This window comes from Diadema setosum, chromosome 2 (genome assembly GCF_964275005.1).
Source record: "Diadema setosum chromosome 2, eeDiaSeto1, whole genome shotgun sequence".
In the NCBI taxonomy this organism is placed as follows: Eukaryota; Metazoa; Echinodermata; class Echinoidea; order Diadematoida; family Diadematidae; genus Diadema; species Diadema setosum.
The window spans coordinates 13,752,909-13,897,087 of NC_092686.1; the positions used below are offsets into that span (position 1 = coordinate 13,752,909).

Sequence of the window (144,179 nt, forward strand, 5' to 3'; positions counted from 1 at the left end):
ATAAAACTGCAGATGACTTTATTTCTTTGAAAATTCTGTCCTTTTAATTTGATGATGAATCAGCTATTGTGTAAGCTCAATGCTTTTGTAGATAACATTAATAACGTTATGAAACAAAATATCACTTTCAGCATAACAAATTCTAATCTCCCGACGCTCTTATTTAACTGTGAGACTCTTTATCATGGTTCCTTTTAGCTTTCCACCGTACAAAAACAAAGCCACGTCAGTGTTACCAGCTGTATCGTCTACTTTGGATAGATCTTCAAGTCAGCTAAACCTGAGTTATGAAAATACCGAGCAGACAAAACTGAGGATGGATAATTGATGGATTGCCGGATAATACCATGCACAGAAGATCATGGCACGAAACTCCATCATAGAAAGCAATTGATAAGTTTAGATGTTAGATGTTTACGCATCCGTTACATCAACCCTTCGATTGCATTAGCCTGGTCGAATTTCGCTTCATAATTCTCCCTACATGTATGAAATATTATTGGCCTCTTCATGGACATGCTTTTAAAGAAAAACCGAGAAACATACGGTAACATGAAATGAGAATTGGAACCTTCTTTAAAATCTTTAAAATTTTTGGCTAAATCTTCATTCAGGATTTAAATTTCATTTTCATTGTTAAGTCCAGTGGGCAACTATACAACATGTACATAATGTATTCCGGCTTTATCTATAAGAAAAAAAAACACACACAAAAAGTTGACATTATTCCATTACGGCGAAAAAAGTGCAATACAAGATCATGTTATTAATAGCAAGGCACCATTTTTTAATGCCTCAGAACAAATTCATTTATTTGAGATCTTTTTTTTTTTTTGAGAAGTGAAATTGAATGAAAAAACAAACAAACCCACATTGGAGATAAGTGATCTATGATTATGCACGTGAAATAAAAAAAAAGTAATTAAGGCTGATTTGACTGCATACTGCATCCTTGTTATGCCTGACATAAACGATATCGAGCAACAAACCATTTCACATAAATCATTCAGTACTGTTAGAAAACTTTGCGCTGCTCATCAATTTCTCATAAGCACTGTCAGAAGTAAATACTTCACAAAATATGCCCTCTATCGACGGGAAGGCGTGTGCCCCTCTTTAAGCAACACAAAATCGTTACGATAATAAAAGGCGAAATTAGAGAACATGTCATTCTGATATAGCACCTCTTGCATTTAAGCACCTCAGATACGTCACAAAACGTAACCACGGTTAGAATCACAAAATATAAACATCACTTGAGCATCAGTGGAACGTTTATAAGCTCCAAAATCGCAGAATTTCTTTCTTTTTCATTGTATGTGAGCAAACATTGCAAAGTCTTGAAGTAACAGCACCATCTTCAGTAATTTTTTATAGAAAGAAAGAAAAGGCACATTGCGTGAAACAAATGCTGTCACATTCATGCCAAATCAGCGTGATGCTTCCGTGCTTTCTAAGATGAAACCAATCAAATGACTTGAAAAAGCTGTCTGTCTAGCCAGTATCGACACTCATTCAGAGGGATATCAGCATTTCCTTAGTTGGTCTGCGCGTGCAGTTGTCCATCGCGCATTAAAGATACACATTCATGTCAAGCAACATGAAATATTTTTTTTTTCAACGGATGTAGTTACATAACTATTGCAATTGGCTGTCTTTACCAAAAGTGCCTTTTTTTGTGTAAACATTTTGATTAAAAGAAAACGATTTTTTTCTTCTTCTACAAATAATAACAGAGCCTTCCTAAAAGTGTTGTGATCTGTGATGACCTTTGTACTGACAGCAGGTCACTGGACAGAGTGGAATGGTTTGCACGGAGAACAACGTCAGCTTCTCTCTTCTCTCAGCCTTCGAAGAGGATTGATAGTTTTCTGAAAATATTGCAATGAATGTAACAGAACAAATTCAATTTGACACGTCGGTTACCTCTTAGATATCATCGTCCTATACATTCATACGGTTTTATGATAATATGCAATATTAGATTCACATTTCATTTATCATTCACAATTTTTCTTCAGATTCACAAATGAAAGGCTACTGAGAAATAAATAACATAATCATATTACATATAATCAGATAAAAGGACGACATAATTTCTCTAATTAGAGAGCATAAGTCTTTTTTTAAAAGTCAACAGCACCCTCAAATTCATTTTCATGTATAAAATTCTTGTCGACGTGCCAATAAATGTTCACACGGATCATGTAACAAGTGCCGTTTAAGAGACACTGCCTTCTATTGAGGCGATGCGAGAACGCAGCCATTCGGAAAACACATCATAAGACGAATGTTATCACAATGTTCATGGTGATATGACGTCAGGGATGATCTCTACGAGACGATGACGACTAGGATTAAAAATGATTCCCCATTCTGATACAGTCGATGACGAGGTTGGGGATGGCGAAAGCAAAATGAAGACGATGACAGCGACCAACATGAAGATGATGATGATGACGATGATGATGATGATGATGATGATGACGATGGTGGACGTGGTGTTGGTGGCGGCAACTGTCACATTATTGTAATGTAGATGAGTGGCTTTACAGTGATGATGGTAATATATACGTTTTATATACGCTAAAAGAGACTCGCTTTAAATCATGATTAAAAAGTGTCCGCGTCCATGAAAAGGCGATTCGTGATTACTTCAGTGTCACAGTCTACAGACAATATACGGCGTATCAAGTTTCCACATAATGTCACAGGTCTTCTCAAGGTGTTTACGAATGGAAAAAAAAATATTGCCCGCTACTTCCCTTAACTTGACATCGAAGTCAATCGCTGGCTTCATGAGTGGCATCATCGACAAGTGACGTCATCTGCGACGAAGTGTCAACACACACTGGCAATATTCGGCATTATGAAGGAAGTTTTCAGTTGTAATACTACCCGAAATTTGGTCGGGTATTTATGACAATTACCACAAAACGCTTCATTCTGTTTGGTGTTTCATCACCTTCACTCTCGTGTGGCTTTTGATCCACGAGGTGTACCTGTGCAGTTTCGTGTAGTAGCCGTATTTGTTCTCCAAGTCGCATCCGTCTCCCCAGCTAACGATCCCCAAAACATACCACCTGTTGTTCGTGTGCTGCACAACAAATGGGCCACCGCTGTCTCCAGCGCACGCATCGCCTTGATTTGCCGCCTTGTATCCTGCGCAGAACATATTGGACGTGAAGCCATACTCGGTTGCTCGCCTACACGTTTTCCGCCGCACGACGGGTAGAAAGACTTGCTTGAGGTAACGGGTAGGCCTATTTTCTGAAGGCCCACTATCCCGGCCCCATCCTGAAACAGTGCCGTAGCGTCCCGTCTGTGTTGATAAACGATCAGGAGACCAAAGAAAAGGAACACAAGCTATTAAAAAAAACAAAAAACAAACAAAAACAAAAAACAAAAAACAAACCAAAAAAAAAAAAAAACAGGTGTTGTACACATAAGAATAATTTCAATAGATTCTGCAAGTTAAAAAAAATCCTTAACGCCCATGAATATATTTTCCCCATACAGACATCCAATTTGGGACCTAAGATCGCTTTGAAATGGCGTTTTTATTTAAGCCTTGTTATCAACTTCTCACTTTGTCAACAGTCATCTTCAGTTTGATTTTCTTCGCTACTATGGTATTAATTTACTATATACATGGCAGTGTCCTCTAATTGAACAGTGCTGACACAGAAGGGGCAACCTTGTGTAAGTTGACTTGACCAGCAGTATGTTGTATTTTGAACATCCACGGACAACTCTGGGACGTCATACCTCTTTTGACTTACCGTCAGCATAGTCCTGGCCAATTTGGTGGTCGGGACGCAGATGGGTCTGATATAGTCGCTGAACCTGATCGCTTCGGAGACCCTAATGAGCGCCACGTCGTTGTCGTTGTCGACGGTGCTGAAATCATCGTGATTGATGATTTCGGCAACGTCGTACACTCTCTCGTGAGTCTCGGGCATTGTGGTGTCGTAGTCGCCAACGACGATCCTCAGATCGTGGGGCATAGTGTTTGGAGTCTGCAAAGTACAAGATAATTGGTAGCTACAGGTTTGGCATGAGCAGAAAATATGAGGTCATTTTTGCATTCCAGAAGAGCGTGAAAAGATGTTTAAAATTGATCACCTTTAACTGTGTGTACGAATGCGACTTAATGGTAAAATAATGTATGCAAATAAAAAAAAAATCCCTGCAGAACGTAGGGAACCCCAGGTGATCAGGGATAATCAACTGGCAACTGCCCCCCTCCCCCCCCCCCCCCGAAAAAAAATACTAAAGTTTGAAGAAAGCGTTTTGCCTAACTTGGTATCCGTGTAAGCAACGTATGACGATGACATCTACGTTCAAAAGAGATGAAGAAGTTGTTCGTTCAAAGGACAGATAGGCCATGATAACAGACAGACATACATAAACGCTACACGCGTGATGCCTAAAAGTAGGGTGCTGCAGTTAAGCCTCAATGGTTGCATCACAGCCATTGTCCAGAGTTCAAGTGCTGCAACGGAACTCGAGAGATTAGGAGGCGTCTTTCCATGATTAACTCTTCTTGGTGTATAATACTTTTTATGTGGAATACACGTCTACGGATTAGCTCCAAGCTGTTGTGATAGTGTCAAGCTGGAAGCTCACTAGTCTGTATTGGTGCAGTTGAATCAAATTATCTTTTTGTCTCATCCAGTGGTATTCCTTACCCACTTCCTCATCAGGATCAAAGCATTCAACAACGATCCAAAAAATAAAAATAAAAAAAATGCGACAGCAGGGAGCAGTTTGAATATCTGCATAACTTTTTTTTTCCAGCGTTCTCTCAAAGGTGTAAGGAAGGTGAACACAGGTGAATGGGGGAAGCGCCGATCTTAATCTAGCATCCTCTGCAACCCTTTGGGATCAAGTCGGCTTAGAATAGGGCCCACATCCCTAAACAGGTCCGTTCATCTTTCCTTAAATTTGTGAGTTTCAAGATTAATGTTTTTTGTTTATTCGGGGTTTTTTTCTCTCTCACATACTTCTGATGTACGAAAGAAACCCAACACTTACGTAGCAACCCCTCCCAATTTAGAAACTCCCCACTAGCGGTAGGAGGCTGGGGAGATGGTTCTCTTCAGAAAACAAACAAACAAACAAACAAACAAACTGACATTACGAAAGCCTTGTGAACGCGCGCTAGTTTCGTTTCGATAAAAAAGTAATAAACAAATATCAAAAAAAAAAAAAGTTATTTTCAGTTCCATTACTGAGGTAATGAATTATTACTTTTTAAAGTCATTTTATCTGCCTTAGAGTGTGTCAGGGCTTCCAGGAACCAAATGAACTGTCTAATTTCTTTTCACTCGTTTCGCCTCATTCCTACATTCTCACTTCCAGACACTTCCAAATAATAACTATCATGCCCATGATTTTGTTACACAGTCATATCACTGTGTGAAATGTGTTACTTTAGGTGTGGTTCGCACATTTTCCCTACAGCATCTCTAATACAGTCGTCTGTCGGTGTTTGGAATTCATGCCTTGAATTAATGATTCAGCGTTTATCACTTTAACATTGCTGTCTGGGTTGAGTTAGCAGACAATAAGCCGCGTACGTCGTTTCTGCTTTATCATCTGTCGCTGATTTTCCCGTGATTCATCGCGGAGTGCTGTAAGTACGGCTGCCACTGTCATTGTACTCTCCATGGCGACTTACAGGCCCTTCTGTCTGCTGGTTAATCTTTCGATGTTTCAATTAATGCGTATTAGTGTTTTCCCCATATTTAGTTCCGTTTAGTTTTGTGATTTATTTTTGCGTCAAGGCTGTCCCAAACCCACTTCCTCAAGACTCGGAAAGCAGAACAGTAATACTGAGTAAGGGTAAACATTGAGCTGTCTTCACGGAGTTAAATATAGACATGGAACGGAAATATCATTCCAGCCTAGTTTTTGTCTTTGTCTTCCATTTAGCAGCTTTCGTCGTCTCGCAATTAGATGTGTGTCACAAACTTCTGAACGTAGCACTTTCCTCACGACTAATGAACATAAAACCAGCTATGGACGATGGAATCATGCACGTGCGTAATTCTTGTGGTCTGTCTTATGCATGAATATCTTAAAAGAGCGTCACGGTCATTATGACTAGTTTTTAGAAAGGAATTTTCCCCAATTTCAACAGGATTGTGATTTACTATTCTTCGTTATGACGTCTGTGAACTGACACTTGCGTTGTATGATGCTACATGGTAATTGGATGACTGCGCCTCTTTATATTTCATTATTATCACAATGTAAATCAGTTTCGCAGAGCTTATAAAATTCCTCCTCAAGTAGATATCTACAACCTTGACAACTGTATAGGTGACGCAAAAGTTGTTACGTGTAGACGTTTTTAGATTTCATTAGAATCCTCAATCCAGTCACCGCCTACCCACTCCCCTTCAAAATTAAATAGGCATAATTCTTAATTAAGACCCTATAGCATTTGCCGGCGTTTAGCGAACAACAATCACGATTCTTTGCCATACGTGTTTACTTCAGATGTGCTGAATGCTGCAGTTTTTATGACATCGTGATATCAAAAGGAAGAGATTTCAACCATTTTAAAGACTAGAAAGAGCAACCGTTAATACTTCGTGCTCAAACTTACCGGTACGCAGTGGGCAGCCGTTAAGATCCAGTATTCGTTGATGATACTTCCGGAACAGAACAGCGTGCCTCCCCGAACGTTCCACAACTGGGCCATCCACGGCGCCGCCCCCGGAGCCGAATAGAAGCCGTTGCTGATCCGGGGCGAAGGGCCAAACCGACGGTAGCCGGCCCCTACCGGGTCCAGCGTCTGCCCACATACTGTGACGGACAAAGGAGGGATGGGCGCGAAAGAAATTGGCGGGACGAAAGGCAATGGGTAGAGGAGGGAGAAGAAGGTGAAAGGAAAGAAGAAAAGGAAGGAGAAGGACAGATCCAGGCGCATAGAACAGTTAATAGAAAATAGGGAGGAAATAAAGCAGATAAAGGGAGATAAGGAGCAAAAAACAAAGGCAACTTCGTTAATCAGCATTCAAGATGAGGTTTCTCGATTTATTTGTCAGAAAGCAAGTTGCATTGAAACATTATCTTAGTATCAGTGGATTAAAAGAAACTCCGTTAATACTCGTGGTGCTATCATGGCATAATAATATCATCCGAGTTTAATTTCCCGTCATTTGGCCGATGGTGACGTATACATTCACAAAAGTGTTGCTGATGTAATAAAATGTTGATATTTTCTCTCTCTGTCTTTCCCTTTTTCAATACAGGCTGTGGTTTCAGGACATATGCACGCATTATACGCCCAGAAATTCAATTTATGCATCGTCCTGTTTGTATGCTCAATCTAGCCTGCCTTCAGACTACCGAAACTTTCAAAGCACTTGTGGAGGTTGGTCAAGTACAGGAGAGACTGATATGTCCGGTCCATCCTTTTATACAGAGGGACGGCTGTAAATCCTAGCAAGGCTGCAAACCATTTATTGCGAAATGCTCGCCTGACCTTTTCTGTGTGACGGAAAAATCAGGGCGAAAAAAGGTCTTGTCTGATATATCATTGACACCTTTTTCTCCCTCTCCATTTCTTTCTAACTATTTGTCTGTATTTTCCATCCCCCTCTATTTTGTACATCAGGAAACAGAGATTAGACACGACCAAGGATAACTCCTCGTTAGGTCGTTAAGAATGATCTCACTGCGATGGTGCACTGTCGACCCCCCCCCCCCCCTCCCTCCCGACTAGAGCAGCAGGTGGCCGGGTTCCTTAGGGGGGCCAGTGACAGAGGGACATCTTTGGGGGTGATTCCGCTAGGGGGAAACTGGGCAGAGGCAGTCCGTATCTTGGGGAATCAGAAGGTGGTGTTGGCGAATGTTTGAGACGAATGTCTTTCGACTAATGATTTATCGAGGGCAGGGAGCCAGCAAGACAAGGAGAAACACGAATAGGGTGGATGGCATGTGTCCGAGGGTTATTAGCTCGTGAATGACGATGTTGGGGAATCTGCAACATAACCGCTCTCTTATGAAACTGATGAGCTCTTCCGTTCAGACGTCTTCAAAATTATGATGGGCAAATTACTTTATCGATGTTAATGGTACGTGAACTACATTTCCATTTTTTTTTACAGTCTGCTTAGACAAAATGTGTTGTTACCCTGCTTGATCCGTTATCACCATTACCTCTCAGAAGGGATCTATTCGTTAATGATCAAGACATATGCAATAATAAATACACGTGGCTTTTTTACTCTTCTTTACCAGCTAGTTTACCCAGCTTCAATGCAACAAGACTGGCTAAGGTTAATGTGGCTTTTTGTTTCATTTTCCTTCTAGCAGGGGATACGCATACAAAAAGGCAACTGCCATGAAATGGACAGCTACTTTCAGGATTCCTAATGGGATCATGCATTCCCATATATATTGATGTGAGTGTGCAATAGAACTCAAGTCTACAGTTTTCGCTTCAGCGTAATGGACTTTGATAATTCTTTGGCGTTGACTGTGACTTCATAAATCCTTCTCGTGGAGGAAAGTGCGCGGAATGCAAACAAGTTAATGAATGTCCCTGATTTCGACGTGCTGTATGTGGTATGATACATTGGACGGGCTGCGTGGTTCCACTGATGAGGGGCTTCCGGGCCCAGCCGTGGAATGCGTCACGGAGTACGTGACGCAGGCACCTTGAAACTCTGCCCGGGTTGTTGTGTGGGAAGGCAGTGTGTATCATCCACTCAATTGTTTGGACTGTGTCAATCAGATGCGTCCCCATACCATCGGTCGCCGTCACCGATATTGTATGCCCGGACTATATTCTTTCGGATACCGACACCTGTTGCACTAACTCGCAGTCCTTTCTCTACTGATCCGGATGCTACAAAATGAGGCAATAAACTGCCTTTCATTTGCACGGTCAACCCCCGCTCCTTCAATCGGTGGATCGCATGTTGCGAATAGCAGCGTGGAAGATGGAGGAAGTTGAAGCTTTTTCCCGAAATTTCAGAACGTCAAGAGCAGATGCAATCTAATGTGACGGAGAAAAAAAAAGTATCCCACCATATAGCTCAGATCACCAGGACATTATAGACTTGGTAGATTTGGCCTACAATGTAGGATGGGTTTGAATTTCTGGTGTCAAAATGAAACGAGCCTCGATATCACACAGCTAGTGCAGGGAGACATTTGAGGCGATGATTGCCTTGGGACGTTCTCCTTTCTCCCTGCGTCGTGTTGCATAGTAGCTTTAGATTACGCGAGAACGCAATCTAGAACAAATTAAATGGCGCCCCCATTTGATCACTGCATCAATTAATAGCTCTCTGCGTCATGAATTGAGCGGACGCAAAAATAGCCCAGAAGGCGTAGTGAAAGCTCAGATGACGCGAGATGTAGATTGATCGATTTTGATAAGCGATTTTGCGCATGCTCAGAACAGGTTTTTTTCCTATCTGAACGTCGGCGTCGCGAAAATCTAAAGCTCCCTACTCCGCACGAGAGTGGGAAGGGCTAGCTTCAGAAGAAGGGAGTAAGGTTAGGGGTGGCTAATATGCATTGAAATTAGTTAAGAACGCCGCTCGCTGATATCTTGCTCAAAGAATATGTCACCTACTAGTGTGACTACAGCAAATCGAAGGTGATGTTGTTACAGTATTTTTCATCACCATCAGTAAACTTAATATAGTGGAACATCAACATGAGCTCATAAATGGCCATAGTCACAATCTGCCACCTTACGAGACACCATAGTTTATTCACCGCACGAAACATTTAGCGTTGATCCGGTCCAACTTTACACAGTAACGTTAGTGTGTGAATTGTACAATATATTAAGACATTACAAGAATTGCAGTTAAACAGGTTTTTAATCTATTTGGGTTTGTTTTTTGCTGCATGTTCTGTTGTGATGCAGGGACACTTCCGAAACCATTACATACGAAGGGATTCATCAAATGGCTTTAGACACCAACGCTTCTTCTTCCCAAACGACATTGAATAATTCGCTTCTTTTCGAAGGGTTTACACGCACGCATCTAAGAGTCTCAAAAGGCGCGGCCAGACTGGCAAAAGATCGAGAAGTTTAAGATCGCGAAGTCTGGGCCATTGGTAGGCACGAAAGAAAGAGTGCGCCGTCCGATGGCTACTGATTGTGACGTAACAATGCACATCTGTACATGACAATGGCCTCGCACTTCGGGGCACCCCCCGCAAACATATCGAGAAGTTTCGCAGGAAGTTTCGCGGGAAGTTTGCGGTCACGCTGGCAAAACTTCGAGATCTTGAAGATCGCGATCTTAAACTTCGCGATCTTTTGCCAGTCTGGCCGCGCCTATTGAGTGTAAGATGCCTTCAAGACTCACACATTGATAGATCCAAGGCTAGAACAAACATTGAGGATTTGTAGAGAGACACAAACAAACAAACATTACTTTTATCCCCTACTGCATCTGCTGTAGGCCTCTCTCCTGATTCGTCACAGTCATGACTTGATCATGAACGCCCAATCACCATACAGCACGTTGTCTGGTGCGGCGTATACATACAGCGCGTCTGTCTTTGAGTCACATACATGCTGATGATGAACTTCGAGGTAATAGTACAGCGTTGGGGTCAAAGTACTTTTTTGGGAGGGGGGGGGGGGGGGGGCTGCCGTCATCGGATCAGGCTATGTGATTGCGATGACGTTAGCGTCCGGCGCGAGCTCTTTGTTTTGGCGCCGGTTTGCTTCACGTTATACTTCGTGTGAATGAGTTGTACAGCCGTACTATTTGTTTTGATGTTACGGTATGTCGCTCCATCACACACGAGGGAGGTGTGTCTGGGATAGATGTTGAGATGATGACAAGGCACTATCATTAACAACACATTCTCCGGATCTTTCTTTTTTCGGGGGGGGGGGGGTGAGGTGGTGGGTCATAGTTTATCCCTGTTAACCGGTGTTTTGTGTTCAGTCACTCATGAGCGTGAGTACACATGGCGTGAAAACAAAGAACTCCTTCTTTTTCTTTCCAATACATTCCTTTCTTCAGTCAGTCCATTTCATCCCTATGAGCGTCGCATCATACAATATATAGCTTTTCTTGTTTAGTTATTCTTTGAATCCATCCCTTGGTCGGCACCTACCCCCCCCCCCCCAAAAAAAAACACAAACAAACAAACAAACAAACAAACAAACCAAAACAAAACGAAACGAACAAACACATTAGACAATTTTCCAGTGTCTTGAGAAGATTCTGGAATATGTCATGAGTTGTGAGATATCTGGTGCTACCTCTGTCTCTTTTTAAATCAGCGCGCCATAATCACTAAGTAAAACTGATATCGAGCTAACCTCTCTACCAGCTAGCACCCTTTTTTTGCCCAACCCCCCACCCCCGCCTTGTTTTATGAATACTTTTCAACATTAACCTTTTGCTACCCTGACTCACAGCGAACGATTACTTACTATGCGGAATGTCTGGGGAGACGGGAACATCTGCCACTGCGAAGGGACCACTGCCAGCCGAAGTGATAGCAGCTACCAGGAACTTGTATCTCTCAAGGGAATCGACGTCGGTGAGGACAACGAACTCTCGATGGGTGATCCCACTGTGCTCCACGACGTCCGTGTTCACATTGATGAGCATGTACTCGAATTGCCGGGGGTTGCCCCCTCGACGGCCGCAGGCGGGCGGGTCCCACGTGATCTTTAGCACGCTCTGGCTCTGGTAGTTGTGTCGAAGGATAATCGGAGCATCAAGGGGTACTAAAGGCGTGAGAAAAGACAATCGAAAAATGAAGAAAATTTTCTTTTTAGCGGCAGTAAGATCAACCCTCATTTTGTAACGTGCCGCGGGAAGGTCATTGATAGATAAGTGATCATGCGATGACCTCAAGTGCATGAGCATGAATCAACCAACCAGATCATAAGCGAAGTATCCGCTCAAGGGAAGAACGTGATATCTTACGACTTTTAGGAGATTTAGGATTATCTCATCAAATTGAAACGAACGTAAATAATCTGTACTTATCAATAATGATGTTTCATTTGCGGTATACTTTATCAGCTGTATCAAATCACATGAAACAGGTCTGGTAAAGGTTAAGCCAATATCGTTGGTAATGAAAACTGGTTTTCATAACAATATGTCTCACAGAGGAGATATGTGTCTCATTTGTGAACACACGAGGACTCAATTATTACAAAAGCAGAGTCAGCGTGCGCTTTTTTAGGGGTGACGTTTGGTTGTGAAGTGTCGTCTGTTACACACGGTATCACACGCACTGAGCGCGTCGCCCTCTCTACTCTTGGTTTATTTTCAATGCTCCCCCTTTTTCCTTGCAAAATATGTTGGAGATGTGAAACACAGGAGGACACAGCGGCAAATCGGGGAGTCCCTGATCGATATCGGACAATTCATATATGTTCAGTCACGCACAAGCCGGTCGGAAAGGGTGAGAAAAATCACAGATGAGAATCATACCCTCTTCCTCCCTAAAGGCAATCAAAGGTTGCAGGTAAGAAAAGGGATTGTTTTTCAAGAGCAAACCTGATTGTTACAAACAAGAAAAAACCCAGGAGAGCCGACGTCATGTCGATAAAAACTGAATGTGACATTTTTCGATTGAAAGCACGCTCATCCGATGGGACACAAATGAATTCGGTTTTAATCCTTGCATCCAGGCAAGCAGCCACGGGGACAAAGTAGCACTTTCGCAAACATTGTGAAAAGTCACGCAATGAGTATTTTGAAACTCCTCTCCCAGCTAGATGCCGAAACGTCTATGAAAAGCACAAGCTGATCCCATTCTTTCTATTCCTACATATGTCTTCCACTATATAAGAACGAACAGATTGGCATACAGCTGCACGTTACTTTTTTCATGAGCAAGTTTTTTTTTTTTTCAATTCAAAGTTTATTTCATTTTTCGACATAACATATGTTTCACTTCTTTTGATAACAGAGAACAAGGTAAATAGAACATAGTGAAATGAATAGACTGTACAATAATTGAGGACCTATAGTAATCATACATTGTATAGTAAAAAAGCAACAGAAGTGATCGAAGTGAAGTACATGTATACCGTGCGAAAAATGGAGGGACCCACTAAAAAGACAGAGCTTGTAGTGTGTGGGCCCCTCTGGAAAAGAACATTGATGGAATCGAATCATCGTAGATACAAAAGATAACAAAGTGGGAGAAGCCTGGATACAAAAGATAATAAAGTGGAAGAAGTCTGGAAGCCCACTGAAAATTAGATTACCAGATATACACTTTCATAGACGCGAACAAACATGAAACAGGACTAGACAACGAGACAACTACTGAAAAAAAAGGGTTGTACAAGACAAACGGGATGGACAAGACTGACAAACTGAAGACAAAATAGCAGACAAGAATGCACAACAGAAACAGAAACAGAACAACAGAAACAACAGAAACAGCGATCTTCGGCAGAAGCATGCCAAGAGAATAAGAGGATAGTTGTAGGGGAAAAGTAATATTTTGACGCCTGAAAAAAGACAAGAAAATAGAAAATAGGAAATATAGGGACGTATGAACAGGAGTAGCATACGGAAAGCCAACTTCAAGACGCTATGGGCAAAATGGCATAGGTGACAACATTGCGAGCATCCAGGAAAAAAGATACCATTAATTCTTTGAAGAGGGGACAAAGTGAGCAGGTAAGTGTAGCTGAGAAAAAAGGCCAAATGGTTAATTCGGTATTGTAGAGTCATACGATTGCAATAAAAAAGACTTCAGTCTCCTCCTGAAAGAATATATGGATGGAGCGTTTTTTATGTCTTGATTCAAAGAATTCCAATAATTTGGGCCTACATAAATAAGTGTGTTTTTAGCAAAAATCGTTCTTAAAAAAGGTAAGTGAAATTCATTGGAACGCCTAGTAGGATATTCATGAAATGATTGATTTTTTAGGAACATAGAGTCAAAAATAGACGGAAGCAAGTTATTACAATACTTGTACATAAATTGCCCTAAATTAAACAAAAACAAATCTGCAATTTTTAAGAGCTTGTTGGAGGCGAACAACATATTTGTATGAGAACGTACAGGGGAATAACAGATAACACGGAGAGCTTTCTTTTGTAAGAGGAACACTCTCTCTAATAAATTCTGATGCGTGTTGCCCCAAACTAATATTCCATAATTAAGATGAGGCAATATTAACGACGAATATAGCATAAGTAATGATTTTTGTGGAATATGAAATTTCAATCTATTCACAATGCCTATATTACGTGAAATTATATTGCAGACATTATCAACATGTGATTTCCAGGAAAGTTTTTCATCCACAATGACACCCAAAAATTTGATATGTGAGACTCTTTGTAGATGAGAGTCATCTAATACTATATTTGTACTTAAACTATCAATAGTATTACTAAAAAGCATATATTTTGTTTTTTGAGCATTGAGTGATAGCCTATTGGCCCTGACCCAATTTGTCACTTTTTTCAATTCAATGTTAATTTTATGAACGAGAAAATCAATATCATTATGGGCAAAAAATACATTAGTGTCATCTGCAAAATGAATAAAAGAGAGGTCGTCGGATACGCGACAAAAATCAAGTTCCCATACGCGACAAAAATCAAGTTCCCATTTTTATTCCTCTATCGAAGCGAAAAACGGTGTTCAACTGAATTTGGCCTACTTCAAAGAAAAACTAACGAACCGTTATAAAAAAAAAGTAAAAATCATCATAAACATATTCACATTCGACTGATACATCTAAGTTCACCACATAGGTAATTGATATGATCAAAAATTAATACTTAAATTCACTCTAAACTGAACCAACTGTTTGGAAATGTTCCATGTGCTCATGTGTCTTTTTGTGTCATTTAGTGTCGGGAGAGAAAGAAGTGTTCGTATTACAGATCACAATGCACAGGAATCCTTTAATTCTTCCTTTCAATTACCGCTTTTTGTACTGTAACTTCTTTCTTTCTTCTCCTCCGTTATTTGGCCACGTGCCTCTCACTTCAAGTCACCACTCTTATGTATCCTTTTTTTTTTCTGCCTACCAAAAGTTAAAATGCACACAGAATACCCTGTTCAATAAATGCATTCGTGTCACTAATACAATGTATTATGCTAAGACTCCTGGTGCGAGTGTAACACGCACTCAAACACCTTTGACAGTGATGAATGGTCTCACTTCGTACACAGGATACACGCGCAGTAATCACCCTGATACACGATATTCCACATAAAACCACGATTAATTGCGCTCTAGTTCGGAGTTGACTCGTATAACTCCCATGACGACCAGACTGAGGTCTACTTTTGACACTAGGTGACGGTATGGGTGCTCAGCATACTTCTTCCCGAGAGATATACGGTTTTGGGTCTCTTCATTATACTCGAGTTGTTATGTATGGGAGGGGAATATCATAAGCCTGATGTCATTGTTCCCGTAAGGGTTTAGTTTAGTTTCCAGTCATATTGAAGGCGCGTTTGTATGTTTGTTTCTTACTGACGCGCAAGCAAGCAGCAATTACAGAAAAAACAACGAACTCTTCTTTCCAGACTGAGGGCAGCATTAAAGCAGATATGATAACTTTTTATCACTTCCAAACAGCTCTAAGAGTCAATTCCTGCTTGATACTACGGAATGAAGCCAGAAATTATGATAGGGAATATCACCTTACGACAGTAGAGAATCTTTGCTTTGCTTTGATAGCATTATCAAAGTTAACCCTTTCCCTACGGGAACCCGGTTACCTGTGTGTTGGGATTATGTCTACGGGGATTTAAGAATTAAGTATGGAACGGGTTAACATATAAGGGCCATGATATGTGACATTTTATAGCAAAACACAGATGGTGATTTCACGAGTGACGTGTAGTCCGGAGCAAAAGCCTGTCCACGAATCGATGATTGCCACGACGCCATTTGCGTACAATCATGTTTTAGTCTTTCAAACTCTTTCAGAAGAGAAAGTGTTCTGCAAAGGAGCGCTTTCCCGAAATGTTTCTTTACCATTCGCAAATTTACTCCGTGAGACGGACTAAAATTAATCCGTTAAAATCCCCTGACCTTTGGCGCAAAGTTGACGAACTTTTTTATCGGGGGCGATTGAGGCGAACAAGGCTGAGTTTGTTGAGGGAACCACCTCGCATCCGTTCTTCTCACTTGGAAAAGAGATTTCGTGCATGTGAGTTTTTCCCTCCACTCATCTCGACAGATGCTAGCGGGGCAAATGTGCTTCCCATACCACGGGGGACATTTTGGAATGCAGCTCACTTTTCGCTGAGACGGATGGCGAACATGATGTTGACATCTATGTTCCTTTAGCGGAATAATCCCAAAGAATTCCCGAGTCAAACATGTCAGAGAGGCGGCATTCATATAAAGGGCTTCACCTATTGACTTGGGGGATTTGTCGGGATTTACAGTTCCAATTTTTGTGAATTTTAACCTTGTTGTCCTTCTGTTGTGTGCTGCGGGGGGGTGGGGGAGGGGAGATAGGGGGTATATTTCTGGCCCTAACATTTTATTCACTGCTCTAATCAACATCCCCATGTAACCAAACAACTATAACAACACTCGGTTACAGATGTGACCTTTTTTGGGAGCCATGATTAGACGCATTGACTCATCTTTATTTTGACCATGACATCACCATCTCCTGCAAGATTTATGTTTACAAGAAGGGAGGGGTTGTTTTGAGGGATTGTTTTGTGAAATGGTTTTAGATCTTATGTTTGGTATGAATTAAAGACATGTAAGTTATTATGTAGGTTTATAAATCTTGGACCCCATGGAAGAACAGATTTACATTTTGATAGATCTGAAATAGGCTATCCACATATACATGTTATCATCATTGTCACATGTCAACTTGTTTCCATTGTGTTTTGATACTTGATTCGTGTTTTAGTTATGTCATGTTCAACACTATTTATCTTATGATTTTATTGTTTCGGAAATAAAAACAAACAAACAAACAATTCCCAGGTGACTGTTGTTACTGTAGCAACTAGCATTAGTCATTGCAGACAATCAACATTGATCAGCAGCATGACAACTGTAAGCCGTACGTGACTGCGTCTGGAACTTGCACACAGTCCGCAACTGTCTGGCTGATAGGATACAAATCGAATCGAGCTTCTCCGTGAATCAAAGAAACAAACCACTTATACGTGTGTCTTTTTAAAAAAATATTGTCAGCATGAATGTGGGCATGTATGACATAAACATACCAAAAATTCTTTCAAGAAGCTCACTTGAACTTTAAAAATGGCGAAAAGTACGCAATACCACTACTGCCCATTCCGCCACATTTTTTTTTTTTTTGGTTTTTTTGTTGTTGCTTTTTTTTCACAGGTGATAAATGATGCACTGACCTGCTTCTGATGTCGTAGCGGTGGCGTTGACTTGCGCGCTCCTTCCGAAGCGGTTTCTGGCCGTCACGAACACGGTGTATGTCGAGTACGGACGGAGTCCGTTGATGACGTGCCTGGTTTGTGATGTCACGTTGACGAACACCAGTCGCGCATCGAGGCCCGCCGCGTCGCACTGCTCCACGTTGTCCTGCCAGTACTCGATCAGGTAGTGGTCGGCGGGACATCCACCGTCCAGCGGTCTGTTCCAGTCGAGATGGAGGCTGGTGGCGTTGCCGACTACACTGACGACATTCAGACCTCGGACAGGTTGCGGACCTGTAAGGCAAATCAGCGTCGATTATCATGAAACCGCATTCGAACTTGGAGACTGCATTACGGGAAAAGCAACGTTTGGAATCGTTTTAAAATTGTAATTTTTGGCAACCCATGTGCTCACTTAAGTTTTACTCTATATCATATCAAATATGGATTTTCAACACAACATGTCTTATTTCAAGAGTAAGATATAATTATATGCAAACCACGCTTAACGAATATATTCCGAAAAAAAAAAATCTCCCTTTTTCTGTAGCAACATTCTCTAGATACATTTAAATACTGTCCAGGGTCCCATTTCATAAAAGATGTTTGGATGACAACTCTTGGTGGAATGGCAACTTCCAATAGCAACAGCCAATCAGAAAGCTGAATTCTTGTCGTTACTATGACAATTGTCATTCCAGCAAGAGTTGCTATCATATCAACTTTTTATGAAACGGGGCCCAGATTCATTACCCTGTCAGAACTCTTCTCTCTACCTTGGAGGCACCCGCTATGACCAGGATAGAGGCTGACTTTCTTCACCACAATAATATTACACAATATAATTCCCTTTTTTTCAGTTGACATTAACTCTCTATGTTAACACTGATTCCATCACCAGTTCTTAATTGAAAGCAAAAATTACTTGATTGAAAGCAAAAAATAAATTAAGAGTTAATTTTCTTTTATCCCCATCATCATAGATACCAGCCCTATATCTTATGATGGCAGTAGGAAGAAAAGATATATATTGCTAAAAAGGAGGAAGACTACTTTTGTTATCTATAACGTTGACACTTTCACAAGTTTGTGAAAGTGTAAGAGACCTGGCAGGTTGACCTCATGATGTGCAAATCATTTTTTCTTCTACTTTGAGTAGAAAAGAACATTACAAATTTACAACCAAGGGAAGCATGTTCAACATGAAAAAGAAAGAAAGAAAGGAAAAGGCAATGAAGCGCAAAAAAGTGTTATATGCAGTCACGGAAAGATTGAGCGGAATCGGGCAAACACTGACGGCTTTTGTCTCTTGAAATAACAAACACCTCGGTGATATGATTACGTCTTCAGTCGTGCAGAAGTTATTGTTGGGTTTGCTCTTCAAGTTCAAATGTATAATTCCCCTCGAATATTTCAAGGGCATTAGGAGTTCCTCTGCTTCTAGCTGTCTCTCCTTTTTTTTTTTCGGTTCGCAGTTTACATGGGCCTCTTGAAAAAATACAAAGACAAAAGAAAAAAAGCCATCCACTGTTCGACCGAGGCCAGATAACTTCCTGAAATTCGGAATAATCATATTTGTATCTAATCATAGTTTCTTTGGTCGATAAGGTCTCTTTGAGGTCTTACATTACCCCATACTCCTTATCTAATCTCTTTTAATGAAAAGGCCAATAATACTGATTCCTGCCAAAATTTGCAAAAATAAGTCGGAGAAGATTACTATGATAACCATAACAGAGACTCCTACCTACCTTCCTTCGTCGCAACCTACTCCCCAATTATTTATCAAACAATGTCAACGAAAACAACATTATGATTTTTGAATTATTTTCTTTGGGAACGTCAGATGATTATTGAAGAGTGCTATAACCTTCGGATGGATGCGTGCGACGAGACAGTATCCCATGGACGCATGGAAGCGAACAGTACCACTCAACCAATTTGAATTCTCTGGAGTGATGGTTGAAAGCGTGCTCTTCTCATCCTAGTCATTCGTTATTTCATTATCTCAACACTTTGCCATCCATCATGACATCTTTGAAAAGTGTATTTTTTTCTTATCTAACGATCATGTCACACACGGAAAGAGGAGTGTTACCATAATGTACTTATACAAAAAAGAGTCATTCTACCTTCTTACCTCTGCATGTTGTGTGCACGATAACGGGCGCGCTCGACACCTCCACCACCTCACCACCCATGATTATATCCCGCCGAACAGATTCGACCACGAACTCGTAGGTAGCCAGTTCCTGCAGTCCGGTGATCGTGTAGTGGGTCCAGTAGGTCGGCGTCTCGGCGGCGACGGTATACGACTCTTCTCCCTGAATGTCAGCATCCATGACGCGGCGATACTTGATGACGATGCGCACGCGGTGAACGGTGCGGTCGCTCATTTGGAGGAGGTGGTCATACCAGTCTTGCCAGCTAAGCGTGACGCGGTCGCTTGTCACATCAGTAATGGTTACTGGTGGGAGGGCTCTTACTGGCTCAGCTTTTTAAAGACACACACAAAAAACGTTCTCTCTGTTAAATGCGTTTCATAGCCTTCACAGAAGGGAGGAGCTGTCTTAAAATTCCTGCATTTTGGTCTTATAATGGAAAATTGTATTTTAGAATCATATTATCCCCTCCATAATGGAAACAAAGTAACAACAATATCTGAGGCTTCTCCCCTCCGAAACTAAACAAACAAAAATGGATTGGGAGTCGAGGCAAATTTTCTTTTTCTTCTTTGGCTGGTGGACTATACATATAAAAGATTTACTCATACAAAATGTACATTAGTGTTTATTTGTCAGTTTTATTGGTAAGGTCACTTTTTGCAGAAAAAACAACATAGATTTTAGTCATTGCTGGCACTAAAATGAAAACTGTATAACAAATTCACTTCAGACCATGAGTAATGTAATGTGCCGTTACATTTACATTGTTTCAACCGTGGAAGAAGGCATCCATGGAACAACAAAAACAAAACAAAACAAAAACGAACGAAAACAAACACAAAACAAACAAACACTTAAACAGACAAATAAACACTTTACAGGACGGGTTTGGAAAAAAACAAAACAAAATATGTCATTTCCCAGTAATACGTTCACACCCAAGGATCAAGTTACTTCTGTATCACAAACCCCAGTGGCTTTGGCGCCATCTAAAGACAGCTCAAAATTGTACCCCATATGCATTTACCGGTGAAAACACTACTTGCTCTTTGAGTATCAAAACGAGCAAAGAGTATCAACAATGTGTGATGATAATTATGGAGTAATTACATCGGCTATGTTGAAAAGATGTGAGATTAATGTCTATATCATTATGTATGAAACATTTAGGAGGGATTAAGTCACATACTAGTGGGAGTATCCAGCACTCTCCCCGATGCCGCGGGCACGTCGTTGGCAAGCTCGGTATGCGTTTCGCCGACAGTTGCTATCGGGGGAGATTCTGCTCCGATGCAGGAGACCCACGGCAGTTCCAGCGGCTGGCAAGACTCCGTGTAATTTCCAAAGCCCGAATGCCAGCACTCGGCGAGCATCGACTCCGACCCCCGGCACTCCGTCCCGTTGAGTACGACTTGAAGCTCGATATTCTCGTCGCCGGGCGACACTCTCATGACTCTCGTCACACCTTCGTAGCCGAGCTGCCTGCACGCCACGTCGCCTTCAGTCATAGTCCAGCGATTGGCGCACAGCTGACCCCATCGAGTCCGATACCACACCTCGACAATCCCCTCACCGTTGTTCATACCTTTGAGTCTTAGTTGACCTTCATCTAGGGCACAACATGACAAAACACATGACATCAATCCAAGAACAATTGAAAGCCCCGCTTTGGACATAGTCCTCCTGTCCAGTATATCTCTTCTGCTTGATAACATTTTGTATTCTAATTTACTTGCTCCACTAACGCTCGCTGGACACGGCGTTTTAATCTGTGTCAAGTTCAGACTGATAGCTCGCTTCACTTCACTTTGGATTATATCCTGATTATAAATCCGCCAAGCGGTACGCGCATGCCGTCCTCTCCGGCTGACGAGCAACGTGACTCTGTTAAGCAGCTCTCGAAGAACGCGTATTAATACACCATTGTCACGATGCGAGCGCACTCAGTGAATGGTGTGACCATGCCATTCCGGGAATTATAGGGGGCGGCTATACTCGCAGAAGCAAAAAACTTTTTTCAATGCAATGCAGTAGAAAATGCTCGTCGATGGTTAACGTGTATTAAAATGATTCACTCTGGCTTAAGAAGCAGTGAGCAGATGAAGTGAAGCGAAAAAGCCTATTGGACACTGCTCTTCACCGACAAATTCTGGCCGACCGCCCAGCTCAGTGCAACAGTCATGTAATGCCTATTGATAGACCAACGAAATCTGATCTGTACGTCAGTCGCGACTCAGCGCGCTCGCGAAACGGTGCTCTCCTCCTACGTCACCGTGTGCCGTGATATCATCAGAGGAACGCACGGATATGAAGTATCATCGTTGGGCTTTCAAGACATCGGTTATCTGACTTGCTCGACACAGAAAGAGTACCTATCGCCCACTCCCGTGACGTACATAAATGAAAAGGCATGTTAAGACGGTTCTAAATTATGGTGAAACCCTACTAAAATTAGCCTTATAGCCAACGCCGGGTTACGAAAAGTAAATAAGATGGCAATAAAAGGAAGATATATTATCTTGAAATTCACTACTCTATTTTATAACTAAATATACAGGAATTTACAGCAACTCACGAAGCAAGGAATCCACTATTAATAACCCCGCACTGCAAGTTGTTTTTTTTTTTTTTTTTTTTTTTTTATGATAAATGCGCAATGCTCAGTATGGGGTGATGGAAGCTGTGATGAGATAAAATCGCGGAACATGGCCGGGTTGCTATTCCCTATACAGTTTAAATCGATTTCAGTATACTCTCAACATTCAGGGTAGATCGAAGTTGAATCATCCTCGGATACTGGTTTCCAATTTGCAGGAAAGAGATTGTGGGTTTGAAAGTGAAGAAAAAAAAAAACCCAGAAATCGAGAAGAGATAGAAATAGAGAGTGAATATTGACAGGAATTCGTCTCTTCATACGTTGCGGATTGTGTGTGGAAGTATTTAATAAAAATGGATTGTAGAGTCTCAAACGTGAACGCCAAAATAACAATGAATGAGAATGGAGATTTAAACTTTGGGGGAATCTCATCTTCAACAATGCTGAGGAAAAAGGGAAAAAAAAACAAACAACCTGAAGATCTTTTGTGTTCTGTCTCATTTGTCATGATCTTACCACACATTTTGATATATTGCACAATATGTATTGTTATAAGCATTCCAAAAATATATTACGCACATCAGAACGTCTCTGAGACGTGAGGGGGAAAAACAAAAGAATTCATAGACATTTTGGTTTTTCAAATGTAAACAGACACAAAAACGATAAATCACCACCTCAAAAAGGTTTCACATAAACAAGCAACAAACAAACAAACCCGGCTTTAGCTAACCTGCATAACAATACCAACAACTGTAACAAATTCGTTTTGCTTGATCTAAATCCTGCTAGTCTCTTTTCTATCATTTTTAGTTGTTTCTTTAGTCATCCATTACTTGATTTCTTTGTAACTTCATTCGTTGAATCACTTGATTGACCGATTCTTGAGTGTGAACATTAATCATTGGTTTTTTTTTTCTATTCAGAGACTTCTTTTTCAAAGCTAATGTTTGAGACCTGACTCTCGAAACGTTCGCAATAAAAATCAGTTGAATCAGAAAATGATTTGGCTATGATGATATTACAACGAGTACTAATCACGCCATCATTACGTCCAAGGTCACAGTGATCTTACCGGTTTAATGGCGCGATCACCCCATTTTCATGGTCTCGTAAAAGTAGTATAAAACCGCTCGAAAATAAAAGTTGCAGCGTTTGGCAAGGGAAAGTGTCTGCAGCCAGACTCCGCCTACGCACAACATGTCTTCAAGTAAAGCAAAGCGGCGTGTTGGGACAATCCCTACAGAGGCTTTCAGGCGATAAATTTTGGTATGTTTACAGGTTGTGCAGCGTATTTCCTATTCGAGATCATGGAGGGCAAAACCATGGTGGTTACGCAGTAAGACAGAGTGACACACCGAGAGATTAATGCTCGAAGTCATTGACTAGATCAAGGTGAGGGACTTGGCCCAAAACATTCATGTTCCAGAGTAGAGGAGGTCGCGGGGGACCGCACCGCTGCACAGCTCACCCGGCTGTGCTCCGGCAGAGTGCAATGACACGGCAGTGTCGAGAGCACTCGCAGACTATGGAATTAAAGAAAGAAAGAAAGATAGATAGATAGATAGATAGATAGATAGATAGATAGATAGATAGATAGATAGATAGATAGATAGATACAAAGAAAGAGGGAAAGAAAGAAAGAAAGAATAGAGAAAGAAATGAAAGAAATGTAATTCCTCGTCACTTTGAAATCAGGTTAAGATCATTTTTATACGGATTGAAAAAAAAAAGTATTTAATGCCGATGCAAGTTCGCAGTGACGCGACAGAAGGCTTTTTCAAATCAGACGTTTTCTCCTTGGTGGAACAGGAAGCGGGGATGAAGTTTGAAGGGGAGATAGGAGACCCATGACGTATCAATTTCGGAAGTGATAGTGTATTTATCATGAGGCACAAGTAAGTGGCTACCACAACTTTGGATGTGTCTTCATTTAGTTGCGTCTTTTAGGTAGGTTAGTTCATCTCTCTCTCTATCTCTCTCTCCCTCCCTCTAGCTCCCCCTTTCCCCTGGACCCACCCCGGACCTCTCCATTACACCTCTCCGTGGCGACTTGAGCGCCTACTTTACAAGATGGCAAGTATGCAATAGTGCAATAACCCCTCCGCTCCAAGTACAACATTTTTATGTACACATCAGACTGAACCAGAAATAACTCACCCTAAAGGTAGCTTAAAGGAGGTCCCGAAGCAAAGTGGCAGAAATCAAATGATCGTGACTCCAGATTCCTGCAAGGGTGGAAATGACTTTACCTTGCAAATGCTCCTGTGGTAACAAGGAGGAACTAAGCGAGCTAAGTAGTTAGTGTAATCAGGGGGTGTAATAAACTTACCTATCTATCTATCTATCTATCTATCTATCTATTTATCTATCTATCTATCTATCTAGTTATTCGTTCACTCACTCATTCATCCTTTGTGTTTTACTTTGTTTTCTGCTAGTTTGGGCCGTTCAGTTAAGCAAATTCGATTTCTAAAGTGACCATTTAATTCAACAAATTATCTATTAATGTTTCGACCACAGAACTCTTGGTTTCGACACTGCGTCATAACATAATCTCAACATGTCTGCGATTACGTCATATGTAAAGAAATTAAGGCACACACATAAGTAACATACACTTAACGCAGGCGGTATGATAAAAGACAGAAAATTGATATTAGAAAACATTAAAGACATTCCAGCGGTTTGTTTTAAGGCAAGATTTGGAATCTGAGGTTTTGTTGTCCTTCCGGAATCCCCCGTACGCGAAACCCTTTAGGTGGGTGTAGGGGAACCTCGGGCTCAGTGAGAGTCTTGCGGCCAAGCAAAGGAGCGGTGAGATCACCAGGAAAGCGGGCACGTTCTTTCTGAGTGATCAAACAATTGACTGAGGCGAAGGATTGTTGAGGTTTTGCTAGACATTCCTCGACAGTCGTCCACGCGACTGTGAAACCCGGCCTCGCTATTGAACAAGACGTGGGGGTTTTGTTTGCACCCCTTGTCCTGGGCGAGCAAAACATGGGTTGGTCTCGGGAACAACGAGTGAACAATCTAATAGCAAGTATTATACGGACGTCTGAAGAGATCGGTAAAGAGAGGGTGGAAGCTGTAGTTATGTTACGAGGTCACCCGCGCCTTTTCCCGGATGACTAACAGTATCCTATAGCCTTGTCAACATCCACCTGCTAGATTTCTCTCCACGTACAGTAGAAGAGCGCAAACATTTAACAAGGTTTCACTATAGCTGCATCAGTCCGCAGACAATCCCTTTCACGGTCACAATATGTCAATGATACCTTCATCCGGGCAGTGATCTTGTTAAACGACAACAAAAATGTATCAGGGATATCATAATCAATATAATGATATTGTCTTCTTCTTTTTTTCATCCAGGGTTGCCCCATTCAGTGCTGTCACTGCTCTACCAGAGGACCCTGCCATCATTATTACCCATAGCTTTAGAATAATACGTATTACACACCTAGGTGGGGAGTGACATGGCGGGTAAAAATATCTTGTCCAACATGTCCAAGGACGTAGGCTCTTGATGGGATTCGAACTCGGGACCTCCGACTAAACAGTCAAAAGTCTTATATGAGTGAAGTGCCGCCACCATGGCACGTTGTAATATGACTTTGCCTCTCATCGGTATATTCGGCAACCGGAGAGTTCATAATTATTAAGATCCTTCCTTCGACCGAATATTTATTGAGAACATAATTGAAGGTTTGTCCTCTATATAATTATTCATTGATGTTTTCTAATGATTTCTATAGGCGTAGGCTACATCTTAGGAATAATCTATCTGCATCTACTGATCGAGTGTAAATTCAGATTTTGACCAATTCTCAACGAGTTAGTGATATGGTGTGTCTGCTCCAGAATTTGACAAGGGCTACATTGCATCTTTTAAAGTATGTGAATATTAGTCATTCAAAGCATGAGAGTATTCAAGAAAAAAAGTTCATGCTTTATTTAGCCAGTATGATATTCGAAGAAATAAAGTAAATCCCTGTCTATGTGACGAACCAGATTCGCTAAAGAAACTGCTTGAACAGCTTGTTCTAACAAAATAATGTTACTGGTAACACATTTTTCCCATACATTCTGGCAGACAGTCAAATGTTAACAACATTGTTTTAACGAAAAAAAAAAAAGAAGGTAATGGTCTGCATGAGCTCATCCAAGTGCCAATTATGGTAGGTGAACGGGAGAAATGCGATTATTTTCCGACCAGAGGAAAGAAGAAAATAATGTAGGCCTACATATGAGTTTCATGATTTTTTTTTTTTTTTTGGGGGGGGGGGCAATTTAGAATCTATATCATTCTGGAAGCATGTTATTTGTAAAACGTCATTTCAACATGTGTCTGCAACTTCCTTGATCTCAAAAACAACACATGACACCATATTGCATCACCCCATGTAAACGCATATTATTATGAATCGTTTATATCGATGATATCACATGTTGAAAAAAAAAAAGAGGAAAAGATCGAACTGACCAGACGATTTTTTTTAAATGAACGAAGACCAAATCTTATCTAAAAATGGTGCCTGATTAATCAAGGATCAAATCAATATAATATTGTCTTCTGCTTTCTCAAAACTGTAACTGTGGTTGAAAACGTCCCTCCAACGTGCGGCGGAAACTTAAACTATAAAAATAACATGTGGCCTCATATTGCATCATGGCAGTTCACGTACGAAAGCGTAAATTGCAATGCTTTTCCCTTCCGTATGTCCCAAACTGGTTGTGATAGTCTTTTTTCTTTTTCTTGTTCTTTTTTGTTGAAAGTGCAGGAGAGGGAGAAAGAAAGAAAGACAGAAAGAGAGAAAGAGGGACAGAGAGTGAGGGAGCTCAGAGAAACTCAATATATCTTTCGAGTTTGATGTTTGAATAATAATTATCATTTTTGTTTTCTATTCGTCAGATATCAATCCCCATCTATGGAAATACAAAGAACTGAATGAAAATGCATTCTGCCCCCCCCCCTCCTTCATTTCATATTGATTTCTTGTGGTATCACGATCACCAAATTGTTTAGAGATTACATCCGGGACAGTGAATATTCATAGGAACCATACATGGACATAAAAGTGTATCAAGCCATCTTTACCATAATCACTGATGGCTGTCTGGTAAGTACCAGTAAGTGACTATCGGCTGTCACTTTCCATTCACATAACAATCTTAATGGGGAATTTTTCGGTCTTGTTGGCACGTCCGCATTGCGAAACTTTCCACTTCGTTCTATTGAGATAATTCGGTAATTTGTTTCAACATCACCACATAATAGCTAAACTCCTTCCTCTTTTGAGCGGTCGCATGACCGTAGAGAATTCGTCTTCTTCATTTTTTTTTTTTTGAAGTGGGTGTAACCATGAATCTATTTGTAGCTCCATGATGTAACCACCAGTATGATTTTGTCGGCTACATCTCCCTTTAAAAAAATCAGCTGGAATCATGGCTGTTAGATATTACTGAAGGAGCAAATGATATTTGCGAACACTCCCCATTTCCTCTCATACTTATTTAAATGACATTTTTAAGCAGCTTTGAACCGCCATGTAGAATTGAACTGGTTCTCGTTAAGCACGAGAACCAGTGGTGCCACGGATTTGAATACGCAGAAGTGAGCCCAGCAGTGCTCGAAGACACACCTCCCCAGCCTTCCTCACCCCCTCCTCACCCCCATCCAATTTCCACCAAATTTGATATTATGACGATGGTAATCCAAATGTGAAAATCATCAATTGTAAGAAGCTGGATTTGCCTTCTCAATTTCGATGAAATGTCCCCACCATTTAAAAGGAAATTGCACTACAGAAGCTCGTATTAGTTATGAGATTAAACCGTCATTCTCCTAAACCACGATTTTTTTCCCCCAAAATCGTACGTGATGCAGGATTTTATGATTAACATTTTTCCACTTTCACGCGTACAGGTAAGCATGACACGAGATGAGCATAAGTTTGGAACGTATCTGGTAATAATTTTCATCCAATTGTTTAAAATTTTTATTCCTAAGATGTTTTTGCAGTCTTCAGGTATCTGCTCAATATCTGCTCAAGAGCAGGTACCACAGTAATCCTAGGATTTAAGATTCCGGACTTTTATCTTTAAAATGTAAAGATTTACATCAATAATCTCGTCTGTTCCATGTTGCATAGAAAGGACAAAAGGCAAGAAGGAAAGATGCAAACTAAAATGTTTCATCAAAAAGATGTTCGGACCATTATTCATGGCTATCAGAGCAGACATGTCGTCTGCCAGCACGAGCCAATATTCTGGATCTAATAAAGCTTGGCAATGTTGGGCTAGTCCCCCATATGCAAGACATAGTGAGTCACCACGAGGGTTTTATCTCCGTGGCGCAAGTCAGTTGCCGTGGCGTTTCCTGTCGCTGCCTGCTCCTATCAGGCTCTATCTCCTCATTGGTCTTTGTCACTTTCACCACGCGCTCATTTGCTGAATCTTCCTCACAGCGGAATGTTTGTCGACGGGGGGTTTCCCCTTTAGATCACGTGAGAGCCCGACGGAGCCAAAGAACTGCAAAATGACATTGACGTCAACCTTAACTCCTTCGGTACAAAATCAATGGGGGGAAAAACATTTCCCTAACATTAAGGAAATTTCTCTCCACCAATATGGGGCAAGGTCACATTCACAGCCCACTTAGGTTAAGGTGTTAAGGTTGAGTATCTATTCCTCCGACAGCTGTTTCCTAATTATACCGTTCGTATTGTACCCTTTTTAGATAGAACGATATTACATGTTTATTATATCACGTTATAATAATTTCTATTTGCTTATGTGCAACTACGGACAAAATCATCATACACACACAAGCAAGCACACATTTATTCACGGAAACATATTCACATATTTACGTACACGTGCAAGTGTGTGGGGGGTGTTTAGTTTGTTTGTTTGTTGTGTGTGTTTGTTTGTTTTTTGTTTTTTTACTTTTTTTGGTCATGCAGGTATCAACTTTGCTCCGACATGAAAAAAAAATCATCGTGACAAAACGGAATTCTTCTCTACATGCTCCTTCATGATTTATAAAATCTGAGATTGGCTTGACGATAAGTGGCATAACTCATTTCTTTCACTCCTGAAAGTTGCCGACGGATTTATAACTTCGATGGCTTCGCACCGGCGTGCATGTCGCTCCCCTGGTTCAAACTGTGTGAGCAAACTGCCATATAAAATAGTCCCGAAACGCGCGATAATATTTACTCAAGCAGCAGGACGGTGTACTGAATCAGTGCCGCTAAACGGTCGCTCCTTTTAGCCGTCATCTTGTTTTTATGAATATGAAAAGGTTGTCTATGGGTGGTCTAGAAAGAGGATTTGCAGTTAATCAGTCAACACACTTAAGTACTTCAATTTTTTCCTGGCTTTGCTGAGGTCTGTGAAAGTATCCCCATGCTCTGTCACTTCTCCCCCTGAGCTTTGTTTCAAGTAGTTCCATGACAAATTGGAGAAGAAGAAAACGAAATATCCTCCGGAATGATACAGAGGAACTGAATAGATATCATGCTACATCCACAGTAGGCGTAGACCTACATGGTTATCCATCAGGAGTGCAACTATAACGGCAAGATCTGGAAGGGGTTGGAGTTGGGCTCCATTTGGAGAGATACGGTGTTGTGTGTATGTGTGTGTGTGTGTGTGTGCGTGTACGTGTGTGTGTGTGTGTGTGTGTGTGTGTGTGTGTGTGTGTGTGTGTGCGTGTGTGTGTGTGTGTGTGCGTGTGTGCGTGTGTGTGTGTGTCCCCCTCCCCCCCCCCCTCTATATGATGTTCAACTCCTCCTCTTTCCCTTCTCATTCCCAGCTTGCATTTTGAGACATGCCTCATGTCAGAATAATTTTGGAAACTTTCTTCTGAGAAACCAGTTTCGCTACAACCCATGGACAGATGTCCATGTAAGGCGAAACTATACAGCAAATGTCCTAACTTTCTTAATTTTCGAACTCGTCTTACTCATTATCTCGTGCTCCTCTCTCCAATCTATCCGAATGTCTATTTCACTGGCTCCAATGATGTCCAGAGAAAGAGAGTACAATGTTCGTGACAAGAAATTATCAACCATTCCAATCTTGACTCATGTCTTCGTTATGACACACACGGACCATTAATTTGTTGGAAATGGACACCTAATACACAACATGGTCTTCAAAGTAAAATAACGAGGCAAAAGATATCTAGTAATGACTTTATTCTGCAGTTTTGTTAACCTAAATATAGTCTTGGACTGCGTGCGCCAGGCTATGACGTTCGATCGACAAACATGACTAATTTCCTCTATGCCAAACTTGGCATTTCTTTCATTTCAGGGTATAACGCGCAACCCCGCAGACGAAAAACTAGACTTTGTCTGAATGTATTTTTGTGTACCTCATAGTCACACCGTTTAAGTGGAAAGGAACACCTGATAAGAAAACACAAATGTGACACACAACGATAAACAAAGATACAGAAAATAATACCTTCGAAGTAAATAATGAGCCATGACACTATTTTCGTCATGACTTTGTTCTCTAGCTTTACTACTACTCTTGATTCGACGTGATTATCATCTTGGGGTAAGCGTGTCAAGCTAGAACGTCCCACAGAGAAACATGACTAATTACTTCTCCTGAAGTTGGCATTCGTATTGAAATTACGATGCACTCACGACAAACGAAAACTCGACTCTCTCTGAATGTATTTAGTATATGTACGAGGTTACACTGTTTAGTGGAAACGAACACCTGATAAGAAAACACGTGGCTCAAATATACAACGATACTCAAAATAGTTTATTCAAAGTAAAAAATGAGCCACGAAATTATTTTCGTTATGACTTTGTTTCCTGGCTTTGTTTATCTATATACATGCAGTATTCGACTTGTCTTGTGCGCGTCAAGCTTATATCGAGATACACGACAGATTTCCTTCTCCTAAACTTGGCATTCAGGATGTAGTGCGCCCACAAAAGACGAAAACTCGAGTTGATCGGAATACTGTGAATGTATTTTTATATGTATCGCCTAGTCACACGGTTCAAAGAGAGAGAGAAAGTTTGTCTGTGCAAACAGGGATCCACTCCTGGCCGACCCTCTGGTAAATGTCAACAGAAATCAAATTTCCTCTTGTGCTGAAGAATTGGGTCAGGCAATGTTGTTTGGTTGTATGTTTGTTTGTTTGTTTGTTTGTTTGTTTTTTAAACTGTAATTCCATTTCTGTCTAAGGTCCCATTGTGGCATTTAAAGCAAGAAAATAATATAGTTTTATTGATTGTTTTTTGTTTCACAAAAATCTCATAATCCCCTCTAAGTTTCTTGTTTAAAGGCCCATTTTAAAGTCATCGCTCGTTCAACATCGTCTGAATTTTTAGGACAATCTCATCTGTTGAGACTTTCCTCAATAGTGTCATCGCACTGCTGCATCAGAACGTAATCATGTCTCATTGATAGTATCATCCCCCCCCCAAAAAAAAAATAATTAATTAATGAAAGAAAGAATGGAAACATTGTGTTCCTCACCTAGATTATAAACGTAAGAAAGAGACAGCATATTCTCAACTTTGGAGGGAATGTAGTGATTGTACTACAAGAAGGGGGAAGGGGTTATAAAGAGAAGACTGTTATGAATTTGTATATGTCTTCAGTGCACAGGAAAACATAACGAAATAATTGAATAATGATGTGTTTACTGTCTGAAGCACGAATTTCGCTTCAAAGATCGCCAGATTCCTGGAAAGACATTTGCTTGAAAGAACCCTTCGGGAGATTGAGGATGACATCTGGAGTATGATATTTTGTTCTCCCACATGGATTAAATTTTCTCGATTGTTTCGTTTGTCAAACAAACTCCTTTCGAGTTATACCAAACATTATCATGAACTGATGCGTAATGACATGTTACCCGCATTGTTTGTTTGTTTTTTTTTTTGTTTTTTTTTTGAGAAAGCAAATCCGATAGAGAATGAGACTCTTGAAACCTTGTAAAAAGCTATAAACGATAGCTAAGAATGGAGAGATATTGTGAAAAAAAAAACACATTCATTCCAAATTTCCAGTCATACATCATACTCCTCGGGCTCTAGCTCATTCTCGGTCAGTGCCGAGTCCAGACGATGATCTCAGAGAAAACTCATCCTGTTTTCACAGTCCAAATATTGCCCATCATGTCCCTCTGGGTTTTGTGGTGAGACAGGCTGAAGCAGAAACGGTCTGCACATCATTTTGCTTCTACCTTACGTCATTATTTTTCAAAAGCAGCAGACAAAAAGCAGATGCAGACAATCGAATAGTAAACACAAGATATATCATAGTAATAACAAAGTTACAACTGTTTGAATTTCAGCTTATCATTTGCCTTGACTAACATCGGACCATTGATTTGTAGATTGATATACGGAAAATATATCTTTTTTTTTCCTTTGGATCCTCGATTTTTACTTCGATTTGAACCTACATACGACTGAACCTTCTTTGCTTGTTTTTTTTTCCTTGAATTAGAGCATCTTACCAAGTTGTGACGATTTTGCTGTAGATAATGTACGGTTTGTGGCACATTATTATAGCAAGAGTAGATTTTACTGAACCGGTGGATTGTGGATAACGTTCCTCTAGTGCTCCCCATAACCCCTATTATACATAGACTATTTCATTACATATGACTGAAGGGTGTGTGTGTGGGGGGGGGGAGGGGAGGCTGGATTGATCAGATACTGCTTATGCCCAATTCTGCACAGTCAATTTAATTCAAATTCTTTGGACATACTGGAAAAAGTTCGAAGACTAAAGCTTTCAGATTTAAGTGAAGGGCAATGCTGTGAGCTCTGAGATTTAAATCATATATTTCCTTTGTTTTCTTTTAAATACTGTGTTGATTTGTTGCATAGAAATCCCTTAACTCGTAAAGAGAGAGAACACATCTAAAACTACAACCAAAAAAAAAAACAACAACAACTTGGTATTGATCTGTCTATGCCTAAATATTTTGTCAAATCGTAGAGTTGAGTTTGCAAGTGCTTATCCAAGCCATTCGGTAGATGAATACCACCTAGCAATCAAAGCTCTTAATGACATCATTAAGATTCCAGCAAAGCCACGACAGTATGTCATTAAAAAAGATAGACAAGTAAATACAAATTAAACCGTGAGTCGGCAAAACGCGGGCTGAATGCAGCTCAACCCAGAGAATCTGGATTACAAGGGATGATGAAATGGATTAGGTTCTGGGGCCAAGCATGCGATCATTTTTTTTTTTAATTTGTTTTGTTGTGTTTTTTTGTTGTGTTTTTTTTTTTTTTTTTTTTTTTGGGGGGGGGGGGGTTGTAGCACTTTCTCTTGCCAGGAAACCTTTGAAATTTGATTGCAAAGGGGAAATTTGTACCTGTAAGTGTGACACCATTTCGACATGTGAAAGACCAATTTTGATATCATAAACAAATTTCCCCTTGTCTCCATTTCACACGATGTGTCTGAAACCGCAAAATTGCGACATCACAATGGAAGGAAGATCAATACCAATTAAGGCCAAGTTGACAGCCGAGAAGGAATTGCTAAGTCATGGTAAGTGGAACCACTTATTGATACCACAACGCCTTGTTACCACGGTGATTATCGTGGTGTCTAAAGACGAGGAAACCAATACCAATGAGGTGGTATATTGGTTTCTTGCGCTAACACGGATACCAGAGAAACTGATGTTGATGATACCCTGTTTGGTAAAATGCTGATCAATTGGCTAATAATTTCTACCGTCCTCTCTGCTATATCAGTCTTGTCTTACATTGCATGTATACCCAGCCTATCTATAACAGCTGCGACATAAATTTATAATGAACAGATATTGCCTGAATCATCTAATGTATTCTGTCGGAAAACATTAATTTTTATTATTTCATAGTTTTCCTTCTCAAGGGGGTAAAAGGTGGCATGTTCAAGAATTCCGTTGATACCACAGAAATCACAAAGAAATATATTCTGTTAGTGTGCTGGAGTTACGTTAATCTTGAAAAATAATAGTTCTAAAACGTGGAATACGGATAGAAACAAGCAACGTAAACCCTAATCAGTATAATCTATGTTACGTATTCTTGAATATACAAAATGTGAACAATGATTTTATTAAAATCGTAGTGATATTTCCTTATATTTGTGGCTTTATTGCGAACTTTTTATATGGTAGGATCTTTTGTGATACAACTGAACTATACATATGCATCAAATATGCATTTTTTCAACCACTGCTCCCAATGGTAAACAGTGGCTTTAATAGCGCAAACACTGGATTCAACAAGGGGGTGGGGCAGCTACAAGCGCACATCGAAAAGGGGAAATTTGGGCATGGGAGGGGATGTCATGGAATCAATTGTCTCTCTAAGTGATCAGATAAACAAGTCGAAGGGCATGTGTAGAGGTAACTTTCACTCTCTTAGTGATCGAATATCCCTCTACATTTTTTTTTCTTTTTGGTGGAACTGATTTATGAATGTCATGACTTCCGGCTTCAACGATCCGTATTGTCCTCAGTTTGTGCGCATTTTCTTAGCTCTCCACGGAATAACAAGAATTATAGCTGTGCTGAACTCAGAAAACCAAATAAATACATAATCAGGATCTTTTAGATGATTGTGACCTTTGCCTTCCCATACTTTCACTGTACGCATGCTTGATTCCCTTCTGAAAGTATTGAAGTAGGAGGGGAAAACTAGTCTTATTCTCGAATTTCACGCGATGTTGGTTGAGTTTATCTAAACAGAGTGGCTTGCGGCTTTTATTCTCCTCTTCATTTCGTCGAAATATTGCACACTGCCTACAGTAGAAACGTTTTAGTATTACAACGATTTTAAAAGGCAAATGCATGTAAGGGACTGTCTTCCACAAAAGGAATTTTGTGATTTCGACAAGTTAATGGAAGCACGTCGGGGCACTAGGTTTGTTTTGTTGTTCACTTGGTGCTTTTTCAGGATTTGATTTGATTTGATTCCATCCATTCACAAAATGCGTATACTTGTACATACACGACATACAAATATGTATATGGCTTGTAGGCTACATGAAATATGTCGTATTATACACTTTTTTTTGTGGATCGCAGTAGGCTATTTAAGGGTTTATTGTTGTCTTATGTTGTTGTATTATACGAAAATTTAATAATTCAGTGATTCAAAGTTTATTTTCACTTTTTTGCAAAAGAATGTACAAAGTTAAATGTACATGTTAAATGTACATGTTAAATGTACATGTTAAATGTACATGTTAAAGGGTATGTACAGTTCTGGTCGAGGTGAGAATTTTGCTTTTAACGTTTTGCGAGATATTCAGAAAGCACTCTATGAGATGTCAAAGATCATGCAATTCTAAGGGGTATCAAAAGTTTATTTGATGAAAATCGGTTTTGAAATGGCTGAGATATCCAAAAACAAGGTGAAACGAAGAGATCCTAATAAAGGTGGGGCATGTCGCCTTTTATTATTATCACTTTTTTTGGATATCAGCCATTTGAACACCAATTTTCATCAAATAAACGTTGAATCCTTTTAAAAATTACATGCTCTTTCATATTTCATGAGATCTTTCTCACTATCTCACCGAAGAATGTTCAAAACATGAATCCCCACCTCAACCAGTACTGTACAGTCCCTTTAAACTTGATATAGGTGTCATTATAAGTATACGTAACCCTCCAGAGATAATAACATGTTCATGTTCGTGTCTATGTGATCAGTACCAAAAAAAAAAAAAAAAAAAAAAAGACGTACAATCGTATTTATACACTCTGCGAAAAAAAAATGGAGGTACCCACTGAAAAGACTATGCATGTATTATGTGGGTATCTCTGAGGGAGGGGGAAAGAGGGGGTGAAAAGCTTACAACTACAAAGAATGCGGGAAACTGAGGAAATAGAGATAGAAAAAAAAAGTGCGGAAAGACAGATGAGGCCAAGGGACTTTGAGTCTGGACTTTATTTTGTCCCCGTTTCGAAATTATACTTTCTCAGTGCTGATACAATGACCCAAACTCCTATTCAAGGTGTGAAGAAACATTAAAGATTATCGTTCACTCATTAGCATTATCCACATCACGTATATCCTCTCAACAATATTCCACTTTGAGAAGAAATACTTCCATATTTAATAGTTAAATGATTGATTGATTGATTGATTGAATTTATTGCCACTTCATGGGGTGGAACACCCTGATCAGCAGAGCTGGTTTCGATAGGGGTCCAAATGTTATGCAGGACCAGGAGAGTTTGTTATGAGATGGAGTTCACAAGTATAACTATAATTATGTATCACATCCTTTGAATAAAGCTGGTGACGATTTCGCCTTGTAGTCTTTCAGCCAGGTGTGGGTGCAGACAACTCAGTGACAATACGTTAAAGTCGTTTCACGCTTCTTGTCTGCCATTCGTTTCGACTTTCATCATACAATCGTAAGCAGGAATTGCAAGTTTTTAGAGAGAATATCAATAGTCACCAACAAGCATAGACGATGCGTTCATTATGCAAAACATAGCGATGATATAATTGTGCAAATGCGTCATAAGAACGTGTAACCCTTTCGTCACAGCCTCTCATTTCTTTAAACAGCGGCAATTACTCGACAAAACGATTGAACAGACCAATTAACAGACCAACGAGAAAAAGAGTAAACATCGTCCTTCAGCAACATGAGCGTTCCAGCAACAACAGTCGCAAGCAGTGAGACAAACAAAATGTTTCCGTCGTGTCATGGTTTGACAAAGAGAGGAAGTATCCGGTCAGCTGTTGGCCACACTGAACCACCTGTTTGGGAGAAATAGGACTAAAGACCTAGTTTTTTGTTTGTCTTTCCTATCTTTTTTGCTTCCCTGGTAAGAAAAAAAAATATAGCAGACCATAAGGAAATATTGCCAACTCCCTGACTACCGTGACGGGAATCCTATTTTCCCTGAAATGAATGTTTTTGACATCTGTACAGGGGAAAAACACAGTGACAAAGTGATATTAGACTATTATGATCTTAGTAATAAAAAGAAGAAGAAAAAGAAGAAGAGTTTGGTCACTCAGTTTCTAGTGATATAAACAGCTATGATAACACCGCGGCCACAAACAAGGGAAAGAGTATAGGCCTACGTCATTGTAGGCTATGACTACCTTCCTAGTAGTGACCAGTGGTGACGATGTCAGATTTGGGGTGCAGACGGGCTTTGGTTTCAGCCACTGAGTAATAAATTTGAGTCCAGTGTCACTGTAATCACCTTTGTACACCAAAATATAATCCTCCCTTAACTCTGGACACCATGCTTCATTTCATATTCATGGCGGTGAAAATGTGCACTGATATAAACGTCTGTAAACCATCCATGACTCATTCATTCGTTTCCCATTTCAGGGGTAGGAAATGGCAAGATTTCAAATTTCACTATAACGAGAGATCGTATTACTCGATTTCCTCTTTCCCTTCTTCCTTGCTGCACTCCCTTTACTAGTACTTCATCCTGCAAAAAGGTCCTGTTTCAAAATAATAACCTCCTTTTCGAAAAGGGGCGTGGTGAGGTAACCCTTCCTCGCCTTTCACCTTGAACGTTTAACCTATCTGCAGCCAATGTCATTAACTTTGTGGATTGGTGGCAATGATATTTTGGATATCTGTCGTGGCATGGTTAATGTTGACGCTCTTGATGGGACCAGCATATTTCTCAAAGGCGCCAATCCTGCAGTGAAGTACGTTCGATCGACGGCATCAAAGAAGCGATGGTTTAATTTATGCTTTCACTTTAAAGGACAAGTCCACCTTCATATACATGTGAATTGAGTGAATGCAGCAAAATTCGTAGAACACATAAGTGAAAGTTTTGGGAAAACTGGGACAATCCGTTATAAAGTTATTAATTTTTTTCAAGCTTCTGCGCAGTCACGTGTTTGATGAGAAGATTTCCAAAGTGTATGATATCATATATGCGTAGAGCGATATAAGGCAAATATCAACAGAATTTCAAAAATTTCATTTATTTTTAAATTCCTCAACTTGTCACGGACCTATGTAAAGGGTAATATTATTCCCTCTGCCTTCTAAAATAGACAAGTCAAGTGTTCCTTTATTATGCGATAAAATTGAAAATAATTATGTTGAATTTTCTTTATGTTTTCGTTATATCGTTCCACACAAGTGGCATCACAAGCTGTAGTGGTCTTCTTATCCAGCAGTGACTGAGGAGAAACTTCAAAAATTCATAACTTTTTAAAGGATTATCCGATTTTCCTCAAACTTTCACCGGTGTGTTCTACTAATATGTCTATGAGGGTGGACTTGTCCTTTAACTTGTCAACCTCATATCGATCGTTTGTAAAGGATGGCTGCCTAATGCCCGGTCTAAGACAGAACCATTATCATTATTGAACTATTACACACACATTCTGCATTATTGTGGTGAGAGGAAGTATATTGTGTTGAACTCTGTCTCGTTGCAACTAATATCATCATGAATAGATGTTATTATGAAAGTTTGTTTCTACATGGGGGCAGAAGGATGTCAAATTTGAAGTGTCCTTTATTCCATTTACAACAGAAGAAAGAGGACAGGGAACTGATATGATGTAAAATTAAGCTCTTCTACAGCTCCACCGTTACATTTGGCAAACCACTCTGAAATTCAACTGCAATGGTATTTGAGGTGATGTTATATAATTATACTCAAAGGATAAACAGAATTTGCGAGTAGGTATATGTGTGTTTTTGCATATAAAACACATACATAATGTGTGTGGGGGGGGGGAGGGGGGCCTAGATGATTCGTCGTTTGGTAAGGACACATTGACATTCACATCAAATGTTTATTCTCTCACTGACAAGACGCAGGATACACAGCGATCCAGCCACGGTCTAAAAGGAACCCCGAATGTTTGGACAAAATTGTTGATACGATCTTGGAGACTTGTCATGTTGCCACCTCTGGTGGTCATGTTGTCACCAGCAGTGAATGGTGTTTCTTACACTTCGTCCACACTGTCTATTGCTTGGCGAGCAAAGGATAGGTACCCCGTGCAGGAGCCAGAATTTCACACGATCGATGACCGCTGTTTGAAACCTAATCCCAATGCCACGTACTTCTTCCTGCAGCAAAACCCAATACAGTGTGAAATATAATCTGTTTCCAGGGATTTCGTCTGACGATACAATTGAAGTGAACGGTAGCACTAGTGATTAGGTGACGAATCGAGTCACAGAGACAAGTCCAGATTCGAATGCAAATAAAGTTACTGTTGTGCTGGCAATCTTCTCTTCACAAATCCTGTTCTATACGACGGCAGCTTTTGCGTATTCCATCTGCCGTGTATATCTCTTGAGCCTTGCAACTTGTGCCTGAAAACGAGCTGATTAATTGCTCTTCACATCACAGCAATACCAAGTTATCTCTTAAACCCTTTCTCTCTTATCCCAGATGATTTCATAAACGCACATCATTCATCCATATATTAAAGTCTATCTCTGTTGTGATTAATTATTTCGAAGGATAACTCGAGTCTCTCGAAGAGGAACCCTAGATATTATTAACAGGACTTTTCCGCACATCCGGATAATACGACTGGATTTACTCGCGTGAGCTGGATAGCTGAGGTGGGGATCCCGCCTATGATCTATGAAGCATCCACAAAGCGGACTCCTCGATCGATCCCCCCTCTCCTCTCCCGTGGTGTCCCGTCCCCCCCCCCCCCCAAAAAAAAGTCCCACATCCCCTGTCTCCATGAACACTTAAGTAGTAAATTGCTATCAGTACACATCACGCTTTCCCCCTACTCTAAGGGCACGGGAGGGGAGACAATGGAGTATAATGAGTACCTGGATGGGATGACTAATGGACATCTTCTCCCAATTCAGGCATGATACGAAATAATTTTGACCGTCAAATCATAGGAGGTCACAATACGTGGCTTGCCGTGCCTGTATAACACCATCATTTCTGGAAAGAAATAAGGAACAAGTGCTTTAGGTGCAAAGTAAATGCATACAGAGTACATGATAGCACTCTTCAATATAGATAGTTCTGGCTATGTGTAGCAGGAAGCTGTAAAATATAAAAATAGATTACTACTATACAGAGACAGAGAGAGATGGGGAGGGGAGAGAAGGAAAGCAGAGCATGTTTTATGTGTCAATAAACGCGTTTGATTACTGAAACAAGTCCATTACATGTAAGAGAAATTAACAGACTACATAGAATCATGGAAAAGCGCTACAAAACGGAGGTGGCATATCATGTTGAATAAATTTCACACAACCACTTAAAATGAAACAGCGCATGTATGACTGTAAAAAGACTTAGTTTCAATGCCAGATCTACGAAGTACAATACTGCACGATACACATTATACATGTAGAGCACTTATCAGTAGTCCTGACAGTTTTTCCTTGAATTTTGCGAAAAACACATTTGAAGAGTGAAAGTGCACAAGTTTAGATAATGACGCAGAGGCGGTATACCCATGCCACGTGTGATAAACACTGGCAATTCGATAACGATCTCATCTCGTGATAACCTAAGTATCGATGATACCAACACAGCCTCTCAATCATCGCATACTTGTAACTGCGTTTTGGATTATCGATACAGAGTCGCAGTCAGCTGACAGAAACTTTGCCTATTCGCAGAATCAGACTCCCATGTAAAGAGTAATACTTGTTGGCTTGAGGTGTTTACCTGTTCACCGATGATGGTTGACATGATCTGTTGGAGAATAGTTGCTCTAATCAGTTTATCGATATATCGCTTCTCTTTATTATCAGTCGTTCTTATTGTTGTCAAACTGTCTTTCCCTTAAAATCTGACTAAGACCTCGCGTCCTTGTTTCTCTGCGTAAGTCTAGTCTTCCTCTTTATGTTTTTTTTATCTATTTAATCTATCCACACGTCCATTTATCTATTCTTTCTATCCTTTTGTTAATTAGTCTCTTCTTCTATTTTGGAAGTATGCAGTCGTGACTGTAAATATCTATATGTTTGAATCTGTCTAGACAGTCATATTCTCTCTGTCTATCCAACAATCTGTCCATCCACATCTACACAACTATGTTTTCAGATTCTTTTCTGCTATTCTGTCTCTTTCTCTGCCTCTTTCTCTCCTTCCCTCCCTCCATATCTGTCTTTCTGTCTATCCATCTATCTATCTATCTATCTATCTATCTATCTATCTATCTATCTATCTATCTATCACCGGGTGCGGGCGCAAAAAAAAAACAAACTAAAATAAAACAAACATATATTATTGCTTAGAGCTCATTTAGATGCAGTGTATGTGCATTTCATGTTGAAAAATATTTGGCAGCAAACCTCAATTAAATATTGCCACGCATCAGCGGCAACTTGTTTTTTTTTTTCTTTTCTTTTCATTCGATGTTTACTTCCGTGTAATGAAGGACAAGTGTATTTGTTCTACAAACATAGAATGTTTTCTTGGAAAAGCAAGAATAATCATGCTTAAATGAAAACTGATTTTCTTTTTTCTGTCTATTTGAGAGCGGAAGGCAAATTGAATACTTTCATACATGAGTGCGATAGCTTTTCTTTCTTTGCAGTGGCACTGGCATTTTTTTTTAAACCCTCAGATGTGAAATTGCATTCTTTCGTCTTGGCAGGATATCCGTCTGCCGACTGCCGAGAAATACAAGACGGAACAGATTATTCAAAGGTAGTCCTGTGGGGACATACAAAGATCATGTACTATAGTAACCTCGCGCTTGCTTTTCCCCTACATACCTATCACCACTGGTTCTCCAAGCGTCTGTTCACTGCACGACTTTTCAAAACTTCTTGTATGACATAGGTATGGTTGCGAGATCTGACGTCATCGTTGCTTCCACAAAGAATGATTTTCATTCATCATGTTCATTGTCTAAGTTTTGCCTTCAAGCGGATTCTAATACATCATCATCTTTGATAGATGATAGTCTTTCTACATTATTATTTTGTCTACAAAGGCAACACAATAACAAGAAAATCAAATGAGAAGTTTGATTTCATTGAAAGATTATTCTGTCATGGTCAGGTTCACGGAAAGGGGTTGTTCATCACACAAGGGTTTTAGTCGGTATGAGGGGGGAGAATAATTATGATATTTGTTACGCTCAATGCCTGAACCTCAATGAACATCATCACTAAAAGGATGTGGTGTCAATGGTATTGACCTCTTTCGATTTTGAGATGGGTGTACGCGATTACTCCAGCTACTGCTTTACGTTCGTGAGATGAAAGACTGAGGAAATGCTGCTTGTTCCTCACTCTGAAATGAAAGTACATTCCTTTCGAATTGAGAAAGTCTGGTTTCTGTTGATCAGATTGGATGAACATTTAAGTAGTGCAGTAGAAAAAGAAACAGTATTAATAAACAAATATAGAAAGAGAAATAAAGAGAAAGTAGGAGATAGAAAGAGAGATAAAGAGAAAGGAGAAGGAGATAGAAGGAGAGATGACATACGTATGTCTTCCTTTCTCAGCAAGGATTGCTACTAGCAACGTCAAAATATTTTAATGAGGATGAACCATTCTGCGAGTGAGAAGGAAGCTGGGCGACGTGGGTGTTCCGTGGCAATAAGACCTCGGAGAAACAAATCACCTAGGGTAGGTAGGACAATATTTATCCATTCTATATGCCTGCAGTGTTTGTGTCACTAGAGAGTGACGTTTTGTTTCCTACCCGTACCTGCCGTTGGTGGCAAACGTTAGGAATGATAGCAAAAAAAAAAAAAAGTCTCCAAAATATTTGAACCTGAAACAACATACAACGAGTGAGACTTGCCCCTGTCCCTGTCCAACCCTCTTCGAGAGACCCCGACTGCAAGGAAACCTAATGAGATGGTTCATTCTGGGAGAAAAAAAAAAGTTAATAATTCCTTTTTCACATTAGAAACTTGGAACCTCTGAACTATACATTAAGCTAAAGTATTTGGCTAAATGAGTGTGGGTTCCCAATTAAAGTACGCCTCCAGCTTCAGGGAAGGGCCGTTTAATTATGCAATGTCTTTGTATCCATATGTTTCGCGATTCGAGGGAAGCGAAACCCTTCTTCTTTTAATTTGTTTACCCCTACGAGGCGAAGACAGCATTTATCAATAAAAAGCAGTTGCAGGATGTGCGGATCAACTTTCCACTGCGCCTAGGTTTCTTTGTACGAATGTCATAAGTATGGAGTGACCCAAGGGATTCTATTCGTTACTGATGACTGTAAAATGTGAAATTCTTCGGTAAGTAGCCGATTCGCCCTGCGGTCGATGATTGGGTCTATACCTACAACACGACCAAAAAGACAGATTACATCCTTTACATAAAACGTTGAATTGGGAGTAAAATTAACCTTAATGGCATAAGTAGGTATCTTCTTGGTTGCCACGAGTGTTGATTCAACGGAAAGTGTCCTCGCCAATTTGAAGCTATATCCCAGTTTTTTTTTTCCCCCTTTTATGTCTTCCGTCTGAAGAAAAAAGAAGACACCACTGTCCCAATTAACTCTGACCCTGGAGCGATACATGGCTTATCGCTATGTGTCTGCGTTTCCGTCATGATCAGCGATGCACCTGCAGATTTATCTGACTCGGAAGGAAGAGAACACATATCTAGCACATGAGTCTTGAATATACTGGGCTAATATCTTGATGGCTCATCACCCAGCACCGGCTGAAGAAAGGATCCCATTTCCTCATCTTAAGTCGATGAGTAAATTTACCTGTCGCACGTGTTCACCGCTGGTAGAGAATCAATGTTGTCATGCAACACGGTGGTGACCAAAAAGAAAGATCAGATTCAAATATTTACAGTGCAAGGGGGTAAGCAACTGACTCAGGTCTTCGGCGTAGGCATGATAATTGACATGGATTATCATTCTGTTGTGAAGTCTGCGTCAGTCCTTGATTGGTGTTGTTAAATGTTTTGAGTCATGACCTCGGCAAGGGTTTACGCTGTACGTCCTGCCTTTTGACAGGCAGGATGGTGGTGTATGGGAAGACGACAGACAAGCATGCAACGAAGGATAACCCTCTTATCCACTTGGTGAGATGACAGAGCATCAAAGTCTAACATCAACATTTATAGGAGATAATGGGGTTTTAATCAGCCAAACGAGGGATCCGTGTGACCTTATATACAACGACGCATTTAGACCTGTTAGACGGACTGGTACCGTAACTATATGTTGGACTAGATTACGATTTACACTGCATATTACTCTCAGCACTAATGCGCTAATTGTGAATAAATCAAGAACTTATAACTGGATGGGAACGGATGAAAGAATTCATGACAATAAATACCTCGCCTATTGCCTCCTTATTCTTGATAGCTGTTTGTACAAAAGTGACATTTGTAGTGATAAATAAATATTAAGAAATAATTATGCCATAAATCAAGGAGTGATTTATTTTCCCTCAGAGTACATGCAACTATTCAAGTAATGAAATATTGTTACCTGCGAATTCGGGGCATCATGTTAATCATTAATAAATAAAAAAAAAAAAAAACCCGATGTTTGTTTGTTTACTACCTACAGGTGTTTGATTAAGATTCCAGCATCTTAGTTATGTTTTGTGATACGTGCGCATCTTTTTCTAGTGCACTGTTGTCACGGAGATATAAAGGTATTATGTCTACACTGTGTTTGAAGAGGGAAATTACTTAAAACCCAATCATCTTCTAGCAGTGAGAGAGTAGGACATGAAAGTGAAAGGATAATTAGCGAATAATTACTCAGTTCAAAAATACCTAGGTCCCCGAAAGTCCATTAGTGTCCGTAAAATTATATTATGCGCTCATTATTACTAAGAAACACTCCATATACCAAACGAGGGCAGGTATAGTGTGGTTTCAATGCCTCCAAACACCGTGGCCATGTGCACGAATCCGTGTGCGAATCAAATTATGAAGTACGCAGGAAATCATGTACACGCGCGGAAATGGACATATTCTCTTAGTTTCATACGGGCTTTAACCAGCAAATAAATTAGAGACAAACGCACGTCCGAGAAGTGAAATGACGGAATAAACAACACAGGAATCTTAAATGAAATTCCTGCTGGCTTCCCGCTAGAGGTCAGGTATTAATCCTTTACTCCATCCTACGTAAATACCTGAAACGTAATTAAATCAAGATGCCATCGATACGTCATACTTATACCATATCAGATTCTAAGGTGATTAACAACCTTCGCCGCATCCATATTGCTCTCTTTGGACAGCTGAGTAGGAGATAATCCAATTTGTTCTAATCCCGATTAATAGACGCGTCTTTAGAGAAGCCGTATTATACGTCAGTGATTGTGTGAAGCGTTACTTCATACACAGCAAGCTCTGAGAGTTTTCATTAATGGCGGTCAAAAACGTGATTGTAATAATTACTTCAAAGACCATTCATTATAATAGTTATAACGCTTTTAATACGAAAGCAGTGTTTCCAGATTCCATGTTTAACTATTTTTTTTATAGTAAATGGAATTCACATGAAATAGCAGTGTTAATCATAGCTTTATTCCGTCACACCTTTCAAGGGGAAACTCTACACAACGCACACGAAGTTGAATTGGCAGAAGAAACTTGTCATAAATCTTTTCCCTTTTATACAAGTAGTCAACACACTCTTAATTTATCTGATTTCAGTTTAGTATAGGCCTATATGCCTTGCCATAAATTTATGAAAAATTAACTAAAATGGCACAAACTTCTGCGACCTCAAAGTTGTTGGGATTTTTTTTTTCTTTAGAAATAAGTTGGCGAGAAAATTGTTGTTGCACTGAATGAAAATGAAAGTTATAGATACATAGACTTTTATCGACAGGGATTACAAATGACGTGAACGAGGAAATTTAGTCATGAGTGCAAAGACATTTATCGTTCACTAGACAAGGTTATGGTTAAACAAGAATTTATATTCTACAGCCTTAAACGTGGTGCTGCGTTGCTATAGTAACGACTGGATTATCTCGCACGAGTTAGGGAAGCTCGCCGTTCTCCTTGTCAGGCGTAGCCGTGAAATATTACCGCGTTCATTGACCCCCGTCATGCGCACTGTCAGCCGATAAAAACCCGTCTTTACGACTGTCTGGAGAACTCAATAGTCACAAAGACAGCATAGTAGCACAGTCAGAATTCGCATGGTAATCAATGTTATACATTCCGTGATCCCGAGTAAATCTTTCTTTCGAGTTCGCGTTATCGCGTGTATAAATAGATTTTTTTTTTTTTTTTTTTTTTTTTTTAATAAGTGGGCGAGGTTTGCATCCGGCCATTCACTACATAGTATTTTGTACTGTGGGTTGCTGTGAATGACTACAGCAGTGCGACTGAAGTCAACAAAGAAAACAAAATAAGTACATTAAAGGGATCGTAAAGTTTTGGTTGAGACCTAATTTCAGGTTTCTAACATCTTTTAGTGAGGTAATGAGAAACCTCTTATGTAATATGAAAGAGCATGTAATTTCACGAGGAATTCAACGTTTATTTGATGAAAATTGGTTTTGAAATGGCTGAGATATTCAAAACAGAGCGATTCTAATAAAGTGTGGGACCTACCTTTTATTACGATCGCGTTGTTTTAATTTGTTTTTGGATGTTTCAGTTACTCCAAACCCGATTTTCATCAAATAAACTTTGAATTCCTCTTAAAATAGTATGCTCTGTACTATTTCATAAGTGTTTTCTTGGTATCTCGCAAAAAGTTAAAGGCCCAATTCTCATCTTCACCAATACTGCACCATCCCTTTAACTTTGGCTGGGGGGGGGGGGGGGAGTCATGGCCGTTCTATGCATATGTTGTAAAACAAAAGGAGAACTCAACTGCTTTGAATTCTCTAATACTTTCGAGCATAACATTATTGTCCCAATCTTAAGATTACATCGGAACTTTCGCATTTCCTGTTTTTGGATAAAGGGGTGACTGTCAATTTGTCACTGCTTGCAAGTTGGCATTAATTTCCGCTAGTATCGATACTATTAAAATTTGATACATTCATATTCCTACTACCTATACGACATTGGATTGAAACATCCCTTTACACAGAATATCATGGCTGTTTATTTGTTTGTTCGTTCGTTTGTTTGTTTGTTTGTTTTGTAAATTGTTGTAATCTTAGAGATAATGTACACCCTTTTATCACTGTTGCCATGTTAGATAATAACTTTTCTAGCACTCCTACACTCTCATTTCCATTATACCATCTTATCAATTCACATTGCAGTCTGCAGATGAGGACGATCGAACGCTAAAAACAGGACAAAGAAAATTGTATTCTTACTTGAATCAGCATATTATTGTATGCCCTCTCGAAATATATCTCGTCAGCCAAAATGGACAAAATCAAACAACGGATTGAAATACGAGGCATGTTCATTTCTTGGTTTCGATGAGGATTCTGTGTGGTATAGAACCAAGAGAAATAACACTCACCCACACACACCCACGCACACACACACACACACACACACACACACACACACACACGCACACACAGAGGAAACGGTTATGATGACATCTCAGCTCTAACAACAATCATGTTATTTATAATTTCAAAAGCATGACGAGTCCAGAGACAAAATTATATACTATTCTGTGGCTGGTTGTTGACGTCACAGCAACTTGTGTCAAACTGCCTTCCGTTTTAAGGACAAGAAAACTAGACTGTCTATCCCGAAATATCCATGTTCCGTTCATTTCCTTGAATGCTCGGAGCCTTTCTTTACAGTTACTTCCAGAGCAAAGTTTCGGGAAACTTTGCACCTCGAGAATGTAGCAGAATTTAAATTTAGTTTCAAGTTTCACCATGTAAAATAAATCAAAATAAAACAAATAATCGCGACAAAAAAAAAAAAAAAAAATCGATAGAAGACTAAAATAATGGGGACAGCAGAATAATAAATTCATTTTCGTGGGAAGTCATGATGACAGCAAATACTATCGATCGAGTCGAAACATATTTGTGACGATGGTACTCTGACAGATTTTCTTTATCTACATAATCTGCAAGCTTCAAGAGTTACCAAAACGTGAACATACAATGTATACACAGACAATGGTTATGGATGAAAGCTACAATCGTAACATTGCACAGTCTTATTCCGATGTTTGCAATTTCTTCATGCGCTTTTGAAATGTCACTGATTACCGCATTGTCATCATTATTATGATTTGCATATCGTTGCGAACTTTTCAAAGTTTACTGGTTCGCCAGAGAGTTAAATGTGCTGTGGGTTTTTGTTTAAAGTCACAATTGCATATCCGATTGTATATCTATATAATATACTATATACTGACGTTTGCTCAGTCTTTCTAGCAGTAATTTCTCTTCCTTTCCCTCCCCCATTTCGTTTCACCTTTCTCTCATGTTTCTCTTTTCTTTTAAATTCACCTACTTTTATATTTTAAACCATTTTTGGTGCTTGACTGTTGCGTTACAGCTTTATCAACATAATTATAACAGTTTATTCAATGTTTGAAAATATAATGTGAACATTTGTACACGCTCAATTTATGTATAGCACTAATCCAACTGTTAAAGTGCAGCAAGTGAAATAGGTCAATAAAGAACTCAAAACAAGGTACTTCAGTCATAAATTATTGTTGTTGTTTTCAGTTTACTGATTGCTGATACAATAATATTATTATTGTCGCAATGATTTTCTTTTTCTGTGGCATCTAATGATATTTCAACGATTCCCATTATATGGTGCTGAATTTGAATAAAAAGTTAATGCAGGAATTCATCAGTCATAATACGATTGAACATTATGACCTCTGTTTGCAGTAACTCAGTGATTTTGGAAGTTGACCTTTCGTCTCCGGTAGAATGTGATGGACTACGAAAACAACCGAGACGTAGTATCTATTATTTCACACAAGCTAAACTTTGGTTTATTTGAGGCTTTAGGAATTGCTGAAACGTAGGAGGTGACAACCACGAATATGAGACATCGACAGCACGGAGGTAACATGGAGAGGCGTTGCCCAAGTTGGTGGTAGCTTTGCGGTTTCTTGCTTTGATTCGGCTTAATAATTCATTAGGACGAAGCCAATTATCATCATGGGTTTTTGTGTTACATTCCATGCTATGGCCCAAAGCAAACTGCCTCCGCGGTGAGATGGTTCTCGGAACACCTTCGAGGTTTAACCAGGGAGGTTTTCCACCTCCTTGGTTTAACTTGGAAGTCATCGACTCGTCTCATTTAGCCCCCGGATGACGTTTGCTCTTGTCCAACCAGATTCCTTGTGTTAGTTTGATATCATAGTGTATTGTCTTGTGCTCTCCGAACCATCGTGACCCATGGTCCATCTATGTGACACAATGGACATTACAAACCGTTGCTTATGCATCCAAACTTCGAATGCTTACCTGAAGAAAGTACTGGTCGAATTTACTGTCATCGCATTCTAATATAGTTTAAAGAAACATGCAATCATCAAAACGGACATATATTATAATGGTATAATTCGCTAAGGGTAATATCATATAATATGCCACCTGTCGAAATTACACATCTCCTAGAAGTCACCTTTACAAGTGCACGAATAACAAATAAACAAACAAGCAAACAGACAGACACTTTGGAAACTAGATAATAAGGTGATGCCAGAAACTGAAATCAAAAGCACAGTGATATGGAGTTATGGTAACTGATTTGTAGAATACTTTTGATGAAGAAGCGGTCATCCTTTTGTCAAACATTGTATGGTACGTTCGATTTTATTTCTTATACAAACTCAATTTTGCAGATGATATCTGCATTATTTGGCGGTAAAATAGGAACGGGACCAGAGCACTCCGCACTTTTTCGAAGCTTCCATTATACGCAAAATAGCCACATTTCGACCAGCGTCTTGGAGTTTCTGAATACGTTTAGAATAGCGTATATCACAGGATTTCCAACGTGGGGTCAAAAATCACCTTTTCCCCGCACGCGTTGGGGAAAAAAAAAAGAAGAAGAAGAGAGCTTTATATCAACTTTTTGTTAGCTGAGATGCTACTATAATACTGCCGTAAATATCCGGTGCACGCATGAAATTAGGTTTGGATTAAAACTTTTTTGTTTTGTTATGTTTTTGATTTCTTTTCTTTTTTTCTTTAATTTTTCTGAAGTAGAATTGGGAGACCGCAGCGCAACCTTCATTCAAGAGTATCTTCTGATTTACCAGAACCAATCGGGTCTGCAAGACACGTTTCCGCCTTGAAAGCAAGCCACAAGAATGTCTCCATCACTGGTCCTCGATCTCACTGACCTCTTTGCTACTGACGGGTTTACTCTCCCACCGAGGGCACCCAGTCTCGCTCGGCCCGCACGCGAGCAGCTTGCGCCCCCGCAGTGCTCTCAAAATTTCTTTCATACCGGTGTACAACTTTCCCTCCTTTCTGTCAGCTTTTTCTCTGTTCAGCTACTCGGTGCACTCCCTTCCATGCTTGCTGTTGTTGTTGCTGTTGCTGTTTCTGTTTCTGTCATTCCCTGTCGACACGGCAGCTTGGCGAGATCGACGTCATAATTTCAAGTGGAGTTCAATTACACGCGGGCGGGCGAGGAAACTGGGACAACCTTGGCAAATAACCATCACTACAAATCGCATCGCCCTCGACAGTCATGTCGGAATTTTTTCAACGCCACCACCTTCGGTCACTCACTCACTGCCTCAGAAACTAGTCTAGAGAAATGAACTTTTCGCGTGTCCAGGAGCAGTTTATAGGGACTTGAAGAAAGTTGAGGTAAAAAGAAGAAATTCAGACGAATGATCATGAATGACCTCCAGATTTTGTGGGCTCTATGGTCTCGCAAGAATCACGATGATCAGATAGTTTTCAGTGGTGAGTCACTGACTTTTAAGGAGAGCTATACTATAAAGTGTTATTTATAGAGGAAACACTATTTCGCCTCTGGCATCACTTCATCAATGAAGTTATCACCATTCTTTGTTTGTCAAGGGTATGGTTATTTGGGAAAGAATTTCCTTGACATCACCCTGGAGTGCATAATGGAATACAGGATATTGGAACATTGCCTGAATGAGCAAAACAGAATGCTCCTGGCAGTGTATGACGTCATAATGCTCACGTGGTCAGTTGAAAGGGAATGATGGGGAGTGGAAAGGCGCCAAGTTGACAGAAGCCGACTTTTTTACCTGTCCAGCCCTCATCGTCTGTGACGCTGGTAATTTGAGATTTCGGGATGACGACATGGCAAAGGGCTGCTACGAAAAGCCAGTTCTAATAGACTTTCTTAATTATACCCATGATGGTTAAACAAAGTAGGCCTACGTACGTCAGTTCATAGTCGAAGATAATCTTCACGCGATCGACAAACTAAAAACTCATCTAAAAGTCGTAATATCTTTTGCCTCGTACCAGTGGATATCAATCAAAATCAATGAAACCTGTAGCCTGGCTGTAGAGTAGTTGCATTGTTCACTTCGTCGATCAGTTCCTATTTGAATGCATGTGCAAGGACCGTACCATAAAACATTGAATCGATGTGCGAAATTAATCGGACTGGCCATTATGTCTCCTTGAAGAATAAAACTCTTTCGATGTAGGAGAATATTAAGCTTTAGAATAGATTAAAGCATTCCATAGCCCTTCCAACCAATGCATCAAGCAAGCAAGCACAGACACATAACTTGCATGACTGGGAAACACAAACATGAACGCTGTAGCTGTTGCTGTTTTTTGTTTTTTGTTTTTTCATCATATACGTCTGTAGAAATGGATGGTACAGAATACTTGCTCAACAACCAATGACTCTAGTTCCTATCCAAGAAATTCTACTCTGACTCGGCAGACACACCCATAAACACACATGTACGTATACACACGCACAACTTGCAACTGTCCTACAAGTTGCATACTGTACATGCCTATAATGTAAAAAACAAACAAACAAACAAACAAACAAACAAAAAAACAAACGGCTTGTAACTATTCAAGAAGATGATGTTAGTCATACTTTGTTTTTTGTTTTTTATTCATTTCATAACATTAATATGAGGAGAGAGTAGGGAGAGGGCCCGGACGACCAGTGAAGCCCAAGGTTGATCGCGATACTGTGTTCTTATAAGCGGGCTTTTGGCGCCTGCATAAAAGAGAGAACAGAAGGATTGACTGGGGTTTCAAGATTACAGAGGGTGCGGTCACTGTCAGATTTCTTCGAAATTAATTTCGTCTTCGCAATACTTTTATTGCTGACCTTTAGATAAGATATCATTGACAAGGACTGCTGGATATCATTTAGCGTAAATACCAGCATATCGTAACTGTCACGTGTAAAATCTATACACGTGGAGCTAGAGAAAATGAAGGCCAAAGACACGAGGAATCGATATTGCCCGGTGCATGTTGGGATGCGCGAAATCAATGTCCTGAATGTCGAGTTGGTATCAAACGCCTGGACCTGCCAGCAGATTTGCTGAATGACTATTATGTTAGGCCCATTCACAAGATCATAAAATCTGCTTACCTTTGCCATTCTGAATCCCTTACACATGTACAAGAACCACTACATTCCTGTAGACATATGAAGGTTAACCCCTGATATACAAAAGAAAAAAAAACTAACAAACAAACATACAAACAAACAGAAATGTGGGACTAAATCAAAAGGGATGGGACCTAGACCGACAACAAAGTTGTTCCACGGATTGTCTAAATCAATAGCGGAATGAATGCTGACAGAGATCAACTGTGGGGAATGACGCCGGATGATTACAGTCACAAAGGTGGTAAATGCATAAACAGTAAATAAATGTGACAATACACAAGGGAAGTCTTACACTGTGGAATTGTGGTTTTAAACAGAACAAAAAAGAACCTTTGTCAGTTTGGATATAATCACCTGTGGCAGATCATAACTCTGTATATACCCGACATAAACACACACACACACACAAAATCAAAACAAACCAAAACAGAAGGGGGACACTAATTTTGTTTTTGCTGCGTTTGTATAGGCAGATATGGACCGTGTCACGATATAGAGATATCATTTTGATCTACTAAGGTCATGCTCTGAGTCTTTATAAGTTCCTAGACTATAGACCGGCCAGGCATTACGTAATCGAGTGAATAAAATAGCATAGCTTGAAGCAGGGAGGTGTGAAGAGCCATCTCTTCCTTTCCCACCTCCCTGCTTGAAGCCATTGCTGAGAAAGTGTAGACAGGTCTATTGAACACTTCCCTGACTTTTCAAGGTCTTAGAAAACGTCGAGATAGATGACCCTCCCACATCCATATCCCACGTTCATTATTATGAATGGCGTTGATTACGCTGTGATAAAATAGAGGAGAAAAATGAAAAGTGACGACTCAAGAACCAAGATGCAAATGCCTAGAGGAGTCCGGAGTTGAAAGTCTATATTTAGAGTCGATATCATGTCGTCATATAATGACGTCATATGATGGTCATTACAGGTAGTCATTTAATTCCACATAAGCCATTGATGTCCTGTTTCATATCATTTGGGGTAGAGCGTTGGTGTGGGGCTTAGTCATCTACTTATCGGCTCTGGTTGTCTTTGCAATTGTAATGAAAATAATTATGAGTGGAATAATATTTTCCACTAATAAATTAGTGCATATTCATTTTCTGGTCAGTTCCCTTCTGTTTGCGTTTGAAAATAGTTATAAATACTTTAAAGGGATGGCATAGTATTGATTGAGGTGAGGATTCAACTTCTAACGTTTTGCGAGATATTTAGAAACCGTGCTCTATGAAATGTTAAATAGCAAACAATTCTAAGGGGAACTCAAAGTTTATTTTTGATGAAAATCCGTTTTGAATTATTTTGCAAAAAGTTAAAGCCTAAATCCCCATGTCAATCAAAGCTATACTACCCCCTTTCGCCTGTGACCCCATGAAAGAGTTATCTATCCGTATACGATTAAGTATAGTTTCGTCTTTTCCGTCAGTTGCTGAGAAGCATTTCTGAACTTTTGACCCTCCTCAGATGCGACGCTAACCAAGTCCCTGTTTGGTATTACTGCCCAATTGATGTTATTTCTCACCCATTACCTTCCTTCCTATTCCCCGTCCCTTTGTTAGATTACGAGAAAACACAATTATGTGGTTCATAGCCTCACTGGTGAGTGGTAGGGCTGGTAAAGAGTTGCTCTGGTTTAAATTATCATTAATTGTCACGTTCTTTCAATAACCTCTCAAAATAAAACGGGATGATGGAGGAATGATTTATCAAATATAAAAAATTTAAATTCGCCTGATATCGACACTGCCATGTGAGGAAACTTTCACGTCCAAAGATTCTCTAACATTAGTTCGTTGAGATGTTACGCTCGTTTCACATCCAGAAAGAACGGTATATCCGCTCGTTATGGTGTCGTATTACAGGTGGTACAAAATCAAAAACAGGAAACATCGACTCTATTTCCACAAAAAATGAGGGCAGGTCATCCAACGAGGAGATTAAACGCTCCAAAATGACAACGATCACCAACGTTCATCCTTGGGGTCATTAATGGTCAAAAGCCTCTTTTCAAATCTTATCACTCAGTTAAATCACGGAGCTCCATTGTTAGATGAACGAAAGAGCCAAGACGTTGCATCTTTCTTTGTCACAAGGTTCGATAAAATCAGTGCTGCTTCCTGCGAACTTTAAACGTTGAACTTTGAACTTTATTTCTTTCGACTCCTTCAGGAGTATTAGAAATATGATATACATTATACAGTATGATACAACATTACAAACAATTACAATATGGCAGTGAAATACGGATACAGATGAGAAGGAACACTAACTAAAAACAAGGATATATGTACAGAAAAAAAAAAGAATATGTTTGGACGATTTCTGTGACATGTATTTCTTTGGAATTTACCTCGGTAAAGTAATACTGACGCTGAAACAAATAATGAAACTCATCACCAATCAAATCAACACTCCAGAAGGTACATAATCTGTTTGAGCTTGGTATTCCCTCATACCGTCACGAATAGCTCAATCTATAATTTATTTGGAGATTGACTAACTCGTAGACAACTGGACCCAACAGTAATAACAGTAAATCTTCCATGAAACATCTATACGTGAAAATGGAGTATACGATCAAGAGGAGTTGATAATACTGTACAGTCTTTCTTCCTCTACTATTCTTAGCCTATTCCTGCTTGTTAGAGCTTCGTGCTCTGCATTCACACCTCTTCTCAAGGCGAAGTTTAAAGTCGGCTAAGCACAACACGCGAGATGTTGTGTCAACCGCGCCTTCCCGAGTTCTTACACCGTTACTGTCCGCGCCGGATCAAGATTCGGATGTGAATAGCTTCCCAGGATTAGCATTGACCATGGCGAATCTTCGTGATTACAGGAAACCGGGAATCAAGGGCACCTCCTGTGATGGCCAGCGGGATCCCAGTTGCCATTGTCGGTGGTTCTTCAGGCCGTTCAACTCGGACTGACAACGGAAGCCAGTGTCTACCAGACGTAATTCAATAGACGGTGATTTTCAATTTGCTCATTACCTTGGTTACAGTCTCTTTCTCACTGACTCTCTCCCTCTTCGTTTGTCGAATGCTTGACTGGTGCACAGTAATACTCCACTGATTGGCGTTACCTATGTTGACCTATTCCAAATTCAACCTCCAAATTATCTAACTTGTCATTAGTATTTTTCTTTCTTACATCTCAATCTCATCTTCGTCTTGTTTTTATGCCCTGACTTCCCATCGCTGATCTGTTAGTAAATTTCATCATTTCCCCGTCGCCTATTATACATTCGCGATTTTGTCTTGCAGAAATATTTGACCTTCGCGGTCCTTAATGATGTTTCAGTAATTTCCCTGACAGATTGTCCCACGCGTTGTCTTACATTGCGAAAAGTAGCCCCGAACTAGAGCGTCCCTAAGTCAACCACACCCCCTAACTTTCCTTAAACGTGCTGCAGTCATCCATTAACAATCCTTGGCAACCTGGTCCCGAGTTTCCTCTTATCATTCTGTCGACCAATGTCCCTATAGTGGGTCGACGCGGATGCTTGGCGAGCACAAACAGCAGAACTCCGGACAGGCCTCGCCTCGTCCCTCATCCAAACAAAAATCACATGTCGAAGGCATACCCACCTATGTGGACCCAGACACATCACTTTGATTATGAAAATGCGGGTTGTCAAGGAGATACCACTGACTTTCTTTCACATAGGATTAACGGAACCCTGTGGTTTGAGAGACTAACGATGAGAATGCCCCCCCCCCCCAAAAAAAAAAAAAAAAATCCTTGACATTTTTGTGGGTGAAGGGGGAGGGGCACGGTGATTACAATATCGATGATGCATGTTTTTGTCTACTGATTGGTCTTCATACATCGCATCTGTTTCAGGTTTAAGATGCAGCGAGCTTTTCAAATTGGTTCCTCGAAATATGGAAACGAGAATGTCGCAGTGGAAAAACGTCGCGAGTGATTTGAGTCAGCGACGCGAGGTAAACCCTACACCCCTGACCACCAGTGCCTTCGGTGAGCATATGAAACAAAGAAATGAGGCATCTCCTCAGTCGATGCTTCTCACCGTGTGGTCCATCAGCATTAAACCTCAAGAAAAAAAAAACAAAAAAAAAAAAAAACTACCCAATGGCGGCACCCACTGCAAGTTCACGGCGCCTATTTCGTAATTATTCAAAATTTGTAGTCAGAAATTCGCGCGGAGCACTACGGGCTTGTTGACCAGAAATAGTTTCATTATAGATGGAATAAGATAAGCATGCATCGATATTCTATTCAGGGGCTGACAAGAAAAAAAACAAAAACACAACGCTATATTAAAGCATTTCTTTTTTCTGCACGCGAGATGGGTTTCGTTGCGCCTTATGTACACGTATATTAAGTATGTATTCTTTTTTAGGTGATTAGGGATAAGAAAGCATGTGAAGAAAATGGAGAATGAATGTGCAGCATTATTGTCACTAGTGAGAAAAGTCCAAATAAGTATTAATGGAACATGTTTTACCATCATTTACAGTATAAAAAGATTCTTCTGAGTTTATACTGAAGTTCTATGTGATATCGGTTTTAGATTTTGGGTGATATCCTTAAAAATGTATTTTGACCACGTAAATTTGTTTGTTTGTTTGTTTCTGTATGTTTTTGCTTGTTTGTTTTCTCAATTCAAATCTGTTTCTATACATTACTAGGTATGCACAGTCTTACAAGCCATTTAAAGGCTTTCTTATGTGCATTCCATTTTTCATCATTACAGTTGTAAACTTTGTGCTGATTTGCGTAGCATATGAATGTAACAATACCTTGTGTTAACGTTGTTTTGTTTTTTATATGTCATGTTGTTGTTTGGTTTTTTTAAATCCTTGTGGAATGATGGAAATAAACGAAATGAAATGAAAAAAAAATCATCAACACCTTCATTGTCACCTTGTTGAGATCAGTCACTGTGGTACAAAGCGTCACACGTTGCAATCGTTCATTATGAATATCAAGGAAGATGAATGTCAGGAGAAGGTCAACAGACCAATTAGCGAGACATCGTCACCACCTTCGCGGCAGCTTAAAAGTAAAATATGCTACTCCACTCATCAACTCGTCCTTAGGTTGGTCTAGATCACCCAGCGGACGCCTAAGGCGAAGAGGATAAGCGTCCAGTTTTCCTTTTCTGTCCGTCTTCTAGTCGCCTTTTACCATTATTCAGCGTTTAGATCCCTGTCGAATTGTGACGTCATCACAACTACCATTCGTTTTTATCTGGTTCAAGTACTCTCCATGGAGCAGCCTACCAGTGCCCATCTCAAGACCGGACCAACCGCGAGGTGGGGTACTTTCTGAACCCTCTCCGGCTTTTATGATGCAGATTAAACTCCACCAGAGAGGCTTACGTCTTACTGAAAAACACCCCAAAAGCTTGTCCCTTTTCTACGGAGAGAGAGTTTGAATAAACCATGGAGCTACTCCATGGTTAAACCGATGACGGAAGACTAGTGAAATGAGTGAAAGAGTGTGTGAAATGAAAACAAAGGGATATCTTGCAGTTCCTGCTCTCACCCAAGTGTTTCCTGTAAGGGACAAATTAGTGGGGTGGATTCTTCAGTTCTTTCCAGCACGATGTCTCCACAGATGCAACCATTCTGTTCCTCTCTTGTTCAAACTCTGTTGAAAATCTCTGTTGCAAATGTCTTTAGGCTGTGTTCTGCCACGAAATCAAAAGATGCATGTAAATGTTTGAACAGACATTGGATACGAGGAAATATTAAGACCCATTGCTTTTCTGTATACATTAAATCTTACAGTGATGCAAGAACAAGAAGGTCAGCACTATAGCTTCCCCTGACGTGTCGCTTTCTTCTGTTTTGTTATCCACTAGTCTTGCTCTGGTATTGCGGAAAGGATGCATTTTTTGTTAAGGAATGCTGCACAAAATATTCTGACAACAAGGAATCATGATATGGTCGGAATTGAGTAAACGTAAGGGCTGTGTTCAGTATCAAATGTATGCCATCTTTTGATGTAACTGTATCAGGCGACAAAGAGGATGATTTTACTTTGTGACAAACTTGGATACTTCGTCATGCAAGGGTCACTCGGCAGCTATCCCTGTGTCGTTTTCTCGCAGTGAAATGGCGTCATGAACAGTGACTAACTATCCAACAATGCCCCGCTTACCAGTACAAACCTGATGAGAATTTTACCTCAAAAGAACTTGCACAGGAACAACACATGTTGTTAGTATCGATACGATCATGGACCTACGTAGGTCCATGATACGATCAAGAAACCGATTTCCAAAGTCAGAATAACAAAGTCTGACCAGCGCCAAGACGACGCACTCCTGTAAAACTCCTCGTAAATTGTCGAAGATGTGGTATTGCTCATTATCAAATACTTTACAGTTAGATTCAATATAAACCACCAAGCACATCACAAAGGGGTCAATGCTCTTGACTTATTGGCTTGCTAAGCATGATAGGTGGTTTTCATCTCACACTTACTTCAGATGTCTGGTTGTGCTGAAACAGAGTACGAGTATGTGGCTTGGCTTCACTTTATAACTCCTGGGAATACGGACCAGGTAAAAGAAACCCAAAACACGAAAAAGAAATTCAGCTAAAGGTATCGTATTCCAAAGAACAGGTCGTAAATCTACAAAGAAAATGTACGACTATCAAAACTGTCAACATTCTCCAAATTCCAAGTTTCTTATGTGATTACTGCTCTCACAGCTATTTTCAGAAAGCTGTGCGGAAAGTACCGTCACATTTACCAGTAAACTATGATATTCTGTGTCACATTTAAAGGACAAAATGTGTTTCAAATGGTGGAGAAAATGACATTCACACTGTCTAAAACGTGAACTGTAAGCTATTATTAATTCTTGTGCTTCTTGTTGACCGTTTAAACATTGGGTGTTAATCACCAGTTTGACCGACAGCCAAAGGTTAGCGAAGACAGGTGACAAAAAAAAGGCGCTTATATAAGGGCGCCGCTTGGCGCCAAAAATCAAGGCGTGAAATGTCAGTCTGATCGTCTGCGGCCTTACTTGAACCATGTGAGGCGTCCTGACTATAAATCTCTTGTACCTCATTGGTTAGAATTTTAATGGTAGGGGGTTGCAATATGCATCTGACGAGTGTTACACTCTTGTCAAAACAAAGACTTGACAGAGCAACAACAGATTAGATTGTTATGTTGTTGCATATAGATCACGACACCCCATGATGATGTGTCAGCAAGAAAGGACGAATAGCGCCTATTGCAATAGTCATTATGCCATGTGATACTAACAAACTAGCTATGAATTTCTTAAGATCTCAAAAGGTGAATATTTCAAATTTTACTATTACAATTATGTAGGCCCTTTTCCGAGTGATACCTTCTTTACTTTCTTTACCTAATAAACATTGCGAGCTTCAACTCTATGCACTGGAATCTCATCAAGCCCACGAAATGCAACAACTGATCTTGTTTAGCAACTGATTAACCAAATTGCAAATTGCCCTTTATCGACGGAAATAAGCACTGATCATTCAATGTTTTAGTAGTAGCCGTGATATGAAATCATGAGAATAGGCCTACATACTCGAATTGAACTTGAACCAACGATCTCCTGATTACTGTAATCAGGAGATGTAATGTAACATTACATGTGTCGTATCCACTATAGACTGTAAATCGAGCTTCCGCCAGCACAGCCAGTGCTGGTTCTTATCCCTTTAAAGTATGGTGAACGAGAAAAAAAGGACGATATTCATAAACAAGGTAATGTATACATTTCTGGAAAGCTTAAGTCTCTAGGAATATGAATAATTAACTTTCAGACGGTAAAAACGTCTCCACAATGATGGAGAGATGGTGTTTTGAGACCCTTTTTAGACCACCTGAACCCGATCTGACGGCGAAATTTTGGTGACCAAAATTATGACGTCACGAAATGTGCTCTGTGCTACGCACTCCATCCACACCGTGAGCTCCGTCTATGGAGGGCCGTTGCGGACGTGGTTCGTTTGGGGCATACGTATGGAGAGGCAGTTGCATTCGTATGCCCGTTTCCATGTATGCCCCAAACGAGTTGTGTCCGCAGCGGCCTTCCATATCCGTTGCCTCTCCCTCGCTTCTTCTACCACCCCGACTTTGCCACTGTCACTATTGAGTGTCATTATCACTGTCATCACTCAATTCATTCTCGATGTCAAACTCAAAGTCTTTCCGTACAATATAAGGTAAAAATTTGACGTTTTAATGTCTCAGCCAAGAAAGCAGATGCGACCAAAGACAGGCCAGATATTGCATCCGCTCACCAAGAAATACGTGCTTTATGAATGGCGGCCTCGATTTCCCGCTGCACTCGTAAAGGGTTATATTCATTTCGTGACGTCATATTTTAGGGCTCGAAAAAGACCTGGCTGTTTCGGAGAGAATATCGGTGAAGCAAATCAGTCAGTTTTAAGTCGCGATTTCTCAGTGGCGCGCATATATCTTTTAATAGTCACATTAAAAATCTGTTTTAGGAGACATTTCCCTTTGCTTTGACACCTTATCTTATATGATTTTCTTGATTTTTATGTCTTGTTCACCATACTTTAAAGAAACTGGTAAAGCATGTTTATTAAAATTAATGAATTCTTGTGACGAGTTGTTTTCATATCAACTGACTGACAAATTGCCCCTTCATCGACGCAAACAAGTATCACATCACCTCATGTTATGTTGGATATAAAATGTACAAAGACAATGGGATGACGAACATAAAAAGAAAAAAACAACTTGCAAGTTATTGGAGAATATGAACATAACAACATTAATCTTGTCCTAATTTTGTTTTCAATTCCTCTCAAGAGGGATGCAAACTTCCCATGTGGGATTTGAAGCCCACAAAATATGACCCGATGATTACTGCAGAATTTGACTTGCCTCGGTCATGGCGGTAATAGAAAGGGTGTTCCATGACTCAAGTTAGAGGACGGGTACGCTGATCATCCCCAGACAGGTCGAACACGGCGGAACAGGAGACAGAAGTTTCTTTTATGACCACTGAACCCGATATTGTCTGAATAATTCGACTTGACATCGCACTCCATCAATGTCGAGTCTGCCATTGTTACTTGAAACGGAGAAATGAAAAACTGATGGGCAATAGAGACAGGCGAAGTTTGATCAGATTCTTCTTTCTCCTTCCCGCAAAGCCACGATACCTCGTCTGTTTAATAAACCACCACCAACAGCAACAACAACAAAAATCCTAGGTTCAGCGCAGGACACTTTGGTCTTCAGCGGATGATGAATATCACAATATTTGGCAACTCGACGTCGACTATTTTTTTTCCTGCAACCTGATGATCTGTGCGTCGGCCCTCGTCATCGAAGTGGTAGAATCTTTCTCTTTGGAAAGGTAAAAATACACCGGCTAAAATAATACCACAACCTTCCCTTCCATGGTACAAGCTAATGCAAACTTTAACCTCTTAAAGAGGAGACACGTAACTATCTTAAGGAAACTGAAGGATACCTTACAACCCAACAAATTTCAAAGAGTGTAAAATGTGTTGGGTGATATACCCGAGCATATGTATTTCTCACAACTCAAGGTGTTCTCGTTTCTTTAATGCTCTGAGGAATTATGGAAAATTGGCAAACTTTCTCCACAGGCAGATACCGTAATAATTATTGTAAGTCATCAAATAGCCCAAAACACAGACGCAATATCTAGCGTATATATATATATATATATATATATATATATATTTTTTTTTTTTTTTGGATTGGACAGCTCGTTTTGTTTTGTGAATCATAAATATCATAATAAAATCATAATTATATTGATAATAATGATAATGATAATAACAATAATACTACTAATAATAATGAAAATAATAACAAAGGATCATAAAGGTTAGTCTGCCCTGAGGGCCTTGAACCTCTACAGGATCAAGCCCGAAAGTGTTTCACCAGAGCCACGATATTTCGACTCGGGCATTAAACCAATCATTTCATCTCCTTTTAAATGACAGGAATCATTACAGTTTTGCGCTCTGTTTAACCCGTTGCATCCAACGAGACCGTAGTTCCCCGTAGACTCAATGCATGGGGACATTCGGTTCCCATAAGAAAAGAGTCAATGTCGCCTGCAATTTGGCTCTCATCCAGCGATTCGAAACATGTCATAAACTAATCTCACGCAAACAGAATGTTGCATTGGTGATTCGGCGGTGTGGTTCGATTTCTCCAGCCGTATCATTAAAAAAAAGAGCTAAATATGAACCATGAGGGGAAAACATATACATCATGCAATACCCTGATGAACAGAATAATGAAACCAGCGGCTCATTTTGAACGCGGTTTTCAACAATGGCCGGACAACGCAATTTCCTGGGCTTAGAAATGTCTTGTAGGAAATGAAAAAGAGCCAATCAAATCACTTTTCTCACTCCATGATGGAAAAATAAAAAAACAAGACAAAAATAAGAGCAAAGACAAACCCTCTTGAACTCTTGAATATTAGGTCTTCCTTTCATCTCGAGGGAGAGGTGAGTAACATTTCAAGGAAGATAATATATAAGTATGTGGTTATTCGAAACCTCTAGCTAGTCAACTGCTTCTCATTATGTCACGAGTTCATTTCACCATAAAATATAAACACTCACATAATGTCGTGACATCTTGAAGACGATCCCAAGTTGTCACAGGATATCATGGACTGAGGCGAGAACTATAGAGAATTACCGACACGCGAGGACTTCACCCATGCGTGACCAGTTACGAATATGCTGGAATGACGTCACTGTTTGTAGTTGGGTCAAGAAATTGATCGAGGAAAAAGCAAGTCACCTCTACTTTAAGTCTGTTCTGAAGAAAGTTCTGAAAGAGTTTGTACTCAAACATATCTATGTTTTCATGATGTGTTGAATTTAGTCACTTGATGAGAACTAGCCTACTTTCTTTGACCTCAAGTCTCAGACGGATAATATACAAGCAATGAAAGTACCTTATGAAAGAAGCAAGATATCAACTGGTAGTGGAGCTTACGAAGGGACAAAAGGAGGGAGAGAGAGAATGTGTGTGTAAGAGAGGGAGAGATAGACAGACGGTGCAGGAAAGAGAGGAAGGGAGAGAGGGGGCATGAAATAAAAACACTGAAAACGCAGATGTACAGAAAGTGAAAACGAAGGGGCTAGCTTGGACAGATGATATCCAGAGAACATCTAAAAGAAAGACACGTACGGCCTTTACTTTCTAAAATTATAAGTATAACAGTGAATATAAACTTCAGTCAGCTGACGCCAAAACCGAAATAGAAGGACGTCTGCTTTGCTATCACATGGCAGTGACTGCAAAGACACTGCAACGAGAAAGAAATGAAAATAATAATAGCAATGAATCGATAGAGTAAATCGAAGCGACAATGTTAGCCGCTTGGTTAGCCTTTATCCAGGACAACAACGCTTGGCAATGTCATGTGACTGCCCATCAGAGTTAAATCCGTCAGGTGACGACGACAGTCATGTGATGTTCATCTCATGAAATAATACATCTTAACAACAATAGCAAAAGAAGCATAGTCAACATCCGGTGTTCTTGGTAACACAAGTCCATCTGCCAAGAATCATTTTTTTTTTTTTTTTTTTTTTGCTGGAGACGAGTTAATTTGAAAGGCACCATAGCTGGTTAAAGGTACCATCTTTCCCACTCAAAATCTCTTCCAATTACAATTTACATAAATCTTATCTGCTATATCATAGTAACACTAAAGAATATCAATCATACGATGAGAAATGGAAAAAAAATAGAAAAGAAGAAGAAAAGAATGTTAGGTATGGGTTGCTAGCTCTCTCAGCATAATGCAGTAGATGGATCCCTAATGACATGTGTACATGCAGACTGCCTGATATTATATCTTGTTCGGAGAAAGGGGGGGGGGGTCAGGTTGGAAACATGGCATTTGTCAAAATGTGCTTTTCACACACTCTTTTCATCACAATAGACGGCCCATGATGGATTTATGACTGTTTGAACCAATTTAATGCCTGAATAAGCGTCGATGAAAGCTTGAGAGGAGCAAAATGTTAATGGATACCGTAATGGGAGTCTCCAAATGGGGTCATAATAGTAGCAGCAGATTGACAATGCACTCAACCCCAAACCACCGTAAGGTCTGAAATCATCAATCAATTTGTCTACGTTAAATATCTGTTATCAGCTACAAATTATGAAAACAGGACGGAAAAATGGAAGCCATTATCGACTACAATATGAAAACGTAACATTTGCCAAGTATTTCAACCAAAACATAGATAAAGTTAATGCTGTATTATTCCTCTCGTATTATTTAATTAGACAGCAGTTAGCATGGTTAGAGTAAATTTCTGTCATGTAAGAATAGCCCTGATGTATACCTGCCAAAAAAGTCCTAGAAGCTATAACGATTTCAAGGGCAGTTTTGCCAAACCAAAGTGCATAACCAATGTCAGTCAGTAACGTCGTTATATCCAATACGAATTCAAAGACAGGTAACTCATAGAAATGAAACAGATTTTACCTGAGATTCTAGCTACACGGAACAACAAACACTCTAAATGGAAAGGTATGGCAGTTACTTTTTCGATGACCCGTGTTGCTTTATAGTGATATTGTCATTTATCTTTCTCCTTTTAGAAGAGATGAGCAATTGTGATAATAAATCAAACAACAATGCTCCTTTAACAAGACCATTATTTGCAGTGCTGAGTGGTGAAAGAAGCACACTGTAAAGAAACATAGGATTTACAACCACATGGGGGAAAAGTCTTGTCAAATTACCTGGAAAATGATGTCCTCGTGGTATTTAACCGCGCACTATTATGGGTTTTTCAAAATAAGATGAAAGAGAAATATAATGGTTCTTTTTCTTTTCTATTAGCAGTTATTCAGGTAATACGTCATGGTATTATCTGCAGATTGACGTCTTAAATGAATTTTATTCCGAAGGGGATTATTCAGCATATCGCGTTCAAGAAGGGAACCGAGTATACACGTATATGGTACCAACCAGTACGGTTTATCATATTCAGTGCATCTAATCAGTCTCGCCTTTCATGTACAAGATCCATTTGCAGGTGTATCATGTAACCACTTTTTTTTTGTGACGGCTACACCTGATTCATTCCATGATCTCATCACTTACTTTTTAATTCAAATGAAAGTAAGCAAGAGATAATGTACTTAAAGGGATGGCTGAGATATCCAAAAAACGAAGAGGTCCTGATAAAATGTGTGCGTGTGTGTGTTTCGATCTCAGCCATTTCATAACTGATTTTCAACAAACAAACTTTGAATTTCTCTAAAAATTTTATGCTCTTTCATATTTCATAAGTGGTTTCTAATTAACTTGCACAAAGTTTAAATATGAATCCCCCATTTCAACAAAAATCATACCATATCCCTTTAAGCCGTCATGATAAAAAGATAGAATAACACAGACAGAGGGAATCACGGTCCAGTGTTTATGAAGCTTTCCTGCTTATATTTTTCAAAGCGTGCACTCTACGTGAGTAAGAGTACGTCCTGACCCATTTTGTGCAGCACCAGCAATCATACTGAGGTCTAAATCAGTTTTAAAATATCATGATACTTATTTTATCATTTTTGTTTATTATCATTATTTTTATTATTATTGTTATTATAATTCTTAATATTATTATCATTATTAATAATACTATCATTATTATCATCATTATTAGCAGTAGTGCTGTTGTTGTTGTTGTTGTTGTTGTTGGGACCACGGACGAAACATCTTCACTATATTAACATTCTCTCTACAAGCTGATTACGCTGCACAGGGAAGATCAAGGGTTCTCTTATTGCGTTTGTCTCCGAGTTTTGTTTTGGGACAAGCCGATGTACTTCTAACTGAGGTCTACAGCAATCCTGCATGTCTACTCCTCGGATGCCACTATACACACCCACGACAAATTGGCGTGGTGTCAGAAGCCAAAATTTCGATGATGCTGCGAAGATGCGTGTCACGCCGAGTTCTTCATCACTTATCGCGACAGGCGTGGTGAGTGGAGAAACAACCCCTAGTACTCTGGGAGCTCCTTCCTACTCTGAAAGTGGATTCAAAGGTATAAACATCTGAGATTCCCGGTGCTCAGTAAAACATATTTCATTTTCTTTTTATATCTCGCAGAGAACTTGTGTTTGAGCATGATCACCCAAACACAGCAAGATGATGTTTCAGAGCACCATTCCATGTTCGCTTGTTTTTGTATTTGTTTTTGTAAGTGAATGTACATGGATTTTAAATAATGGCATCGGTTAACTCCCCTTTAGTGTATACAATTCAGGAGTCACCGATCCCTGCTGATGGTATCGTGAAAAAAAAAAATGATGTTTTTGTGGTTATGCTTCTCAGACGTTCACAGGCAAAACTATTCAAGGCATATTCATTTGTGTTTATCGTTCGTTGACAACGTCAGAGAAATTGAACCTTTGTGACCTCACGTCTTGACAATAATTAATCTAGAGGGTATAGCCTTGCCAGTATACTCGAAGATGTCCCCCTACCCTCATTAGACGTGTCATTTTCACAATTCAAGCATTGTCATCTTTCTGAACGCAAATGTATCATCATTGAAGTGCACAATTGAATGATGGTAGCTAAGATTAATGTCCACCAGTATTCGTATCTAACTTGCAACAAGTCAGATTAATGATTCACTCGATGTAATGAAGACACTAACTATGAAACGATTCACTGACTTAAAGTATGGTGAACGAGACATTAAAATCAAGAAAATCATATTGAAAAAAAGGTGACAAAGCAGAGGGAAATGTCACCTAAAACAGATTTTTAATGTGACTTATTAAAAGATATTCGCGCCACTGAGAAATCGCGAGTTAAAACTGACTGATTTGCTTCACCGATAATCGCTCCGGGACAGCCGTCTTTTTCGAGCCCTAAAATATGACGTCATGAAATGAACAAACCCCTTTACGAGTATTGCAGCGGGACATCGAGGCCGCCATTCATAAAGCACGTATTTCTTGGTGAGCGGATGCAATATCTGGCCTGTCTTTAGTCGCATCTGCTTTCTCGGCTGAGACATAAAAACGTCCAATTTTTACCTTATATTGTACGGAAAGACTTTGAGTTTGACTTCGAGAGTGAATTAAGTGTTGACAGTGACAATGACACTAATAGTAACAGTGGCAAAGTCGGGGTGGTAGACGAAGCGAGGGAGAGGCAACGGAGCCCACTGTGTTGTTGTATACGTGTATTTTGTTGGTGCGCCCAAAGTAACCGTGTCTGGTTCTGTTACATTATCACTTCCTCGCTAATAAATTTGTTTAAAAAGCCCGGAGGCTTCATACAATGATTTTGATGCCCTTGATTTTGACATAAGAGTAACATTTTGCATTGATTTTGTACTGAATTCCTGATTTTCATATTGTTTTTATAGTGCCGAACATTATTTACTTTGGCGCACCATAGCAACAAACCAGCCCGTGTTCGGCATAAGGGTTGCGCTTGTAATATTGTAGTGTCCGACTGATGCTAAGTTTGACTTTCTTGATGGGCCTAGCTAGGTAGCGGCATGATACATGTCGCGACGCGTCAGCATCCTACTACTAACAGTTAGACTAGTACTGTACTACAACGTAGTAACGTTAGAGATTCTACTAGGGTCTAATGCTTCTAGAAAATGTCTTGAAAAAAAAAAAAAACGGTTACTTCTACTAGTAGCTAGCTGCTCCTAGAATGCACCAGAGATCAAGTTGTGTTCAGGATTTCTGTGGGAGGAGATTTGCCAGCAGCAGGCACACGACGACGGTGTTCTAACTGGAGTTCTACAAACGAAAACAAAGCAAAACCAAAAAGACGATTTAGCATGCCATCACTTTACCGGCAAATACAACTTACAAGGGAACTGGTGAGTACAGTTTCGTATGCTTGATTAAATTATGTACCTGACTAAGTTCGTATATTAAGAAATAAAGTAAAACCTTGCACGTCTGACCGTTGACGTTTGATCTAAGATCATCTAACTTAGGCCTAGGTGATTACGAGTACGTAATGTGTACGTAGGTCAGAGTTCTGGTTCTAAGTTAGAGTGCCTAGGCCTACTACGAGCCGTTTGAGAGTCGAGACTGAGGCGCAGAAAGCGCAAGTAGAAGTCTAAAAAGGTTGTCATCTGTATACTTAATGGTAATTCTAAGGAAGATGGATTCAATAAGTGAAATTATAACTCACTTGTGCCTGATTATGTGAACAAGACACCTCGCTGCACTCAGTGGGTCATCATGCAGAATTCACGCTTTGAACCACGGCGCCGCGTAGCACAGCGCATCAGCACAGGGCTGATTCGTTCATTTTAGTCACGACGTCATAATTTTGGTCTCCAAAATTTTCACCTTCTGAAAATTAATTATTCATATTCCTAGAGACTTAAACTTTCCAGAAATATATAAATCACCTTGTTTATGAATATCGTCCTTTTTTCTCGTTCACCATACTTTAAGTGTTTCGCATGGCGAAATACATAGGACCGACTCGAAGAAGTTTGTCACCAACCACTTTCCAAGTAATATAGATTGATCGACTCATTAATTGGTTGACTGGTTGATTGATTTACCGATTGATCATCGATTGATCGATCGACTGATTGATTGATTGATTGTTTGTTTGTTTAGTTCATAGATCATTGATTGACTGATTGATTGGTTGATTGATTCATTGATTGATTGATTGGTTGATTGATTGATTCATTGACTGATCGATTGATTGATTGGTTGGTTGGTTGGTTGATTGATTGATTGGTTGATTGATTGATCGGTAGATTGATTGATTGATTGGTTGATTGATCGATTGATTGCGATAAAGATTTGAACAGAATGACGTGAATAATAAGAGAGAGAGAGAGAGAGAGAGAGAGAGAGAGAGGAACTAGGAGTATAGCGGTTGTGTATAGATGTGGGTGTATGCGTGCGTTTGTTGTTTGAATTATTCATTTGTATGCGTGTAGTGTGTGTATGTTTGTTTCTGTGTGGGTGCATGTGACGGCTGAACACAATAGTTGCCCCCAGCATGGTAAGCCAGCCAGCATGACACAAACAGTGGCTGGCTTCAGCCTATAAGCCAGATCAGTCAGAATTGTGTCTTCTCTGAAAACAAGTAGTGTGACCTCACTTCAGCTCTTACTTTCCTCCCTTTTCTGCTCTACCCTTGCATGATTGCCAAAGAGGCTAACAGATGGTACTGATGATAAATGTTCAAAAACAAAGGATTTTCTTCAGTTCCCTGCATGTATTGCTCCTCATTAACGGTAGAGAGAGCCGGAGCTGACCGGATAGAATCATCAAATCAGTGTCTGTTCCCCCCCCCCCCCCCCGAAGTTTCTCAGAGTTAGCTAACGCGTTCTTAGTATTGTCCAAAACTAGTCATACATCGCTATATCCCATGACTTTCGTTGTAGTAGTTTTACTATTCATTGATCGAAAAAACAAACAAACACGTTGATAATAAATAGGAAAGAGATTGTATCATGCTATCTGAAGTAATGTAATGATGTTTATGAAGATAATTGATGTCATAGCACTGAATTCGACAGCAAGTTATAAGTTATCACTTATCATGAACCACTGAAAGGCTGGTTTAACATAGGATAATCGTGTTCAACCATACCCTAGCCATAGAAATACTGCGGAGCTTTTTCAGTCAAAATAAATTGAGTAAATAAGTAAGTAAAATAAGTAAGTAAATGAATAAATAGGTAAGTGAATAAAGTACATGGATAAATAATAAATAAACAAATAAATAAGTAAATACATGAATGAATAAATAAATGATTAAATAAATAATAAATAAATAAATACATTAATTAATAAGAACATTTCAGAATACACTAGCTGTTAATTACCCAGATCTGCGCCGACGACATAGTTTTCTTTGTTCAACCAAGGAGGTATACTACAGGCGAGCTCGCCTACTGCCTATGTGGAGCTACAAGGTACCTCCTTGTGTCAACTAGTGTAGTTATCGGTGGGTACGTTAGAGGGATAAACGTTGACAGCTTGAAATATTGGCTTCTTAAAGGCATAATTTACCATTTGCAGATGAAACAAAAACCCAGCAATAGTGCTTGAAAATAATTCTAAAATGTGAGTTCGGGATAGAAACAACCAATGTAAAAATTTGAACCAGTATAATCGATGTTAAGTATTGTTGAATATACAAAATGTGAACAATAGTTCTAATGAAAAAGGTTTCCAGACTAAACCGTCTACAGTTATGGTTTAATGAGTGATATCTCCTTATTTCTTAGGCTTTATTGCAAAAGTTTTATATGGTAGGATGTTTTGTGATACACCTGACATACAAATATGCATCAAAAGTGATATCTTGAACATTTTTATATCACCGCTCCCAAAGGTAGATATGACCTTTAAAGGGAGAGCCAGAAATGCGCTGCCAGGAATCAAACCGATTCGGACAGGGCAGGTCTCCAGACTTTCCCCTCCTCTGTTCTTTCACGGTCACCCCGACCCACGAACCCCTTGTGGTCAGCTTGTCCACCCGCTGCAGACACCGTGGACATCCGGAGGATATTTACTGTAAAATCGGATTATCGGATCGAACGAAGAATAAACTAAAAACAAAATTGGAAATGGAAATTACGACAAATTGAGTCTGACTTTCAGACAAGATGGCTATGCCATTATTGATGCAATTCACTCAAAACTCAAAATAACTGAAACTGAACTGAACTGAATTGAACTCAACTAAAAGCTTTGAGTGCCGATGCTCTCTGAACAGCGTATATTACAATTTACAATGAATTAGTTTTTATTCTAATGCGTTATAGGTTTTATTACATTCCACGTGAGTGCGTATAACGTACGTGAGCACGTTTAAAAGAGACATGTATGATGCCATTATTCGCGATTTGAATCAAGTTCTGTACAGACTCGTATCAGCTGTCTCCCACTGTACAACTGTTTGTATATTAAAGATCTCAACTGTTTATTCAGTTTTTAACAATCATGTTGGAAAAGCAAAATCTTGCTTTTATATAGATTTTTTTTCATCACACACTGACTGAAAAACGACTTCACATTCAAAGAAAGTGTATATGTAATATATATACATATATATATATATATATATATATATATATGAAGAGTTTGTTTGCAAAAACCGATAAGTCCATATTTGTCAAATGGAGATATTTCCGATTAAAGGTCAAGAAAAATAAAGAGAATAATAAGAAAATGTTTGCTTCTTTTGACCATAACTTCAAAAATATACCTTTATGTAGTGGCCAATGTATCATTTAAAAGGTATTATTTCGTACTTTATGACAGAGACCGTACTTCAAAATCTTCAAAAATGAACTTATCGGTTTTTGCAAACAAAATCTTCATATATATGTATATATATATATATATAAACCATAGAGGGTCTTTTAACTATGATCGTAACCTTCCTACGGCTATTCCTTTTAATAACATCGAGTGATAAAGTGATTGCCGATGGCAGAGTAATACAGTGATTGCCGATTGACAGAGTCGAATTCAGGGAGAAGTAGGGTGGCTCCCATGCAAAACAGGGCCACCCCATTCTAACAGGTGAAAAAGCTCGCTGAGCTCTACCAAGCAAATAACAAGGGCTGTCGTGAAAGAACAGGTCGTGTCAACTTTGCACCAGTTAGGAACAGTGTCAGGACTTGGATTAAAGGAGTCTAGCATTCTCGTATAAATAGCTTTCATAGTATCTTCAAACACAATAGAGAGGTTCCTTCGCATCAACTACTGTAGCCACCAGCGGCGCATAGTAGGTCATTAGAAAGGTGAGCACGTTACAATGTAGTCATTTAGCGGGTTGTTATTGGCCAATTATGGCAATTTTGTGCAATTCAAAACAATCTCCCTGGGTGGCATGCTGCTGAAATTGGAATCGGAGGTTACGAACTATACCAGGTTACGATCTAAGTGCGAACTGCAACTACAAGTCTACAGGAGCAGATCAAATTTAGACAAAACCATGCTATTCAATGATAGAAGACACCATGGTGTGTTCGTGTAAGTTTTTTTTTTTTTTTTCAGTCAGGAGTATGAATTTCAAACCAATAAACTTAGCAAAGTAATATATAACACCGGGACAATGTTCTTGAATATAAAAATGATTCCATCTAAACAGTCTCATTCATACTCTTACTCATGCATTTCTATTTACACATTGCGGCTTTTCTAAAAAAAGAAAAAAAAAAGTTTTGTGATGCTAGGAGGTTTGAAGGTATTAAGTTTTATATTCAAGAACATTGCCCCTAATGCTGTCGGAAGGATTGAGCACACCCTCGTCGCTCACATAGCTCTTTAGTTGGGATTTGAAATTATGCGGGATTACATGAATGAGAGGTGTTGGAATTGTTTGTTCATACCTTGTGTGTCAGCGTGTGCTAATGTGTGTGTGTGTGTGTGTGTGTGTGTGTGTGTGTGTGTGTGCGTATGTGTGTGTGTGTGTGTGTGAGTGTGCTTGTAAAATTTGTATGCTGCCACTGCGCGTGTTGTGCGTCAAGGTTGGCACGTAACAACGAAACTGTCACGTTCAATTTTTCGGGCAAGCTATATTGCATAGTCTCCGTACCAGGATGTCGAACGTCATCTCACATCGCTTGTCCGGTGTCCTAAAAGTGTCTGACAGGCAAGCGCCACTGGGACATTCAACGTAACGACCGTGTCGGGGACATGGCTCTTTGCGATTCGGAGACCCTGGCTCCTGGCTGCGTAACTTCAGCTGTTGGAGTATTAGTTGTAGTATAGGTAGCAGCAGCAGTAGTAGTAGTAGTAGTAGTAGTAGTAGTAGTAGTAGTAGTAGTAGTAGTAGTAATAATAGTAGTACTAGTAGTGGTAGTAGTATCAGTAGTAGTAGAAGTAGTAGTAGTAGTAGTCTTAGTAGTAGTAGTAGTAGTAGTAGCAGTGGTAGTAGTAGTAGTAGTAGTAGTAGTAGTAGTAGTAGTAGTAGTATGTAGCAGTAGTGGTAGTAGTAGAAGTAGTAGAAGTAGTAGTAGCAGCAGCAGCAGTAGCAGCAGTATAATAGTTAATAATGATCGTCAAAAATGCATAATGATAAAGAAGTCGGTGCTAACTGACACTTGAAGAGGCTAGCTTAGGTACAAATTTAAGTAGAAGACCACAAGTATCATCATCATCATCAACAACAACATCACCTTCATCATCATCATTAGCATCAGCATCATCGTCATCATCATAATTGTCTTAATAATCATTATTATTATCAAGAGAACAGTAGGTAACACATTTTTGGTGATAAGAGAAAAAGAGGCTCTGCAGAATTGCTGTCCTTCATGATGACTGCATGCGTTCCAGAAAGAGGGGTGAGGGAGGGAAGGGTAAATGATGTAATATATTTGTCATTTCGGAGACACTGCCCAAACTTATTTTCTAGAAATTTACTCTAAAAGATCATGACACAAGATCGCCGGGACTCCTAACCGTGAACCAGGAGTTCAGTTCTGGCCTATGGGCCAATATTGATTGTCAGGTATGCGGCGTATCTCTCAAAGAGGGAGGTCCATTCCGCAAGGTTTATGAACTCGGTGGTAGAAATGGCCCGGGGTTCGCGAGATGACCGACTGTCCATAATAATATGCCATCCCCCACATTTATATTTTGGAAAGTCAGGTTTGTTTTGGTCTGCTGACCAGTCATTCCTCTTGAGATTCCGTACGGAGGTGGCGTCGGGTGAAGAAGAGTCGCCCCCTTGGGGATAAAGTGACCGAAATACCAACGAGAGGGGTGTTGGCTGTAATTCCTCTAGTGGCAGTAAGGTGTCATCGTGGAGCTTTTTGTATATAGCTCAGTGGTGTCATTCACACTCTAACGCGGCTAAATCTTTTGTTTTCTACATTCATCATGCACTCCTCGGTATCTTACGGTATCTGGGTAGCCCAAGACAAGATGGGTCCACCTACATAATTATACATGTGGATCAAGTGAATGCAGCAATATTAGTAGAATACATCAGTGAAAGTTTGGGCAAAGTCAGAACATCCGTTCAAAAGTTATGATTTTTTGAAGTCTCGGCGCAGTCACTGCTGGATAGAGAAGACTACTACAGTTTATGTTGTCACATGAGTAGAACAATAATAAAATAATCATAAATGAATTGTCACAAAGTTTTATTTTTTTAAGTACACAGTCCATCGACTTGTCACTGACATATGCTAAGGGTAATATCATTCCCAAACCTTCCAAAAGAGGCAAGTCAAGTGCTGTATTATTGTGAGAGAAAAGTGAAAATATGTTACATTTTCTTAATATTTTCTTTATATAAGTATCAATATCCCTGCATTTTTTGATTCACATGTATATGAAGATGGACTTGTCCTTTAAATCTTAGCGAGACAAACATCCATCCGCTCCTATAGAGTCCATTCTTTAAAATGAAACGCGTATACATAGGCAATAAGCCCCTTTTGAATTTAAGGACTTGCTATACTAACAATGTTATCGCCATTGTCACGAAAAAAAAAAAAAAAAAACCTTTACAACTCATGAGGCATGTTTGAAGTACACAGCAGTAATCAAGTGGATCCTGCAACTCCTTCAATCGAATAGGTTTTTCTGTAAGATCCATTGTATTGATAATACATTGCCATTATCATCAACATATTAAAGTGAATACATACTGCAATGAATAGATAGATGAAGAAATAGCAAAATAGATAGATAATACATGTTTAAGCCTTGAAAAGATGGCGTTGTCCACAACTTTTGTTATCGTTATATTTCTTGTATTTAATCTATCTGCTTTTTATCTTGTCTGTCATTTTCCTTGTATACTCAGCCATGGGGGCAGGTCAGTGCGTTATACATGCATGTTATGATCATGTATTTGAATTTGACTTTCTTAAAATCTATCTTCCCTCCTTCTCGTTCTCTCTTTTCTGACGCATTGTATTCTTTAAGTGCTCGCGAGATATCTCCTTATGTAGTGCAATCTTTCATATCATTTTCTTTTACTATATAAGGTCAAACTTGACCTTGTATGCTGTGGACATTGCATCATACTTTCACTTCCGAGATCTGTTAAGCCAGGCTCTTCAAGCAGGAATAGACATAAGTTTCGATGTGATATTTCTCTGGAAGAGTTCAAAGTACATTCACTATCGGTGCCACGTACGGACCACCAACTAACTCAACGCTGGGCACTAATGTCACTATCATGTGGCAGATCTGTCGTGGAGAATCCAGGGTAAAATTATGATACATTTTCTCATGAGGCCCGAAGAGAGTGGGAAACATCCAAGGCGCGCATAGCAGCACGATCACGTCTTGTATTAAACCGTCAATATTGCCAAAGACCTCCGGGGCAGTCATGTTCTTGTCAGTGATGCCTCGCGCGCGGAGAAGGGTGCGAAAATGCTTAACTCGCCAATGACCTTGGCGAGTGATGGTTGTCACATCATTAGGCTCGATTATGTGGTGTCGAGTGGAGTCTTAAAACGTGTGATGAGACACGAGCGATTCCATACATGACGTCGTCTCACTGTCTGCCGGTCCATCTCTCTGTCTGTCCATCTGTTGTCTCTTTCATCCCTTTTCGTTTATATCTGCCCCTCTCTCTCTCTCTCTCTCTCTCTCTCTCTGCTTCATGTGTACTGTATGTTCACACTCATCTCAGCACGTTGCGGTGTTTCCATTAATCTCTCTGTGTTTCTTTAAAGGAAGTATCTCACTAGTGTTGAAAGCGGAGAATGTTTGCGAAACTTACCATATTTTAGCGCATTCAAGTTTTCGTCAGGGTTCGTACGCTTACGGTTTATTGCCATATTTTATAAAACATCATCATGCCAAACAACGATCACAGGGTTTTCTTTTAAACGTAATATCACTTCACAATCAAAATTGGGAATTTCCCCCGTCACTGCTCAGCGGAAAGAACTCCAGCACAAAGTGATCCCGGTTTTTCACCGTTTTTTTTTTTTTATCATTTTCCCTCCACCTGGTATAAAGGAGGAAGAGGCTTTTCAAACGACCTTTTACGCTTTAGCAGCATTAGAATAATGTTGTTTTTGTGACGAGTTGTAACCTATTCTGCGCAAATAGTTACTGCTGTGTAGGACGTTTCTCCCAATAAACTATGTCGTATGTGGCCCAATTAGACCATTTCACATTCTCTGTCCTTCTCCTCTGCCTCCATACGATACTATACCACCAATCATGAACAGTACAGCGCCAAAAGACACTGACCAATGAACTCACAAACTATATTCCAATATTACAATCTCATCCTGTAGAGTTTCTGCATGGTAGTGATGTAGATTGCAAATAATCAGAATTATTGTAGCCGACAGTGTTGCGCAGTTTCGATTACTCATGGAAGAATTTCGTCAACATAAAGTAAAACGATCCGGCACAACTCTTTGAGTACGAAATCAATCAAAATAAAACTTTGATGAATTTTGATGTTCACCCGTATGACAATCAACATTACTGCACAAACACGCCATGGAGAGTTTTATGTTCTCATACAATACCCGTTTCAATTGTTCATTCTATGGCTACACAATAAGGAACACGACATGAAGTTATAGTTTCTGGAAACAGCGCGGCCCTGGATTTCCCTTTATTAGTTGTCGACAAATATTCGGTGACTGAAGTGCTTGATAAATTGACTTTCCCATCATTCATGAGTAAACCAAACTCTCGGTCTACAATTTCGAGTGCCCAAGCCTGTCAATTGTTATAGACGTGATAGATTTAGAACGTCTATTTTTAGTCCAAATCATATACGAATGCCTGGGAAAGGGTTTCCTTCTTTTTCCTCTTCCTCATTTTTTTTTTCTTCGCGCATTCCATATTGCAGCTGCTATATTTTCACTCGCTAATCGAACACGAAAGGAAGTGAGAAGAGCAAAAAAGCATTACAAATTGAAGTATGTAGAAAAGTGCGAAATATCTAGTTCACGTCAGAAAAGTTTGGTGCAAAGTTTAGTTCCTGACCTTTATCTTAACCTTCCACTTCAGCGGGAACCACACGCTTGCTGTCAGATTTGTCACAGGACAAGTATGGTGGCTTTAAAGAGTGCAATAACGTAAAACAAGGTCAATGCCAACTCCTTGGGATGTAAAAGGAATAATAGCTAGACTGGTGACTTTCCAACTCGCAAGACTCTGCCTGAGTTACTATTTTGCCCTGTTGACGTGACCTTGCTCGATAGAAATCTCCATTCCGGGGTCCCCATGCATTCCGATTCTTAATATTTACTTTGTCTGTGGTCTTATTGGCGCACACTATTCAAGATTAGAGTCAACTCCCATAGCCCAATGTGAATCAAAGGTCGGGGTCCTCGTATGTAGATCGGGATATCAGCTTGCGATATCAACTGCAATAACTGATGATTATCATGCTGGAATCAAAAGTTTGCTGGGATTTCTGAAAGTCCGCCACTGACGTCTCAGGAGCAAATCGAATTTCCTGCCGGCTACTCCAGACAGACGATTGCGACGGTGTAGTCAAAAGCGCGCCATTCAAGTGGCCGAAATGACACCGCTGGCCTATTGCCTACCCCCGAACCGCCAGTCAATAGTATTGCTCACAATAGCCCCTCGAAAGCCAGTTTGACAACTGCCTCTCGAAATTCACGCGTTTATTCAAAGGCAAAGACACTTCAATATCGACCCTATACAAATAACTACAATAAAGTATCATTGGCCAGAAAACGGTAGATTGACTTCTCAGTTCGATGTCTAGATATCAAAATGATTGCTTTGTAAATCTGTCTCGTAAACACAAATCTATAACTGACTGTTCAATCGCAGGTTACGCGTATATTATTTAACTCAAGTGTTTCCATTATTATAATGACAATGCATTTCGTGTTTGTTTCTGAATAAACCATGCGCCATCATGCGGTTGTATAGTATTCAAGTGTTCCCCTTTCTTACCAGGGAGGTGCATGAGACGAATCACCTCCCTGTTCCCACCGAGTCCCAAGTATCTCACATTATCTTGAAGCGCAAGAGAAATGCCACTTTCGTCCGATGAGAAACTCGCTAGAGAGTGTTGAGTTACTCCGTCTGCTGTGTTTTGTTTTGTTTTCTGCGCATCCCAAAACAGTCTGACAGATTGGGATCTGCAGTAGATTGTCTTTCTTGTCGCCAAGACAGACAGATAGACAGACAACTGTGGGACGAAAGAGGGAGGGGGTGAGGCGAGGGTAAGTGAAGAAATGGCAATGTAAAGATGGCATTATCCACATCAGAACGTCGTCGGACCATTCATGACCATTAGGTTAGAAAATTTATGTCTGACGGTTCCATTGTCAGCGGAGTAGAGAGGGCATCGTGAGCTCCGTAAAAGCACATAAAGACCGCCATTAATGAGGTAAATAGGAGCTCTTGAGAGCAAATTTTGTCTGTAATCTTTTTGTAACGCGAGTTTCGTGAACCCCTCCCTAGTCCAGTGCTATCCATTGCCTTTACATATAACCATAACAAGAAAGTTACCAGTCAGTGGTCGTGGCATAGTTCATGATAACGAGTTCCCATTGCCTCGGATTCATGTACTATACTGCGGCCGTGGCAGGTGCGAAGCTACAAAGAAGACAAGCCAAAGACATAAATCCGTTGCCACTCAGGAAATTCAATTCTGAAGAGGAACAGATTTGGCAAATGAGAACAATGAAAGAATAGACACTTCCACCGGTACGAGCGCGAGTCGGAGACTCGAAGGCTCCTTTTAATTGATCACGAAGTAGGCACGTGATCTAGTTGCGGGTCGACGAGGCAAAACAAAAGGCAGCAACAAAAATGTCTTGATACATAAGATTGATAGGGAGATGACATGTCAAGAGATATGAATATTTCATATTCTGGTCTTGCTGGATCCTGTAAAAAAAAAAAAAATCATTAAAATTCGATGCCTGTGAGTTTGTTCTTTGTTGTAACTTTTTGAAAGCAAGTATCTTGTTTTTATTAATTTGAGAGGTGAAGGGATAGAATTAGGTCTACATCGCATACAGCTTTACGGCATAAAGCAGATACAAAATGAGCTACAATGAAGGTATTTATAGAATGTCACAAAACAGAAAGAGAAAGAGTCGTAACATTATGGATATAGCACCAGCACATGGGATGACACATAGGGGAAAGTGGCCAGTGAAAGGAAGAGTTGATAGACGTGGATCGAAAGGATTATCCATCAGAATCTGTCCAATTCAAATAACTGCCGGATCATGATCAGACGACTGTCTTTTTCGAGGAGGAGTTCCTGGGAAATGAAAGGTATGGGAAAGTGGATACGGGCAAACACTTCTCCGTTGCACATAGTTTGTTAAAGGTACGTGCTATCTCCTGCTGCTGTCTCTAATATCATACCATACTGGTCTTGCGCAGAAACAGACTCGCCTATGTAAGTTTGGAATGATGAGTCGCCGAGTATACCTCGCAAATCAAATTCAAATTCCTTGTCATTATGTTAGATTTCTTTTGAAAAACTCATCCCGATTCGGCGTAAACATGGTAAAGCTGACCAGAAAAGCATCGTGAATTCATGAGGACGGAAAGAAAAATTTAAGTGGGCTTATGACAAACTTCCCATGAAGTAAAAGTTTCATGACGGTCCTTTTGTGTGTGTGTGTGTGTGTGTGTGTGTGTGTGTGTGTGTGTGTGTGTGTGTGTATGTGTGTGTGTGTGATTAACAGATATGAGGAGGTATCGGCGAGAAGGAAAAAAACATGGTCCATAGGCTACTATTGGATTGTTTCTTATCCCCCACCCCCGCAGAGAGGTATACAACCAGAGGCATTTAAATGGAACAGTAACATTTCCGCTTTTTACGCCCTAACGACAATGTCACTTGAAGAGGACACCTTGTGACTGCTATGACATTTAAGTCTGACCGAAAAAAGTCTTGAGAAACAACCACATCATTTTCCACTCGAAATCCCTGCATCAGTCTGTGAATTTTCGGGCATGTTGCCATCAGTGTCTCTTTGAATCATTTGGATAACATCGTGGGATAAACCTAGTCTTTACCCCCAGGTGATTTGGCTTTGGGGTCATGAAGTTTATGATAACTGCTGAAAATAAAATGTCCATCACTGTTCGCAGTATGTCGCTGAGGAAAAGTAGAAGGTGTCAACGGGTTCCTCTTTAACAAGCAATGTTGACTCGTGTGTTAACATTCGTCGCCACCTTCGCCCGCGGCATGCCGACAAAAATACGAGTTGGGCACTGGGGTATATACATCCACTGCATACCTTCGACCAACATGACCCGATAGCCACACTGGTCTTGCCATGCCGATTTCCATGAAGTGAATGTGAAAGGCTGCTACATTCCCTCATCGTGTCCCGGTGCTACCAGGGGGAATGTCAATTACCACTCAGTCTCAGACGAGGAATCTCATCACAGGCACTATGAGCTTCCCGCTGTCTGAGGTTCTATTTTTTGTTGGGGGGGGGGGGGAGGGAGGGGTGGGGGACGGAAAACTTTGGAAACATTGACCCCAGCTCCTCCTTGCTGGAGGTGCTTTTGTTTCAAGCATGATAAAGGATTTTGGAAGTACTTTGGATTGGTTTCGATGTGTTCTAATGTTTTATGACTCCTTTTCAATTTTGGATAAACATGTCCCCATCTCAACCTCAAAATTGTTGCTACACCGAACTGTGAATGCACTCTCTGGCCCAAACTTGTGAGAAAAGATGGCTATTCTCTTCTCTCCTGTAATCTGTTACGGCTCCTTGCAGAGTGACTTAACATGACGCCGCGTGAAAGATTTTCTTTCTACTAATGATTTATTATATGTAGTTCGACAAAAGTGAACTTTTTAAAAACAAATAACAAATTATTTCTATCAATGATGCAGTTACAATGGCGAAACGATTGAATGAAAACATGACGTCACTTTCGAAATTAGTAAGAAAATGAAAAAGAAAAAATCTTGATACCCATGTGATATATCTCGCGAACAGCGGGTCGTCATCTCTGATATATCTCCTAAAAGTCCAGCCTTCAAAAGTTGATTTTACACAATAGAAGAAGCAATCCAGCAAGTTTTCATATCTGGACATGCAATTAAAAAAGCTTGTCAGCTTTTTTCTTTAGTGCTTGGTCGGGAAACTTTGGCCAAGATTGGAGTTCCAGGGTATTGATTTGCATAAAAAGTATTAAAAAAAACCATCTACGCTCAGAAGTCGATAATCACCCAATTCATGCTGAGTGTTAGATACGAATGCATTCCAAAGCGGAATTTTAATGTACAAACAACACTTTTCGCTGAATTAGGGAAGTGAAGGGGTATATTTTCATCAACCGTATTCCTTCATGATGGGCGAATGTCTTAGATGATGATATTGTTTGCTATAAGCAGGATTAACATGATCCCGTCTTGATACAAGCTAATCCAAGAGTAAATTCTAGTCAGATGACGGGGCTTACAGGCTCCCCGTGACAAATCCGGATGTTGAATGTTGTATTTATAATCTCGGCACTAGTACGGGAGACGGAAAGACTTATTACAACCAAAACAATGACGAAAAAAAGTTAAAAGATGGACATTTTGATGGGTGCTGTTAGTTATTTCTAAGGTTTGTTATTCCGAAGGTTCGTTAATCCAATACACACAAATTCCCTATACCTAGAGGTTCGTTAATCCGAAAATGAAAAAGGGTTCGTTAATCCGAACATTTGTGGTTAATCCGAAAATGAAATAGGGTTCGCTAGTCCGAAGTTTCGTTTATTCGAAAATGAAATAGGGTTCGTTATTCTGAAGGTTCGTTAATCCGAAAATGAAATAGGGTTCGTTGTTCCGAAGGTTCGTTGATCCGAAATGAAATAGGGTCCGTAACGAACCTTCGGAATAACGAGCTTTGTGTCATTTTCGGATAATCGAACCTTCGGAATAACGAACCGTATTTCAGTTTCGGATTAATGAACCTTCGGAATAACACACCTTATCACATTTTCGGATTAACGAACCTTCGGAATAACGAATCTTCGGAATAACGAACCTTCGGAATAACGAACCTTCGGAATAACGAACCTTCGGAATAACGAACTGTAACCATTTTGATGATGGTGCCGAGATAAGTGAAGGTATTCCTTATAAACATGATATCGAGGTGAAGATGTGGTGCACAGCGAATGTTAAGCTATATTATCATCTCTTCTACATGCACATAACATTCTCCCAGCATGTTTTCATCATTCGGGATTTTAGATCAATACTTTAAACAGAAATCGTACAGTACTGTCAAGTTCTGCGCCTTCTGCTCCAGTAAGTGCACAAGTTTTATTTCACAGCATTATATACACGGGTCTAAGACAGAGCAAGTGTTTGTCAGAATGTGAAGGGTAGGTAGGCGAAGTAACTGTCAACTTTAAAGGTGGTATCTCCGTAACTAACAGCCTAAAACGTGTCGTACCGCCGAGACGGGCTAAGGCGTATTACTCAAGGAAAGAAAAAGAAGAAGACAAACACTCATAGATGTGAACATGGCCTCGTGATGGCTGTCATCCTGACGTCAAGGACAAGAGACCTGCGCTGATCCGAGAACTGCAACCCTATCGCAGAGACAGGGAGGAGTGATATAACAGGGGGAAGGAACCGTCACCCAGATCTCGAGACTCAGATAAGCTCAACCTAAAGTTCGAGTCTTGCTCATGAAGATAACCCACAATTATAAATATGACATAGTGTGTTTGTTTGTTTGTTTGTTTTTATAGTGAGACCATCGGATGACCTGTGTTGTGAGACTATCGGATGACCTGTGTTCACCGACACAATGTTTGTCCTTTGATGTTATACTTTTTTGTTTTTGTTTTTGTTTCTGGTTGCCTTAGAGGTCACAAAAAAGGAGTGTTAACTGGGGGCGTGGCCCTTCTTCTCTGTATTGCGTTGCCATGGGAGCGGACTGCGAAGACACGGTCCTCGACTCTTACCAAGTAACCCATCCTAAATGCCCTTGGGGGTATTTCTCTCATGGGGTAAAACCCTTCCCCTTAACCCCTTTTTCGATAGGGACACCAAGGCCAGTCGGGTGACGAGCATGCTGTGACCTAATGTAATGATGAGTTTAGGCTCACATTCAGAAAAGAGACCGTGCCAGAATAATTCACAGTCAGATATGAGTGTGAGTACTAGAGTAAATCGAAGTTGACATGACACTGCTCCTCTACTGAGTGGTGCATGGAATGTGACAAGATTCTGTAGCAACCTTTCCTAAACTTTTCAAGCTTTCGATCTGCTAATCGACTATCCATTCTCCTCTCTCGTTTCTGGATACGCTGTTTGGCAATACTACTATCACCATTGATATTATGACGTGACTAACCTGGTGCATTCAATTGAATCAAATTTCGCGTCGTCCAGGCTAAACGAGTTTGTCACCGTGTGAACTTCTCCTTGTTGGCGGGAAAGAGCCTGCGACACAATTCGCATTGGTCGACCAACTCCGAGAATGGCTATTCCTGTACCGTGACCATTACAACTGAGTTCGAACAAAGTGTAATTTCATGCTGAACTGATTCGGTACACTTCCCAACCGGGACCAGGTCTGGTTCGCCGTCTGGGAGCAAACTACAAGAGAGTCGACAAGAAGTATACCTGTGCATCGATCTACATGGCAACAATTACAAACACCACTGAGTGTACGTTTGACAAGAGTCACTATGACTTTTTTTTTTTATTTCAATGAAGACTTTTTTTTTTATATATCAGTATTATCATTATCAGCTTCTACGCGAGTCGTGAATGCATTACTCTTTACAGGATTACTCTGGGTCCCTTCACAAACTAGCACTAAGTTACTAAACAGACGTGAGTTAATTTTCCCTGGAGTCGAAAGATATAATCTACACTCTTAAAACATCCGAGTCAGAACTGACCCGGAACTGGGTCCGTTGGGGTCATACACCGTTCCGGGTCAGATATGAAAAGGAATGTGGTCAGATATGACCCATTCAGAGTCATGAATTGGGTCAGGGTGATCCCATTCGGGGTCTTCATGACCAAATTCCAAGTCATTTCTGACCCGGAACGGTGTATGACCCCAACGGACCCAGTTCCGGGTCAGTTCTGACTCGGGTCTTTTTAGAGTGTATGAATTGGAGATTTGATAAAGTTTTCAACCACATCTATTTGTCACAGGCTATGTCTCAAACTTTACACCGAAAAAGAATTGACAGCGAGTGGAGATGTAAATGTTAAGTCCTGTTTTGCGAATTCACGAAGGCCTACTACAATTGAGCTGCTGTGTACCCCAAAATCGCCCCCCCCCCCCCAAAAAAAAAAAAAAAAAAAATGTTCCGATTAACGAACTCATTTCCCTTTTCGGAATAACGAACCTTCAATAAAAAAAACAAATAAACAAAAACCTTTTCATTTTCGAAAAAGCGTACCTTCGGAATAACGATCATCACCTTAATTATCAAAAGTCGCGTACTAGGTGCTTCGAAGACTATCGTCTGACGTACTGCTCCACACTTGCTTCAAGCTACAAAAATTTAAAAGACTTAAAAATATTGAATAATATAACTGAAATGTCATGTCATGCTTATTTTACTTATTTGTTGTTGGGTTGTTGTTGTGTTGGTTTTTTTTTTTTTGGGGGGGGGGTGTTGGGAGGGCATTCACGTTTACGAGACGTCGGGTACAATCATGTGAGGAAAACACACACACACACACACACACAGACACACACAAACACAAACAAAGTACTTTAGAGGTCATACCATTTCTCCAAGAGGAGGTTATACAACGTGAGGAATTCATGGAAAACCTGTACGATCTGGCACACGATCACGTGATACTGTGGCTTTTAAACCCGAACTGGAACGTCGTCGAATCGAACCCGGTTTGAGGCGAGAATAATATCTGGAGCAAGCCCAGCATTTCTTCCCATGTGATTTCCTTTCCTGGGTTATACCTAACCGCGATACGCCCAATCCAACAGGATTACCGAGATGGCATGCATGTCATTTCTGTTTTCTTCTTCTTTTCTTTAAATGAATATATCATCAGAAGGGCTCGATTTTTCGTGAAAAATAACGAGTAGGTTTTGCATCTGATAAGTAAGAAATTGAAGAAAAGGGGCAATAACTTAGGAATTTCAAAATGTGTTTCGATCTCTCGTAATTTATACAGAAAGCTTGATACCCATCTATATCATGGTTTAAAGGCATTATCTACTATTTGCAGATCAAAAAAAAAAAACAGCTTCAGTGCTTCAAACTAGTTCTAAAATGTAACTTAGGGATAGAAATAACCAGTGTAAAAAATAATTGATATTATAATCAATATCAAGTATTGTTGAATATACATAATGTGAGGCAATAGTTATAATGAAATTGTTTTTAGACTAAAAGTAACAATACTTACAATTTTCTGGTGTATCCTATACGTCTTGAAGAATATGTTGTACAATGGGGTTTTGGCAAAAAAAAAAAGAAAGAAAGGAAAAAGTCTTATTGATATGAGTAGAAGACATTTCGTGTTATGCTCTTTTTTCCGTTAACAAGAGGGAGAGAAAAAGACAGGAAAAAAAAAAAAAACCTCGGGAGACATTTCCCTTAAGTATGACTGATAAATTAAGCAAATTTACCTCTTCCTTTATTATTTTTCATGGAACGCACAGCGGTTAAATCATTTCGATATAACATTCTAACACGAGAAAGCAGTCCCCAGGGTCGCAATGTCAGAAAGAAATGACAAGAAAGGAAAACATATAAACTTGGCACATGCACCGAAGTCAAGAAATGAATCTGGACTGTCTAAAATCATCGGGATCAGCTTATTATGGGCGGAAATCATATTAGTTAATTCGACCCACTGCGGAAGAGGGGAGAGTTGGAAGATCTGTACAGTGTTTAATGATTACATCAACCAGCGTGACTGTCTTTCGAACCATGCTCTATAGTGTCACCTGGTTTTCTTCTTAACCTCTGGCCTTCTGTAAGGAAGCCAAGTGCCAATCGGCTTCATGTATCATCCCCTTAGTATTTTGTTCCTTGGTTACTACCAATGGAAAGTTTTCAGGGGGTGGGTTTCAGTCTTGAATATACGATAATCGTGTAAGGCCTTATTTTCGCCTGCGAGGATGTACGACGACAAGAGTCAGAGCTTTAAGAGAGATTAAACTTATAGCCTCGAAACTGAATAATTTCCCACATAATAAACTTCAGGGGGGGGGGGGGGGAAGCCAATCACTCAGTCTACCCCCCCCCCCCTGCTAAGATAATACTGATATTTCTATAGAACGTGTTCAATCCAACTGCGTTCTCTGTTTGGAGCACAGGTATAGAGTTAATGCTTAAACAAACAGGACGTTATCCTCACTGCATGGTAAGTATTAACAGAAACAGAAATCACATTTTGCCATAGATGTCCATGTTTGCAAATATAAGAGAGACAGTCGGACACACAGGCAGACAGAAAGATAGACACACACAAAGACAGACAGACACACAGAAAAAGAGAAGAGAGGCAGACAGATAGACATAGAAAAAAACACACACAGATACACAGAAAGACAGACACACACAAAGACAGACAGACACACAGAAAAAGAGAAGAGAGTAGGGGGAGAAAGTACAATCTTCGATCCAAATTTATTGAGTCATGTAATTTGTAATCGACCATACTCGTAATCAGTGTTAATGAGAAGACGTGACCCTGGCAGTCGGTAGGAAGTTGGCTGATATCCGACCGACGTAAGCTTGAGGCGCCACCCGTCACCCTGCTCTATCAGGCTGAGGCAAGATCTCACAATATCCCACAATGCAAGCGTGTAAGCAGAAACAGAAATAAAATCGAACACACACACACAAAAAAAAAAAACAGAGGGGGGGGGGTATATATAGGCAAGAGATTTCCACGAACTCATTGTGGAGTTGATTTTCATCGAGGGATATGAAATTTCTCCTTTTCATACTCCCTGCATGTGGTTTGTGGGTAAGGGGAAATCTTTGGAATATTTCTAAGTCACAGGCAGCAAGGGAAAAAGGAATTCATGGACTTTGCCAACACATCTTTCGATCGAAAGTCAAATCATACATCACCATACGTCAGCCATTTTGCAATATTTATTTTATAAAGTTTCCATGTTACGGAACATAGTCAGCATTACCTGCATCCTAAGACATTCATGGAATTGTTGTAATTCTCTCATGAATTTAGATACCTGCTCTTTCTCTCTCTCTCGTAACCAACACCATTCTCAAGTTCGTAATATTTTTTCCACCTCCCTGATCAGACACACTAACTGACCAGCACGCACTGCCTCAGCCATAATGTCAATCAATGACTCTGCTATGTCTGTACAAAGTGGATTAAAATGTAAGACTATTCGCCAACATTAACCCAGGATGCACTACAATTCGCTGCTGTATTGCCACCACCAATACCTAGTACGAGAACGACATGGGATCAATGACAACGACGGAAGTCTCAGGCATGTCATATCTAATGAAGATTGCAACAGGACTATGGAATACCACTGCCACATGTGAAGTTCCGCCCGTTAAATTCGTGTAGCATAACTTGTAACTGATACAGTAATGAACTAATAAGCTTCTTTCTGATCACAACGCGTTATTACCGGGCAGCTACTTCTGGCACATCTTTGTATCTCACACAGACAGCGAGGCCATTTCGATAACACGCCGCCAAAGCCCGGACATATCACGGCTCTTTGGGGAATTTTTTCTTTCGGGATTAACGAAGAATGGGCGCCATTCATCGCACTGTCGTACACATTTTGAGGCCGTATAACGCGTGCTGTCTGGACGAACGAAGTCGCACATACTTATTGTATGTCCGTCGGCCTTTACATACCTGTGGATGCAGAGTTTAGGTTTCATGTGACAGAGTAGTCACGTGCCGAAATATACTCGAAAGGAAACGGACAAGCCAATGTTTGTTTATGTGAGATAATGAATATCAGTATTCCAAACAGTCCTTGCCTGGGAGGGTATGCAATGGAAACATGTTGGCTAACACACAAAGGGCGTCTTTCCTGAATTCTTCGCCAGGGTGCATTAGAGTGAATACACCCAATGACGCCCTTTATCCGCCCTGCATCCGGAACATGAAATATTTTTTTAAGCTCCTTCATTCATTAATGTTTTTTATTTCCAAATGCCTTAATCTATTTATTTCATTGATCTTATCGCCTGGTCATTTGCAGACAGCGCATTTTACTTGATGTTGCGTGATTGCGTTCCTTACATGTCTTGAAGAGTGTTATCAGCATTATTACCGAGGTTTTATTTTCTAAATCATTAACGTATATTAACGATGTTAACTTATCTATGTAGAGAACACATTCTGCCCCTTCATTAGAGACCTCGCGTTATATCTGTTTATTTTTTTTCCAACTATCAGATTTTAGTTGTAGCTGTTCTGATAATGTTTTGGAAAAGATTTATGTACATGACATTAAAGATCGATTCTTTGAATGCGAGATCACGACTCTTTACACGTGATAAACGACTGCAAGGCGCGTATCGCCTCCCTAATTTTGAATCCGGCTCGCTGGGAATTAAAGAAACATGAAGTGTTTGCTGAAGTCTGCAAGGCTTCTGTTGTTTCACGTTTTGATCGGCCGACAACTTACTCTGCGGTTTTAAGAGATCGACTTTTTACACCTCTCACGAGACCATCCCGATGCATACTCATGGAGGTTTCGTAAACATGCCTACGATGTCACGCCTATTTTCGTCTCTTTCGTCGATTACTTTTATCTAAAACCGTGCCAGCTTTTTGCTGTAAGATCAAAGTTACGATTATCACAGTGTCTCATTCACTAAAACATCTTTATTGTATGTCATGATTTTGATATGGACCAAAGCATTCATTCACCCTGCGGCTGTATCTTCTGAATTAAAAGTAATTATATCTAAAGTCAATGTTCCTAACGGGTTCAAAATTCGCTCTTCGTTCTTCTTATTTCATTGTTTTCTTGCTCCCTATATCTTTTCTTTTTACGTTTGTTTGTTAGGTTGTTTGTTTGGCTTCTTTCATTTTTGTCTTCTGTTGAATAATTTCCCGACATATTCTGCATCCATTTTCCCCTATCCTAAATGTGTTGTCAATTATCACGTCATATTTTTGTTGATGTTTCTTTTCTGGCCCTGTCGTCCTCTACTCCCTATCTGTCGGTCTCCTTCCTCCCCACCTGCCCCCCCCCCCCCATACCTCTCTCTCTCTCTTCTTTTTTTTTTTTCTCTTTCTTCCTATGTCCATGTTATTTTTCCATTCTCCACAAACGCACATTGACCCCGGAGATGTTTTCTTATGAATGACTGCACGTCATCACGTATACGGTTCCCTCGCGCCTTCTCTCCGCGTCTTTTTGTTACCTCCCATTTTCCCCATCGTAACTGTTTCCATTCTTGTTGTCTTCTTCCAGCGCTTGGCCTTACCAGCTCCGCCCCTCCACCCCCCCCCCCCCCATCCATACATATTTGGGGTGGGTTAAACAATTTGTAGAAATCACAACAAAACTGCGTCTGAGGAGTGGTTGTGTGAACCAATGGAGACACCAGACAAGGTCAAGTACGGGAATGGCGGCGGGTTTTATTGGAAGTAATCCCAGCTTTCAGTAGGATCCAGGGAATGGGCGCGCCAACACCGTCTAGGAATGAAAAAAAAAATTATATAGAAGTCTTCATGATATTTTATGTTTGTCCCTATATATTCCCGATAAGTTCGTGCATCTCCCTCTCCCTCCCTCTCTCTCCCTCCCTCTCTCTCTCTCTCTCTCTCTCTCACACACACACACACACATCACTTACAAAGATATACACACAAAGAGTGTGCATGTCATTTTTAACATTCATTATCATTTGTTTGACAATGAGATAAAGTTTTATTTGAAATAAATTGGTCATGATCTAATTAAGTAATTGGCTTTCATCCTGACCGAAATCAGGATAGCTATTCAGATTAAACCACATTTTCAATCTTTACAGTGATTATATACTCATGACTGTATGCAACTAACGAAATAATTGAACAAATCAACAGTGTTCGTGTTGTCCATGATAAATATGGGGGAGGGGAGGTAAACAACATGTCGAAACTGAAACGCTCTCAGAGCTGCTTTAAGTGAAATTTATGAATCCGCGTTTGCAAACTGAAACTCGGAGAGCAAAATTAAAACAGATATTCCTCTTACTTTTTGAGAATACCGCACACTTTAACGGCCACACGGGGACTACCACTTGGTGTTAATTTCGAAAAGCAGGGGCTTGAGTTGAAAGGGTCGCCTGTGAACTCGGGGTGTGGCACTTTAAAAACACAAAGCCGACCAAACTAGGCTTTCGCCGTACAGACGGTAAATCAAAATCAAATTGATGAACACTTCTCGCCAAAGACGAGACAAACAGAGAAAAGACACAACCCTTCCAGGGTTTAGTGTCCTTGCTCTCTGTAAACTGTTGTTATTGTTCTTGTTTGGGTCTTCATTATCCTTGGCTGACCTCATTTCAACGCGGGAGAGATTACGCCACTCCATGATTTTTCAGTTGATTTAAAGGTAGGGAATCCCATTTGCATGCCTTAAATGAAGAGTTGTATAAATACAGTGGTATGTTGAAGAGAGTATCATTTTAGAAACTCCCATAAAGTATTGAAAGTGGAAGGTAACATTTAGTACATTTTTATTGACCGTTAGATTTTGAATTGAATTTTTTCGGGGCTCACCGTAAATTCCAGTACATTACTAGGCTACCTTTGCAGACCCATGCATGTATATTTTGTGAAGAAAGTTCATCAAAACTTACAAACACTTCAATATACATTCTTGCCACACACTCTATATGTTATTACATCAGCTCTTATACTTTTAGATTTGTGTTTATAGATAAAAAAAAATACAGAAGACTGCAACAAAAAGGCTTAAGTGTGGCTGACACACAGAACTACTGAGTAGTTGAGTTTTGTGCATTATTCAAATTGTAGATAACTGTTGACTTCCAAATTTCTCAGCAGTGGCCTAAACAAGTCCCATGAGGTTCACATTTAATGTTTTGCTGCATTTTGGGAGGTCTGTAAAAGGTATCCCCTACCTTTAACAAGAAATAATCTCAAACAAGCAGAATGGTACAAGTTTCAACTAAGTTAGACATGAAGTGACTGTTTTTTTGTTATTCACTTTTTTTTGTCATACAGTGGTAATGGTCACAATTACATCCATACAGAATGAGACGATGACGTCATAGCCTCCCAGTAGCTGCAGCATTGACCTGCCTACAAATCTCCCCTATATTTCTCCTTAATTAATGTCATTACAAGAAATACAAATCATACCCATCGTAATCGACATATAAAACAGTCTTATAAAGGCAATTTCAATAATGACTTGCATAACGTTGAGTGGGTGGGGGATGGGGGAACTTGCTGAATCAATGTGCAAACACATGATTTTGGTCACATTTTCATCACTAAATATTCAATTCATTTGGGTTTTTAAAGCCATTACTGCTTTCTTGTAAACATAAAACTTAAAAAAAAAAATAACTTCTAGTGCTTCTGTTTGACCTCGCTCTCTTTGTCAAAATCAGCCTGCGCATAAATTTGCGTTTCGCTTTAAATCTTTTGAAATTTACTAAACCATATTGTTCATAATCTCTTTAAATCCTAATTAGTCTCAGGATGTTACCCTCATGAAAAAGGAATGACTTTTTTAATGTTCTTAAATTAAAGTTATTTGCAGAGCAAAATGCAAACGTTTACAACAGTAGATTTGGTTTCCGCTCCTTGTACACAAAATTTGACATTCAAACTGACAGTTATAGGCACTATCTTCAAGGTCTGTGGTAATTTCCTTACAGCCATGTCCTTTTGCCTGAAAATGACTCAGCAAAATTTAAGCTTGATAATTTGAAAAATAAACTGTTATCCGGAGATAAGGAGAGCGAGTCTCCTCATCTAATTATCCTTCAGAAATGAAGGTCTTTCGCGAGTTGCAATGATTGAATTTGAAATTCTTCGTTTGATTGCTTCCATATTCAGAGGATTTCCTAAATGACAACAAGCATCTAATCATAAAGAAATTGAAGATGGTACATTAAATCCGATCTGAGCATGATTCTGCCGGCGGCTGGGCTTGTTGTATGTCTGCCTAATTTTTAGGTTTTGTAAGAAATTTAAGATAGTGACCCTGCTGGAAAGAACACAGTGTTTCACAGTGTGAAACACAATGTGAAACACAGTGTGTACACATTGTGGACACATTGTAAAATCTCTTCACACTGTTAAATTCGAGAGTTTTAACATTGTGAACATTCGTATTGTGAATCATCAATTGACAGTGTGAAACAGAACATAACTATGTGAATTCTCTGTGAAAAATCATTCCACGGTGTGAAATCATCTTCACAAGTTCACACTGTTAAATTCGAGCGTTCACAGGGACTCCAGCCCCAAGCACATTCTGATCTGGAGATTTTCCCGCCTAAAACCCCTAGCAAACGGGAGGTTCCAACTTGATGTGCGCGAAGCGCACATCACGAGCGCGAAGTTCCTTGCGGCCGGGATCCAGCTCTAGGGTTCTAGATGCTCTCTTGTGCTATCTAAGGCTTATTTTTCAACATACGATAATAAATCATTTCAAGCGGGAGACACAGAGCCAGGGCGGGAGTAATTAAATCTCAAGCGGGGGAACGGGAGATTTTGCAAAAATGGGCTTTCGGCGGGATCGATCTCCCGTCGAAAGCGGGAGAGTTGGAGTCTCTACGATTATGTGAACACATTGTGAACACACTGTTGGACACTGTGTTCTTTCAGCAGGGGACTTACACGCGGAAATAAAGTCAGTCCAAATTGAAGAGCTTGCATGACTCCATACCAACATGAGGCGAACACTGTTTACAAGCAGTTTTGTGAGCTTTTCCTCGCACCTTGCAATTGCGTTTATCAGCGCAAGGAAGCGAAAAGGAAGTAACTCAACGAAAAACCCTACATTATGTCGGCGAGTAAGCAAAAGGTATTATTATGGATCACTTCTTTCAAAGAATTCACAAAATCATAGCGTACGTGCCTCCGAATTTGCTGTTACACACACCAAAAAAAAAAAAAAAAAAAGAATTAATAAATATCTGATTTCAGAATGTTTTTCCCTAGTCTGCTTTGCTATTTCAGTCGTTCTATTATTTACTCCGTGGTTTTATATAGAAGCACCAAACTTAGAAAAAATGATATTGGAATCGGTTGAAAGCTGCCGGTACAGCACATTGAATATTCCCCAGATTTGTGGGTATGTTATACTGTATCCTGTATACTTGCGTTGGAAATGAAATAACGTGAAATGAAATGACATGAAATGTTTGTGTGTGTGTTTGTTTGTTTGTTTGTTTTTTTCGCTTGTTTGTTTGCTTGCTTGTTTGCTTGCTTGATTCTTCTGGTCGCTTTTATTGTTTTACATCTTAGAGCCATTTTTGACCCTGTGTTCCCTAGGGTCAAGACTTTGTGCGCGTTGAGGGCGGAGAGGGCCAGCTGTTGGAAACAAGTTCAAAGGTGATAGTAAAATAAACGTGGCCGGCGTAAAGCTCAGCAAAATTTCCAAATTTTCATAGGGGTAGTAATGTGTTGATAAATCATCTTTCTTGCAATGAATACACCCTGCCATCAACATGATCAAACATACTCGATGTGGCAATTGACAGTTGTAATCTGTTCTTCTAGAATCAATTACGGATGAACTGCATATACTCCATTAGATTCACAAGTCTGCCATTATCCATGCGTTTTATCCTGCGCCTGGTGGGAATAGAAAAACAAAAACAGAAGCAAATTAAACATCGCCATCATGTGCTGAAACCCAATAGTTCCCTCTGTCTGACATTAATCATACCTAATGCCTACAGTATTGATATACAGTGGTATACTTCAAATGATATCGTCTTAAAGCATTGCAATTTTATTTTTACACAAATAATGACTTTACAGCATATATCTATATATATATACAGTTATGAGTACGAATAATCAAACAGACCAAGGTGTTTTTTAGATTGCCACTTTTCGCTTATTGTCTAGTCTCTCTCAAGAAATTAGAAGTGAAATACCATTCAAACTGAAGTTTACCATCGTAACGAGTATAAAATTGATTTAGGCAGGCAATGTTTTGCAGATCGCTACAAAATAATATTGCCACGTTTCTCAAATGCGAGGGAACAGACAAGAGGAATTGATCAGTCTTTAAGGGAGGCTATCACGGATGAGGGCGGAAGATGGAGGATGAGGGGCAGGATGAGAGTGAAGAGCCAAGGGATGATGTGATTATTGGAAACACGGGATGTGACGGACAGTCAACGAGTACCCAGCCAAGTCATCAAGGGTCTCCCAGGTCATAGAACCCCCTGGCCAATGGCGTCACTTAATGCCACAACCCCTTAAACGTCAGAGGTTTTGCTTCCGGGTGACGTCGCGTCAGAAAAAGTGGAACCTGACAGTTTTCCTCATACAGCCTCATCCACTTCTCGCATTTCGGCTTCAGCGATTCGCTGCAAAGTGCAATACGATGATGGACACAAAACGTTAGTTTTTTTCGATGCTCCTTTATTCTCCACTCAGAATTCTGTCTGCAAGACGAATGTGCACAATAGTATAGTCCCCGTATTCCTGTGTCGTGTCGCATAGTTTCATCAAAATTGTTGACATTTTTATGTCAGTTTGGTTGCCCTTCATTTAGCAACGTGTCCCTTCGCTGAATTGCATTCATTGACAAAACACAATGAGCATACTATACACGTCCCTTCCTTCACCCTGTTATCAGTGAATCTTTCAATATAAACGGCAAAGTCGCAAATTTTCATTGTCAGACTAAATATCCTATCATAACCTTGATGCTTGTCTACAAAGGTGGTGAAATTCCAGTGTGTGAGCAAGTTGTAGGTTTCTCAATTCAATGGTACATGGGATGGACTTTATACATGAGTGCGGGCATACGCGCGCACACGTGTTTGTATTCATAATATGCTTGAGTGCGTGTGTGAGGATTTTTTTTTTTTTTTTTTTGGTGGGTGCGTGTTTTTGTTTTGTTTTGTTTTGTTTTGTTTTGTTTTGTTTGTTTTTGTTTTTGCTCATCATTCATGCTTGTCTGTCTGTGTATATAGGCTATCTGGCAGCTGTTTGTCTGTAGTTTCCAATGTGTTTGCACGAGTGTGTCTCTCTAATACAAATACTGTACTTTTATTGGATTATTTATTGGATTATTAAAAAATGGCATTAAGAAAGAGTGTGACGCAATTACTCCCTCCTCCCCCCTCTCTCTCTCTTTCTTCTTTCTTCCTAGCTGCTCTCACACACGTTGAAGTGAGCTTTGATAAATCATGATTAATATCGTGCACTGCTTATAGAGTTCGTATGAAATCTTGGTGGTACATGTATTTTTGTACCATTTCGCAAGTGTATAAAATACATTCAAACACAGACAGCACTTAAAATGAAATGGATATATCTTTAAAAACAAAACGAAACAGAACAAAACAGAAAACAACCACTGATGAAAAGTGTAGAATTTTCAAGATTTTTTTTTTTTTGTGTGTGTGTGTGTGTGTGTGTGTGTGTGTGTGTGTGTGTGTGTGTTGCCACTCTACTCTATGATTTGCTGGTAAGGAATTTCCAGAAATACGCAATGAAAGAAATATCAAATGCACCAATGCATATCTCTTGGATACAGCCCGAGTTCATGGGTGATATGGAGCAAAAGTTTTGTTTGAGCGCATTTTGATTTTGTCTGTTGCTTGTCCTTGTTTGTGGGTTTGTTGTAGCATCATCAGTGTTCATAGTGTTATTATTTCGATACAGTATTGACTATTATGGCGGGAAAACAGTCATTCAAAGAATATAAAGATGCATACAAACAAAACATGCTAGTACGCCAATTCCAGTTTGAGGGGAATAACACATTGCTTGAGGGATAAAGGTCTAAATGTGAGTCCTTGAGGAGCTTAGTTGATCAGAGTTGTGGTTTAAAGCCTTGAGATAGATTTAGTTCTATCTATGTCGATATTAGTTTCAGATTCCCTTGCTTTGCTAATGAATTATGTGGGTATTGTGTATAAAACAAAACAGAGGAAGAGAAATTAAGCCCCAAACCGGCATTTGTCAAATGAAAAGATAGCTCAGACAATGTATGATATGGGAGGGGGGGGGGACAAACTTATTTCGGTGGATGTTTCGGACACAAATGCACATTACCTACAGTATCCATTATTTTCTTCCCTTCTTCTCTCTCTCTCCACCCATCCACCCTCCCCCATTCCCATCCCTCCCTCACTCTCATCCTATTTCTGTCACTCCAGACACGACCGATGAATAGGGGTCATATGCAAGAGGATGCAAGGTATGCGCAGAGATACAAATATTAGTCATCACTCGGCACTTCAACTTGACCCTCGAACTCCTCCTCGCCGCCTCCTCTGGAGGGATGGGGGGCGAGGCGAGAGCTCAACCAGGGAGGTGGGAAGTCTCTTCCCACCTCCCTGGCTCAACCTACGGATTTAAGGCTAACGCCAATATGTTTGGGGAATCCATTAGACAAATCTTTGAGCGGGTGTAATCGCAAACTGCACACTTTTTACGTCGTATCGAAAGACGCAGTGTAAAATGATGATGTCAATATGTCGATGAGTGACAGAGGGGATAAACGAACAAGAGACGATCACAAAAACATTCCACATCATTGTTATCTACTATCCTCATACGAAACCGCGCACGCAGGCAGGCAACCTTGAAAGAACAAAGAACAGGTTATGTACCTACATGATTGCATATCATAGCTATTAATACATGCACCTATAGGGGTCGAATGCATGGTATCGTAAATAGGCCAGGATACCGGGGTTCGGCGCATGTTGCGACTAGTGTGATAGGATCAATCCGCCACTTCACGCCACATGACGTCATTAAGAGTTCGTCCACGCCAGTTGAGGAGAAACGCTGGATTTAGCTATATGTACCGCGCTTGAACCCGCATCGTATGCAGCATGCTAGGATAACATTTAAAGGAACAGCCTCGCTCCCACGTTTGATATCGTAGTGCCTTCTTGGTATTCTTGTCTTGCTATTTTCTTACTGTGAGACACTGGATATTATATCAAATAATAATTATTTGCGTAATCATTGAGCAAATGGATCTTGATTTACCTTTCTCTCCCACTCGGAGATATTTGTTACGTTCTACTTAAAGGTAAAAAAAAATGTAAGTGCTTTGGAGTTATTGCTTATTTAAACATGAAAATAGTAATGTTATTGTTCCTCTTCAACATGATCCTTATAAATAATACAGAAAAGCCTCAATAGTGTGAATGAAACAAATGCTTGCTCATGGTGCGATAAGTTTCTTTTTTTTTTTTAGTGCAAAGGAAACTGTTGTCTACTGTTCTTTGGCTCTGCAATCACGAAGGTCAAATGATTTCACAAAATAGTTTGGCTCCTCCGTGTTTGCTATAACTCATTAACTCGTACATGCTTGTAAAAACAGCACATTATTTTTCCCCAACTCTAATTGGAAGTTTGACCGAGTATACTAGGCCTACAACTCGCAATGTTGTCGTTCCACATTTCCTCGCGCGTACAATCGCCTCCCAAGGTTGACATCTTTCTTTAAACGCATGGGAAGATACCATTTACAAACACCATGTCCTATTGTGTATAGTTCTCGCACTGTATATGCTAGTATGTTTTTGACATATACATTGTACACAGTCACGTACCCATGAGTGTTTGTAGTGAATGTGAAGTTAAAGGAAGACATCAAGGGTAAAGTATGACTCTTAGCTTTGTTACTACTTTTCAAAGGTAGACAGGCGGCATTTCTAAAGGAGCTTTCGTGCCTTGTATGTTGGAAATTACATTGCTAGCAGTTGATTGACTTGTTGCCAAGCTGTTGCCATGCCAACTGCAATCATTGTCAGTTGCAATTGTTGTTAGCTCTTAAAATGACGATGATGTTAAATGCTGCAGTCTTGTCGTCTAGCAAGTCTTGGCCGCTGAACGGGTTGGGAATCACGCCGAAATGTAAAGTGAGAAATGTTCTTGGACAGCTAGACGGATTACAGGACCTCAGCTCACCAGTCAATGTTTTGCAGCAAACTTAAGGTTACTGGAGCAGACACAAACAAGACGAGAGTGTTGATAGTTCATGTCATATCAAACGCAACTCTGTCAGTCTTGCTACGTTAGCTTGGCGTTTAAGGGGATGGCTAGTAAGTGATCAGTGGGAATCAGTGGGAATACTGGGGGATGATTGTTCCAATTCTTGTGGGATTCATTTAAGAGTACATTATATATCTATTGTTGTGTGAAAATTATTTGCTTCAGAATGGTCTCATATTCAAGTAATGTGCAGTTTAATGTTTCCAGGCTAGCATGCCTGTACAGTGACGGGGCATTGAACTGCACATTACTTGAATATGAGACCGTTCTGAAGAAAATAATTTTCACACTACAATAGATATATAATGTACTCTTAAATAAATCCCACAAGAATTGGAACAATCATCCCCCAGCATTCCCACTGATTCCCACTGATCAGTTACTAGCCATCCCCTTCAAGGCGTCTTCTAAATTTTAGTAATTGTCATCCTGAGAATCATGCAAAAGTCACATGCAGCGATATAATGATATTCGTTCTTGAAAAAAAAAAAGAAAATGTATGTAAGATCCAAACGTTACGAATATTAGCTGTGTAAATGACTATGTAAGTATTTTGTTGATTTGTTGATTTGTATTGATTTTGAAATGCAGAAATAAAAACTGAACTGAACTGAGCTGATATATAAGCAGGCAGTATTTTTTGTATGGTGGTAGAATGGAATCTCCTTGGTATCAATTTGTCCTATAATGAACGTTTGGACATCGATAAAGAAAAATGAAAGGAAATGACCAATGATTGCATAATGACAAAAAAGCCTGATTTACTGCTGCAAGAAGACATTGTTAATAGTTGCCACGCTCTTATCAAGCTGTCAGGACATGTATCCATAATTATTCCATTTCATCAGTTGCCGAGGTGAGTTTTCAGAAACAGTTTTAAGATATTTTTCGATGAGTTAATGTGAAATCATATGAGTCAGATTCATGTTTAGATTACCAATATTAAACAGGGTTCCAATACATGTATATACTGAGTACTCCAAAAGAATTTTGCTAGCGTAGGGCCTATCGTCGCTTCATTTCAGCGTACCTAGGCCTATAGGCCTACTCTTCCTTCGGATCCGAGCATTGTTATGGCATACGAGAAGATGCCAACCAGATCAAATCTAATTTTATCAATTTCTATCAAAGAGTCTCTTTGGTCAAAGAGTGATTGAATTTCGGTATCCATATTCCCAAAATAAAAACGTCTGATACAAGCCTATCCTCATTGCATGTGGCGTGGGCGACCAGGATGAGACACCGCTGCTCATCGCTATTCGGCTCCTTCTGTGATCGATCACATACGCCGCCTAAAACTCGAAACCTGTAGCAGTGCCCGAAAGTAAGGTCTCTCCATCAGTCGTCTGAGTTAGCCACCAATGTCCCGCCATTACTCAAACTCTCGTCCGTTAACTCATCAAATCATGGGGTAAGCTTGCCTCAGAATCTATCATCTTGCTTTCATTCAAAATTGGTACCTCTAAATTTTTTAGCTGCATATGTATTTCAGAAAAAAAAATACCCAAACACAGTATTATCATAATACTAATAGCATATCATTACTGAATGGGACACGTTAATTTCACCAAATCTGCACAAAATCAGACCAAAACTAAAAAATACAAAAGTGCTAATACATATTATCACAAAGACTAATAACTCTAATCTCTTTAAATAATGTTGCCAATTTAAGGATTGTTGATAGAAAGAGACGTTTTCACTCTGCTTTGTGAAAACATCAACAACGAATAGTTATAAAAGGATCCGTCCATGCACCACGGGAATGAGATTTCTTTAGACATAACTTGACATTAGACGTTCGAGTTCCACTGGTTTCGTTTTTCCGACATGTGTAATATTGTACATCAGCAGTTGCGATCTTCAATAAAAATACAGAGGGTGACATTTTGATAGCAATCTGTTACAGCACATCTTCCCCATCTCTGCACTAACAATCTCTTTCTTTCAGTTCTGACAATCCTACAGCTCAGACTGATACGTTTATACATCTAATTTTCCTCTCGGAAGAAAGCCAATGTTGGGACACTGCCCCCTTTAAGGACGGACTGCCCCCTTTAAGGACGGAACGCCGAGTTCAGGTGTGCAGTCTGAGATAAGTCGGATAAAGGCGAGTCGGGTTAGACACAGCGTGGCGTGACACCAGCCGCGGTAAACACAGCCTCGAAAAAAACGGATAACCAACGCTGTGTGAGTACCGAACCTTCTCGGTTGGAACCTTTGGCCAGGTGAGCGGCTTTAACGTTGGGTATGATTGGGTAATTGGCCCGGATATTGGCGCCTTTTGGTGGGGGATTTTTCTCTCAGTGCGAGATAGCATTTTGTTCGACGGCGAAAGTTCGTCGTCACAGCGTGTGATGAGATGTAACAAGATGTATCTTTACCGCTGTAAAATGTATAATGCTACCGGTTATTTAGGGTGGCTGTCCCTTTCAAGGCTGTAGACCTCAGTTCTTATTTTTTAGACACCCAAAGTTTCCTCGATATATCATCAGCATATTTCCACTGGCCTCAGAATGCCATCTGGTCCCTGGCATTATAGTACAACGTAATGGGAATTCGTCATCGAATCATCATTGATTCTCTGGAATGTGCAATATGTAACACGGTCGCTGTGAATTACAGAGATGTCATTTCTTTCCAAAGATGCCACATTCAGCTCATGAATCATGGCATGGATTAATATAAATCTGTACCAGATGGTAAGATGTATTGTAAATCGTATTCGCCGTTTATCTTATGCAATGTAAACTTTTGGAAATGTCTTACATCAGCGAGTGTAGTAGCCAAGTTCCAGTGAAGTAATAATTGGAAGACTGGTGATTTCATGTTGAATCCGCACGCTTTACTCACATCTTCTAAACGTCTGACATTATTAACGTTTGTCAATGAATTGTATTAGCTGTGTTATTCTGATAACGCTATAGAATACTATGTCTGTGTTACTATGAGTGTTACGTGGATATGTTCTCTGAGAACTGACGCATCAAAATCTCAGTGTAATGCAATAATATTAGCACAACTGTCTATACTCGGCTTACACGTGACGAAGCGTGACGTGGAAATTAAAGTAAATTTGATCAAACGATCTAAGGCCAAAACCATACAAATGCAACCAATTCATTCTTTCCTGTTGTGTTTGCAGGGCTATATGATTCTATCACTTGTCAATTGTCACGTTGCTGGTGTTGTGGAGGCAGTTACTCAAGTACAACGCCATTATAATCGCCAAGGAGAAAACAGCTGAGCTGCAACACATGCTTGTCTGCAGTGCCAACTGATATATCATAGTGTAGAAGCACTACAGTTACTCTTCATCGTTCTCTCTGTGTGTGTGTGTGTGTGTGTGTGTGCGTGTGCGTGCGTGTGTACTTTGGTATACATCCATGCTTTTTGAGTGGTAGTGACTACTGTTAGTGCTTACTGTAGTCGTGTATAGGGACATTGCAAGAGATTGAGAAAATCTGTTACTATTCATTTGTTATCACCAAAACAGATTGTTGTTAAGGTGTTGACTTTTGACTGTTCATATTCGACCAAAGAGAGCTGCGGCATCTCGATCCTATTTGTATCATTTACCCTTGACTGTGATAACGAGACTATATAAAAGCCGCAGAATACTGTCAGCACACCAGCAATCTAGAAACTAATTCTCAGCCACTATCTTCCCGACACCCGTCTTGGGTCCCCTAAGATAATTACCACCCACTAAAACCTACATGTAGCGACCAAAGAAACGGCTATGATGAGTTGACAAGATTTGGCCATGTTACCACGGAAGTTATTCCTATTCCAAGTTACTATCATATTTAACAGCAAGACTTGCGTGCGGCCGATCTCTTGTCGTGGAGTATATCTTGATCGCCCTGACAACATGACCGAAGCTTGTAGCCTATTCCTCAACCTGACGATGAAAGGAGATTTACCCCACACATGGCCCACTGGGGCTTTGACGCTTGAGATGTATTAAAGAAAAAAAAAAGTTAGACTGGGTCTTGGGGTGTCCTGCTGAACATGATAAAAGATGAATTGAAATAGATTGTGCCTCAGTGTGAATGAGGCTGCGGATGTCATTGCATTGTCGCCATACAACGAATGTTAATCCCTTACTTCCGAATTTGATAATCCCCCCAAAATAGTTTTGATGCACAGCATGATGGGTTGTTAGCGTAGGCAATAGTTGATATACATCATTCGGTCGTCTTGTCTGGAGATGGGCATCACCTTTGTCTATGACTCTTTATCCGGCCAAATATCTTTGTTTCGTGACCATAATGAGGCATCCATACAATGACACGAGACAACTAGTATAGCGAGAGTGAAAGGGTGGGTACTTCCATTAAATCTTCGTGGAGATCTTGTTGAGTGCGAGATACTACTCTTTGGCGAGGCTCACCGTCTGGGATCACCGTCATCGTGTACTGTGTCGTGTGTGCCAATGACATCATCGACAATATCGTGTCAATCTCCTTGTATTCCAGCCGCTCCTCCGTTGATTCTTTGTCCAATTCACTGATACCTACATACGTCTTGAAGTCGCCGAATAAAGCCTGCAAATATTATCTCGTCTGGGTCGGCGGGAAATAATCACTCAACGTGCTAAATAAGGGTCAACGCGGGCGGAAAGTTTGCTCACCCCTAATTGAGAACCTCCCCTCCCCTTCCCTTTTCGGTGATATTCATTTACCTCCGCACCCCTCCCCCATGTCTTTCCCCTCTTCTCGTAAATGACTGTATCAATGCGTCAATTATCGACGTAACGCGTTATGAAAGTCAAGGCGGTCTGGACGAGACATGAAACGTGTACGTATGTCTGGTGGACCCGGACTGCAATTCCGCAAGACTTTCTAATAGCATCTTCTTTACAAACACAGGATGTTGCAATTCAACAGAAATCGGTCTATCGGGATGAACAGGAAAGGAAAGGGAGGAAAGAAGAAAATAAGGTGATCTATAACCGTAGAAGGCGAAAAAAGAAAAGGACGGAAAGGAAAAGGAGGGGAGCACGGACATTAATAAAAGACTGTCCTGGGGCCCGTTTCATAAAACTTGTCATCAGTGACAACTGCCACATAATTATCTATGACAAATTTGCTCTCAGCCAATCAGATGCAAGGATTTCAGTAGCTTGTCACATCTATGACAACTTGTCATTGATGACAAGTTTTATGAAACGGGCCCCAGGCTGACAGATCGAAGTGATGCACACGAGGATTGTTCTGAAGTCCAACTCTCCAGACTCAAAATTTGCTACAACTATTATAGGAATATTGGTTCCTCCTTTCCCTGTACATCTTCCAGTGCATCGATCTTCACTCCAACCAGGGAGGTGAGACGACTTCACCACCTCCCTGATCAAACAACAGTGAGCAACCACTGGGCGGATATACGAGAAAACGGAGGGCGAGAACGAGGAGGAGGGTGAGATGAAGCCTGTCAATAAGCCGTGGATGATCTTTCTCAATGGAGCACTAAACCATTTTCGATCGAGTAGTTTTTGCTCCATTAAGGAACTGGAATCCGTAACGGCAGAACCTAATCCCGGGACACGCTAGAGTCATGAAGCACGCTCCTCAGCAACAAAAATGCTAACACCGGCTACATGATACCTGAACAATGTCGTCTTAGAAGCACTAATAGGATGTGTTTGTCGTTTAGCGACTCTTCCTCTATTCAAAAGCTGATCGCTCTTTTCAAGAACTCGGAAGTTGTTAGAACGGCTTAGACGATTCATGCAAGTTCCCCTTAAAAGCACGACAGTAATGTTTTCGTTTTTCTTAACCTCGAGTTCCCATTCAGTTAATTGTGTGTGCCCTAATGCGATTTCCCGTGAGATACACATGAATGCATTGCAATAATTGATCAACAGGTTGCATAGTAAAGGATTACAGAACAGACTACAAGATAAGATTAAAAAGCAACTTTCTTTCGTAAATAAAATGTTTTTTTTTAGATCTTCTTTTCAAAACGCACAATTTCGTTGGATCTAATTTTCGTAGGAAGTGGCAAGGGGGGGGGGGAGATGAATGCCAATGTAATCCGTCTCACCATTAAAGTTGATAATTGGCACACATTCTCATTAGGTGTTTGATTTTCGTTCTTTTTTATGAAATGTGAAGAAGGAGAAGAAAGTTGGGTACGTTTGATGGCAATGCTCTTGGTACATGTCTTCCTGCATCCAGTTTTCTAAGATTCACGGTGGATACAAATTGTAGTATGTCTATTCATCTATTATTCCTTGGTATGATGGGTTGTTTTTCATTCGTCTTGGGAATCTTTCTCCATTGTAATATCCTTCTCTATCTTTTCTTCTCAGTCTTAATCCTCTATTTTCTGTTCTCAATAACACAGTTCTTGGCTGGAGACGGAAGCCCTCCAATCCCACCCCCTCCCCCCTACGCCGACATGCTTCCGACGTCACACCAAGGGGTTAATGGCAGGTATCGAGAATAATACTTGCATCCGTTGAGTATTCTGCCGGTCAAAAAAGAGGAGAATTTCACCGCAACGACCAGGCGCCAATAAGTGTCCTCAATGTATAGTCTGCGTCTGCCTTTTTTTTTTCAAAAACTCCTAAAATGACACTTGTAATTCAGAACGGACTTGTGCAGTTTCAGGATCTGTGAGAGATAATCCAATTCCTTTTCGCTGAAACTGCGAGAGAAACCAAACAAGTCGCGTTTCGGAAATTTCTATTTCTCTCTCTGTGATCGTCATATGTATATTATAGTCTCAAAGCTCCATTCTGCGCCCAAATTTTCTGCCAGTCACGAGTGGATGACCATTTCGTCTAAAGAAGATGACGTACATCTCCGAAAATGTGATTTGCGCTTTCTTCAAGTTACAGTGGGAAAGGTATTCATCCTTGATTTCTTCATATCTTTCCTGTTGATCCATTTTGTCGGAGCCTTTTCTTGAAATCCAGTCGGTCACGCCTCAGATACTAAGTGGCAAAACAGAGCTCATTTTTTTTTTTTCACGCCAAAGTGGAAATTTCTATCACGGAGAGTCGAGATTCGACAGGATCGAGGGCAGGGAAAGGAGGCTGGGGAGGGGGTTAAGGAGAGAGTGCACATGCGGGGATTCAATTAACCGTCCAATACTCCTAGTTCGTCTGATGACCCGGTAGTTATGTGCAGGGAACCTCAGACATGAATGGTTCAAAGCGAGGCTGAAGGTGATAGTCGATCAGCGTGTAGAGGCAGAATTCTTGACCTTGTGGTAGAGGGGCGTGGCAAACCAATCACTGTAAAATAAGACGGGTTTCACTTCATACATCAACTCCTTCTCTTCTTCGAGTTCGTACTCTCGTTCTTTATTCCATTTCTCTTCTGTCTTCTCGATCCATGTCACTATTGGAATATATTATTACCATATTATATACAACACACTACAACGACGACGATAGTACCCTTCCATCGCTTTATCAGAACTAAACTTAAATAAATTGCTAAACGCTTTGGCGTTTGAAATCATATCTACTCAAATATGTTTTTTTTTTTTCTGATGAAAACAGTTGCGAAACTAAAAATAATAGAGGAAATCAAGAAATACAGCTGTATTTGTATCTATACGGAGCTGTGTATTTCGTGTTTCTGGCACTCGCATTCAGGAGAAAAAAAAAATCTATAATAGTACTCGTATTCCTTTGCAGGCACGGTCCACTTAACTCTTTAAAGGTCCTGTTTACCTTTGGGAGCAATAATTATTATTAAAAAAAAAGGTTCAAGATATCACATTTGATGCGTATATGTAGGTCTGTTGAATCACAAAATACCCTACCATATAAAATTTTCACAATAAAGCCTAAAATGTAAGGAGATATCAGTATTTTTCTCATTAACCAATAACTGTAGACGGTTTAGTCTGGGAACATTTTCATTATAACCATTGTTCACATTCTGTGTATTTCAATATACTTAGCATCGATTACACTGATTCAAATTTTTACACTGGTTGTTTCTTTCACTAACTCACATTTTATTATTACTATTTTGAAGCACTACTGCTGTGTTTTTGTTTCATCTGCAAATGGTAAATTATGCCTTAACCCATGGAGCTACTGCAGCTCCACACAGTAACGGATCGTTTAAGCTCGCCCAACCTTTCACTGTATATACCCCTCTCCTTGTTTTTTTTTTTTTTTTTTTTTTTTTATTCTCCAGTCTCCTTTCATTCCTCTCACTGGAGTGTTGCCATCGTTCTTTTCTCTCACAAACTTCTTGGTGAATGTTCTTTTTGAGTGTCTACCCCATTATCGATGTATTAAGGTCGATCGTCTTGCTTCATTATCCGCAGACCATGACAATCTTGTGGGAAACGGGTAATTAGCTCTATTGATCACCCTTTTCAGTACGAGGGCAGATACCTACAAATCTATTGAGGATCAATTTCGTTACATAACTCCTCTGTCTAAAAAAATCCCATTTCCACGGCGATGGGGTGAACTATACGCCACAAAAACTCGCTGAGACGACCGTTATGTCTTTCCGCTCGAGAAGTGCAGACAAAAACGAGACTAATTCTTATGGTCCTGTTCAAAACAGCTTTTCAGAGGGACTCGTAATCTGGACTCTTTGTGCTAATTTTCTGAACCTACAGCTAACAATGAGGAGCCCCGGACTTTATTATGTTGGAAGGAATTAAATGGTCACTTACACGTTAATCGTCATTCTTGACAAAAAGACTGCCACTTTAGATCGATACGCAGCATTTCGTCTTTTCTTCTTCATACTGTCTTTTTCCATCTTAGTTCCTGATTCACCTTCTCCTGCTCCCACCTTCCCGCTCACCTCTCTTCCTCTGTTAAGCAAACACAGATGATCACAAACGCTCGCATACACATGTAAGAACCTACTTCAAACCTTGGCTCCCTATTCGATTCGTTGCTCTTTTCAGCGAGTGTTACACCCATGCAACCCTAGAGCATAAGCTGTCCCTTGCTTGTGTGTCCCTTTGGCTAAAATTATCATTCTCTTTGAAAGTAAAATTCAGAGAGGAAAAAAAAAATCCAGGACACCACAGTTCGACGACTTCCCTGGGTCTATTTTGACCTCATGATTGAGTCACTGCCAGCCAGCCTCATATAAAATTCTAGCGTGTATGTGCTGGGCAATCAGCATTTGCGTCACACATGCACACACCACTTGAAGAACGGCAAAAGTGGCGTGTCACATAGTTGCAAACATTGTAAAGTACTTAGCCACAAGAATGCAACACGGAATGCAAACACATTCTTCGAGACGTCTGTTAAAGGTCCACATTTGTACCTTCCCCTGTACTGTCTACACACCCGTGAGCAGTAACTCAGAATCTGAACACTTGTTTTGAGTCAAAGGAAATTATTAATGGTTCATCATAAAGATTGATCTCTAACCAAAGTGGCAAAAGAAAACAAAACATCCACCTGTATCATCGCTCGACGCTACAGGCTGAATTCTGTCAACTTAAAATTCTCTTGAACAAACACATACGATTCATTAATTTTGGTCATATTCCCCACACTACCGCTACATCCTCGTATAGACACTGTCTTGGATTTCGGGCACCCCCATTGTAAAATATTGGAACTACTGTTTGTTACTCACTAAGTTGAAGCTATATAGGATGAAGTAGTTTTTAATTTTTATGAGAGTGAAGAACATGAACATCCTCTCAGCGATTCACAGTTCATTTCCCTTGGTGATAAACAGCCCATGTGATATTAGGACAAACTATCATGACTATTACCGTAATTAATACAACGTTCAGAAATGCTAGCTTTTCTTGCATAGAAACGAGATGAGAAAGCTTCTCTATCGTACTCAGATAAGTTCGATAACCCACCAACTCGTAGAGAGAGTGATAGAATGAGACAGACAGACAGACAGACAGACAGACAGACAGGCATGCAAACAAACAAACAAACAGATAGAGATGAGTAGAAATGTTCTAATTGGCTCCCTCGTGGTCATCTTCATGGCAGAAGTTCACTTCGCTACCTCCACCCGAAAATTGGGGCGTTCCGGCAAAAACCAGAATCTGAAGGGAAAATCTCGACAGTTCAAGAACACGTAGCCTTCACGATGTAGAAAATATTGTCACTTGATACATCCTGTTATTCGTGAAAATGTCCATCCTCTCTCTCTCCTTTTTTTCCCATCTCCCTCTCTCTCTCTCTCTCCCTCCCTCTCTATCTCTTTATATCATATGTTTTCAAAGACACACACACACGTACACAGACGCACGGACACATTTTAAACTCATGATCCCGTGTCATTTTCTTGTACATCACTAGGAATATTTGTATAAAGGAAATAGTCAACACACGCAACTATAACTCCAAAAATTCAACGCCAAAGCTAATGTCACTATACTTCGACACCTAATACCAAGTATCCATTTCATTATCAATACCTACCCGTACATGTTGCGAGGTGATAGACACTATACCATGATCATCAAAATGGTATGACTACCGGTTTGTCCCATAATTTCCACTCTTCCTCGAGGCAGTTTTATCAAACATTTAGTTCATATAGCTGTCATCTAGTTTGATTCATTGCCTAGCGGAAGTACCATCAACTCCAACCATGTGCATGAATGTCATTGTGAAGAAGTGTCGGTAATCTGTAGGCGAGTACAATTGTAATAACACGCAGTCAAGAACAAAGTTACCTCTGAAGACGGGAAAATAAAAGTGAAGAGACCATGAAAGAGACCATCAATCTTCAAAAGCACACATCTTTCTTTAAAATAAAGCAATATCCCCAGCAGTAAACCTATGATAGGCTCATCTATCAACTCCCTCCCTCCCCCCTCTCTCTCTCCCTCTCCCTCTCTTTCTCTCTCTGTCATGATAACGATAATCAAAATGGTCATCAGCGACATAGTGAACTTATTACGAACTGTCCACGCAAGTTGTGAGGTCAAGATTCGGACATTAGAGTGTCCGCTAGTATAAGTTTAGCAATAGTGACTATGTATACTCTGAGAGAACTTGCGGTATTGGCGTGCGTAGGACTATACAGTCATGAAATCAGGGAGGGGCTCTTGGGTTTGGGACCAGCCATACTCTTGACCCTCCTTACCCAGGTATTAGTTCTAATGCATACCTGACAATTCTAGGTTGTGGTAACGTCAAAGTAGAACTTTACATACACAAAGAGGCTATAGTCTATACCCTGTGCAAGACCAAAAATACTATCGTTATCACTATTATTATTATCATTGTCTCCTTAACCAATATCATAGCCGTTATTATGACTGTGATCTTTGTCCACATAAAGTAGGCCCAGTGGAACTAATAATTTTCCTTTTCCTACCATTTTAACACAAGCCAACATAATTTTCCTTGCTCTAGTTTAGATGCTTTGACATTCGACAATATCAAATCTTGTTCAACTGGTCACCAAAACCATTATGCGGACATCCATCACTGCGAATTTTCCAACTTGACGTCACGAATCTATTTATATTTTAGGGGAGGATGTGTTATCAACGTTTAGTCCTGTGCAGTTTTGAGAAGACAAAAATAATCAGAACGTTCTGTGCATAGGGAATGACATATTGCATCAATATCAGCGATCTTCCTGAATATACAAGCTACAATCAGACAATGACCAGGAAATTCCCGACTAATAGGGTGCAATAAGTTGCGGACATATCCCAGGATGATGCACATCGTGAAAGAGAGAGAGAGAGAGAGAGAGAGAGAGATGCACCGCTGTATACACATGAACACACGTCACAGGTTGGACGCAGGGTTATAAAATTATGCAAACAACATAATAAATACACCAGCCAATAAACTCTCTCAGATAAGTTGTTTTGAGTAATCACACAACGCAATTTCATTTTTATCTGTCAGTTTATAGCCTGGGGACAGTTATAGGCTGTGGTATGATCCACTCAAACTGTGAGCCAGATGACGCAAAGAATAGACACCAAGTATAGAAAGAAAGGAGAGAAACAAATCATTATCAGAATGTTCAATTCCGTAATATTGGTAACCACGTTCAATGCTGTTCATAACACAGTATATTTATACAGGATAGCCGCGATACTGCGGACTATGATATAGAGGAAATAGACTCAAGGGATATTACTCAAGCATTCACATCACTGTACCATATTCTTATATGAGTATATACAGCTGTATTATGCGTGTGTGTGAGTTTGCGTTTGGAGGAGAAATGACAAAAATTGCACGCATATAACAGTTCTTGTTTGTGTGTACGTGCAGGTGAGTGTCAGTTGTCTGGTTCGTCACATACAGATTCACTATAATAACAATAAGCAGATGTAGACTGTGTTCATCACTCATATATTCTGCCCCCCGGATCTACAGAAGCATTATCTTATGGTTCAACAAGTACCAGCCAGTTTCAAAATACAAGGGGAGAAAGATTCCTATAATAGTTGAGTGATGGTGGAACTGTTATTCTGTCAACCGTTTCTTTCTTTGAACACCATAAATGTTTGATTAATGAAGTCATAACATCAGCATTCCCCCATAAAGCTTTTTTTTTTCGAGCAGTATAATATGCATTCCAGCACCCATGAAATATCTGTGCAGTCCACCCACATAACTGTTTTGTGTTTAGTGAAGTGGATATTCACGGTAATTCAACATGCAACATTGAACTGCTGTTGGAGCGTGTGAACATCAGCCCCAAGCCCCCAAAAAGTGTGATGCAAATGGAAGAAGATTGAGGTCTCTCCGAACTCAGTCGATGGGGCACGATTTACATTTCATGTACTCTTTGAAGAAACGTCAGTCTGGTGCTTGATTCGTGGGGCACCCATCACTAATGAGGCAACTTTGGCTGTATATTGAATGAGGATTTCTGCTTGTAAACTGATGTAGATTATCTGCTTGTCTTTCGAAACCTTCAAAGTGTACTCTGCTGGCCTTTGCAGACCGGAACTGCGGGGCCCCCGAAGAACGAGCGAAGGATGGCGAGAAGAGGCACACGAGTACTGGCAAACTTATGACAGGTGCAGGCTGACCATAGTTGTGTAGCACAAAATGAATATTCCGGAGAATAATGAACTCGCTAGCCAAGAAAAAACGCGGATTCTTGATGTGATTAATTTTGTTTTTAACTTCCTCTCTCTATATCAAGTCAACTCAACAGCAACATAAAGAATATTATCAAGAAAATTCAATATGTTTTCACTTTTCTATCATAATAAAAGAGCACTTGACTAACCGCTTTCAGAAAGAAGGGGGAATAATTACTACCCTTAACATAAGTCAGTATCAAGTACATCGAGTGTGCAATTTTCATTTAAAAAATTGATTTTTTTTTCTTGTGGAATTCCCTTTATATTTTCTTTGTATTGTTGTTCACACATACGTCATGAACTCTGGTAGTTTCCTCATCCAGCGGTTCCAATACCAAAACTTTAAAAATTCATAACTTTTGCATTGATTGTCCGATTTTCCTCAAACTTTTACTTATGTTATACTAATGTTGCTGCTTTCATTTAATCCACATTTCTCTTTGGGTTTGGGTTTCCTTTAAGGATAATATGTTTACTGGATACGCAGCTTAGCTTCTAGCATGTTCTATGAGCCTGTATATCTGCTTTATAATTCATCATTCCTTGTTATTGAATTACATTACTTTTGATGTTCTTTAAGTAGGTTTGGCAATTGATGCCAATGATTATAATAAATGCCTGAATGAATGAAATGGTTCGATTTAGGATCAGTGAAGAAGTATTGACTAGATCAATGGAATTCATATAAACTCACGTGTACCACTGGAAATGAAATTTAAAAGCATGTTCCTTTCACATCAGAGAACAAAGAACTTCAGTTTTGACTGACTACAATGAATTTCTCCTGTATGGAAGATGATGCTTTGAGTTTGTTTGTATCACTTACCTTCTAATAATAAGGCCTCGCAAACATGACTTCATCAATGCTCGTTGGTAATCATAATTGACAACTGCCGAATTTTAGTTTGAACATTTTTTTTTGTTTTCGCTTTGCTTTGTTTTGTTTTGTTTGGGTTTTGGGGGGGGGGTTATCATTTGTTGTTATTTTTGTTGTTGTTGTTGTTGTTTTTTGGTTTTTTTTTTACTTCAGCCTGAAACCAGGGAGCGATCTATTGAAGCATGATAAGAAAAGGGTAATGAAATTCCAGTTCTTGTGTCACGTTCGCTCTTTTCTTTTTCTTCAAAATTCAGGCGTTGTCAGAGGTATGGTCTGTGTCTGTTGATTCCTCTCAGATTGAAGCAGATCGCTGTAACAGATGAAAAGCATGACAATTGTATTACTTTTAGCTTTCTTCCCCCCCCCCAAAAAAAAAAAGAATAAAAACATTATTGAAAATGAAACTTTTCTGTCCAATAAGGTTAATGCAAAACGCTGCCTCCTCAGGCTCGAATTACGCCGAGAAAATAGCCTACTTACTCGACATGATTGGGAAACAAATCACAGAGCAGGGCTCATGTTTAAAATTGAGATTTGACTCATATTACAGAAGGTTTTATTTATACAACGTATCACCGCCAGAATATGAATGTACGGAGCACAATCTGGTCCGTGTACACTGTATGTCTTCCGCTCTATTTGCCTAGCCTTCGAACAAATATTGATCTATTTGTTTGCGAAAGAGTTTATCTGCAGGTGAATTGATTTTGTATGGTACAAAGTATTGTGTAGACATGTATTATTTTGTGACGCTAACAGGAAGCTCAAAGATATGAAGAAATATGAACGCATAAGGCAGCCATGTATCCCCCATCTTTTTGTCAACATATCTGACATTTTGGGTGAAATAAAAAAGAAGGACAGGAATTCCGGGGGCGTGTGAATATGTATAAAACACATTGCTTTGCATGCGCAAGGTATCTGTCCCGTAAAAGAAACGTAAAAACTCATCATAATAATATGAATAAATACATCGAGAAGAGACATTGGACAGTGCTATTTCGTAAACATCTACTTCGATATGGAACTTTAAATACACTGTACTTGCAGTATTAATGCTATTTCGTAAACATCTGGTTCGATATGGAACTTTAAATACTTGGACCAATGCTTGTATGACTGCTGATTGGTATCCTGGTTATCAAATCGCGGACGAGAAACTGTCGGCTCGGTAATGTGGTCGTATAGGCCTATAGTGTCACTAGTAATTAGGCCATTAAGGTCCATTTAAGATTCCGGCCTTAGTGTTTGAGCTACCATTGTATGCAACTCGCTGCTCAAACAACGCTTGAATTCCACACGTCGCTGTCTTTCCGAGTGGCTACTCGGTTGCTCGTCTTTACATTTTTTTTTTTTGTAGGTGCTGTGCACGAAAATACGATTTCTCAAGCGTTATCTTAGATATCATCGGAATTTTCCATTGTTTTGAAGAGCACGTTGTGGCGATTTTTAGAGGTACAGCGTCATTTATGCCCATTTGCATATCTTGCTACCGATCTCCGACCTCTGCATAGCGTGCTTGAAATAACGTAGACATATTGGCGCAAAATACCTTCAGTGCTTTTTATCTACAAAAGCTTGATATCACAATGATAACAATACGCGTATACTAAGGCATTCGTATGGCATGAGCAAAATATCTGATTAAAATTTATTGATTTCGATTCAATTCGTAATGAATATCGTCTACGTTGATGAGACATGATAACAATTGAGTTATATTTTAGAGGTATAACGGAATAAAAGATCCGCTGCAGAAGATACTGTTTGCCAATGAAAATGAGAATAATCTCAGACTGATGTTGCATGCGGTTATAAATGCTTGAATAATACACTTGATGTTTGTTACATCTCCTATTTACGTACTGAGCATATGCTTAGTGAGCATAAACTGTGCGCATAGCTCCCTTGGCGTTGATTTCACCGAAAGCTTATGTGTAAGTACCTCCCTGCTTATGGTGTAAGGGCGTGAAACCCCCTCGAACTTTGCCATGTTTACTCGCATCATCTGTGGATGACATAGAAATCATAATGTAGTCTATATCTAGGGTAAATACAGCACTGCTGTTGTAACTAAACGTGCACAACATGTTGGTTTCGATTTGATGTAACTTATCTAAAGATATCTGTTTGGAATCATTCTTTGGACTTGATGTTGATGCTTTTCTTTTACATCAAGAAATGGCTCAACAACTTCCATTGTAATCTTGGAAAGAAAGATGGCACTTCAGATTAGCAGGAAACCAATTCTGAGGTACTGTCATCTAATTCAAGGCGATGTAATCATTCTTATTCGAAAAGTATCTCTAGGGTCAGTTGGTTGTACATCAGCCTGGAAGTTCCGAGGTCAAATACTAGTAGTACTAGTAGTACAGCGATGAAAGCTTTGGACTCGTGACTTAGAGATTTTGAGTTTGAACCCGTCTGCATGCTCGATCAATGACATTTACCCATAGCATGCTATTACCTTTTGACTCAGGTGCACATAACGAGGATCCTGATCGGTGATGATAATGACAGGGCACTTTCTCAGACCTCACACTCTCCGGTGAGGCTACTCCAGCTCAGTTAGAGCACATCATCATTATGATCGCTATTACGATTACTATAATCATAATTATCATTATGATTATCATCATCATTGTCATCATCAACATCATCATCATAGCCACAACGTGCAGATTATCACAAAATCATTAGCATTAAACTACTTCCCTTTTGTACTATAAATTCCATTATCAAAGACCGACAAGGCGACCGTTTTAGTGAGGATAATGTTGAGGCGTGAGTTTCTTTCAATTTTATCTCCGTCTACAATGAAATTACTAAGATCATAACTGCTGATCTATACATTTTGAACAGACATGTCTGAAAAAGGGACCAAAGATAGCCTGGTGGCATTGTCGCTGCCCGGAAAGGAGTATAGATGACAGATTTGTTTCTAACTGATTCCTTTTTAATCATAGATCAGCAGATGTGATTTTACAATTTGTAGAGGAAAACAAAGTTGAAGAAAACTCATACCTCAACCTTCACCCCTCTGCTTAATCAATGTCTTGCTTTCAATGATAAAGTTGTCTGGAGCATGAGAAAATAACAATAATGGTTATAACTTTATTTGGTGGTTTTTTTTTTTTGTTTTTTTGTTTTTGTAAAGTGTATTCTCTTCAGTATTCATATGTTCCCACACATGGGCCTGCAAATATCATGACACTGATGTTACTAGGTAGTCGTTTACGTATTTATAGGTCATGGGGAGCCAGTAGATTTTACATCCCGTTTAGGTTGTACCCTATAGAGGAGGAGCCCAGGGTCTCATCCTCTGCGATATACAATTGCAGTCGCAAGTAGAATTTACGCATGAAACAAGAGGGTCATGGCTCACCTCGGAGCTGTACCGCCTCCCCGAAATCTTCGGACATCTGATTTCTCGTGTTGAATCCAGGTGGTAGAAGCAGCAACAGGAAGAGGAAGAAGTAGACATAGATCCATTTTAAGGAGTCCATCAAGGTCTGCCCCATGGAAGACATGATCGGCACTGTTTCAGGTCGCACCCCTGGTCCAGCCGCCCGTCTGACTCTGCAATATCGGCAGGTGCTGGTGCTGCTCATAACGTATACCAGTTGCCCTGCCAATCAAAGTAGGTTTGTCTCTATCGATAGACAAGAGTTATACACGTTGTTTGGAGTTGTTAGCATACACCAGGACCTCAACGCAACAGGTAAGGCCAAGCGAGCTAATACCGCAAAAGTATGAATCACTCTACTAAAGGGCTCCGCTTCTGTTGACATGAAGTTCATGCATTCATTTGCTTTACACCTTTGACTTTACACACCGATAGCCGCCCGAGTCAAATTCCAGTAGCACACCTCGATTGTGCCCTGGAAGGTTCTCCGCTCCTTGGATTACAGGGGCTGCTCGAAGTTGGACGATTATCTCTCTTAATGGGATGGAATGATCGGCATATTTGTACGTGTCGACCTAACAAACATCGCCTTCCGTCTCTACGCCACAGCTCCGAGGTCGCGGACAAAATGAAATTTGCGATACCCTGCGTGATAGATCCAACGCACCAAGGTGAAGTGCAGACAAACAAAAGGGGGAAAATGGAGGGATCTCTCGTCAAAAAAAAAAAAAAAAAAAAAAAAAATCAACAAATTCGGGACACACTTGTAGTACAGTGTTGTCTGGCTTCTCTGTTTTTGTTTTTGTTTTTTCGTCATGAAACAAGAACTCCCTCCAAACAAGAAAATACAACAACAAACAAACAAAATGTTACACTTAGATTCCCGGCTGATCCACAATCAGCGAGATAAGCCAAGAGCGAACTCAGGAAAGGCTAAAAAGGGATGTCCCTCCTGATCCCTTCTCGATCTCGCTGAGATATCATTTCACTCCCTGCGGGACGCTATTTCAATCTTTGGCTGGGGCTTATTGTGTGCAGCAAACCGGGTTATAACTAATCAGCGTTATACCGCCCCCATTTGGCACGGACACTTATACTCCGGCTCCGTTTTGATCACACACCTGTAAACAACGATTTTTCATGGAGAAGCACATTAAATGATACGTTCTGCCTTTTTGTTTTCATTTGTTTTTAATCGATCTCAAAGTACAAGGTATTTCTGTATAAACTGTATAAACTCATTTCTTTTGTTTCAATCCTACAATTTGCATGCGGGCAGGCGCTGATGCTTTATAATGAGAATACATTGGAGACAAACCGCAGTCATATTACGCTCCAAATCACTCAAAAACATCTTCATGCTTTGTGAATGAAAAATAAATGATAAGGTCCCCAAATAATTCCAAGGAGAGAATATGTATCCTTCGAGGTAGAAGGAATTTGCAAAGAATTCACCTTCGTCAACAACAATCAATTAAGTCTCGTCGAACTGGTATCTTATTTTGTTTTTAATACTTTTAACATAGTGCCTTTTCTCTGAGACAAATTAAAGGGACATTGCAGACGATTTATATGATTTTAGATTATGTAATACTGTACATACAGTGATAGTGTCACGTATGGATTTGTGGAATTAATTGTGGTCCTTGATCAGACAACCCAATACTCTGAAAACCTCAGAACATATTACACTGAACAAGGATGATGACATAGAGGCGCATGTTATATTCCAGTAACGTAGCAATGCGATTCATTACAATACCACTTGTTCAACAACTTCACCCGTGTTTTCCTCTATTGTTCTGCCTGCTTACACGAGCACCTAATCATGTTTTTTTATGTGAAGCTGCTATATGTCATCAGCCTCACTGTGATTTGTTATGAATTTTGAAAACATTCATATTCCTTGTCCCAATCACTGTAAATTCTGTATCGTTGCACCAGCCTGAAAATCATCCAGAGCTCTCCTTTAAAGGGGCTCCGGAAACTCCATTTCAATAGCAGGTACGTGCGAGACCTTCTTGGTTCCACTCTCTTCGTTTCATCATCCATTGTTTTATGAAACCAAACCCCTGTCTTTTGTCCTGAAATCTTTTGATTCTCAGCGAACCATAATTCTTTCTCTCTTACATAAAAAAAAAACAAAGAATAGAACCATTCTCTCACCATGCCCACACTCGCTGAATTTAGTTCACTGGAAGGAGCATAAAAAAAAACTGTTTTTGCTACTGTAAAAGAAAAGAATAAAACTTAAAGGAGAAGCCTTCATGTGAACAATTAAAAAAAGAATATTAACTTTATGCGCACGCACTTCAGACATACATAATGTTGCATAATGCACTAGTTATGAGAGCTTGATTGGTATTATGTGGGCGTGCTTTGAACAGAGAATACACTGTGTATCATTGTGATGGCTCACAATTTTCAGAATAGTAAAACTTTGCTGATTGAGGTGTATCGTTATGTTTGTTTGTTTGTTTGTCTGCTTGTTTGTTTGTTTATCTATTCCTTCTCCATCTGATACGATGTCTAGATGACCCATTTTCAGCTGCACTAGCTGGTCTTTCATGGGGTCCGATTGGATAAATGAGGCGGAAAATCTCTCCGGGTTATGCACCCTGCTCTTAGCAATGAACGAATGAAGCGGGGTATCTTACGTACATGAGTTGTGACTCTATCAAACACGGGACCTCCATTTTATGTCCTATTAAGGAACAGCGAGTGTTTTGCCTCTTCCAGAGGAGACAGTATGAATAGCATAACACAACATTGCTCAGTTAAACTCGGATATCGAACCCGGGTCACACAACTGTCATATGGGTTGGGAGGTACCACCCAATGTTCAAATGCATGGAAAAAAAAATCATAACTAACAATATCACCATGCCAATAAACAACTGTCCTTCGATGGTTTATTCTAACTTGTTTGTTTATAATTATTATCATAGCAAATGTTGAGAATAATTTGTTTGAAGAAGATTGATTTGCATCTCAGATTTTTTCACAATGGAAACATTATGTAACAGTTTCTTTATTAATGTCCATGCCATGAGTCTAATTGGCTTCCCATTCTAAGATTAGTGATGTCACTAGACTGACGCTCTCAATTACGAAATCGTAATTATCTTCGCTCAGCCTTGCTCATTTTGAATGTCCCATCGACAGAAATCCCCTTCATACTTTCCCGATTCGTTTCGCAACCGTAATGATAGTCGACCATCCCATCGAACGCAAGTGTTTGATCGTTGACGACTTACTGTCTTCCTGGCCTCGCGCGCTATAGGGTCTTCTCGAAGACAATGCAGGGGCAACGTCTTTCGAGACAGGCAACCTCGAGTTGCAGAGGAAAACTTAGTTCGGTAGCTTCCTGCAAGAAGGCCACTGTCGCGCTGCTTTGTGTACTGAAAAAAAAAGTGGCCTTCTTTGGTGAAGCCAACGCATTATGCTTAGAAGCTCCACGTGATCAGCTTAAAAGCAGGAGGGCGTTAACAGCACTTTTCTGTTTGCTCATTCACTGGTGTCGCGGTCTTGGGCAAGAGTTACACGCGGAAAGGATTAGAGCAGGTCGCTGTGGGCCGATACACTTGGCAATGTGGGATGGGGGAGGGAAAAGAAATACTGTGGGCTAGCGCACTTAAGGAGTGATTCCACATCATGTACGTTGGCTTCTATGACAAGAGTACTATCAAACAAACAGAAAAAGTAGATGTTTCGTGACAATCGACCAGAAATAAGAAACTTCATAGACTTTTAAAGTTCCTTATGTTTCGTCATACTCAATGATATTAGTCCCAACAACAAACTGGAGATGATGCCATATGTTACCAAGATTACTAAGTTTCCTTGTTTTCATGAAATCAGTTTACTCATTGTTTAGTGATTGTAGCCATTTTAACCCGTTGAGGACGAGTCCCGAGTATACTCGGATAGTCGGGCAGGTGTCTATGGGAAATGCGTGTTGTAGCAAAATCAAACCGTCCTCAACGGGTTAAAACCAAACAACAATGACTGTAGAGAAGAGAGCGGTTGGAATTGCTGAGTAATCGATCAAAAACATTACTTTACTCATTTTTTTTTGTTTCGTTTGCAAACCAAAGTAAGAGTAATTGAGAAGGGATGGCATCGTCGCTTTTTTTTTCTCCCATCTGCGTGCCAAATTCTATCAAAACATAAAACTTTAAAATGTAACAACTTTCTTATTATTACATCCGATGTTGCTTAGACATCTACCAAAGTGTTTGTCTGTTTTGATTCTGTGTATCTGATAGAAAGTCAACTTAGACATGGAAAGCCACTGCACTTTACGTCACCTTTGAAATAATCTCAGGAGACTGTATTTGATGACATGCTATAGGATGACTCGGCACATTTTTCTTTTCTCTTTGTTTTGGTCAGACAAGTGAGACAAATTTGTCAGCAGGGACCCTGCAACTTCTGTTGTTTCTTGGCGCTCACCCTTAGTGTGTCAAAATGAAGCATTTCCTCCAAAGGACCCGGAGAAAATTACTCTCGGTCCAGTCTACAATATATTATGATAATACTCAAAGGTAAAATAAAAGAAGGGAAAAAAGCTGAGACGCGGACAGCAGAGGGATTTAACTCACTCAATTCCATTATTACCATCAGCTTGGAGCCCAGTAACTCCTACCCAGCAACGAAGGGATTTCTTTTCTTTCTATCTTTCGTTTTTTTTTTTCTCCATAAACAGAATTCCTTAGAATAATGTCATCTGCTGAGGTGAATATTTCCCTTAGCTACAGACGTGTGCCGTGTATTACTTTCTCTCTTTTTTTTTTAACATGGAGTTAACCCATCTATAGATGGCAAAATGATATGTTAACATCTTGCAAACACGAGGTTAGTTATTTGTATAAAAATTTATGTTTCTCCAAACGCTCGATTTTCTAAATAGTAAACCCATCATATCAATCCTTACAAGAGCAGCAAACAGCAACTGATTACTAGGATACAGGTTGACACACAAAAAAAAAGAACGAAATGGTGCGGTTGCGTCCAAGGTAACTGCTAAAATGTTATAGGTACAGGACACAGCCCTGTCTTGTCAGCAACCCCCATCCCACACACTTCCCGCCACACTTCTTCCGACGACATTCTGTATCAAGCGTATATAGCGGGTGGTAATTTTAGCGCACATCACCTCCGCGACTTGTTAGGAGATTGAAGTCAAGAGCTCCTTAAATAACCTTGAAGTGCCAAGGGTGTTTGCCAAGGTTCCATCAAGGAAGTAGGATGTGATTCGTCAGGTAAGTTCTGTCTACATTTTTATCGTCGAGATCATGCCTTTTATTGACAGAAAAAGATGATAATGTCACACTTCCTTTAATATACATTAAGAAATAGAGGCCATCAAGGGATTCATGTTGGAAATAACAACGTACGCATTATGGCATAATTTTTAGTTTTGCATCTGCGATATTCAAGTCTGTTTCCATTTCCTATAAGATGCACCAATAACTTGATTTAAACCTCTATGAGCGTATATAAATTAATGTGTTGTAATGAGATAGAAGTCTCATATTTTTTTTTCTCAACGACAACATGAGGAGAAAGCGTGCCAGACAAGATAATCAAGGACTACAGTAATGCACAAAATTCATTTTTACCTTATTCCCTGTTATCAATGGAAGTGAAATGATAAATATGTTTTATCGAACAATGAAATAAACTTTGAAAAAAAGAAGTACATAGATGGGGGGTACAGTTAGACATGTACAAAAAGATACGAGTCCAAAATGTTATTATGAATACCCAATGCACTAAGACGCAAAGTTCTATTATACTCGACTAGTAAAAGAGGATGATCTAGTCATCTATTGAATGATATAAATATGCGTTGTCTGTTAGAATGGTTTTACGTTGTGAAAATATCCGAGAACCAAATACAGAGAAAAGGAAAAAGAAGAAGAATGAGAACAAAACTCCCCTCGACTCTAGACATCAAACCTAAACATTGTGGATTCGAACAATTTATGTTCTGTTAGGGAAGAGACGAAGTGTCAGAAAAATTAAATAGGTACCTGATATATTGCCATTACTGGATGAACATCTAATCCAGACAATGCTTGTGGCGAGGGAGCCATAAACAGATCAGATGCGTCACTAAGACAATGGGGAGTAATTCACAAGGCAGCAAAGGTGAGTTAGGGCCGGCTGTCATATGGCAAGCCAAATGTCCCATAAATCGAAAAACTCGGTTTATCGCCCGATAAACAGTTTACAAAAACAAACAAACAAAATTAGTTTATCAATAAACTCTGTTTGCCGAGTGAAAATTATATTTATCGAGCGAAAGTTTATCCTGATAAATCTAGGTTAACCACGGATAATCTAAGTGTTTTGACAATAAACTAAGTTTATAGCCCGACAAACTAAGTTTGTTTGTTTGTTTGTTTGTTTGTTTGTTTTTTCGAGCGATAAACCGAGTTTATAGCCGATAGGTCTAAACTCAGCTTATCGCCTTAATGGGATGTTTGGCTTGCCATACTGTGTTTTGTCGAACAAAAAAAAAAATAATAAAAAAATTAAGTACACAGATAGGGGTACAGATAGACATGTACAAAAAAATACGAGTCCAAAATATTATGAATACCCAATGCACTTAGACGCAAAGTTCTATTATACTCGACTTGTAAAAGAGTTTGTTCTTGTCATCTATTGACAGATATAAATATGCGTTGTCTGTTAGGATGCTTTTAATTGTGAAAATATCCGAGAACCAAAGGCAGAGAAAAGGAAAAAGAAGAAGGAAAAGAAAACTCCCCTCGACTGTAAACATTAAACATACAAACATTCTGGATTCGTTAAATTCATTTTCTGTTAGGGAAGGTGCGAATTGTCAGAAAAGTTAAATAGGTGCCTGATATATTGCCATTACTGGATGAACATCGACCCCAGACGATGCCGTTCCTTCATTTCGTCGTAACGTTGTGGCGAGGGAGCCATAAACAGATCAGATGCGTCACTTAGAAAGTGGGGAGTAATTCAAGGCAGAAAAGGTGAGTTAGGGCCGGCTGTCATATGGTAAGCCAAATGTCCCATAAATTGAAAGGTCGATTTACTGAGCGAAAGTTTATCGTGATAAACCTAATTTTTCACATGATAAACTACCACGTCGTCAATAAGTTTTTATTATTATCATTGTTATAATCATTATTATTATACCTATCATTATAATTACATTCTTTTCATCATAGAGTTTTCGCCCGTAAACTCAGTTTACTGCCTTTATGGTACATGATTAGCATGCCATATTGCAAGCCAAATATCCCGTAAATCCAAGAATTTGAGTTATTGACCGATGGTCGATAAACTAGGTTTTTCTAGAGAAACTCTGTTTGCGAGCAAAAAACAAGAACAAAAATAAACAAAAAACACACAAACAAAAAAGCAAATAAACTTAGTTTATCAATAAACTCTGTTTGTCGAGTAAAATACTGCATATATCGAGCGAAAGTTTATCCTGATAAACCTACTTTATGATAAACCTACTTTAACCACCACGGATAATGTAAGTGTTTTGACAATAAACCAAGTTTATATAGACCGACAAACTAAACCGAGTTTATCGCCGACAGGTCTAAACTCAGCTTATCGCCTTTATGGGACATTTGGCTTACCATACTGTCAACCCGGCGGGAACGTCGAGGAAGAGGGAAGGGGCTAACCCAGTGACCGTAACAACCTTGAATGACAGACAGAGAATGGGATGGGGCGCTCCAATGAGAGATGCCAATTAACCTTCAACCCCCTTGGGACTTACAATGACACCAATGTCAGACTTTGTAGCCTTAGCGGAATAATAATTGTCGTTGTGACATGATTAAAGGGTGGCTTTACGATTTCTTTATGAAACAGAAATCCATCACGTTTTTCGAAATGTTGATTGTTTATCTTACTTTGTAATCCTTGTAGGTCAAATGCACGCTAAGAATTGATGTTGCAGTTTCGGTTACATTATGTTAGATAATTATTGTTATCGTTCTTTTACAGATTAAATTGGGTAACAATTCACTTGCTATCAATTTCCGAAGATCTGATAAATGAACACATACTCTTCATCAGTTACAAAAAGTACTTCCTTTTCTTTTCTTTCTTTCTTCACATTCAGGTGGGGATGCAGCTCTTAGGAGTCAAAATGATACAAGCAATAAGTCTTGACTTGACTTTGTATTGATGTCTGTGATGCTAGATTACCGTTCTTCTTTTGTTCATGTTGTGTTTCTTGATTTGGTAAGGGGAATCTGTCGCTCATCGCAGAAACGCATTCGATACAAGGCTAGTCTTTTCCTCCAGTCACCTGCTGATTTGGTTCTGGGAATTCTAAACAGGTTGATGAACGGAGGCGTGGTAAAAGTCAGGGACGTTTGGGTATGAACAACCAATTAGATGAGTTTTTACTTCCCCTTTGAATATTTTTTGTTGTTGCTGCTGCTGCTGTTGTTGTCGTTATTGTTGTTATTTCCCCCCATTATCCTATTTCTTTCTGCTCTTTCTTTCTTTTCTCTTGCAAAGCACCGGGCCCTCTCTGGATTATTAACGATCCTCAAAAGCCCAATCAGAGTATCATTTGCTTCTTGTGCCATACAATTTGGGAGATATATTAATGTCGCATATGAGGAGGGACTGTGTGAAGACGAGAAAAGCAAGAGATGACAGACAAGTGAAAGAAACAAGGGACGTGCTACAAGGGACAAGAAACAAGCTACATTACAGTTACAAGAACAAGGTCCCTGGGACTGACGCACGGCCGGAGAAGTATGACGATTCTCTGCAGCAAAACAACATTTTGAACAAATCCAGTGGTGTTTACATACAGGTTCCAGGGTTGTGGGGCAGAACAGTTTACTGCGGCACCTGTAGATTTAGTGTTCCAAGATGACGGTCTTGATAGGGTTAGGTGAATTCTACAAAAAGAATCTAGTCTTAATTCGATAATGGCTTAAGTCTTCTGACTACAAAAGAACTGTTTGATTGTGGCGGATGACAAGCCATTCATCCTAATTCGTTCTTGAAAAAAAAAAAAAGAAGGTTGGTATCGCTTACAAGTTAAATAGCCTTTTCAAGTGTCCCTTTGATATTGCATGATAGAAAAATTTCCTTCACATCTTTGCCCTACTGTGACATCACATTTTTTTTTAGAAACCTTCTTATCTAGCGATTAGGGGAACGCGGATTAACCAAAGCCTTGAAATTTCATAACATTTGAACGAACTGTCTTTTTTCTCTCCAACTTCACTAAAGTGTACTGCATTCACATGATCCGAATGTATTCCGCAAATGTCCTCTTTTTAAAAATCATTTTCATCATTATATATTAGAGTAATGAAGATGGGCACATAATAACATTTACCTTTTTATTTCAACTAGGGCCTGCTTGAACCTGTTGCCCCTGGATTCCCCTCCACCACCCCCCCCCCCCCACACACACACATATGGACCCACATTTCAAAACATTCCGCGGCCCCAGAGGCCTGCAGTAGTTCGCGCTGACAGCATGACAAGACACGTCTTCAAACGAGTGCCAAGAACTGTCGATAACATTTTTTTTTTCAAACATTTGTCCATGTTCCTAATTTCCTCTCCTCTCCTCCCCCCCCCCCCCCATTTCTCTCCCACTGTCCCTATCTCACATGACAGAAAGCAAAGAAGATGGCTGTTCTCCTCCTACACTACTTTCTATTGAAACAGAATACAGAAGAGTTTTTTTCTTTTTTTAAGAAAGTGATACTTTCTCAGCACTGCAATTCGACGAACTCTCCAGTGAGCAACCGAAGATGTGATAACATGTCACCTGCAATATCGGTTATCATATCATTGATGGCATCCATAGACTCACTGTCATACACACAGACTTGCACTGAGGGATATACCATACATTTTCCCCGTATTCTTTTTAAAATCATCATTCCTCGTACTCATAGTTGTCGTATCCTGTCCACTTAAATGTACAAATGTAAAAATAAAAGAGGATATAAAACATAAGATTCATGTCAAAGAATGCAATAAGCAGATGTAAAAGAAGTTTAAAAGTATTAACAACATGACTCCCCTCCCCTCCCATTACACTTATAATAAATATCTTTCCGAACATAAGTGAGCAGTAACCTGAAAACGAATAATTATTTTGATTATAGGCGAACGCACACACAGACACATAGACACACATCCACACACACACACGCATACACACACACACACACACGCACATAATGCACCAGATCACTTACACAATGGATCAAAATTGTACAATGCAAGCAATCAATTAGACACAAAGGCCCGAATTCACGAAGGTGGTACAAAAGAAACCATGGTTTAAACCATGGACAAAAACAATGGAGCGCCAAGTGTCGCACGGAATATTTCTTTACGAAATTGGTCATTTCGTCGACAAAATGACCGTTTCGTTAACGAAATTATCATTTCGTGGACGAAATGTTCATTTAGTTACAAAATGTTGTCATTTCGTTAAAAAATAATCATTTCATCGACGAAATGACTGATTTCTTAACGAAATATTCCATCCGACACTTGGCGCTCCATGGTTTTTGTCCATGTTTTAAACCATGGTTTCATTTGTACCACCTTCGTGAATTCGGGCCTTAAGAATCATAGCTCTGCAGCGTAAAAGAGTGCGATGAACTTGAAGGATGTCCCTTTGTCTTATCAGGGCAAGTCAGTAGTCTTGCGTCAGAGACGATGTGTCACTTTCTCTTCTGTGGGTGCTACCAGTTTTATCGCCCACTTTTCGGAAGTCCGAGAACTTGGTGACAAATTTTGCGACGAAAGACGACCAACTTGTTTAACTTTAGTTGGGGGAGAGGGAGGGGAGGGGGAGGAGAGGGGGAGAGGAAGGGGAGAGGAAGGGGAGGGGGAGGGAGCAATGTGTTTAGTACTGTCAGGTGCGTTCTTGTTTTTGTTTTTGTTTTTTGTTTAGTCTTGTCTAACTACATCTCAAAGCATCATTCGTCGTGACGCAATTGAGACTTCTGCAAGAAAGATAAAGTATTTCTTATTTTACAGTTTTACTGATAAGCCTGCCTTAATGGAAGGGGAATAATTCGCAACGTATCTCCTGGAAATAACTACATGTTATCAGCACATAAAAGATCACAAAGCCGAGTGGAAACACCTGTTTAAGCGTGGTGAGGTGTTATCCTTATTTTTTTTACTTAAAGGTCAGAAGAATAACAGGTACATCAAAAACGGGGAGGAACAGGGTGGGGGCCGAAACGGGGCTTCTTATAATCCGTTCTGTTCCACGGCCCCCAACAACTATCTAAGTATTAACATCAGGCAGAAGGTGTGAAAAGATGACATGGTAAGAAATTGAGCAGGCATTCTGTGAAACCTTAGCATGACGTTTGCCCACGTGTTTAGAATCAATTCTCAATCAAAAGTGTGCCGGTTTCACTTGTATCAATTGCAATTGTAGTCGCCATATTTCAAGTAGTTTTTTTAAGTAGGCTTATTTCATAGAATCGTTTGCACTGCAGAAGTATAGTACTAACAGTAATTGGTGTAGTAACATTACAAAGTAGTAGCAGCAGCAGTAGTAGAAGTAGTACTAGCAAGAGTATCTTATAGTATCTGAAGCAGTAGAAGTGATGGTTTTAATACAGTGTTCATGGTTGAATGGGAAGAGATTATTTTTGTCTCTTCTAATATCCCCCACCTATATCACTCTAACCGATCTTGAAACCCCTGTCGGACGGTGATGGCACTGATGTTCAAAGGAAGAACATTATTATTGTGTGTACGAAAAGATGTCCCTGATAGTTAGAGGCATTGATGCCAAGATGGCGGCAATATGTGCAGAAAAACGTAAACAAAAGCAGTCAGTTGTCCCAGTGAGAGATAATTGATCGACCAACGCGCCCAATCTCTCCATCGCTTTCATGCTCTTAGCTTGCCAGGAAAAGAAAAAAAAAAAGCGACAAATCATTTCTGAATTGTGAGCAGACGGCAATGTACTTGTGTGGTTGTTGACTGTTGTTATTATGACGTCACTGCACTTGTTGGAGAGATTATGTCATTGCACCAAAAGGTATAGATGTAACATATTGCCGAGTTTGTCCTTTATACTGGCTTGAAGATATGCCCATTATGCTCCTTGTCGAGGCGCCGAGTTTATAGTAAATCATGTAGCTGACGTGGAAAACAGTGCCGCTCGATATGACTGAGCTTCAATGTACAGAACACATTTGAAAAGCTGATATAGCTTGAAATTATATAGGTCCCCGGGGGGGGGGGGGGGTCGAAGAAGACAGAGCGACTTGAAAACAAACAAAATAAGTTATAAACACACACACATACACACACACACACACACACACACACACACACACACAAACTTGGGGGAGGGATAGAAGATTGTGCCTGCCTGCATTTGTGTCCGTTTAAGTGTGATTACAAATTTCTACTTATTTTTTCTTTGAAAAAAAAAAGAGTTATGACAAATTCAATAAATATTCTGTGTCTTCATCCCGCACTTTTGAAAGTGCTATGGAATTTGCTCTGTACGGTGAGAGATCCGCTCCAACAGAGATCTTTGTGTGCACGAGAAAATCCCGCTAGATGGCGCTGTTCATTTGCAGCCTGCATGCAATGAGTTACGAGAACTGCTGGCCAGTCACCGATTCCCAACAAACAAAGATAACAGATGCTTGCGTCAACGTCCACCCCCTCACAATTCCTGCCTGTCTTGTCAATTATGATGCATCGTAGAACATAAGGGATGGAATTTCTACAAATCAGTCATAAGCAGCAGTATTTCATGATCTAATACTAAACCACCAAGAGAAAGCATAATGTAATTGATGATAGAGCAATATCATTATTTTAACTGTCCTCTGTTCATTTACAGAGCTTCACTAAACAAATATCTTTCCTTTTTGTCCTTTTGTCCAGAGGGTTAAAGTTAAGTCAGTATGAAATCCAAATATACATGTCGATTGAGGATGTACTAGAACAGATCGATGCAGTTTTCTCATCCAGCAATAATGGCGGCACCCAAGCTTAAAAAAAAATCATAACTTTTCAAAAATTGTCTAAAACTTCGCTGACGCGCTTTGCTATTAAAAATACATTGTAGCTGCAGTCCTTTAAACAACATAGTTATGCATTTCGAATTCATTCTCCTTTTTAACCTTGTTTATTAATTTGCTGCCACATTCTATTGCCATGGAATCGGTGTAATTATGATAAACTTGACTGGTTCATTATTCAACTCTTTTTTTTTCATCCATTCCTTCTCTTTGATTTTTTTCTCCCCTCTTTCTTTCACACTTTTATAAGGGTCACGTGTAAAGCGATTGTCGCATTTACGTTGTTGATGTTGTTGTTGTTGCTGCTGCTGCTGTTTTGTCTCTGTATGTATGTGTGGGGGGGGGTCGAGATTCGTCTTTGCTTTTGTGTATTATGTTTGTTGTTTCTTTCTGCATACTTCGTTTAACCGCCATGTGATGAAAACAGGCGTACACATTGCTTTTCTGTTTTTCGACAAAAAATGCTGAGTCACGCTTAATGAGCTGCTAGCTTTTCGTATCTCAATCTCAAACATTCGGAATAGCATGATAAACAAACTTTTTCCATACAGTGGAATGCCATAGTTGATTCTAAATCTCCCAGACATGACAAAATACATAAGAGTCAGAGCTAAGCAAAGCAAGAATGCGATTGCAATGAAACTTGACTCTGCATTCGCTGTAAAGCTGTATGTTTAACCCTAAGTTATCTCAATGATTACGTAAACCTAGAATGAAATTTCACATGTCACTTGAAACGAAGTGAACAGAGATATAACCAACGCTGTATTCCTTCATATCACAAAGTTGCATTTATTTCGGTGGTATGATAGAAATGTTCACTGTATTGTTCAGGTGTATCGTTGGACAGGTACAGCGAACTTTAGTGAAGGCTATGCCTAACGATTAAGGGAAGAACAATGAGAGATGTCATGTCTCGAATTCAAGAAGAAGTCAAAACTGACGTCCGGCGGCCTCTGACTCATGCCTGGAAATGTCTCTTCGAATGTGCAGGCGACTAGGTGATGACAACTGAGATTATAGAGTGGCATCCTATGTTAACCTTTTAAGGATCACTACCTAACGATACCATTCACAACCAGCGGAGTTTCAATGGCAGCGGGAATAAAAGGGGAAGAGCTTTCTCCCCCTACTTATACTTGTCGTGCCTGTGGGCGGATGACAAATCACATTGCGTGGCACACTATAAGTGGAATCTTCTTTCATCTTCCTTCATCTCCCACAAGTCATTTGGTTTGGCACACAGGGAACTGAATGTTCTTTTCTCTTTAATTGCATCATCTCTACGTCATATATACATATTGACTTGAACGAGCTTTCATTTCGTGGTGTGTATTCAATTAACCAAGCATTGACGATCTGAGTAAAATCCGTCTTTCTCTTTACAAGGGCGTAGCTTCCTGGAACTTGCTTCGCAGACATATTAGTGTATGTTCTCTTTATTAATGACAAATAAAAAGATTGCGTGATGAAAAGTTGGCTGATTTCGCAATGGAGAGTATCCCTGAAACAACTGTGAAAAATGACCCTTGAACATGATTTGACCTGTGGTCACGAACAAATCATCACCTTACGGTATATGTTCAGGGAAGCAAGTTTCATGTCGCATGAATGTGATATTAATCCACAAAAACAAAAACAACAACAAAAACTGTGTTTTCTTCTAAGAGTATCATTCGGAATCGGCTTAAAGTGTTCACCTTCTTGTACAAATCGATTATGCAACTTTGCAATTATTTTTATATCATTTGGATATGGAAATAATTGAAATGAAATAAAATGAGATAAAGTGTGCTATGAGAATTAAAAAAAAAAGAAACGTTTGTTGAGCTTACAGCACTTATGTATGCTTAGTTTACTTGAACGATAATTGAAGATTGAATCATTATCATGTTCTAATAAAAGTTCAAGTCATAAGTCACATTGTTATCTGTGTTCATTGTTTATTACTTGTCCTTTCAATAAGATTCAGTTGTAAATTATTTTCAAATTCATGTGAACGATCCCTACCATGTTCAGGATTTTTGTTTGTAAAGCATGTGAATAATTATTATGATGTGATTTAAATGACTAAAATTGCTGTTCTCCACCTAAATCAAAATTCCATAATCTCATATGATCATGTGCGGATTGTTAGATCACAAAACTACCTTGAAAGGAAGCGATGATAAAAAATTGACCTTTAGTGAAATGGTTTTCACAAGAGATACATTTTGCACTTTCACCAAGACGAAAGAAGAATCCATTCTTCTTCAAATGAAAAGATAGAAAAACCAATGAGGGCTATTTTCCAAGTGTAGAATAAGCGACAGTATCCTTAGAGTGAAGGAACCCAAACGACATTAGTTTGTCTTGTATACGGACACCCGACTGACTCAATGATATACATCTAATGAAACTCCTCTTTTCAAACTTTGCGTTTACACACTTTGCTGATTGGCAAGATACATTCGGTTTATAAACCCAAATCAGAGGCTCGTGATTATCCTTGCACTATAATTTTGTGCCAGACAAAGCAAAAGGCACACAATGACTAATTGCCAGGCAAAGAAGAAGGTAGTGGTATGAATAATGGGCACAGGTTACTCAGTATATTGACCTCTGCTAGATACCACAGGCTACCATGGGCTCAGATGGACAGAGACAAAATGATTAAAAAAAAATTAGACAAGGTCAGAGCGGTCAGAACAGACGTTAATCCATGCCAGACCTAGGTATTTGGAGATCCGTGTGGCTAAAGGTATGTCGTCTGCTATAAGGAAGCATCATATCAAGTGATACCTGCTCCGACCATAGCTTAAAGTGGAACTCCCCTCCATGTTCAGGTTAATGTTATTATACAGAGTAAAGTTAGACAAATGAATCAGCGAAATGAACCAGCGAATTTTACCGCTCATGAGGGGACTGCATTCTACAAGCTAGGCTTTTTAGCAGTTCCCTCCGTTTCCGACAACTTTTCCTCGATGCGATTCAATTACAGTTTGCCTACACGTGTGTGCAATTCCTTAAACTATGTTTTGTTTTATCCAAAAAAAAAATAAAATGATCTGCACTGATTTCGCTTTTATATGCAAATGTCATATTGTGCTTCATACTTTTGTTGGAAATGAAATGAAATGAAAGTTTCATTAAGTTTCAACACGATATAAAGTCTCGCGCGTTTTCACGAATTACATATTATACATGTATATAATATAACGAGTCATATATATATATATATATATATATATATATATATATATATATTTAATTAATTGTATATATATACATTTACATATACATATTCCTATATACATATAGGGATAGTGTCATCAATACTCAAGTCTTTTAAGAGCTGATATAGCCATTGTCAAAATTCAGTCGCAATTAACTCATTTTTCACGAGTTGATCTCTTCTGTATTACATGTCTTACTGTACAAAATAATAATGCCATTAATACGTAAAGCGGTTTTAGAATTACTTGTAAAAGCAATAATTGTGGACATCAGTTCTTGTTGTTGTCGTTGCTGCTGCTGTTGTTTTCTGCTCAAAGTCCATTCAGGAGAATTTTGGTGGGAAGTAATATATTTTAAGAATAATAATAATGATAAAAATGCCATATAACCGCTGGTATCTAATTGCAGTCAAACTGACATTTGCCCATTGATCTTCATTCTATTCTTTTTTCCGTTCGATTTTGTGAAATGGCTCGGAAATTTACATTAGGGGTAAAGTTTGTATCCTACAAGTGTCGTAGGGAGCAATTTATATTCCACAAATATGTTTGTTTTGTACTGACACGTCGCCATTGGTAATATTTCTTACTTAACTTATCACAAATGAAACAAAAGAATTGAATTCTCCAAATTGTTCATAGCACAAACAAGTGGGTATTTTGCAAGAGAGAGTGATTTGAATTTTGATCTGTGTTACTGCTTTTTATAGAAAGTGTACCGATAAGTCGCTTAACTGAGTAGAAACTGAAAATTACGTGATCAATCCACTATCGATGATTATCATAATGGTTCGTCATATGTCTTCAATTTGCGAGCAGAGTTTTGTTTTCGAGAAACAATTTTTGTTTTAAGATTGAACAAGAATTAATGTAGAGGTTCGACAGATGACATCTGTGGGCTCTTGCATGTATGTGTTTGAGCCGAAAAATACCTTGATAATATAAAGGTAAGGTAAGGTAAATTATAATCAATTATCATCCACATTTCAATCTATAGTTTGTTTGATTAGAAGACATTTCTATAATTGTTGAAGTGATCACAATGTATGCATGCTATTTCAAATGCATGATGTGTATAGAACTACATATAGTAAAATGAAGGCACAACTCATCATTACTAAGTGAGAGGGACATCATAGGACTCAAATTTCCACAGTCACTGTGGAAACTTTTTTTTTGAATAAGCAAAACAAGTTTCCACAGTATATTGTAAACTCCTACGTAAACTAAGATGTTTTGGGGACCCAAATACTGATTACTAATTTTTTGCGCAAACATTTTATTCGGTTACGTTTTCGACTGTCTCTTGTTTTGTTTTGTTTTGTTTTGTGTGTATGTCTATTATGCTTGCATGCTTGCTATTTCCTCGTTTCTCGTCACTTCATTAGATATGCTTAAAATGGGTTACTTTAAACCAGGTGCATGCACACCCCCTAACAGGCTCACAACCACACCGCTTGTAGCGAGATCAAAGTGTTGGCAACGCTATAAACATGAAGCACACTTTAGTACAATGACTTTTGGCCTCGGATTCGATTTTTTTTTAAAGTTTAACATATAAGGTACGAAGAAACAGATCTTCTGCTGTACCTGGTCCTACAATTAGTTTAATTGTTTGTTTGTTTGTTTGCTTTGGGGTGTTTCTTTTTTAATGCCCATTAAGTGATTATCCTTCCCGTGTTCAAGCTGAGTTTGTTACCCTTTTTTATGCTCTGAACTTTGGACAGTGTGTAGAACTCTATAGGATTTTCTGTGGCAATCAGCGCTCAAAGCATACAAAGGGTTAGGAAAGTAATGCAAGACAAAATAGTGCAGTGGCAGTTACAGTGCAATCGGACGAATGAGAAGAACTTTTGACTTTCAATATTCCCCTTTTCTCTACTCACTCATCTCGAATTTTAGTCCCATTTTACATGAATTCATTAAGCCAACGGGGAAGAGAAATAGATTCTTTCCCCACACCAGATTATCAGATATTTTCAACACTATTATGATATCAAAGTGATTTTTTTTTAATCATAAGCAGAATTGACAAAGATTCATTCGTTAAATGTTTAAAAAATCTTTTCAAATTTTGGACTAGGAGTTTCACTTTAAATACGTTGTTTTTATTATTGTTCTTTACTTTAAAAAGACTGTTTAATGACTGTTCACCTGCACCAGAAAGATCATGTTTAAAAATGGGTTTCTGTGTCAGCCGCGTCAAACTCTGTTAGCCTTGATCAACGTCAAGATTAGGAACACGTAACGACAGGGGGTGTAGGCCTCCGGATCGTACCTCATGCATAGTGACGAGTGCTCTCTCTCATCACGCTGAGATGCACTTTGTACCGTAAAGCTCAGTAAACCAGAATAAAAGAAAAGAAACATGAATGATCGGCAAACTCGTCACAATGATAATTAGTCTCTCAAAACGTATACAGGTCATTTGATGAGCTTCCCCAATTTAGAGAATAATGCGTTTATAAAGACTCAAGAAAAAAATGACAAAAAAACAATACCTGATTTTTTTCCCCCGTTTTTGCAAGAACAGATCTACTCTTCCTTAATTTAACACCTTAAGGGCTGTCATTCGTATTTGAGTCGCAACAAGATTTATTTTCCACCATCTGGTAGTTGTTTCTTCTTCTTCTTTTTTTTTTAGATAATGCAGAAGCGATGCCCGCTTCTGTGCGTGGTAGGTCATTCAATAAACATATCTTGTACACTTCGAAAGCGGCGCATATAAAGGATCTTGCTTTTAAAGATAATTCCTTCTTCCCTTGCATCGAATTTCAACGAAAAGAGGAAACGAAGAGAAAGTAGATTATGAGTCTTTAACTATAAGATTGAGAGCGATGAGTTGCTAAACATTCATCAACGGCGTCACTGAAGTGTCGCTTGCGTGAATTTTCTGCACTAATAATACTTCAGTCACTAAATGATATAATAAGATATGAATGAGTCACTTGCGTTATAAAAACACTGGTAGCTGCAAAACACCGGAAATTTCAAGAACAAAATAATAATACACTATAGCGTAGGCACACTATTTGTCACGTGACTTAAATGGTTAAGTGTCTTTTGACACACACACACACACACGCACGCACACACACACACACACACACACACAAACAAATATACAAGCAAAGAGAAACATTTTGATAAGACAAAGATGTGACAAAATTGAAGTAAATAGTCTGCCTGAGTAAATGCTTTCATACACTAAACACTGACTTTAGTCATTAGCACCTTAGCAATCAAATAGACGTAAGTTCTTGCCGTCCTTATTGCCTTGCTCTGTCATCGCCTAACTGGTCTTGCCCTAGCTCCTTGACCTCTCCATCCCACCGTACTTCTTCTCTGCAACTATCATTTAACCACTTTCTTCTGATTTCATCTACCAATGACCGTACAATGACCACATAAATGACTAAAGTAAGCCTCCAGCTCCGATTGTCAAACCTCCTTTAAAAGTGGCATCCAATCCGCCTATAAAGGATGACTTTCCGCCAAATTCAAACTTTCTCACTCCATTTCTGCCATTCGTTTCATCTGAAACTTTTGTAAGGAGACCACTGTAATCGTATTTTAGCCGTATAATATGTAAAACAGCGGTGGTAACGAATCTCACATTTCAAACAGCAGTCTTTGGGTTCTAATTCCACCTGGTGTATTCATCCTATTAAACAAGATGTTTTGCCCACAATGTCCCTCAAGACCAAGTTATTAATCTGGCATATCCACACCATTTGTAGTACCTGTTGCTTTTAAGAATATGAGCGCCCTCTAACGACGAAAGAAGTAGCAGGTTGAGCTGGTTGCATGGTCCTGCAGATAACTTCAGCAAGGGCAACGACTTCGTCGGCATGGTCGGGGGCGACGAGTCGCCGCGGAGGGCGCATTTTGTGGAAGTGACAGCTTAGCAATGGGTCTGGAAACCACACTACCAAGTTATATAAAGGAGTAGAGCCTACCTGTCGATGCTAGCATGGTAGTGTTAAAGATACGAGGGAATCGTGGATAAATATGATTACATTTATCATAATAGTTTGCTCCAGTCAGTACATGCCATCAAAGGACAACATGAACCATTGTATTTTGTCAGTGTCTGGATTGGCGGCTGTCTATTACTTAAACCATTGAGAAAGCTTACCCTAAGACATCATTGATATAGTGAAGTTAGTTGGAATTTTTATTGTATTGGAGCTTTTTCATATCTAAAGATTATGAATCATTCATTGGTTAATTCAGTTCGCATGGTATCGTGAAAAATTAATGAAATGTCATAGCGCCATCTGTAAAAGTCAGCTGAAGATGAATGAAAACGTAAGGCAGACGATTATTATTCAGTTTATTTTGCCTTACATCCAGAAAAAAAAAAAATCAAATTGGACTTAGATTGCGTTTAAACTAGATTTAGGATTTTAGTCATCTTGGTTTGTGATACCAAGAAAGTAATTTGGTGATTTTAAAGCCAGCAAACACGAGACTGACGTCTGTTATTCACGTTCGAAGGACTGGGAATGAAAATGTAGTGTTTTGTCAAAAGATGGATTGCCGGATCGCAATAAATTCGAACCCGGAGTCTGAAGATGATAAGGCTCATGGTTGTAACCATTAGCAACGTAGCCTCCTCAAATTGTTGGGACAGAAGAAGTACATGTGTATCGGGCGTATAGTTGCATTTTGAATCTTAGCAAAGCGTTGAATGTTACGAAATCGGCATAGTCTACGTAATAACTATAATCAATTTCAATGTATTCGTAACACTATCATTGTACCTTTCGATTTCAGCTTTCATCAAATTACAACACAAAGGATTTTTGCCACGGAAGTTAACACTTTGGAATTGTGTCACTCGTTTGGGATTGTGCGTCAGTTGACAGTTAATGTATCAATTCACGGTATGTATATACAATGTAGATGCTGCATTCATTGATAATGTGAGTATTTCCGTATAAAGTTGTGAGTTGTGTCACAGTTGTGGGATTACTGTAGTACAGCAAAGCCATGCTGAGTAGGCCTACAACATTAGATGGGCGTGGTGTGTTGAATCAAGAAGCGAGGGATGCTCTGAAAATTTGGAAAGTCTCTATGATCAAGATCCCCCCCCCCCATGTATGCATCCTTTGACGGACAATGTGTCATACTGTTCCCCTTGACCCAGGAGTAAATATGAGTACCGTCTGTCGACGAATGGGTGAATAAAATGGCAGATTGGGCCCTCATGTGATCACTTCCATCGTGCCATCCAGGGTATCATAACAATGCGTCATTTTTTTTTTTCATATAAGAAGATAATATACGAATAAAAAAATCATCGCTGGTAGACGAAGTATTACATTACGTGTACAAAATTTAAGAAGAATAGGGGCAATGAAAATCACGTGATAAATTTCGACTGACAGGCACAATACTAGACAAGTAGGCAGAGAATCGCTTCACAGCACCCTCGGGAATGTACAAAGGGAAAACTCCGCTCTTTATCATCGCCCATGACCTTTTACATCCAAACAAACAATGCATTTTCTATCTGACAAACGTCCTTGAACAATACTTCGCTCCTGCAATGAATTTCTCTGTTGACTGTGTTTATGTCCGGTATTAAATGAAAGCTATAAAAAAAAAATTAAACATTTTCACTGTGGTATTCGTCTTTCCAATATTGTTTGAATAGCCTTTTCCCCATGACATGGATAAATCATGACATCACAAAGCGTTACCTGAAATGTAAGACCGTGTCATATTTCTTTATCGATTTGTGAAATAGGGGCAAAGAGCTAAGCTCTCTTTTTTATCTCTCTCTCTCTCTTTCAAACCTATAATCATTGATGTGAGCAGGTGAGCTTTGTGAGACAAGTTTGTGTGCTTGGGCATGTGCCAAAATTTTAAACAGACAATGCCAACTTTACTTTCGACAAAAGGGGAACAGCAGACAACTTGAAGCGAACACGTGATAATTATTAACTGGTTGACTATTGGCAAAAGATGATTGAATTAGAAGCCTGCTGATCTCTCTCCCGTTTTAGCTGTGAACGATTTTGTCTTCCTTGTGTGCTAATTCTTTTTTGTTTTTGTTTCTCTGAGTAACATTCGTTTAAATAAAAGATATCGGAGATTTCCCCTGTCACCGAACTTTTCCTTAGAAGTTGCATGAGGTAATAATCATGTTGTGGTCCCGTTTTGTAACAAATTCGTCACATGCATTAGGGAATGGTTTGCAGATCGAGTCGATGTGGTGTTTAGTCACATTTACTCGAGAGTCGTTTTGCAATTCATATTTTCACTTTGTTGTTGTTTTTTTCTTTATTAGTCGAAATGCGAGCGTGAACAATATCGTATGTTTCCCGCCTGGGTTTGCGTAATGAGAAGAATTGTGAATGCTTGAGTGGAATTAAACTCATCAAGGTCGTTTTATATGACTTTCGTGATTTGATGACGTCTAGTCTTCATTCGTGACTCGAACACAGCGAGAACACAAGCTAACGGCAACAGCTGAGCAACATATCCAACCCTAAATCCAAAGTCAGATTCTGTGCCATCCCGAACGCTAGCATTGCTCATGTGTTATTCTAATCACTATAGAGCTTCTGTTGGTCTTATACCTTAAAATACATGATCACCTCTACAAGAAATACAAAATATGAGTGAAATGCACAGTTATAGCAATTTCTCCTGTTTTCTCGTCAGCCTTCACATCTTCTTCGAGGAGAATTGCAGTCTTAAACCCCGCTTATGGGTTCGTTGAGGGAAAGACTGCAATATCATCTGGCTTGTTTGCTTGCTTGCATTTCATTCATAAAACAATATCATAAATGTTTGGTGACCCTATCCCCATATTGACAAAGGATAGTCCTGATATATTTGAAGGAGTATCACGTCTAGCCTATATATATATATATATATATATATATATATATATATATATATATATATATATATATATATAAGGTTTCTGTTTTGTTCGAGCAATTACCCATTCATGAACTATACAAGTCAGTTATTTTCGTTTTTTTTTTCTTTTCGCCTTTATTTTGATTTGAGCACCATTGGACTTCATGAATAGGTCAAGATGAGTACACCTTATTCATGGATGTAAAAAAACAAAACAAAACAAACCTGTAGCATGATATACTCATATGCCCTAGTACGTCGGCCTACAAAGAGAGAACGAATCAGCGGTACGATTTAATTATACCAATAGGTTATCATAGACAAGAAATACCCAAACTGGGTTGGATGTAAAAAGAGGACGTCTCTCGACAATGAAAAATGAGACTAATCGTCGTAAAAGAGGTTTAGTCATCTTTCAAGTTTAAAAACATGCTGTTTGTTATCTCCACAAAATATGAATACAATGAATACACATAATAGATTTGAATACACATGATGACACGAAATCATTAGTCCTACAACAATTTCATAAAAACCAGTGCAACAATGTAATTAAAAAAAAAAAAAACTCTTTACACTGAGTTTTCACACCATTATATCCATAAAACACAAAATTAGGAGCTGGTCTCTACTTTTTTTTTTTCAGGATGATCTTCGAATAATGACTTCCGCCCACGTGCTTCCAATTATATCTTTCCAAAGATTGTTAACTCATCACGTAATCTGGTAATATCACAAGTGTTATCATCTGTTTTCAAGGAAAAGAACAGTCAAATTTATGCATTTCTCCACGCCGATGTATTATACAATCATAATCATATATGGCCATCTGATTTTTTGTCTCGGTTTTAGTCTAATGCACCATGTGATAATTATACTGATAATTACTGGTTCTTTCATACAAATTAGAATCATTGCAAACAATGTTTCCGCTTTGACACAACATACATTTTGATCTAACATGTGTACATACACAAACGCACACGCCAATCGCCGAAATTGAGACATTTTCTCTCTCATCTCTAGAATAAGATGTGATAAAACTCAGTTGGAGTTATCAGTAAGTATAATGGTGAATGTAGTTTCAAGTTTGTAAATTTCAAATCCAGGGACGCCCCCTCGGTGCCCTGTCTACATGGGACAAAATTGGGGCCATTTTTATTTTATTTATCATTTTTTTTTTTACGTTTTCTTCTTCTGGAAAACGCATGGTCAAAACTGTTGCCACAGTTACTAGCATTTCGTTCGCATTTATTCTGCTTCTCAAATCAAATCAAAAATATGTGAAAACTTTAAGGAAAATATAACCAAATGTCAAGACAATGAACCAATTCAAAAGTACAGTCTATACCATGACACAATAATTATAAAACATTTATGGTTGCGTATAAATAAAAAAAAAAGAGCAGTACGTTAAAGATTCAACAAGGAAACATGAGACCGTCAGCATAAGCATGACTTAACCGGGCTGATGGCTTCATTAGGAATGTATCTCAGGTTTGCCTTTCACAAAGTTGTTGTTTTCTTATTGCTTAAATATGTTATAGTGGAAGAAAGATGTGAGGGAGTACTGTGTGTGTGCAGTTAGTGCATTAGTTGTTTGTACTAGGGCCATAATAGATTATCCACCGTATACCAATAAAATAATACTAACGAAATCAGGCCAAAAATAACAATTTTTTATTAAACTGTAATGTTAGTACTCTACCAAGTGTATAGGGTTACCATAATATACTTCTTTATGCTAGCTGAAAAAGAAAAAAGTAATGTCCGTGTTTTCAGGAAATCGGATAAGGTATTCCATTTATATGGTCCGTGATACTTCACTGACATTTGAGCTATAAGGGGTTTTGGATTATGTACTGATGTACGTTGAAATTTGTTGAGTGTTATGTATCTCTCTAAATTCCTTAAATTTAGATGAGGGACAAATCCAAATTTAGATTGAAAATCTCAATCTGATATATTTACAAGTCAATCTAATTTTTAAGTCTCATTTTGGATTTGTCCCTAATCACAATTTCATAGATTGATTCTAAGGAATTCAGAGAGATAGGGTACGAGTGAATGTTTGTATTATAATCGAAAAAAAAAAGTTTGAAAGGACTGCGGCAGCAAATTCTTCGTATATTTGCACATAAGTACAGAAGTTGGAAATTTATGTAATTTAGTTGCTTGAAAAGCGGGGAGGTATTTTTTTTTTTTTTTTGAATTGGTAGGCTTACTAATCTTGCTATTTCTAAGGAGTTTGGACAATACCCGTGGTGAGACATAAGTTAGCAGAAGTTAAATACATAACGCATAGTTTGAAGTTATTTTCTGAAAGCTCGCGAAGTATACATGTATACGCATCGTTCCCTCTGATTATTGTGCATATGTTGATGCATGTAATTTATTTCATATATTACATGAACCTTTTGTAAAAGTTTAGACAATATCATTTCATGATATGTATACTTTGTATTATGTTCTGATTTTCGTTGATTGGAAATAAACTATGATTGATTGATTGATTGATTGATTGATTGATTGATTGATTGATTGATAGTAAAAGTTATGACATTAATATCCCTTTTCAAAAGATTTACACTTATTCAATTGTGTCTAGTAGACTTGCCACTTCTGAGTGATTGTATAATGTTAATAAAACATACGAGTTTATAGTTTTCCGCAAAAATGATGAATTTGCAGAGGGTTCTTAATATGTTAGTATGCTCATTTTGTCAAGTATGATGACTGGCACGGTTTGCAAATCATGTCATCACTGAGTTGCTGATTTTGAGTTCAAAAAGACGAATTCGAATTTTGTTTTGTTTTGTTGGGTTTTTTGTTTGATTGTTTGGTGTTTTTATGTACTAATTCAAGTGATTTTTCTTTAATTTCTACATTAAGTGATACAAAGCAATATACACAACGCTATTATTTTAGGAACTTTGAATCACATATATAGGTTTCAACAAAACATGGATACATATCAGCTTTGTCATTAGATAGATAGACAAGTAAGCAATGCATCTTATTTTGTAACTCTATAATTAACTCTATAAATCACAAGACAAGCACAGCTTGTAAATTTTGTGAATTACTCTAGAAGATGAGGGCATCTCAAGATCCTTCAAGGACTCCATGTATGAAAATTTGATATCATGACGTCAGGCGAAACAAACAGAAAGAAAGGACTAAACGACGGAACAGACAGCAAAACAAACTAAAGATAGGCCTAACAAAGAAAGGAAGAGAAACAAAAACGAGTGGTCTACAATTCAGTTTTCAGGAAACATCGCCAAGGCATGGGTAGGAACTTGAAATTCAATAAAAATTTGCCAAATAGTGAAACACAAATTATATATTTAAAGAAATACTTATCATTATTTTATGTATTTGTTTATTTTTATGAGGATGACAAAAAAAAATCATCTTTATTTATTTGTTTGTTTTTTGTTAGAATGACAAAAGCATTTCTTTCAAGTTTTGATTTAAAGGAAGGAAAAGTCAGAGCACAATTTAGAGAGTTGTCAAGGCTGTTCCAGAACCTCGGAGCAGTGAAACTGTTCGTAATAATGGTAGATGATTTATGGTTTTGTGTTTACCGAAATCGCATTTCGGGCGAATTTAATTGCTCAAAACGTGTTTCGAGAAATTTTAGAATTGACAGGGAAATCCTTCAAATTCCTGAGTTTCTCGCCTCTGGATCAGGATTGCTTTGGAGTGGAGGTTGCGTACTGTACAGACTCTGAGGGCGCTCTGCATAATGCGAAACAACGCCGTATTGCTTCCAGGAGAAAGAGAGATTGCAAAAGCCTTACAGCGACAGAGGTCAAGATCATAGAGAAACAGAGAATCACAAGGAATTCGTATTATCATCAGTATTATTGATGTCTTAAATGTAACTAACAGAGGTATAGGGAGTAATAGCTAAAGATAACATTTTATTGTACGTAAATGATATACAAAATGTTAGTAGTAATTTGAATTCAGTTGTTTTTGCAGATGATACAAATGTCTTTACATCTGGTAGAAACGCCACCCAAATAACATCTATCATAACAACTGAAATACCCAAACTTGAACAATGGTTTTTATCAAATAAGCTGTTGGTTAATGTGAAGAAAACAAACTGTATAGTATTTAAACAGAAAAATAAGAGAATAGCAGATGATATAGCTGATGTAGTTATAATCAAAAGGTAGTACGAGTGTCTTGTACATCATTTCTTGGTGTTATGTTAGATGAACATCTTAATTGGGCGCCCCACATAGATGATGTTTTGCATAAAATATCCTGTGCAACAGGTGTGATTTATAGGATAAGACATTTGTTATCGTTGAGGATTTTATTGTATATAACGCCACTATATTGCCACATTTAACATATTGTACAATGATCTGGGGCCAATGTGCAAAATCTCTTTTAAATCGTGTGTTCACACTTCAGAAAAGGTCATTGCGTGCAATAACAAATTCTCACCCTTCAACACCTTCCCAACCTCTGTTCAAAAAGCTCCAGCTTCTTACTGTATTTGATATATGTAAATTACAAACAGCCTCATTTATGTATATGTATACTCATAAGTTGTTACCCTCTGTCTTTGATGATATGTTCAAATATACAAGAGATATTCATTTATATAACACTAGACAAACTGGTAACTTATATTTACCTCTTCTGAGATATGTTACATCGCAAAGATCTGTTAAATATCAAGGAGTACATGTTTGGAATTCTGTGCCTGAAGAAATGAAGTTATGTCCTTCCCTTGCCTCTTTTAAACGTAGATATAAAATATATTTGTTGAATAATTATAAATGAAGTTTCTGCAGAAATTTAATCTGACAACGTTCATATGATGTCTGCAATGTGTATTTTTTTCTACATATTTTCACTCGTAGTTCGCCTGTCTTTATTTCTTATTTTTCTTGCTTTTTAATCGTCTTTTTTCCCCTCCATTTAAGTGTATCTTATAATGTA

General features: G+C 39.4%; 1 protein-coding gene across 1 annotated transcript; it reads right to left on the reverse strand.

Annotated features, from left to right (window-relative positions):
* Positions 1–2,750: 2,750 nt before the first annotated feature.
* On the reverse strand, positions 2,751–116,447 carry LOC140240003 (uncharacterized). The gene is made up of 8 exons (XM_072319814.1): positions 116,033–116,447; positions 20,725–21,144; positions 19,511–19,864; positions 17,350–17,664; positions 11,435–11,734; positions 6,617–6,816; positions 3,783–4,019; positions 2,751–3,322 (listed from the first exon to the last, which is right to left on the reverse strand). Exons 1-8 carry the CDS (start codon positions 116,256–116,258, stop codon positions 2,942–2,944), a joined length of 2,433 nt encoding a protein of 810 aa, XP_072175915.1. The 5' UTR covers positions 116,259–116,447; the 3' UTR covers positions 2,751–2,941.
* Between the last annotated feature and the right edge of the window lie 27,732 nt (positions 116,448–144,179).

What these genes read in the sequence shown, in the direction of transcription:
- LOC140240003 (XM_072319814.1), bottom strand. Translation starts at nt 116,258, where the DNA reads ATGAGCAGCACCAGCACCTGCCGATATTGCAGAGTCAGACGGGCGGCT. An exon ending in GGAGGCGGTACAGCTCCGAG is followed by an intron (nt 21,145 to 116,032) that starts GTGAGCCATGAC and finishes GTTGTGCCCTAG; the next exon opens with ATGAAGGTCAACTAAGACTC. An exon ending in CTCCCCAGACATTCCGCATA is followed by an intron (nt 6,817 to 11,434) that starts GTAAGTAATCGT and finishes TGTCCGTCACAG; the next exon opens with TATGTGGGCAGACGCTGGAC.